General features: G+C 51.9%; 2 protein-coding genes, 1 long non-coding RNA gene, 28 other non-coding genes and 1 pseudogene across 32 annotated transcripts; 12 read left to right on the forward strand and 20 right to left on the reverse strand.

Moving 5' to 3' along the window:
* The first annotated feature begins 1,290 nt into the window (after window positions 1–1,290).
* SDHC (succinate dehydrogenase complex subunit C) lies at window positions 1,291–31,527 on the forward strand. Of its 2 annotated transcripts, XM_008533877.2 has the most exons (7): window positions 1,586–1,748; window positions 6,202–6,258; window positions 8,560–8,661; window positions 11,871–11,936; window positions 16,585–16,646; window positions 27,944–28,107; window positions 30,665–31,527. In XM_008533877.2, the coding sequence occupies exons 1-7, from the start codon at window positions 1,729–1,731 to the stop codon at window positions 30,767–30,769; spliced, it is 576 nt and encodes a 191-aa protein (XP_008532099.1). In that variant the 5' UTR covers window positions 1,586–1,728; the 3' UTR covers window positions 30,770–31,527. The 2 variants fall into 2 exon arrangements, with proteins under 2 accessions (XP_008532101.1, XP_008532099.1); XM_008533879.2 differs by lacking the exon at window positions 11,871–11,936 and having other exon boundaries at window positions 1,291–1,748.
* On the reverse strand, window positions 24,671–25,330 carry LOC103560001 (large ribosomal subunit protein P1 pseudogene; annotated as a pseudogene).
* A 1,819-nt stretch (window positions 31,528–33,346) lies between the features above and the next one.
* On the reverse strand, window positions 33,347–37,536 carry CFAP126 (cilia and flagella associated protein 126). The gene is made up of 5 exons (XM_008533874.2): window positions 36,369–37,536; window positions 35,288–35,350; window positions 35,024–35,104; window positions 34,349–34,525; window positions 33,347–33,751 (listed from the first exon to the last, which is right to left on the reverse strand). The coding sequence occupies exons 1-5, from the start codon at window positions 36,393–36,395 to the stop codon at window positions 33,458–33,460; spliced, it is 642 nt and encodes a 213-aa protein (XP_008532096.1). The 5' UTR covers window positions 36,396–37,536; the 3' UTR covers window positions 33,347–33,457.
* Window positions 37,537–42,210: 4,674 nt separating this feature from the next.
* Window positions 42,211–49,239, forward strand: LOC103559997 (uncharacterized). The gene is made up of 2 exons (XR_011536924.1): window positions 42,211–42,422; window positions 48,526–49,239. It is a non-coding gene; the product is annotated as an uncharacterized lncRNA (long non-coding RNA).
* Window positions 49,240–56,856: 7,617 nt separating this feature from the next.
* TRNAV-CAC (transfer RNA valine (anticodon CAC)) lies at window positions 56,857–56,929 on the reverse strand. The gene has a single exon. It is a non-coding gene; the product is annotated as a tRNA-Val (tRNA).
* A 12,615-nt stretch (window positions 56,930–69,544) lies between these two features.
* Window positions 69,545–69,616, forward strand: TRNAE-UUC (transfer RNA glutamic acid (anticodon UUC)). The gene has a single exon. It is a non-coding gene; the product is annotated as a tRNA-Glu (tRNA).
* Window positions 69,617–70,403: 787 nt separating this feature from the next.
* Window positions 70,404–70,475, reverse strand: TRNAE-UUC (transfer RNA glutamic acid (anticodon UUC)). Its single transcript has one exon. It is a non-coding gene; the product is annotated as a tRNA-Glu (tRNA).
* Window positions 70,476–82,050: 11,575 nt separating this feature from the next.
* On the reverse strand, window positions 82,051–82,122 carry TRNAE-CUC (transfer RNA glutamic acid (anticodon CUC)). The gene has a single exon. It is a non-coding gene; the product is annotated as a tRNA-Glu (tRNA).
* A 296-nt stretch (window positions 82,123–82,418) lies between these two features.
* Window positions 82,419–82,491, reverse strand: TRNAG-UCC (transfer RNA glycine (anticodon UCC)). The gene has a single exon. It is a non-coding gene; the product is annotated as a tRNA-Gly (tRNA).
* Window positions 82,492–83,839: 1,348 nt separating this feature from the next.
* On the forward strand, window positions 83,840–83,922 carry TRNAL-CAG (transfer RNA leucine (anticodon CAG)). Its single transcript has one exon. It is a non-coding gene; the product is annotated as a tRNA-Leu (tRNA).
* Window positions 83,923–88,718: 4,796 nt separating this feature from the next.
* On the reverse strand, window positions 88,719–88,790 carry TRNAE-CUC (transfer RNA glutamic acid (anticodon CUC)). Its single transcript has one exon. It is a non-coding gene; the product is annotated as a tRNA-Glu (tRNA).
* A 299-nt stretch (window positions 88,791–89,089) lies between these two features.
* Window positions 89,090–89,161, reverse strand: TRNAG-UCC (transfer RNA glycine (anticodon UCC)). Its single transcript has one exon. It is a non-coding gene; the product is annotated as a tRNA-Gly (tRNA).
* Window positions 89,162–89,870: 709 nt separating this feature from the next.
* TRNAD-GUC (transfer RNA aspartic acid (anticodon GUC)) lies at window positions 89,871–89,942 on the reverse strand. The gene has a single exon. It is a non-coding gene; the product is annotated as a tRNA-Asp (tRNA).
* A 559-nt stretch (window positions 89,943–90,501) lies between these two features.
* Window positions 90,502–90,584, forward strand: TRNAL-CAG (transfer RNA leucine (anticodon CAG)). The gene has a single exon. It is a non-coding gene; the product is annotated as a tRNA-Leu (tRNA).
* Window positions 90,585–92,312: 1,728 nt separating this feature from the next.
* Window positions 92,313–92,383, forward strand: TRNAG-GCC (transfer RNA glycine (anticodon GCC)). Its single transcript has one exon. It is a non-coding gene; the product is annotated as a tRNA-Gly (tRNA).
* A 2,995-nt stretch (window positions 92,384–95,378) lies between these two features.
* TRNAE-CUC (transfer RNA glutamic acid (anticodon CUC)) lies at window positions 95,379–95,450 on the reverse strand. The gene has a single exon. It is a non-coding gene; the product is annotated as a tRNA-Glu (tRNA).
* A 299-nt stretch (window positions 95,451–95,749) lies between these two features.
* On the reverse strand, window positions 95,750–95,821 carry TRNAG-UCC (transfer RNA glycine (anticodon UCC)). Its single transcript has one exon. It is a non-coding gene; the product is annotated as a tRNA-Gly (tRNA).
* A 707-nt stretch (window positions 95,822–96,528) lies between these two features.
* Window positions 96,529–96,600, reverse strand: TRNAD-GUC (transfer RNA aspartic acid (anticodon GUC)). Its single transcript has one exon. It is a non-coding gene; the product is annotated as a tRNA-Asp (tRNA).
* Window positions 96,601–97,159: 559 nt separating this feature from the next.
* On the forward strand, window positions 97,160–97,242 carry TRNAL-CAG (transfer RNA leucine (anticodon CAG)). The gene has a single exon. It is a non-coding gene; the product is annotated as a tRNA-Leu (tRNA).
* Window positions 97,243–98,972: 1,730 nt separating this feature from the next.
* TRNAG-GCC (transfer RNA glycine (anticodon GCC)) lies at window positions 98,973–99,043 on the forward strand. The gene has a single exon. It is a non-coding gene; the product is annotated as a tRNA-Gly (tRNA).
* A 2,999-nt stretch (window positions 99,044–102,042) lies between these two features.
* Window positions 102,043–102,114, reverse strand: TRNAE-CUC (transfer RNA glutamic acid (anticodon CUC)). The gene has a single exon. It is a non-coding gene; the product is annotated as a tRNA-Glu (tRNA).
* Window positions 102,115–102,410: 296 nt separating this feature from the next.
* Window positions 102,411–102,482, reverse strand: TRNAG-UCC (transfer RNA glycine (anticodon UCC)). Its single transcript has one exon. It is a non-coding gene; the product is annotated as a tRNA-Gly (tRNA).
* Window positions 102,483–103,194: 712 nt separating this feature from the next.
* On the reverse strand, window positions 103,195–103,266 carry TRNAD-GUC (transfer RNA aspartic acid (anticodon GUC)). Its single transcript has one exon. It is a non-coding gene; the product is annotated as a tRNA-Asp (tRNA).
* A 565-nt stretch (window positions 103,267–103,831) lies between these two features.
* On the forward strand, window positions 103,832–103,914 carry TRNAL-CAG (transfer RNA leucine (anticodon CAG)). Its single transcript has one exon. It is a non-coding gene; the product is annotated as a tRNA-Leu (tRNA).
* A 1,728-nt stretch (window positions 103,915–105,642) lies between these two features.
* TRNAG-GCC (transfer RNA glycine (anticodon GCC)) lies at window positions 105,643–105,713 on the forward strand. The gene has a single exon. It is a non-coding gene; the product is annotated as a tRNA-Gly (tRNA).
* Window positions 105,714–108,718: 3,005 nt separating this feature from the next.
* On the reverse strand, window positions 108,719–108,790 carry TRNAE-CUC (transfer RNA glutamic acid (anticodon CUC)). Its single transcript has one exon. It is a non-coding gene; the product is annotated as a tRNA-Glu (tRNA).
* A 296-nt stretch (window positions 108,791–109,086) lies between these two features.
* Window positions 109,087–109,158, reverse strand: TRNAG-UCC (transfer RNA glycine (anticodon UCC)). Its single transcript has one exon. It is a non-coding gene; the product is annotated as a tRNA-Gly (tRNA).
* Window positions 109,159–109,873: 715 nt separating this feature from the next.
* TRNAD-GUC (transfer RNA aspartic acid (anticodon GUC)) lies at window positions 109,874–109,945 on the reverse strand. The gene has a single exon. It is a non-coding gene; the product is annotated as a tRNA-Asp (tRNA).
* Window positions 109,946–110,513: 568 nt separating this feature from the next.
* Window positions 110,514–110,596, forward strand: TRNAL-CAG (transfer RNA leucine (anticodon CAG)). Its single transcript has one exon. It is a non-coding gene; the product is annotated as a tRNA-Leu (tRNA).
* Window positions 110,597–112,324: 1,728 nt separating this feature from the next.
* Window positions 112,325–112,395, forward strand: TRNAG-GCC (transfer RNA glycine (anticodon GCC)). Its single transcript has one exon. It is a non-coding gene; the product is annotated as a tRNA-Gly (tRNA).
* A 3,004-nt stretch (window positions 112,396–115,399) lies between these two features.
* Window positions 115,400–115,471, reverse strand: TRNAE-CUC (transfer RNA glutamic acid (anticodon CUC)). Its single transcript has one exon. It is a non-coding gene; the product is annotated as a tRNA-Glu (tRNA).
* Window positions 115,472–115,770: 299 nt separating this feature from the next.
* Window positions 115,771–115,842, reverse strand: TRNAG-UCC (transfer RNA glycine (anticodon UCC)). The gene has a single exon. It is a non-coding gene; the product is annotated as a tRNA-Gly (tRNA).
* Between the last annotated feature and the right edge of the window lie 3,745 nt (window positions 115,843–119,587).

Below are 119,587 nucleotides of genomic sequence, written 5' to 3' on the forward strand. Positions count from 1 at the left end.
GTATCTTCCTGACTATAGTCTTAGTTTGGTGATTAGTATTGGATTTGGGTTGTGCAGCTCTAAATATGGGGCTTGATCATAAACTTCACAGGAAAAATCATCATCATCAATAAATGTTTATGGGATATTGTAGTCACATTGCTCTCTAACCCCACTTCCCTAACTCTAAGCAGTCACTTTCTCCTTCTGTCCACTCACACCTTTTACCTATACCTCTTTCAGGGGGTTGCTAATTTCTTTATTGATTTTTTTATTTACTGATTCTGCTAAAGCTATAAGCTTCTTGAGGACAGTATACATGTTTGTATCTTTGAATTCCCTAAAGCACTTTCACAGACTCTGGCAAAAAGTCAATACATATATGTTAAATGAAATTATTTAAAGAGCTAAGTGAAAGAGGCATTTATTGGATTTGTTAATCTGAAGATCCAGAGGATCAAAGTAGGATCAATGACTAGTTCAATAGCAGAAAACTGCATTTTAATGTAACAACTTTCTAAGGATTAAGCTGTTCACTAAATGAAACTTGATTTTTGAGGTACCCATTACAGCAGAGTCTTGAAGGTCAGCTGTCAGCGATGTTGCAGAGGAGATCCTTGCAGTGGGTAGAAAACTAGGTTGGAGAGCCTCTAACGTCCCTTCCAATCCTAAGTCCATGAAAGTGGCTTTCTTTGTCAAGCATTATACAAACGTAAAACAGTAGTTTCATTTGATACAGAAATAAGTGAATTTGTGTTATTTAAATCCTGAAGGGAAAAGTGCAGGAGTGCTAAATATAAAATAAGATCTGAATATTAATGTAATGAACATGTCTCATTGTAGAACAGGAGTTGCTCTGGGCTGCCTCCTTCACTCCTCCCCACCCTACCTGCCCAAAAGATACTCAAGAACGTTTGTACTCTTCTGTTCCTTTCTCGCTCGTTTTTTACCTTAAGTCTTAAGTGCTCTGGAAGTGATTGCTGTGCTTGGGTTCCTCAAAACTGTTTCTATATATCTATATATAAATCAAAGCGAGTTCTCTCCCACTCCCACCCCAGGTTCTTTTGGCCGTGGGTGTCACCCACATAGCCCTGAAAGAAGGGACAAGGGAGCGTTGTCTTTGGTTAGTGGGCGTCTAGCTCATGCGGCAGTTCAAGCTCAGGAATTGTGGGGCATGAAGCAAATCGAGGCGGTTAGAAGAGGCTCCCTGTTCTTGGCAATGGTGCTCTGCGACGTTCTCCCCCCCACGGCCCAGTCTCACACTCCCCAACTTCGCTCTCAATTTGTGCATGTTTGTTATGATGAAGCTTCACAATAGAATGAGAGGGAGCCTACAGTATCTTTATCCCTGGGTGTCTCAGCCGGCCTACCAAGACGTTTTTAGTTCCACCAGAGAGGGAGAGGGAGTGAAATGAGACTGACAGGTGCTCAGGGAAGAATCTGAGCAAGCCCTCTGTTGAGTGGTGCAAAACATAATGAATATTTACGCAGGTGACTGCGGAGTTGGACCCAGCGGCATTTCTGCCGAAACCCTGGCAAATTCTAGTAGAAGTCAGCTGAGGAGAGGCGGGGGCGGAGACCAAAGGACAAAAGAAAGTCAGCAAACAGTCTGAACAGGGCTGAGCCAGAGAGGCTGCTGATCTTTTTAGGAGCCCCGTGTTGTCACGTAACAGAGGCCGCGCGCCCGCCGCCACCGCCCAGAGGAGGCGGGGCCGTTTGGCGTCATTTCCGTCCAGGCCGGAACCCAAGATGGCTGCGCTGTTGTTGAGGTGACTTTAGTGTCGGGCTGGGAGTCGGTGCCCGCGGCCCTCGGGAGACCTGCGCTGGCCCCTCACCTCTTGCTGACAGCTGTTTACCCTGCGTCTGGGCAGGGAAAGGGCTCCTGGGTGTGGGGGCCTCGCGTCCCGGAATCCTAACGACCCCTCCCCTCCCCCAGCCGCTCCGCTTTCTCCGTGGGGCCTCGGCGTCACCGGCCCGTTATCTTTTCCTTCCTCCCTGCGAAGGGGTCGCGCGGCTCTCGCCCCTTCTGCTTCCCCACCTCTCGTAATTCTGCCCCAGGGTGCTGTCGAGGCGGCACTCGGAGCCAAGCTCCGAGGAAATAAGTAGCTCTTAACTCGGAGGTCCACGGGTCATAGGTCCTACAATTTCGAAATCTTATTTAGGGATCGGGCCTCGGGAAGAGAGATTTTGGTGAACTTTGCCTTTGTCTCTAACTCCTGCAAACACTAGCTGCTGGCAATGAATGGGCATTGTCCGAGTTCCTGTCGGGCCTCTGGCCCCTACCGGGATACCTGCGGGGCTGGCGATTAGCAATAGCGCCCATAGTGGTCGCTGTGCTGCCCCAAAGCAGCCCAGGATACTCACTTTTAGTTTATCCGTTTAGCTGGGGGGAGTGGATGTCCCAGTTTTCCTCTACAATGTCAGTTCACTATCCGGAGAAATACCCTAGGTTTTCTAAGATTCTCAGCTCTCTACTGTCTAGGCCTCAATCTCCACTCAGAGCCTTTCTAGCCATAGCGACTTTCGTGACTTTAGACACTCCTGGTACGAATCCCAGCAAAGTTTCGTGCCAGCGCTATTTTTGGAAACTGTTTGTTTTGGAAAGTTAGCTTTAATGCTGTTGAGATTTAATTCCTGATTTCCCCAAATGTCTTCTCATTTCCCTTTCCACTTCAGTCACCCAGTATAAAAATAGAGGGACTTTTAGTTTTTTTCGGTGACGAAATGTTTTCTCTTGGGGTTGACATCAGGAATGGGTTATCTTAATCCTTCATTTTTCTCCCTGCCTCTCCTTTCCAAATGTATCTTTTTTTTCGAAGGTGTGCCAGGGCTAGTCTTGCCAGAACTGCCTCCTTTATTCCAGGTAGTTTGACCATATTGAATGATTTGAATTCTTTGGTATAGCGTATTTTGTTAGATGTCAGGGGCTTTTGTTGTAATTAACATTTAGCGTGAAATGATCATATTGGTTCTAAAAGGTTCGTTTTAGGAGTTTAAGGGTTAGTGTTTAGAAGCTGAGGATCATTATACTTGTTTAGTATGTCCAGACAGTATCATGTTGAGTGTGTAGGACTGTCACCACTAGGATTCAATGCCAAGAAATAGACTTCTTTTTCATTAGTGGCAATCTGAGGCTCTTATGGGAAGGGCACCTCTCTCTTCATGTCTCACAAGGGGTTTTTTTTAGGAGAAACAGAAAATTAAAAACATTTTTTTCCTGGTTGAAATTCTGGATCTAATTCCATTTCACTAGGGGGATTTGGGACTGTTTATAATGTGCTGATTTAACCTCAAGGGAAAATACCTTCTAAGAAGTTCTAGGAGCTGGTTTCTAGTTCTACTAGTGTCACTAATTCCATTTATTTTGGGCAAGGTCATTTATTATGACCTATTATACATCTATTTTAGTGTTGCTGTTACCCCAGGCGTTTATGAAACTTTTTGGCATACCATTAGATCAAGTTTAGAGGTCTTGTAAGAGAAACTCATTATGTTATAGTCACATCTTGTTTTGGACCAAAAATAGTTTTATTCAATTTGATGAATATTTTTATCACCACTGAGGGTTTTGAAAAGAAGAATATCATGTGAATTCTAAAGACCTTGAGGAGACCAATGAAATATTAATAGTATCCTAGGTACATGTAGTATACTGGAGTTTGGGGAATGCTGTCCTGTACATTTTCTCATGTAATCCTCCCCACAACAATAAGGTAGGTATGATCAATCCTATTTTATAAAAGCTGAAGTTTGAGCCAGCCCTGATAGTCTTGTGGTTAAAGTTTGGTGCTCTCACCACTTTGGCAGCCTGGGTTGGGTTCCGGTTACGGAACCACACCACTTGTCTGTTAGTAGCCGTGCTGTGGCAGTGGCTCACATAGAAGGACTAGAAGGACTTAGATCTAGAATGTACAACTATGTACTGGGGCTTTGGGGAGGAAAAAAAAACAAGCTGAAGTTCAGTGCCTCACTAAAGTTGTACCAACTTATGCAGATCTACAACCCTGTTTTGGGTTTTTTTACTTTGTCCAGTGTTCTTTTTACATTACTCTTGTCCCAATCCAGAGAAGAATTTCAAAAGTGATCTGAGCAATGGTGACATTTTTGGGAACACATAATACATCAGAAGGGAAAACCAACTAGAAATTAGAAGTTCTGACTTGTTAACTAAAAAAACCAAAGTATTATTACTTTTTAGCTATAGCATATAAAGTGCTATTCCTGGGTAGAAAAAGAAAAATCTCCTCAGAGTTCCTGGTTTCACATGAAAGACAAGGATAGTTATCTACTTTTGTCATATTTCACATAAGGTTATGGACTTTGTGTGGCTAGTTTCTGTTAGGGCCTTGTGCAGAGTTTACTTTGGTATTTGTCTGGGGAACAATGGCACTAGACAGAGAGAGCGCTGTAGATTCCAACCCACATCTGCAAACTCTTGCTGGGCAGCTGAGTGACTGGACCTAGCCTAGTGTGAGGAATGCATGCCCTGCAACTTGAGAGTCACAATTACTTCAATTGATTTAAAGAGATTTGTTCCCACTTCTTTCTTTCTGGGAGCTTTGGGTACACAATGTCTGTATTCACCTCCTGCGTCTGAAACTGGAAAGAGGGAAGAGCTGAAGGAAGTGTTGGTTGGATTATTTTTCCTACAAATAGTGGGTCCTTCTGGAGTCCTAGTGGAAAGCATAAGGTTCTTGAAGTGTTTATGCATCTAATATCAATGGTGTGAGGGACATTATGAGCTTTTTTAGAAGATCGTTGGATCTTAATCAGATCTTATATCACCACAGTGCCTTCACATAGTGGATACACAATAAACTTTTGTAGAGTCAATATATTTCTAATTTTAGTCCCAGAGCTTCCCTCTAATAACTTTGTTAAATACTTTTGGAAAGATTTGATATAATAATGTGAGTAAAGGGGTGTAGTAGTCGTGTGTTTTTCATAATGCCGGGTAAACTCTGCATCAGTTAAATTCTCTTTAGATAGGATGTCTGGGCATGTCAGTTTTAGACTTGAGAAGCAGTTCTGGAACTGATATATACATGTGAAAAATAGTAACTTTTTAGGAGAAAACTTGCGTATCTTCTTCAAGTAACTTTTCATATGGGTGGTAAAGAAATCTTTGCATTCCCATATTTTTTGCACTATTATATGAGAGACTTTTTGACCTGAAATTCATCCATGTTGTCTGGAACTTAGGTCCTAAAATGATAGCTTAATATTTAGTACCCTCCTTCCTCAAATTCCTTGTTCTTCAACCTTTTTAATTCATCCATTTGCAGTAGGTGTCTGCTATAGCTAAGCTGTATACTTGGTGTTGTCAGTAGCTTATTCTGATGGCTTTTTTTTTTTTCTAACCCTTGTCTTAACCATCATCTCCTTTAAGAGCTAGCTTAAAAAAATCACTTTCTGGGGGCCAGCCCAGTGGCTTCGTGGTTAAGTTCACATGCTCTGCTTCAGTGGCCCAGGGTTCACAGGCTTGGATCTCTGGCATGGACCTAGCTCTGCTCATCAAGCCATGCTGTGGCAGCATCCCACGTAAAATGGAGGAAGATTGGCAACATCCCACATAAAATAGAGGAAGATTGGTGCAGATGTTAGCGCAGTGACAATCTTCCTTAAGTAAAAAAAAGAGGAAGATTGGCAACAGATGTTAGCTCAGTGACAATCTTCCTCACCAAAAAATAAATGAAAAAAAAAATCACTTTTATATTTCTTTGTTGAACATTACCAACTCTGATTATTCTTAAAGATTTTATTTTTCCTTTTTTTCCCCAAAGCCCCCCGGTACATAGTTGTATATTCTTCGTTGTGGGTCCTTCCAGTTGTGGCATGTGGGATGCCGCCTCAGCGTGGCCTGATGAGCAATGCCATGTCCGCGCCCAGGACTCGAACCAACGAAACACTGGGCCGCCTGCAGCGGAGGGAGCAAACTTAACCACTCGGCCACGGGGCCAGCCCCTGATTATTCTTTTACCTTGTGTTATTTGTGCTCAGTTAAATCTTTATTTTGCATTTGTAAGTAGTAGTTCTGATTATTCTCAAGTTATTTAAAGTTGTAGCTTTCCAACTAGAAAATAATCTCAAGGACACTGATACTGTCATTGTTTTCATCTTATTCTTAATTTATCCCTCTACCCCTAAGTATAAAAATAGAGAAGCTGATAGACTGAAGTTGGTCTCTAAATGTCTATTGACCCTGATTCTCTTATTTTGCAGACATGTTGGCCGTCATTGCCTCCGTGCCCACCTTAGTCCTCAGCTCTGTATCAGAAAGTAAGTTTCTAAATCTGTGATTATTATTACTTAGCTTTTTTTTTCCTCAGGGAAAGGCAATAGGTTGTTGACAGATTTTGGGGATATGTATGAAAGCAGGTAGTTGTAGATGGTTGGCTGAAAACTTAGTGACTGTGGTCACTGTTTTTCTCGTCTGGGAGTAGTAAGAAGGAAGGATAGAATATTTCTTTGGTTTCTTCGTAATTTTCCTCGCATTCAGCTTTTCTGCTATGTTTGATTTCATTGATTTTCTCCAATTCTTGATATCTAATTCTTTTTCCTTTCTGTTTAGTCTTTCTTTTAATGCTTTTTTTTTTCTTTTAACCTTTAATTTGGGGCAGCTCCCAGGACTTAGTCTTTAAATATATTTCTTCGTGCTATATTCATTCCTAGTCTGTTGACTTCAACAATTGCCTCTGTGTTGTTTTTTTTAACTTTTATTTTTGGTGAGGAAGATCGGCCCTGAGCTAAAGTCTGTGCCTGTCTTTCTCTGTTTTGTATGGGTCACTGCCACAGCGTGGCTTTGATAAGTGGTGTAGGTCCATGCCTGGGATCCAAACCTGCAAACGTCGGACTGCCAAAGTGGGGTGTGCAAACCCAACCACCATGCCACCGAGCCAGCCCTTAACTTTTAATTTTGGAAATATTTTATGCTTTCGGGAAAGTTGGAAGAGTAGTATAATGAAGTAACTTCTGTATGCCTTTCACTTAGGTATATCAGTTGTTAACATTTTGCTATTATTCGCTACTTATCACTATATATTTTAGGTTTTACAATATGAAATTGTTATTTTTGTAGTCAAAACTGGTCTAATATTGACAATTTAGTGTGGTTCAGCCTGCTATATATTTAATTATTCTTATTATTTTCTCTGAATTCTTTGAGATTAAGTTGCAGACATTATGACACTTTACTTGTAAATACTTCTAAGAACAAGAGCATTATTTTATATAACCCACTATAATTATACAAAAACAATTATCGAATTCAAGAAATTTAACAGTAATGTACTCTTATTGGATATGCAGTTGCTTTTCAGATTTTCTGTTCGTCCCAAATAATGTACTTTTTAGAAGTACTACCACCCACCTTGCCCCTATCCAGTGTCTAATTAGGCTCACATACTGTATTTAGTTTTCATATTTCTTTAGTATCTGTTAATCTAGAGCTATTTTTTAGTTTTCCTTTGTCTTTTATGACATTAACATTTTCGAAAAATATAAGCCAGTTGTTTTGTAGAGTCTCTCTCAAGTTGGGTTTGTTTGCTTACTTCCTAAGTAGATTCAGGTTTATGCGTTTTTGGCAAGAGTAATGCATAAGTGATGTTATAGCCTCAATAAATCATATCAGGGGCATATGATATCATTGTCCCATTATCAGTGATTTTAACTTTGATCATTTGAATCAGGAAATGTCTGCTAGTTTTTTTCCCCACTGTGAAGTTACTGTTTTTTCCTTTTGTAATTAATAAGTAATCTATGGGGAGATTTTTTTTTTTTTTGAGGAAGATTAGCCCTGAGCTAACTACTGCCAATCCTCCTCTTTTTGCTGAGGGAGACTGGCCCTGAGCGAACATCCATGCCCATCTTCCTCTATGTTATACGTGGGAGGGCTACCACAGCATGGCTTTTGCCAAGCAGTGCCATGTCTACACCTGGGATCTGAACCAGTGAACCCCAGGCCGCTGAGAAGCGGAACGTGCGAACTTAACCGCTGCGCCACCAGGCTGGCCCCTGGGGAGATAGTTTTTTGAAGGAGATGGAATCGTGTTTAATAGAGGCGCATAAAAAATTGTTGAGCCTAGCTGTTTAACAGTTGGCTTCAACCTAGCCCAGTAACAAGGGAAATCAAGAAACTATTCAGAACTACTGAGCTGAATCCAGTTCTTGATTTTTGAGAACCTGAAAGAGAGCCTCTTCAAGGATCAGATGAGGGCAGGTGGTAATGTATGAGAAAGCATCAGTGGCCTGTGAAAAGGGTAATCTGTTTATGTGAATGGTTTTAAAATATTGTACTTGCCCTGCTGCCCAACAAGAATGAAGTTGAACTTCCGTTGCTGGATCTGAGTGTTGGGTGGATTGGAAAGAAGAGTTATCCTCTGATATGACCTCATTGGGTAATTGAGGTTATTAATAACTGAATCAAACTTGGCATAAAATAAGATGAGTGGATGAACATGTTTTCCTAATACAGTGAGTTCATCCTGCCCAGCTTACATTTTTTATTTTAACTTTCTATTGTGTAAAAATTTAAACTAAGCTTACTTTTAATCATTGTAAAACCTTCTGGTTTTATTTTAGTGCTGTTCCTTTGGGAACCACAGCCAAAGAAGAGATGGAAAGATTCTGGAATAAGAACATTGGTTCAAACCGTCCTATGTCTCCCCATATCACTATCTACAGGTAAGGTCTCTGGAGCCAGGGAATCTAGAAATAGTGGGTGGATGTTCTGGAGGTTGGCCCGTAGCCTCCCTGATTATTTCCCTCAGGGCTTTTTTTATAAGAAGATGATTAAATTCTATCTTCTGGCCTTAGAAGGTTAATCTGTCCTGTAAACTACCATTCAGAAAGTTCTGGTAGGTCAAAATGTAATTCCTATTAATTAAAAAAAATTATTTTGAAACAATTTCAAATTTATATAAATATTGCAGAAATAGTGCACAGAGTTCCTATGTACCTTTATGTAGACTCCCAGCTTGTTAACATGTCTGAATGATTTGAGAACAAGTTGCAGAGAAGATGATGCCCCATTACTCCTGTATTAGTTTTCTATTGCTGCTATAACAAGTTATCACAAATGTTGTGGCTTAATACATTTATTATCTTAGAACTCTGAGGTAAGAAGTCTGACGAAGGTCTCACTGGGCTATAATTAAGCTGTTGGCAGGGCTGTATTCCCTCCTGGAGGCTCCAGGGGAGAATCTGTTCCTTTGCCTTTTCTAGCTTCCAGAGGCTGCTCTGAATTCCTTGGCTTGTGGTCTCCTTCCTCCATCTTCAAAACCATCAAGGATGGGTCAAGTTCTTCTCCTATCCCATAACTTTGACCCTGCTTCCATTGTCACATTTCTTCTCTCACTCCCTTCTTCTGCCAGCCTCTTAGACTTTTAAGGACCCTCGTGATTACATTCGGCCCATCCGGATAATCCAAGATAGTCTTTTTATCTTACGGTGAGTTTATTAGCAGCCTTAATTTCATCAGCCACCTTATTTCCCTTTGTCATATAAGGTGAAATAGTCACAGGTGCTAGGGATTATAATGTGGACATCTTTAGGGAGGTCATTATTCTGCCTACCACAATTCCTTAATACTTGAGTGTGTTCCCTAAATGCAAGGGCACTCTCCATAGTATAATCGTCATAATCAGAAAGTTAGCATTGACCCAATGTTACCATCTAATCCTCAAATCCCATTCAGATTTTGCCAGTTGTCCCAATAATGTGCTTATAGGCCCAAGATCCAACCCAGGAATATGTATTGCATTTAGTTGTCTCTTTAATCTTCAGTATGGAATAGTTTTTTAGTCTTTCCTTTCTTTTATGACCTTGGCATTTTGAGAATGTTCCTCAGTTTGGATTTTTCTTTTGTTTTCTTGTGATTTTTGCGTTTTTGGCAGGAATACGTCTGAAGTGATGCTGTGTTCTTCTCAGTGCATTGTTTCAGGGGACAGCACATGATAGTGATTTATATCTCATTACTATAAACTTTTATCACTGATTAAAATGTGTCCGCTGGGTTTCTCCACTATAAAGTTAATGGATAAAGATGTTGGGTTTATTAATTAATACGTATTTTGTGGAGAGATACTCTGAGACTGTAAACATTCTGTTTCTCATCAGACTTTTACTTACGAAGTATCTGTTGATGGTATTTGCCTGAATTAGTTATTACTATGGTGGTTGCCAAATTGTGATTTTTCTAATTCCATCATAACTTCTAGATTTATTTATTATTCTAGGGTAAAGCTTGCTTTCTTTATCAGTACAGACTCAAGGATTCCTAAAAGGAAACTCATTTCTCCTCTACTTTTATGACACCAATTAAAGGAAAAACACCACTGTTTCCTCTCTACTTCCAGTACTTCTGATACCAAATGTCTGGGGGTTTTTCCCACACCAACCACTTTTCCAACTCTCTGGACACCGCTGAGTGTCCTGCAGTTCAGTTATGATGCTAACTACCTAGAGGTAGCACAGACACCGCAGTTTAGGGGCTCAGTCCCATAAGACTGCCCGCCTCTTCAGATGCCAGTTGCAAGTCCCAGGTTGTCTCTTGTACTTCTTACTGACCAGCTATCAATCAAGGGTTCCCACGACTCCCTCCTCGGGTTCAATAATTTTCTAGAGTGGGTCACAGAACTTGGAAACGTTTACTTACATTTACTAGTTTATTATAAAGGCTATTACAAATGACACAGATGAACAGCCAGCTGCCCTTTTAGGTACCTCTGTGTCTGGAAGAGTCCTGAGCACAGGAGCTTCTGTCCTCATGGAGTTGGGGTATGCCTCTCTCCTGACATACGGATTTATTTACCAACCTGGAAACTTTCTGAACCCTGTACTTTTGGGATTTTTATGGAGGCTTCATCACATAGGCATGATTAATTATTAACTCAGTCTCTAGCCTCTCTCCCCTCCCAGGAAAAAGGCAGGGGCTGAAAGTTCAAGCTTCTAATCATGTCTTGGTCTTTCTAGTGACCGGCCCTCATCCAGAGGCACTTCTTTAGAACAAAGGACGCTTACCTCCCAGGAAACTTCAGGGGATTTAGGAACTGTGTTATCAGGAACCAGAGTAGAAGACCAAGTATTAGAACAAAAGATACTCTTGGCATCCTTATCACTCAGGAGATTATAAGGGTTTTAGGAGCTCTGTATCAGGAACCGGGAACAGAGACCAATAGATGTCCGTATATTTCTGATTATTTGCCCAAAGGGTTACACTGTTACTCATTTGTTTTGATGTTCAAATTGTCCCAGACTTGGCCAGTAGGAGTTTTTCAAGATAGCTCTTGTGAAGTCAACATCTGGGTGCTAGATGTGCTCATTGCTACCAGAGTGTCATTGCATCTAGGCCCTTTCAGTAGATAGAGCTAGGATATATGTGTATGCAAACACACACATACATGCATGTATGTGAGTATATACATATGCATACATACATCTATATGTTTCTCTGTTGTCCTCAGAAGTAGCACTGATAGCTGTTATGCTAGTGTCTTCTAAGAAAAACCCCTGCAGATCTACTCCTTTCTAGCTAACCCAGCAAAGCATCTTGAGCTCTGCTGCCAGGAAGGCTGGCCATTTTTTAACCACCTCCACAAATACCATAACCCTTCAGATTTTTTTCCAAGCCAGATTCCAGAAATAATTCTGATTGCAGAAATTGGGCATTCTGCTAAAACAGAAGGAGGCTAATAAGTGATCCTCAATCCCAACTACTTTGTGGTGAAACTTAAACTTTTAAGAGATAAAAGATTTGAGGGAGGATTATAATGATGAAGAACTCAAATTATTCTGAATCTGTATTTAAAGCCTTGGCCCTTTTCATGGGTCATATAACAAATGGTTGTAAGCTGGTGAGGGGAGTCTTTCACTACCTTTGTTTGCTCTTCCAGTTATGAAACTCTAGGTGTACTTGTGGGAAAAAAAGAAACAGCAGGGAACATGGAGCTGTTTCCAAGGTAACATATCCAGGAAAGATGTCTGAGATATCTGGAATCATATTTTCTATTACTACTAACTTTTAGAATTTTTGGGAGGAGGCATGGAAGTAAATGGTGAAGTTACCACTTTATGAAGTACTCTTTATTGCAATAAATTGAGTCAGTTTATTAAAGCAAAAGTGTGTACAGGGGTTAAGTTACCAGGAGAACAAGAGTCATTCGAAAGGATGTTAGAAAACGTTTTTAAAAACTTAGTCGGAAGGGTTCTTTAAATTTAATGAAATCACCACCTTCATTGGTTTGAAGAGTACTCCTTGGGGCTTTGGATATTCTGCCGAGCTTCTGTGGATAGTTGTGTGGGGCTGGCCAATATGCAGACTGCACTGTAGGCCCGCAGCCCTGGGTAAGCAAAGCAACTTTACTTTGATCTGTTTTATTTATTGATTTTTGCATTCGAAGAAAAGGTGCCGCTCAAAAGAAACATATTTAAAAGCCACCGTTGTACCTAATGAGTGAATTTCCTCTGCAGTATTTTCATAATGGTTGTTTGCCCATGCTTGTGCACCTCTAGTGACAAGGAAGTCACTACTGCCCTCTTCTAATTTGGGAATTTCTCTTATCGTCAGAAAGACCCTTTCTACAACTTCTGTCTTCTCTCCAGTGGCTCTAGTTCTACCTCAAACTATATAAAATAGATCTAAAATAGATCTAAGCCCCCCCCCCCTTTCTGGCAACCTTTATTGATTTTGAATATTTTTTCATGTGCTTATTGGCCATTTGTATATCTTCTTTGGAGAAATGTATATTCAAGTCCTATGCTCATTTTTTAATTGGGTTGTCGTTTTACTTTTTTTTTTAACTTTTTTTTATTGTGGTGAAATATGCATAATGTAAAAGTTGCCATTTTAACCATTTTTAAGTGTACAGTTCAGTGGCATTAAGTACATACATGTTGTTGTGCAACCATCACGACTGTCCATCTTAAGAATCCTTTCATATTCTCAAACTGAAACTGTACTCATTAAGGGATAGTTCCCGTTCCCTTCTTCCCCCAGCCCCTGGCAATCACCAGTCAATTTTCTGTCTCTATAAATTTGTCTGCTCTAGGTACCTCATAAAGTAGAATCATACAGTGTTTGTCCTTTTGCATGTGGCGTATTTCATTTGGCGTATATCTTCCAGGTTCATCCATGTTGTTGCATGTGTCAGAATTCTGTTGCTTTTTTTTTTTTGAGGAAGATTAGCCCTGAGCTAACATCTGCTGCCAATCCTCCTCTTTTTGCTGAGGAAGACATCCATGCCCATCTTACTCTACTGCATATGTGGGACGCCTACCACAGCATGGCTTGCCAAGTGGTGCCATGTCCACACCTGGGATCCGAACCGGAGGCCACCAAAGCGGAATGTGTACACTTAACCCCTGTGCCACCAGGCTCGGCCCCTCTATTGCTTTTTAAGGCTGAATAATACTACATTGTATGCATATATTACATTTTGCTTATCTGTCCCTCCATCCATGAGCATTTGGGTTGTTTCTACCTTTTGGCTATTGTGAATAATGCTGCTATGAACTTTGGTGTACAAATATCTTTTTGAGTTCCTGCTTTCACTTCCTTTGGGTGTATACCCAGAAGTGGAACTGATGGATCATATGATAGTTCTATATTTATTTTTTTTGAGGAACTGGCATACTGTTTTTAATAGTGACTACATTGTTTTATGTTCCCCCCAGCAGTGCACTCCATATTCTTGCCAATACTTATTTGGTTTTTAAAAAATTTTTTTGCAATAGACATCTTAATGAGTGCACAGAACTATCTCATTGTGGTTTTGATTTGCATTTCCCTAATGATTTGTGATGTTGATCCTCTTTTCACATACTTATTGGTCATTTGTATATCTTCTTTGGAGAAGTGTGTGCTACTTTCTTGATGGTATTGTTTACAGCATAATTACTAGATCGCTTGCTGAAATTCTTATAGCCTATGTCTCTAGCCTTTCCTTGATTACCATCCTGCTAACAGTCAGAAAAGCAAATAAAATTAATACATTTCAAATCAGTAGATATTTGGTGATTGCTCAATGTGCTTGGTACTCCTTTAGGAGTTGGAAATGCAAAGATAAATAAGATATAATCTGTGTTCCAAAGGATCTTAGTATTTCCTGAAAAAAATTTTTCCTAAAGGAAAGCATACTGGCTCATAGTTTTCATCTTTGCTATGAGTGAATTAAAACAGTCTTGATTTTCTCTACTAATGTTTGAATGGGAAATAGTAGGGATGATTTGTCTCTGCTCCCTGATGTCTGAGGCCTCAGCTAGAAGACACAAAGGCTAGGCCTGAATTAATCTGAAGATCATTTACTCACTTGTCTTGGGTTGATCCTGGCCATTAGAGAGGCCCTCATTTTCTCTCCATGTGGGCCTTTGTACGTGATCTCTTTGCATAGGCTACTTTGGCCTTCCTCATAGCAGGAGAGAGGGAGGGACGTAGGGAGGGAAAGTGATTTGGAGGTCATGCAATGTCAGCGCAGCTGCATTCTCCTTCTTGAGGCAGTTGATCATGAAGTTGTGCCCGGATTCAAGGGGCTAAATACTTGCCTGATGAGGAGTGACAAGATTCTGGAAGATCGCGTGGGACTGGAAATAATATCCTGGTTATTATTTTGAAAATAAAATCTCCCTTACCTTCTCACTACTAGACTAACCAGGCTATGGTTTTAACCATTTTTGAAAATTAGGGTAACATTTGGCTTCAGTGGTTTCTCACATTACTCCCATTTTCTATTTCAGTATTTCTGAAAGACTACCAGTACAGTACCTATGTTTCATCTCTTGGCTCTTTTAGTCATGGGATTTAATTCATCTGGCCAGGAGCCCTAAGTGCATTTGGAATGCTAAGCAATGTCTTATAATTTCCCCACCTCTTTTTTTTTTCAGTTCTCTCAAATCAATATTTGTGCTATCTTTTTCAGTCTGATAATCATTCTCTTTGACAAATAAAATAGTTGAGCAATTTGCTTTGCACTCCGTCATCCATTAACATAAAATTGTCCATCCCAGTTAGGAGCCTTTCTTTCCCTGACTACAATTTTAAAAGCCCCTTTTTGTTGTCCTTGACGTTTTTGCAAGCCTCAGCTCATTCTGGGTTTTAGTTTCCTGATTCATCTAACCAAATTATGCCATTGTTCTCTGCTTGTCCTTTGTTATGTGGTTCTTCTTCCGCCTTTTATATTTATCCTGTTAAGTCTGAGTTAATCAGAGTGGTGTCTAGCCAGTTTTTTTGGTTTCTTTGGATGTTATTCCTTTTTTACTGTGAGCATTTTCATTATATGTTAGCATTTCTTTTTGATATCTTTTCAACCTACTTGAGATGCTTTAGAGTGGTGAATTTGTGGTCTGATTATGCTCAGCATTCCCTATCTAAGCTGACTTTCCAGGATGAATATTAACTTTATCCAAAGACTCCTGTTCTTTCCATTTCACTAACCGATTCCCTCTTGACCATGAGAACTAGGTCTAGAATATGGCAGTGCTCATTGTCCTTCTGTGAAATGCTTTGGCAAAATTACAGTTAAGAACATGATTTAAAAAGGTGTTTGATGACAAAGTACTTCAACCTACTGTGGATTAAGAAACATATATTAAATCCAGCAAAACTGGATTTAAAAATTTGGGACAAGTAATTTATTAGAGAATAAATGCTATGGTCAATTTGGATATTTTGGCGTATATACTAAGACAGAATTCAAGGATGATCATATAGTCTATGAAACAGTGCATAAATACAACTTGCTTAAGTTTCCTTCTACTTGAGTCTTATGACTGGAGAAACAGAACAACCCAAGTGGTTGTATTCTTTTCTTTTCTTTTTTTTTTTTTTTTGCTGAGAAGATTAACCTTCAGCTAGCATCTGCTGCCAATCTTCCTCTTTTTGTTTAGATTTTTTTTTTTTTAAATTGGCACCTGAGCTAATATCTATTGCCAGTCTTCTTTTTTTCCTTCTTCTCCTCCCCAAAGTCCCCCAGTACATAGTTCTATATTCTAGTTGTGAGTGCCTCTGGTTGTACTGTGTGGGACACCACCTCAGCATGGCCCGATGAGCTGTGTCATGTTTGTGCCCAGGATCGGAACTGGCAAAACCCTGCACTGCCGAAGTGGAGTGCATGACCTTAACAACTTGGCCAGGGGGCCGGGCCCCTCTTTTTGCCCTTTTTGTATGTGAGCCACAGCCACAGCATGGCCACTGACAGACGAGTGGTGTAGTCCACACCTGGGAATCAAATCCAGGCCACCAAAAGTGGAACGTGCGGAACTTAATCATTAGGCTACCGGGACTGGCCTCTAGTGATTATTTTCTAACTGTATGCAACTTTAATTGGTGTGTGACCCACGTTGTTCCTTATGAATGGAGGAATTTGGGTTATAATTGATTCTCCTCTTAGCTCTGTCGGTAATGCAATCTGGTAAAAGAGGGATGCTTCTCCTTCAATATATGTTTTCTTATTTTCAAACCAGAAAGTGGAAACATAGGAATGTGAAATCTATTTGTGTTTGTGTTTAAATAGTGCCTGTTTCCAAAGTAGTTTGTGTTCTCTTTGCCAAGATGGACTCTACTATAGTGTCTACTTTTCCTTTTTTTAATTGCCTTTGTGTATTTCTTTGCAGTTGGTCTCTTCCTATGGTGATGTCCATTTGCCACCGTGGAACTGGTATTGCCTTGAGTGCAGGTATGTCTGTGTGTTTTATGCGCATGTGCATACACACACTTCTATGAAGAACTTTCCTCTTTCTCTGGCTCTAGGCGCTGCCTCCTTTGCAATTCAGCAGCCTGATTTAGAGAAAATGATGAGTTCACTTAAGCTTATTGTTCTTTCAGTCCTTAAACAATTAATGCTGAATTCCTGCTATGCTCAGGTTCTTAGCCAATTTTTAAATCATCCCTAGCACGTCCTGATACTATATTTATTGAAATTATAGAGAGCAGAGAGAGAAATATAATAGAGATGGACTGGCAGACTTAACATTGACAAAACACAGTCTAAGACTAGTCATCAGCCTTATTCTTCCAGAAACTCAGTTTTAGCATCTATTCTTTGTCACGTAGAATTGATCAGGCTCAAAAGGACTAACTCACACTCTAATCTCACAGAATCTTGGTTTACAGACCAGAATGTCTGTTTATTTAATTATTTAATATGAAATACAACTGCAGAGTGAATTGTCTGCTGATCTTAGTGTATCCTTTTCAAATAGTAAGGTTTGTTACAGATAGGAAGTGCAGATTATAATCAGGTTTCTGAGATGTGATGCGTCTTTCCCCGGTAGGGATACTTTGTGAGAAGATCAGCTATATTTTAAATTTTTCTATGGCTGGTGCTGGAGACATGGACATATTTTTGTTTTTTGTAATATCCTTCAGGGCCATCCTAGGCTTCTGTAGACTACATTTTTACTGAAGTGGTCATCAGCAGGAGCAGGACTGGTGGCTTAAGTGTAGGGATCCTGTATTTAGGGAGCTACTGCTGAGACATTGGCAGAAATTATCTAAAGTTGTGTCTCTGATATTTGCAATCAGATTAGTTTTGTTGATAATCAAGTAAGGAGGAACTCCTACCTAAGATCTGATGGTATCGTTCCTATGTTATCTTTCCTTTGGTTGGTAAAGGAATGATGAAATCCAGGTATCAAGATATTTGGTGTTGGGGCCGGCCCCGTGGCTGAGTGGTTAAGTTCACACGCTCCACTTTGGTGGCCCCGGGTTTTGCCGCTTTGGCTTCTGGGCGCTGACATGGCACTGCTCATCAGGCTGTGCTGAGCCGGCATTCCACATGCCACAACTAGAAGGACCCACAGCTAAAATATACAATTATGTACTGGGGGGATTTGGGGGGAAAAAGCAATTTAAAAAAAAGAAAAAATTAAAAAAAAAAAAGATGTTTGGTGTTGCCTGAGAATTCATGTATATTTCTGGTCTTTAACCTACTTGCACTGAAATTAACATAATAAATTTCAATATTAGACTAGTCTAACTGTAAATTCATAGTTACTTTCTTTCTGCTTATTTACAATCTCATAATCTTTAGATTGACACTTTCTGCTTAGTTTGGTGGTATCAATGAGCAGATTTAATCCTAAAAATCATTGGAAGAACGAGAGCAGTTTATTTATCAGGCTATAGTTTCCCTTATTATCTCAGTGTATTTATCACCACTGAATGAAAAAAAGAATGTTGACTCCTTCATAGAGGTCCTTCTTTCAAAACTGAAAGGGAATAGATTTTTGCTAGGTGGACTTAGGAACTTAGCTCTCTAAACCTCAGTTTATTCCTTGCAAAACGGGCATTTAATAATGCCTGTCCGAGTGTTGATGGGATTTCAAGAAACTATACTCTGGATGTTAACTATGGAAATAGGAATGAGAAGCATGATAAACTTAATAACAACAGTCTTTTAGAAGATGATGTCCATTGAACCAAATGGTGAGAAGACCTGGATCATTTGGCCTGAAATGAAGTCAGTCTCAGCAACTGTGATCTTTGCATTCTTCTGAGTCTTCTCTAATCTATTTTTCACACAACAGCAAGAAAAATAAAACTCTTTTGAAAGTAAATTGAATCATGTCACACTTAGAATCTTCCTATTACGTTATTTTCCTTTGCACATAGACTAAAATTGAAATCTCCACCATGGCCTAAAAATGCCCTGTCTGATCTGGCCCTTGCCTAACTCATCTCTGCCATTCCTCCCCTGGCTTGCTCTGCTTGAGCCACATTGGTCTTTGAACTCCTCAGAACAGGCAAAAATCTCCCTCACCATAGAGCCATTGCATGTTTTATTCCCTTGATCTGAAATGTCCACTTGTACCCCTTCCTCCACTGTGCATGGTTAGTTCCTTCTTAGCCTAGATCTCAACAAAATTGTCACTCAAAGAGTACTTTGCTTACCACCATATGTAAAGTTGTAGCTTCTATTTCTAGTTCTATTGTTAATTTTCTATTTCACAGCACTAGTCCTTCATTGTTCTTAGTACACTCACTTGTTTCTTTCCTAGCTTATATTATGTAATTTGTAATTATTTTGATTGCTTTTTATAAATCTCTCTCTTCTGTTAGACTGTAGACTCTTCAGAGAGTCGGGATGACATCCATTTTATTTACCGTTCATACCCTCTAGCACTCAGTAGGTGCTTAGAAAATCTTCATTTGCTAAGTGAATACACCCATAAATCACTTTGCTCATAGTGGTCATTTCAGAAATGTTCATTCCTCCTACCTTCTAGTTAATCTCCTGTTATGCATTTGAAATTGGAAAATGATAATAATAGCCTCTATCTTTAAGGGTAGAAGAGTCTAAGGAGTAAGACAAATATTTATAATGCACCGTGATTACTTTTTAATAGAGATATGAGATTCCAGAGGAGAGACCAACTCTGAAGGAGTTGAAGAGCTTGAAAGAAATCTGAGTAGGAGAGTTCATGAAGAGGAGATAGAGGAGGGCATTCCAACAGAGAAACTGCCTTATGCAAAGACATAGGGATTGGCAAGTGTCCAGAGTCATCGGATAATGATGACTAGGTCTGGTGGTTTGAGAGTAGTGTTTATGGGAGAGGTGGTGAAAGATAAGGCTGGAAAGCGTGCCAGACAGTGAAGGACTTTGACTGCCACACTGAGAAGTTGGAACTTGACCGTCGGAAGGCTTAAAAGGTTCATGTTCTGGTTTGTTCTAGTAAAAGGACAAACTGGCCTAGACAAATCCATGATAAAGTATTTATTCAGTCTGTAGAGATTTGTGGCCAATATATAAATCCTAAAAAGCATGTTGAACTAAAAAGCACGATGACACTAGTTTGACTTGAAAATAGAATTTATTGAAATTCTATTTTACAAATAATCCTTTAAAAGACGGAAAGAGATGGCTAGTAACACTCTTCCATTATTTTGGTTCTATAGGGATTAAAATTCTCATGGTTTTTCACAGTGACAGATGCTCTAAAAATCTACATGAAATCAGGTAAATTCCTTGAGAACAGCGTGTAGCTGAAGCTGCAGTATGAATGAGACTGCAAAGGGTAATCAACAAGATGCAGTATACAACAATAAAAAGAATGAGATTAGAACAAGAAAATATGGATGCTGAACCATGGATATTTTAGAGGAATGCAACTATAAATGAATTATATAGTTATCTTGAGTGGGTATAAGAATGGTACTGAATGTTTTGGGTAGTCTTTAAAAACAGGTAGGTTGAAGAATCAGAACTTCTTGAGAGATGAGTGATGCGTGAATGCATAGGCAAACCTACTGCTCAGGCAGTCAGCTTCTTTTCTAGAAAAGCCAAGGAACTTACAGATTTCTAAAATAACTAATGGAACTCTGAAATGGCTGGTTTTTTACTTCTGGGCTTTTGATGAGGTGAGACATTAGTTATTGATTCTCAAATGTGATGTGTTATACATACAGTAGGAATCCTGGTCATTCCAGACTGAGGCACAAACTCTGGAGTAAGATAGATCTGAATTCACTTCCAATGCTGTCACTAGCTACTATATCATCACTTCCTTTTCTGCTTATAATAATGCCTAGTTAGGACTGTGAGAAGTAAATTAAATACTATATATAAAATTCTGGCTATAAATCAGTGTTCCCATGACCCCTTCCTCAGGTTCAATAATTTGCCAGAACAGCTTACCAAAACTCAGGAAAACACTTTACTTACATTTACTGGCTTTTTAAATAAAGGATGCAACTCAGAACAGCCAAATGGAAGAGCTATGTAGTGTAGAGCAAGGTATGGGGGAGAGGAGAGGTGAGTGTACGTGGAGCTTCTGTGCCCTCTCTGGTCATACCACCCTCCCAGCGCATGGATGTGTTCAACAACATGGAAGCTGTCTGGACCTTGTAGTTTAGGGATTTTTATGGGGATTTCATTGCCTAGGCAGGATTGATTAGATCACTGGCCATTGGTAATTAACTCAATTACCAGCCATTATCCTATCCAGAGGTGTGGGGGGCTGGGAAGAGGAGGGGAGTATGGTGCTGAAGGTTCCGACCCTCAGATCATGCCTTGGTCTTTCTGGCAACTAGCCCCCATCCTGAAGCTATTGAGGAGCCCCCAGCCACCAGTCGTCTCATTAGCATACAAAAGACACTCATCACTCCAGAGATTCCAAGGGTTTAGGAGCTGTGTGCCAGAAACTGGGCAAAAAGGCCAAATATGTATTTCTTCTTATAGCACATCTTCAAGCACAACATCAGTCAGTTAATTCAGTCAAAAGTGACTTTGGCCAAGACTTTCCTCGTTACAAGTGAAAAATATATGAGAAGAAAATAAATAAGAGATTTCCTAAATCCCCCTCTCATGTCTAGTGTACTGGGAAGCAGGAAATAGCTTCTGCTCCTGGAACCTGTGTGCTTGAGGAGGCCTCTTCTAAGAGCTAAACAATTTAAATTGGGAAAACAAAGTCACCGAAGCTGTCCTATCTAATCACTAAGAAAAATTAAATGCCACTTTCACTTGGCTGCCAAGACCAGCTCCAGGCTGCTCCACCACAGTTAAGTGCTATTTACAGAACTGTGCAGATTGTCAGTAAGTCCTATTGCCACTTCCAGAAGCCATCATAGACTCTTTCAGATACTTCTTCCCAGCAAACCCCTGCAGATGTCACTGCAAATGAAAATGAAAACATCTAAAAGAGCCTTGGTGGAGCTGTCCAAGTGATTAAAACTGAGCTTGACAGCGCCTGATTGCTCTTTAGTCTGAAGTGTTGTCACACTATTCTCATCATGATGTATTCTGCCTGTCTGTTTTCCTGCAGCCTTGGTGGGGGCGGGGGAGGTGTCAGGAGTTTTCATGCACTGAGGAAGAATGAAGCATTTTCCCTTCTGTAACAACCAATTTTTCCAGGTCATCCCATCTTGGTAATGCGAGGATTAAGATATAGCAGTCATGAAGTAAGAAGGGCCGAGAACAAGATTTTTTGCTACTAATGATCAGCCATGTTCTGAGGTGTAGGATGAAATATTCCCATTATTAATGTAAATAATAATCACTACCAGACCTCTGTTAGAAACTTTATGTAAAGTATTTAATTTAATTCTCACAGTCCTAACTAGGCATTATTATAAGCAGAAAAGGAAGTGATGTAATAGCTATTGACAGCGTTGGAACTGAATTCAGATCTATCTTACTCCAGAGTTTGTGCCTCAGTCTTGAATGACCAGGATTCCTACTGTATGTATAACACATCACATTTGAGAATCAGTAACTAAGGTCCCATCTCATGAAAAGCCCAGAAGGAAAAAACAGCCATTTCAGAGTTCCATTAGTTACTTTATAAATCTGTAAGTTCTTTGGCTTTTCTAGAAAAGAAGCCGACTGCCTGAGCAGTAGGTTTGCTTATGGATTCAGGTGATCTTTCAGTGAAGGTCTCATTCTCCAGTCTGACCTGTGTGAAAATCAGTATGGAGCAGGAAATGAGAATGGTAATGTCCACTCTGGTTTCCAAGGTTTGAGGAATTGTACAGTATCTAACAATGTATACATCCCATTAGTAAGTACTTGTGGTTATTTAAGAATGAAATAAAAAAAAATTTATTTCCATTTATGTGGATAATTTTTTTCAAAAGGCTGCTAAATTGTTAGAACATAAATACTTAAGTTGTTTGGATCTAACTACTTAATAAACAAAACTGTTAGGTGTTTCTTTTGGCTTAGGGGCATGAAAACCATGAAAAAAACTACTGAAAACACTGAGGTACATGAACTGAGAGTTTGAGAAGGTGTGGGAGGAAGATATGGACCCAGGAGTGTTCAAGGATCTTCCACAGTCTAGATAGATAGGAAGTTAAAAGACCACAGGAGCCCCTCCACTATCCCTTTGAATTTCAGTGCAAGCCCAAAGCTCGGAAACTTCAACAGCCACGCGTATGCTTTTAGCTATCAGGGCAGGCTCAGCCCTCATCTGTGCACCAGATGTGACAGCAGTCTAACAGCTGAGTCCTGGGAATGGCCACTTGTAACAACACTAACCCATACAAGAAAAGACTGATAGGTCTGCCACATCCTAGGATAACACTGTCTACTCTCATATTACCTACCGCTGAGTCAAAACTGATGGAAGTCAAAACTTCAGCCTTTGCTTCTCCTATGGATGTCATAGAATTCTGTCAGTTAGTTTAATCAATTCAAAAGGAAAAGACTGTTTCTAAAATCAGATGTTCTCAAAAACCATTCTACTACATAACTACAAGCCAATTTTCTCAAGATCAGTATTTTTTTTTATTATTTTATTTTTCCTTTCTCTCCCTAAAGCCCCCGGTACATAATTGTGTACTTTTAGTTGTGAGTCCTTTTAGTTGTGGCATGTGGGACGCCGCCTCAGCATGGCTCAATGAGCGGTGCTATGTCTGCGCCCAGGATTCGAACCAGCGAAACCCTGGGCTGCCACAGTAGAGTGCGCGAACTTAACCACTCAGCCACGGGGCCGGCCCTCAAGATCAGTATTTTTAAAGGATGAAAATACCAACAAATCTAAAACCAGTTAAGAATCAGGAGTTTAGGGGCCGGCCCCGTGGCCGAGTGGTTAAGTTCGCGTGCTCCGCTGCAGGCGGCCCAGTGTTTTGTCAGTTTAACTCCTGGGCGCGGACGTGGCACTGCTCATCAAACCATGCTGAGGCAGCGTCCCACATGCCATAACTAAGAATATACAACTATGTACCGGGGGGCTTTGGGAAAAAAAAGGAAAAAATAAAATCTTAAAAAAAAAAAAGAATCAGGAGTTTATAAGTGGTTAAGAAAAAAGTGTGGTATTAGTGGAGAGAATCTGAATTTAGTGTTCAATTCTCAGCCCAGTCACTTCATGCTGAGTAAACTCCGATATGCTTCTTAATGTTTCTGAGCTTCAGTTTCTTCATCTGCTAAATGAGGGTAGTACTGTTTTTCAGATTGTTATGACGGTTAAATAATTATGTAAATTTTCAGTAAAAGATGGCTGTCGCAGTAATTGTATTTGAAATAGGTGTTATTTTTCTGATGGGTTGGGTACTTCAAAAAAAAACATGAAATGAAACATGGTCTCTTAGGTATACAGAAAATAGTGGTTATCTCTGAGTGGTGGGATTATGGGGAACTTTTTGTTTTTGTTTTTGTTTTTGAGGAAGATTAGCCCTGAGCTAACATTTGCTGCTGATCCTCCTTTTTTTTTTTTTCCCCCTGAGGAAGACTGGCCCTGAGCTAACATCTGTGCCCATCTTCCTCTACTTTATACGCGGGATGCCTGCCACAGCATGGCTTGCCCAGTGGTGCCATGTCTGCACCTGGGATCCAAACAGGCAAACGCCAGGCTGCTGAAGTGGAACCAGCACACTTAACCCCTGTGCCACCAGGCCACCCCTGACAAAAAGCTTTTCAGGATACTCTCCCCCTTCTACCAGGTGGATTTTGGTTCTTCTAGTTCTTCTGTGCACAAATATACCTTTGTTATAGTGCTTAGTTGTGGTGCTAGTTCACTCTAGCATCATACCCTGTACTGTAGATTGATTTACTTAAATGTCTCTACTAGACTGTAAGCTTCTTTGTGTTTATTGTTTTTTGATAAGAGTTCAGCTTTTTGTGTGTGTGTGTGAAGATTGGCCCTGAGCTAACATCTGTTGCCAGTCTTCCTCTTTTTGCTTGAGGAGGATTGTCACTGTGCTAACATCTGTGCCAGTCTTCCTTTATTTAGTGTGGGATGCCACCACAGTGTGGCTTGATGAGCGGTGCTAGCTCCACCTCCCAGATCTAAACCTGCGAACCCCAGACTGCTGAAGTGGAGTGTGTGAACTTAACCCCTACGCCACTGGGCCAGCCCCAAGAGTTCAGCTTTTTATTGAATGTGTTACAAGAGGTTTAGTCAAAAAGCCCAAAGCCCATGTCATCATCAGACTCCTCAGTTCTTTCTTTGCTTCCATGTTCTTCTCCTCAGCTGAGGCAGCAATGGTGGAGGGCGCAGGACCTCCTGCTGGTGCAGCGCCAGCTGCTGGGGCAGGTCCACCAGCTCCTACACTGCGGGAGGCTCCCAGTGTTGACACTGGCCAGGGCCTTTGCAAACAAGCCTGGCCAGAGAGTTTCAACATCTACGCCGGCTGCTTTGATGAGAGCCACTTTGATGAGAACATTGATCTTATTCTCAGTGACTGTCACCTCATCTTCATGCAGGATGAGGCCCAGGTAGATGCAGGCAAACTCCAAGTCGGAGGCCATGGTGCGGGCGAGTGCTGGGCAGGCTCTGCCGGGCATGGTGCTAGTTGCTGGATGAAGTGAGGGCCTCAACCCAACGCGGCCTTAGCTTCCTCGGAAGGACCAAGCACCTTAGCAGCAGCTTAACATTGCCCTCAGCTGTGAAGCGCCGTGGCTAAAATATGGCTTTTTCCTCTCAAGAAAGGAATTTCCGTCTCTTCCACCTCAGTCAGCACTGTCCCTTGTTGTGGGGATTCTTTTTATCCAGTTTTCAGTTCTCTCTCAAGGGTACTTGTTCAAGGACTAGTTGTAAATTTGTTGTGTCCGTGGAAGGAGGTGAGTTCAGGGTCCTCCTGTGCGGCCATCTTGACACCAGATCCCCTAGTTCTTAAGGGCAGAGACCATGTCGTAGTTTTTCTCGCCAGAAGTTTAGCACAGGTTTAGTACATAGGATGCTTTCAGTAAATGTCTGTGAAAGAAAGGAGTGCATGTTTGCTACATTTGATGGCAGTAGAACACAATCTTACACTCTCTGCATGCTGTTTTCCATCCCCTACTGCTATAAATGTTTCATGTTCTTTAAGGTCTTGGAAAGAGTTTGCATGTTCATCTCAATAACCTTACTATTAGAAGATTCCTTCTAGTGATGAATTGTCATGATTCTAACCACTCTTCTGTCTTGAGTGGAAATGGATAATTAAATGCGTGTTAAAATAATCCTGTGCATTTTCAACAGATGTATCTTTTCACCCTATTGTTGAGAATCACTATAACGAGCCACAGTTACTGATGGAAATGTGTAGGAGTAGAAACTAGGTAGCAACTGTTGTGGTAGAGATGGTTTCATAGCAGCTTTATTGAGATATAACTCACATACCATGCAGTTCACTTATTTAAAGTTTATAATTCAGTGGGTTTTAGTGTGTTCATAGAGTTGTGCTACAATCACCACAGTCAGTTTTAGAACATTTTAATCACCCCAAAACAAAACCCTATATCCATGAGCAGTCACTCCCTGTTTCCTCCCAATCCTCCAGCCCAAGGCAACCACTTACCTACTTTGTTTCTATAGACTTGCCCATATTGAACATTTCATATAAATAAAATTGTACAATATATGGTCCTTTGTGACTGGCATCTTTTGCTTAGCGTAATGTTTTCAAAGTTCATCCATGTTGTAGCATGTATCAGTACTTCATTTTTTTGTTGCTGAATAATATTCCATTCTATAGATACAACATGTTTAATCTACCCGTTCATCAGTTGATGGATATTTGGATTGTTCCCATTTTTTGACTGTTGTGAATAATGCTACTGTTACTATGTACAAGTTTTTGTGTGGACTTATGTTTCATTTCTTTTGGGTATATACATAGGAGTGGAATTGCTGGGTCATACATTAACATTAACATTATTAATAAACATCTGTTAACATTTTGAGGAACTGCCAGACTGTTTTCCAAAATGGCTACATCATTTCACACGCCCACCAGCAATGCATGGGGGTTCCAGTTTTTCTACATCCTTGCCAATACTTGCTGTTACTTGTCTCTTTATCTTTATATATATATAACCTAGTTTATTTATATTCATTATTAAATATAAATTAAATACATTAGACATTTATAAAGTTGTATATATTTTATATAAATGTACATATAATTTTATGTTTAGATATAGCATCCTAGTGGGTGTGAAGTGGCTTCTCATTATGGTTTTGATTTGCATTTCCCTAATGGGTAATGGTTTTGAGCATCTTTTCATATACTTACTGGACATTCGTTTACCTTCTTTGGAGAGAGAGCTATTCAGATCCTTTGCCCATTTTTAAATTGGGTTATCTTTTTATTATTGAGTTGTAAGAGTCTTTAATATATTCTGGATACAAGTCCCTTATCACACGTATGATTTACAAATATTTTCTCTCATTGTGTGTGTTGTCTTTTGACTTTCTTGATGGCATTGTTTGCAGCACAAAACTTTAATTTTGATGAAGTTCATTTTATCTGTTCTTTTGTTGATTATGATTTTGCTGTCATATCTAAGAAACTACTGCCTAATCCAAGGTCATAAAGATTTGTTCCTGTTTTTTTCTCAGAGTTTTATAGTTTTAGCCCTTACATTTAGGTCTCTGACCCATTTTGAGTTAAATTTTTGTGTGGTAGAGATTTGAATGTTTTAAATTTTTTTCTCAGTCTTTCCCTTTGTCTGCATATACTGCTTTTACTTTTTCTTACTGAGATGATGATACAGCTGCAGCCAGAGGTGACTTCTTAAGTGAGAGGTGAAATTTTTATCAAGAGGGATGTTGAAAGGAGGAATAATATTCTATTTTTTTGTTTGTTTGTTTGTTTTGAGGAAGATTAGCCCTGAGCTAACTACTGCCAGTCCTCCTCTTTTTGCTGAGGAAGACTGGCCCTGAGCTAACATCTGTGCCCATCTTCCTCTACTTTATATGTGGGATGCCTACCACAGCATGGCTTGCCAAGCGGTGCCATGTCTGCACCGGGGATCAGAACTGGCAAGCCCTGGGCGGCCGAGAAGTGGAACGTGCGCACTTAACCGCTGCACCACCAGGCCCGCCCCAAGGAATAATATTCTAAAATGTATGGCTAATTTTAAGAGATTAGGGTCAGATCGTAAGTAGCCTATCTCCCACTACAAACATGAACATTAGTTTAAATCTTCCCCATTTTGAAATGGTTTAGAATTGTAAGAGTTGCCAGGGGCTGTCATAGAACTCAGTTTTATGTGTTACGTTGCTTGTAGCTGGTGGGCAGCTGTGATGGCTTACTTGCTTTTCTCCTCAGGGGTCTCTCTTTTTGGCTTGTCCGCCCTACTGGTCCCTGGGAACTTTGAGTCTCATTTGGAACTTGTAAAGTCCCTGTGTCTGGGGCCAGCACTGATCCACACAGCCAAGTTTGCACTTGTCTTCCCTCTCATGTATCACACCTGGAATGGGATCCGACACTTGGTAAGTTAATTGTAGATTTGTACATTTTCTGGGTGAAGGGAATGGAGAGGCTGGGAGGATTTTCTCCTTCATTGTCTGGGTTTAATGCTGTTCTTCTTTTTTTTTTTCTTTGAGGAAGATTAGCCCTGAGCTAACGTCTACTGCCAATCCTCCTCTTTTTGCTGAGGAAGGCTGGCCCTGAGCTAACATCTGTGCCCTTCTTCCTCTACTTTATATGTGGGACGCCTGCCACAGCATGGCTTGATGAGCAGTGCGTAGGTCCGCACCTGGGATCTGAACTGGCGAACCCTGGCCGCTGAAGCAAAATGTGCGAACTTACGCGCTGTGCCACTGCAGCCCCTAGGGCCAGCCCCTAGTGCTGTTCTTAAAGTTAATTGTACTGGACCTTTGCTCAGGGACCTCTCAGGGGAAGCTAAACTAGACCCCCAGTGCAATTCTTGGCAGCCCTGCTAGTGATGTAGCTGAGCACTGGATGTAGGCCTGGCAGATACTTGCAAGGTCTCAGAGCGAACTCTTCCAGTTTTAGAGATGTTACTGGGGCCGGCCCTGTGGCTGAGTGGTTAAGTTTACACACTCCACTTGTGACCCAGGGTCTCACCGGTTGGGATCCTGGGCACCGACGTGGCACCACTTATCAAGCCAGGCTGAGGCAGTGTTCCACATAGCACAACCAGAAGGACCTACAGCTAAGTACTGGGGGACTTTGGGGAGAAGAAGGAAAAAAAAAAAAGATTGGCAACAGATGTTAGCTCAGGTGCCAAGTTTAAAAAAAAAAGAGGGATGTTAGTAAAAGAAACCCCTGAAGCCAGGTCATACTTCTGGCATAGAAGACGTATTTATTAGACAAATAATTAATTGGTACCTGTTGTGTCAGGCACTATTCTAGACACTGGGGATTCAGTCAGGGGCTAGATAAACATGGTTGCTGCTTTCAGTCTAACATTCCTGTCAACTCAGAATAAGTCTGGCTGGAGTCAAATATACTAACTTTTGTTATCTTGACATTGGATTGCATTAACTGTTTTGGTTTTTTATTTATTTTGAGTTATTGGAGAGAATAGGGCCAACTTTAACAGAAACTGGGTGCCTAGGATCCCAGATTTTAATTGGGTTTAGGAATCTTTTGATGGTCTGAAAACTGTCCATGTTGCCTCCTATATGACCTTGGGGTCAGTTCAAACTGGTGTCTCTTTCTCTTTATAAAGGAATTAAAGTTTAATCAAACCTGCCCCTGGTCAGAGATCAGTCCCTCCTCCAGTATTTGAGATTTCACATTCTGTGGTCTGCCTACCCCTAGTCTTGCTTCCTTTCCCAGGAAAACAATTACAATTCCATTCTTCTTGTTTCCATTCTTACTTCTCTCCTGAGCCATCTGTCAGATGGAGGCTTTTGCCTTAATTTGACCTTTATAACTTCCACATGAGAGCCTAGAGACAAGTACTTTCTGAATTTCAATCTGGTCCAACAGAGAGTTTAATGGAATCAGAAAAGGTGAGAAACTAAGTGCATCTGTCACCTATTCCCTGTGGTAGTGTTCAGTTTGATTCAAAGTAACCTCACTTCTCTCAGGGGGAAGGGATGGAGAGGGGGAGGGCGTTTCTGTTAATGACGACTTCTTCTACAGAACAAAGCTCTAATGAGAATCAGCTGATCAGCGTTTCTGTTCGCATCTTGGCTCAAGTGGGACTTGCAGTATATTTGCTTTTGTCTCAATATGGGGAGAAGGCTGGGGAAGCAGTTTACAAAATCTCAGGACTCAGTCAAGGCTTTTCTTAAGCCCTTAAATGTGCTTTTATTTTTCCTCCTAGCAAGTATTGGCTCTGAGTGTGGGACAGGATTTTATCTGTTCTCTGTGACAGTCCGTAGTTCTTGCCCTCTAAGCTTCAGAGCTGCCTTGCCAGAAGATCTAATGGCGGGGTGGAGAGTGGGGTTGATCTAAGAGAGTAGGAAGTAATAACTATCTTGAGAAGCTATTTCTTAGTGGGGGTCACAGTCAAAACAGACTTGAGAAATAATGTTCTAAATCCCAAAGAGGGTTTTTTTGGAGCATTAGTCCCCTGATGGACGGATGTTCCTTCTCAAAAGGGATTCTGTGATTGACTATCTGTAGGAAATCATGTATATTCTATCCTCATTTTGGAGATTCACAATGTGTATTAATAAATTGTTTGAGAAGTCTTGCAGTTAAATGTTTACCAAATTCATTTGACCACAGAACTTTTTTCCCTCAACATTCTGAGGAACTAGTTTTTGGAGGAACATACTTCAGGAAACATTGATGCGGCTTTGTTGTCATGAGAGAAAGTTTAATCTATTTAGTCTGGAAGCTTTAGCATATAGGGGCTGAGAATGCCTCTCCTGTCATTGAAAAAGTGGGTGGTAGATATTATATTGTGGATTTTGAGAAAGGTGACGGGGCATGAGGAAAGAAGTGCTTTTCTCTAGAATTATGCTGCGATGAATTGTCTGTTCCGTTAGATGGAGTTCCTTTCTGAGAAAAGACCTATGAGAGTGACCAAGGACCTGATTGCTGAAATTCTTCTTTTTTCCCCTACAGATATGGGACCTAGGAAAAGGTCTGAAGATTCCCCAGCTATACCAGTCTGGAGTGGTTGTCTTGGTTCTTACTGTGTTGTCCTCTGTAGGGCTGGCAGCCATGTGAAGAGCTAAAGTTTCCAACATCATCTTCCTACAAATGATTATATTGACCTGTCTTCCTGTTTGTCACTCTTATCTCCAGCCAGGACAAAGTTCTCCTGATTTGTTTAGTCCCTTTTGTGCTTGCACATCCCCTTGGAGCTCAGCAATAGTGTACCATATAGAAACATAGTAGTGGAAAAGGGTCCACTTTTCCCCTTGTTTCTAAAGATGGAATGACTGCAAAACTCCCTTTTCCTGTCCCCAGCTTGCAGCCTACTCTGGGCCTAGGACCCTTATTCTGTCTCCATATTGGGCCTTGATTTGTGCTGAGGGTCAGCTTTTGGCTCCTTCTTCCTGAGACAGTGGAAACAATGCCAGCTCTGTGGCCTCTGCCATGGGGACTGGGAGTGGGGCTTCGGGTGCCACTGCCTGTGGGTTGCCGGTTTAAAGGACAGTTCTGTTCATTGGTCAGAGCCCAGGGTCTTTAGCACCCACGCAGTATGACTGAAAGAAGAGGGGTGGGGGTGGAGGGGAATTACCCTGTCCCAGCTAGAGGGAGATAAAGAGAGTGAGTTGGCTCTTGGAGCAGGTGCTTTGGGGAGAAGATACATAGCTTACGATGCAAGAGGAAGATCCAGAAAATTATCATTGAACCTATTAAGGGTTATTTCTTTTCCTTGCCTTTCTGGAAAAACAAGCCTCTTATTGTCATGTTCTCTAATCCAAATTCATGTGACGTCTTTTTCTGAAACTGAATTAAAATACTCATTTTGTCTTTGACTCTCCTTGAAATCTAGAGAAACCAAGAGAATGGCGGTTGGGGAGGAGCCAATTTCCTCCTCCTCCCTCTGGTCTCAGGCATTTACGTCCCCCAGTCTGACCTTTCTTAGGAGGGAAACAGTTTTTCTGACAACTGACCACTGAAAAAATTTTCAGAGAATCAAATACAAGTAGCCAAAGATTTAACAGCATGCAGAAGCCTCAGAGAAGGAAGGAGTAAGAGAAAGGAAGTTAAGCATGTGGAGAGAGTTTGAGTTATTACCGTCTCCAAAATCTCACTGAGAACTAATTATAAGCCTCATGGTACAGTTCAGCAAATTATTATCTAGTCAAGGGAGCTAGGAACCAGTGAAGGTGACAGCTAAGGGATGATGCACTAAGCATGTAGATTTGGAGAGAGAAGAGAGTAGAGATAAGAAAGGAGGGATGGGGCTGGCCTGGTAGTGTAGTGGTTAAGTTCACGCACTCCCCTGTGGCAGCCTGGGGTTCGGCGATTCAGATCCTGGGTGCGGACCTAGCACTGCTCGTGAAGCCATGCTGAGGTGGCATCCCACATAGAATAACTAGAAGGACCCACAAGTAGGATATAAAACTATGTACTGGGGCTTTGGGGAGGAAAAAGAAAGAAAAGGAAAAGAGGAAGATTGTCAACAGATGTTAGCTCAGAGCCGATCTTAAAAAAAAAGATTGTTGAAAGCCTGGCAAACATTATAATTTAATGAGAAAACTTGCTGCTTTTATAATCCATATAAGCCAGACTTTGGGGTCCCTAACTCCTTTGGTAGGAATGCTGTTTTGATATTCTTGGAAAGTCTGGGGTGATAGATCTGTCTTGTCCGTGGCTGAGTTGTTGGCCAACCAGTTAAAGCTGTGGGTTGGAGAGAAGTTGCACTGACTGTAATTGGTGTCAGAGAGGAAGACCTTACTTAGGCTAAGACAGTGGAGCCCTGCTGCCTCAGTAGTGTTCATCCCAGCTCCCAAGTAGTCTTTCGCTTTAAGTAATGCTCACTTCTCCCTTTTTGCTAGACTGGTCCTAGGAAGTCTTTGTAGCATTCCTCCAGCTTAACCCATATGTCCTCTGTCGTTGTCCTTGGAGTGAGGGACAAGTGTGTTCATGAAGGAACACTTTGGCATTGAGACTGGGAAAGGTTTGGCAAGGGCATTAAATATAACAGCCAGTACCAGGAAGATGCAGAATGGGGACAGAGATGAGCAGAAGTTGAAGGCTGTGAAATGGATGGGGAGTTCCTGACTTGTGGAGTTGGAGTTTCAGAGTGGTCATCGTGTTTGTTATTCTGCCCTGAATTTCTGCTTACCATCTCTCTTTGTCTCTCTTCTCTGTCTTCTAATGACTTCTGTATCTTCAGTTTTCAAACTATATTTGTACTTTTGCTTGAGTTTTGCTCTTGTAACTTTCTGATTTGTTTTCCCTGTGTGTTCTGTCATGAGATACAAAGTCTTAGACAAGGAGAGTGTCTTCTACTTTGGCTCCCCATACCTTTTCTTCCCCACCTCCTCCAAACTCACATACACTTACTCTACTAAACAATTGTACTTATGACTTTAAAGTTGTAGTTGGGCGTGCTCAGGATGAAAAACAAGGGAGTGAGCGTGAGGGACTGATTCTTTGAGTTTTCTTTTGCTATGATTCACACCAACTTCTTGGTCATTTTTGGAGTAGAACTAACTCAGTCCTTGTAAAAATGCCTTCCACTCCAAGCCACTATCATCTTTTCCCTATTCTATTTCCCCCCAACCTTCCTTTTCCCGGTTACAGGTTACAAGAAGCAGCATAGCAGGAGGAAAAAATCCAAATCAGTGAAAGTTTCAAAAAACGATGTTTATTTTCCAAATTCGCCTTTATCCCCACCCCATAATTTCCCTGACTGGGGAGTGTTGCTTATTTCCTTTGATCTCTAGACAGGTTTTCTCACTGTGGTCCCTTGGTCCTTTCTGGAGTTCCAGGTTTGCATTTCTGGACTTCGGCTAGATTAGGACCTGCCCAGTGTTCTAGCACACGTGGGCTTCCAGGTGGGCTGTTAAAAGAGTTGACTGGGGTCGCGTGACCTGGAGTGTGACCTGCAGAGGGGTGTGAGCTTTGGAGTTGATCTGGGGAACTGAGATTTGAGGCTGGGGAGCTTGGAATTATGGTTGGACTTGGTGCTTGTTGTACAGTCTTTGTGATAGACTTCCAGAGTTTCTTCTGACTGACTGGATCATGGGGCTGTCGGGGGGCAAATAGAAGAAACAATCATGTTTCTAGTCAGACGTGGATCATTCCCAATCCATCTCAGAATTCTAAGTCCCATTCTCCCCATACCGTGGACAAAAGGTCAGGTCTCCAGTAAGAAGAGTTAAATTTGATTCTGCTAACTTCTTCCTTGAGATCAAATCATTTTGTACTGGGGCGGGGGGGGGGGCGACAGTAAGATTTCCTTAGCTCATCCCTTCAGGCCTCAGAAGGTGATTAGGGACTAGATAGGATAAGACACAATTGGTTAGAGGGTCCCCCTGCTGGGATAATTGTGGTATAACAGTATGGTGTTTTGGGGGGGGTTTTTTTGTTTTGCTGAGGAAGATTCACCCTGAGTTAACATCTGCTGCCAGTCTTCCTCTTTTTGTATGTGAGCCGGCCACCACAGCGTGGTCACTGACAGACAAGTGGTGTAGGTCCATGCCTGGGAACTGAACCTGGGCCACTGAAGTGGAGCACGCTGAACTTAATCACTAGGCCACCAGGGCTGTCCCAACAATATACCTTTTTGAAGTTGAAAAGAAATGAAGACAATAGGATTTGAGGTTAGGTGGGAGGAACAGATACCTTGCCAAAGATTTCAGGACGCAGCCCATTGGAGGCCTTGAGTAAATCAGGATTTTTCTGTATCCATTTGGTGAGGGAGGCAGCACCAGCCGCTGTACGGGAGGTCAGGGTCACCCGAGCAGGGGGTACCTTCAGAGGCATTTGCCAGGTGCCCATGAAGGAACCCCAAGGATTTGCCTAAAAGGAAAAAGACAGGGTTCCTCAACAGGGCTTCTCACTCCCAGTAACTGACCTGTTGGCAGGACCTCTATTCATCTTATTTCCATCCTTTACCTTTGGGAATGAAGGTAATGAAATAAGACACAGCATAATCTCCCCACTCCTCTTTTTCCCCCCTCTCATGTAGGTTACCCTAATTTTTTCATCCCCTTACCTCTGCCAGCTTAAATTCTGCATCCTTAGGCTAAGTTTGGCAGAGTACTCACTGTATAAGTATCATCACCTGAAGGCGTTCATTTTATACAAATCATTCATCAATTTAAGGAATTCTGGGTGCTAAACTCTATCTTGTTGGATAAACGGCTAAAAGTTTGGGGGTGCTTGTGTTACGAGGTGAGCTAGATTGAACTTTAATTTTCCGGATTGTGATTGCAGGAGATTGCAAGTGTCCCCTCTGTTACTCCAGCTCTATGCCTGTTCTCTACCTGTTTTGATAGGAATGAGATGAGTTCTCACCTTGGAACGGGGCACTGAAGGCAATAGATGACCACGATCATTGGCGATAATCTGAGTGTAGCCTTCATGAGAAGAAATGCTCTGGGGTAGAGATGGAGAGAGAAGTACTTATGAAAATGGGGTGGAAAAGAGGGAGAAAGTCTCTGAAGAGCTTGAATTAAGGGCTGAGGGAGAGGAGGATATGGGAATTTAAATGCTGAAAGAAGTTAGGTGCAGTGTAAAGAACCACAGACTGGCCCTGTGGGTGTCCTGAGCGTGGAATACCTGTTTTGTTGGCTTGGCGGGAGACCAGTTCTGCAGATACTTGGGTGAGAACGCTTTTTCATACTGTGGAGAGAAAGATGAGAACCCCTGTGAGGCTTAAAGGCCCCAAGCGCGGGAAATGATAACTAGGCACGGTTCTTTCGCTTTGAAGACCAAAGGCCTGAACAGCCATGCTAGGCTTTAACTCACTATAAAGAGTATGTAGTTTGTTTAGTCTATGTGTTTGCTGTCCTACCTACATGGAGCCACTAGCCATATGTGGCTATTGAGCACTTGAAATGTGACTAGTCTAAATTGAGGTGCTTTATAAGTATAACATACACGAAATTTTGAAGACTTAGTAAAAAAAAAGAAAGTAAAACATCTGACTCCAACTTTTAAAATATTGATTACATGTTGAAATAATATTTTGGATGTATTTGGCTAAATTAAATATTTATTTTTGTTCATTTAACTACTAGAAAATTTAAAATTACATTTGTGACTTGTGTTGTCTTTTTATTGGGCAACTCTGGTCTAGACCAAGGGTCAGCAAACTATGGCCCATGGGCCAAATTCATCCTCTTGTTTTGGGATGGCCTGAGAAAGCTAAGAATGGTTTTTATAGGTGAACATTTGTAATTGATTTGATAAAAGGGAGCACTAACTTTGTATCCCAATTAAGTGAAATGTTTTCTCATCCCAAAAGAATTCTATTCTTTTCATTAGTATTACAAAAAAATGCACTGTTATTATATTTGAGTTTTGTCAAAAATTTTATGGAAAAATGTTTTCTCTCGTTATGTAAATACCTATATAATATTTCTGATTTTGTCACTTGGCGCACAAAGCCTAAAATATTTACTCTCTGGCCTTTTACAGAAAAAACTTGATGACCTCTGGTTTAGACCCTACAAACTTAACCCAGAGATACCTTTTGCTTGTCCCTGGGCCCCCTCCTGAGGAACTGAGGAGGGGAATAATACCGTCTCACCCCGCTCTCAGCTGTCTCTTCACTAGTCAGAATCTATGGGAGGGAACAGTCCAAAGGGAGAATCTGGAAGGCAAAGTTAAAGGTTAAAGAGATGGAAAAAGAACTTACCTGGTTGGCGCTGTAGTTAGTGGCCATGATGCTGCCACTTCCTGCTGTTTACCTTTGTTGCCTGGCAACCGCAGAAGGCAGAGCTTCCACGGCTACCTCCCAATGAGCAGGGGCTACCTTTCCCTTCTACTTGTTATTCAGTTTCTTGGCTAACTCTGTTCCCAACCTTTTTCCCTGAAACTTAGTTTCATTTTCATTTTAGAGATGTGAGAGACAGAGTAAATAAACCTAAGAAAATTAGCTGAATAGCAGCCCCGTCTTTTTTTCTACCATTACTCGTTAGGAACTTCCAAGTTGCCTTTGACTGGGGTCTTTAACCACTTAACACACCCCATGAGCTGTGTTCTTTTGGCAGTGTGGTGGAACGTACCATGGACTTTAGAGCCAAACACTGGGATTTGAGTCCTTACTCAACAGAGGAACATAGGAGTTGTATAACATTAAGTAGTTGGCTTCTCTTGGCTATATTTCTGTAGACTCATTTGTATTGTGGAGATAATAGAGCCTGCCTTTACAGTGTAAGTAACATAAAGTGAATAAAGTGTCTAGGTAATGTAGCATGGCAGGTACTCAGTACTGCTGAGAATCCTGTTTATAGGGTTCGCTACTTCATTTTCTCAGGCAGAATAACAAAGGAATAAATGTTTTAAAAAGTGACTGACTCAAATTTGTCCCCAGAAAGAAAAACGTACCTTGTCCTTGGTCCTTGAATGACTCCTGTCTCCTCCATTACTCTCTAGAATCACAAGGCCTGAGAACACAGGTGCTTGGTGTTGACTGAGATGAGGTAGAGTCAGGAGCTGGTACCAGGAAATTGAGCAGGGTGATGAGAGGAAGTCATAGTGGGGAAAGCACCAGGTTTGGGGAGTTAGGTGGCGGTGGCAGGTGCCAGGACACAAACCTAGTATTTGTGGGACTGGACAACATCTCTGGGATTCATCTATAATGGTATTATCATCCCCATCTACTGGGCTGTTAGAATTAAGGAGAAAGTGGAACTGCTTTATGAATTGTAAAGTCTATTAATGTATAAGATGAAAGGAAAAAGTAAGATACGAGTTGTCCAAAGAAATAGATCATGGAGAACCAGGAGAGCATTATAAGGGATAATTGCCAGTCCCTTCTCCCTTCCTTTTCCCCTCACGGTCCTCATCCCAACCAACACACCAAGTATAAGAACACTCCTACACTTCTAGAGTTGGAGGCAAAAACAGCTCTTGTTTTGTTTTTTTTTTCCCCTCCCCAAAGCCCCAGTGCATAGTTCTAAATTCTAGTTGTAGGTCCTTCAAGTTCTATGTGAGCTGTCACCACAGCATGGCAACTGACAGGCCAGTGGTGTGGTTCCACAACCGGGAACTGAACCCGGGCCGCCGAACTTTAACCACTAGGCCATCAGGGCTGGCTCAAACAACTCTTGTTTTGTAGGCTCTGGCAGTTAACAGCTGGATAATATGAGGTCTGGAAAGGAGACTCCTGTGTTTAGTCCCTGTGGTTTTCATCACTCTCTAGAGTGATGGCTTTAAGGACCAAGGACTTTGCTCTGGGATATCCATCTTGGTCTTTAAAGCCGCAGTGATAGTTAAGCAAGCATCATTTCTCTTGGAACCTTCTGTCTTCAGCTGGTATGCTTTTCTGATGGAGATGTGATGTTCTATGATGACTGAGATCCTATTTTTAAAAAATAACTAGTTTTTGTTTAATTGAAAAAGTAATGTACAGGGGAAAAAAATTCCATTTTTTCCGAAGGGTGTTTAATCAAAAGTAAATGTCCATCTGACTCCAGCTTCCAGTCTTGCTCCTCAGAGGAAACTACTGTTACTATTTTCTTGTGTCTCCTTCCAGAAATATTCTATGCATTCTAACAATAATGGGAGCAAGCTGTCCACATTGTTTTGTGATTTCCTTTTTTGAAAATCTTAGGGATTGTTTTCTTGTGACAGTGTCTTCTTTTAGGATGCACCATCACATACTTATTCAGTCCCATTTGGATGACCATTTAGGTTACAGACATTGCTGTAATAAAATCTATATCTATAGATATATTCGTAAAAATTCATATCATAAAGATATGAATAAAGATATATATCTTTATGAATATATCTATAGATATATGTAATTAGTAGGATAAATTTATAAAAGTGAATTTCAAATCAAAGGGTTTGTGCATTTAGAAAGTTAATAATGTCAAATTGCCAGACCTTGCACCAGTTTATACATCCACCAACAGTGTGTTAAAGTACCTAGTTGTCCACTCTCTTTTCAACAGTATTAACAATGTTTTTCCTGTTTTTGTCAATCTGATAATAAGAACTAATGTAGTTACTGTGTGTCTGGCACAGTTCTAATTGCTTTTTATTACATTTTGCCATTTGGTTCTCACAAAAACCTCAGCAAAGGAAACTGGAGCATACACAGTGAGGAGTAGAGCCAGGATTTAATCTCAAGTATTCTGACTCTAGAGCCATCAATTTTAACCATTACACTATATTGCCTCTTAAGCAGCGGGTGAAATATAGTGTATCATTGTTTTTAATTTTCATTTCTTTAATTATGAGGGTTTTTTCCCCATATATTTATAAGCCTCTTTTATTTCTTTCCTGAAAATAGCCTTTAATGTCTTTTGCCGTTTGCTCTTGGGCTGTTCATCATTTTTATTAATCTCTTTGAACTCTTTATATATTAAGGAAATTAGCCTTCTGTCATATATGTTGCAAACATCCCCCCTCCGTTTATCTGTCATTTAATTTTGTTTGTTTTGGGGGTGTTTTTGGCCATGGACATGTTTTTAATGTTTATGTAGTCAAATTTATTACTCTTCTGTGCTTCTGGATCTTATCCTTTGAATGGCTGTTTGTAAATTCCAATATTTAAAAAATAATTCACATGGTTTCAGCTTTTATATTTAAATTTTTGTTCCTGCTGGAATTTATTTGGCGAGTAAACTGAGGTCAGGCTCCAGATGCCTAACTAGTTGTCTTGGCATCGCTTATTGAACAAGCCATCTTTTCTCCAGTGACTTGAAATGCCACTTTTATTGTATTCTTTAATGTATATGGGTTGTTTCTGGATCCGCTAACCCCTTCTAGGGGAGAGGTGACCATTTTAGGTTATTTGTTTCTCTTTAAAATCTAAAGTACAATCCTGGCTTGGTCCTGTGTGAATTCTCCAGTTAGAAGTTCACAGACACTAGGAAATTGTACGAGTAATAACAGGCAATTTGTTTTTTAAGATTTTATTTTTTTCCGGGGCTGGTCCCGTGGCTGAGTGGTTAAGTTCGCGCACTCCACTGCAGGCGGCCCAGTGTTTCATTGGTTCGAATCCTGGGCGCGGACATGGCACTGCTCATCAAGCCACACTTTTTTTTTTTAAAAGATTTTATTTTTTCCTTTTTCTCACCAAAGCCCCCCGGTACATAGTTGTATATTCTTCGTTGTGGGTCCTTCTAGTTGTGGCATATGGGACATCGCCTCAGTGTGGCCTACTGAGCAGTGCCATGTCCGCCCCCAGGATCCGAACCCTGGGCCGCTGAAGTGGAGCATGAGAACTCAACCACTGGGCCACCGGGCCAGCCCCAAATTGGTACTTCTTACTGGGTAGTCTTGAGCCAATAATAATGCTAAAATTTTTGAGCACTCACTATGCATCAGGCACCCTACTAGGTATTTACATATGTTTAATGCTCAAAACTAAGATTATCCTCATTTTACACTATAAGGTCACTGAGACCCAGAAAAACTAAGTAACTTGTCCAAGGTCACACATTTAGGCATAGCTAGACTTTAACCCATGTAATCTGACTCCAGCACTCATGCTGGTGGTTGCCCTCAATTAGGTACAGTTTATACATTACCTATTGATACAAAGTAAACTCGTGGTTCAATGGCAGATAACTCAATCCAAAGAAAAGATTTCCTAATTTCAGTCATCAGAGAACTGAAGCAAATGATGAAAATACCCTGAGGCATATTTTGTGAGTGGGGCCTCGATGAGCCCTTCCAACTTTGAAAGAGTTAAATCTGGCCCCATGAAAGACCATTAACTGTGCCTGAAGCTAACCAGCCAATATGAAAAAAGGTCAAAATTCCATCAGGTGCCAATCTTTAAAAAATAAAAAATAAAAATAAAAAGAAGTACCAATTCAGTTTACCTTAAACAGAAAAGGTAAATTATAAAGTTACAGGAGAACTATAGCAGATTTCAAAATTACAAAGTGTAGTTTGAGGCTCAAAGGATAAGAGAATCTGGAAGGTAGAACGCGATCAGGGAGAGAGATTGTTTTCCCTCTCTCTCTGTTTCTCACTGCAGTGCTTTATTCTTATTTCTCTGCAAGGCGGCACACACGATTTGCTCCCTAGTTGAGAATAACTCTGCAGAGACAACTTGGGCTTGTACCTTTCTTGCAAGCTCGTAAGAGTCTTACTAATATAATAGGAGAGAATGGAAAGATCAGAAAGAATGCTGGTCAGCTGAAGTGGAGAGAGACCGCAAAGGATAACGATTTCCTGCTTTTGCTTTGAACCAGTGGATCTTTTTTTTTAAAAAATAGAAATTAATTTTCCCACAACCAATTGGCAGTTTTTGTGTAGTTTTCCAAAGGTTTTGTGCATATACAAGAAATAGAAATATATATTTTATTCATCACAATTACCTTTTACACAAATTATAACATACATACTACTTACTTTTTTAAGATTAAAAAAATGTACTTTTGGAGATCATTACATATGAGGGCTAAAGAGCTCCCTTACTTTTTCTTGAAGCTTTATAGCCTTAAGAAATCAACACACACACACAAAAGAAATCAATACATTGATGATGTATTATAATTTATCTAATTAGTTTTCTATTGTTGAACATTTAGTTTGCTTCCAAACTTTTACTATTACAACAGCGCAGCAATGAGTAACTTTGTACCTGTGTTATTTTGCATGTGTGAGAGTGTAGTTGTGAAATAAGTTTATAGAAATGAAATAGTGAAGTCAAAGGGCGTGTGCATCTTGACAGATATTGCCAATTGCCTTCCGAAGAGTTTACGTCTCTCCAGCTGTGTATCAGAGTTCTCTGGCAGATCTTGAAGACTTGCTAGATTGATTATATCTCTAACTTGTTTATTTTCATCCCATACCCCTTCCCAGATATTAGGGATTCACAGTAACTTCTCTCTCAAAAATTTGCATTGTTAGATAAACTACCTTATTTAGTGCTTTCTTTCTTTTTCTTTTTTTTAATTTTCTTTTTTAATTTTTCCTTCTTCTCCAGAAAGCCCCCAGTATATAGTTTTATATTTAAGTTGTGGGTCTTCTAGTTGTGGCATGTGGGACACTGCCTCAGCATAGCTTGATGAGCGGTGCTGGGTCCATGTGCCCAGGATCCAAACGAGCAAAACCCTAGGCCACCAAGGCGGAGCACGCGAACTTACCCATGGGGCCATGGGGCGGTCCCCGTAGTGCTTTCTAATCTATAATAGCCAAAAATGAGCAACTTGGACTTTCAATGTACTTTTCTTCCCATGGCATTTTTAAAGCCAGAAAAAATCATTAGTAACTCCTTACTAGTAAAAACGTGGGCATCTCATCTATTACACAGTTTGACCTCCTGAATCACTGTCTCCAGTCCTACCATCAGCAATCCAAGGTTTCTTCCAGATAGCTCCAAGCTGCCCTGTTTGCTGCTTCGCTGGGTCAGGTGGAGGTGGGTCTTGGATTGGAGACCTGGCCTTTGCCTGTTTTCCTGCATCTTATCTAACCAAGCTACTGGCCCAACTTTGAACTATTCATACCCCCTAGCTTCTGTATATTCCCTAATAGGAACTGAATACACCGTTCTGTGCACAGTAAGCACTGAAGGATGGATAGCTGAGAATATAAAAGCTGTTTCAAAACTTCTCTATAGATTATACATTTCGGATCCGATTTTCTTTCTTAGGAAGCATCTAAGGCTCCCTGTATTGGAGACTGTATTACATCTCCTCCCGTACACCACAAAAGAAGAATGTTCTTGATAAGAACCCTTCCTGAGAACCAGCTGTAGAGACATCAATATCTCTCACTAGTGGTGAGAATTCAATTTATGTTTACTTGCATAACTAAGAATAATCGATGGTTATAATGGAAACGGGGGGGGGGGGCAGCCGGTGGCGTAGCATTAAGTTCGTGCGCCCCACTAAGCGCTTAAGTTCGCCGGCTCCACTTTGGCGGCGGCCCGGGGTTCACCAGTTGGGATCTCCGGCGCTGCCCTAGCGGCCCGTCAAGCCATGCTGTGGCAGGTGTTCCACTTATAAAGTAGAGGAAGATGGGCACAGATGTTAGCTCAGGGCTAATGTTCCTCAAAATACTACTACTAATAATAGTAATAATAATAAAACAATGGAAACGGGGCAGTATGTGATGGCTATGTGCTTTGACAATATACGGGGTGGCCATAAAGTCTGGAAATAGACATTATTTTATCATGTGTTGAAATATAATATCAATAGACCCTTAATATGTATTCATTTATGTTTCCAGATCTTTTGCAACCCTGTAAATATAGTACAACTATCACTGAGGTGAGTTTAGGGAGAGTGTGAGAAGTGGGATGAGCTCTGATCGTCATACGCAGACAGCAACTGCGAGTAAATGCATTTTGCCTCGTTAGGTGCTAGGGGAGAGCAACGGGAGGGGGATTAACAGATTACTAGATAATTTCAGTATTACTCTATATTAGGAAAAACTCCAGTCCTCCCCCTGTTTCTCCTTTCCTCTCATACTACTATCTCATTCCCAACACTTCTGACACCAGATGTATGGGGGTTTTCCCCACACCAAGCAATTCCGTGATACTAGCTGGGTATCCCACTTCAGCTCAATTCTGACACTATCTACCTTGAGATAGCATCAGGTCTCACCTCACCGGATAAGGGTTCAGTCCTACAAGACTGCCCCCCCGCCCCCATCTATTTCAGGTGCCAATTGAAAGTTTAGGTTGTTACCTATACTTCTGACCAATCAGCTATAAATCAGAGGTTTCCATGACCCTTTCCTCAGGTTCAATGAATGTGCTAGAGCGGCTCACAAAACTCAGAAAAACAGTTTACTTACTGTTTACCAGTTTATTATAAGTACCTCATGCTACCCGATTGCACCACTGGAACTCCTATCAATTTATACTAAAAGAAGAGATAAAGGCTACAGATTGACATCCAGATGAAAGAGATGCCTGGGGCAAGGTACGTGGGAAGGAGCACGGAGCTTCCCTGTCCTCTCCAGGCGCCCACTCTCCCAGCTCTTCCATATGTTCACCAACCCAGAAGCTCTCCAAACCTCATACTTGTGGGATTTTTATGGAGGCTTCATCACTTAAGCCTGATCGATCATTATCCATTTCCAGCTCCTCTCCCCTCTGGAGAATGGGGGCGGGGCCAAAAATTCCAAAGCTGCTAATCATGGCTTGGTTTTTCTGGTGACGAGCTCCCATTCAGGAGCCCACCAAGAGTCACCTCATTAGAACAAAAGACACTGCTATCACCAAGAAAATTGCAAGGGATTTAAGAGCAGAAACTGTGTCAGGAACTGGGGTCAAAGACCAAATATTAGAGCAAAAGATGCTGCTAGTGCTCCTACCACTTAGGAAATCACAGAGTTTTAGGAGCTCTGTGCTGGGAACCGGGGGCAGAGACCAATATATATACTTTCTATTATCTCACATGCTCACATAGACAATAGCCAAAAAGAGAGTGAACTTAGGTATTGTATGAAAGTATTAGGATAAAGACAACCATTAGAACAAAAATACAAACTCTTCCTAACCAGAAGGTATGTTAAAAAAAAGAGGAGGGGGAGGAAGCAAATGAAATACGTCACATGGTGAAAGACCTAAATATATAAAACTATAAACTAGTAAGGCAGATCTGAGGCCAAATATATTGATTACATCAATAAATATATGTATACAGTCATGCATCACATAATGATGTTTCAGTCAACAACAAACCGCATATACCATGGTGTCCCATAAGATTAGTACCATATAGCCTAGGTGTGTAATAGGCTGTACCATCCAGGTTTTTGTAAGTACACTCTTTGGTGTTCTCACAACAGTGAAATCGCCTAACCATGTATTTCTCAGAACTTATAGCTGTCATTAAGAGATGCATGACTGTAAATGGGCTTACCACACCTGTTAAAAGAAAATGATTTTCACATTGATTAACAAAGCAAAACCCAACACTATGCTGTATAAAAGAAACATCTAAAATGAAGAGATTCAAGAAGACTAAAAGTAGATGCGAAAACAAAAATGTACCAGAATTTTTAAAAATTTAAGCAGGGGTTGCAATTGTAATTATCCAAGAAAGCAGAATTCTGACAAAAAAGTTTTAAAAGAGATAAAGAAATTTTTACCACAATTAAAAAAAGAGATAAAGAACTACATTTAACATGGGGAGAAATAGAAGCACACCAATAATAGGAGACTTTAACAAATCTCTCAACTCTAGAAAGAGGGAGTGAACAAGAAATAAGTAAGGATATAGGAGACCTAAACAACATAATAAATGAGATAAGTTTAATATATATTAAACACTGAACCTTGATAATAGACGATACACTTTTTTTTCAAATGCATATAAAGCATTCACAAAAATCACAAAAATGTGGCATGTTCACATCTTAGGCCACAAAGAAAATCTCAGTAAATTCCAAAGGGAAGAAATAATGATACAAATAGTATTCTCTGGCCCACAACGTAATATAACTAAAACCCAAAATTTCTTCCAACAGGAAATTTTAAAACATACTGTTAAACTGCTCCTGGGTCAAAGAGGAAATGCAAAGTAGAATTTTTTTGAAAATAGTAATAATGAAAATCAGAATCTATGGGAAATAGTTAAAATAGCTATCAGAGAAAGATTTATAATATTAAATACCCATATGAAAAAAAGTAAAAATATATGAATAAACATTACAACTCAAAAAACTAGAAAAAAGCCCAAGGTAAACAAATGTTAGGAGAAGGAAGAAATTAGTAAAAAGAAAGGCAGAGATTACTGGGTTTGAAAACCACCACAACAAAAATAGCACTATTAAATCCAAAACTATTCTTTTTGAAAAAATAAAAGTGGTAACTTATTAACTAAACTACTCCAGAGAAGGGGAGACAGCACAATACGTGAAATTAGAAATGAAGAGACACAGAAGAGAAAATTTAAAAAATATTCTATATATTTGAAAAGTTACATTAAATGGATAATTTTGTAGAAAAACACAATTTAACAAAATTGACCCCTGTAGAGACAGAAGGTCTAAACAGATCATTTCACACAAAAGAATTAGAGAAACTAGAGTTCCCCTACAGAACAAAACAGCCCAAATAGTTTCACTAGATGAGTCTATCAAACTTTAAAAAAGTAAATCCAGGGCTGGCCTGGTGGTGTAGTGGTCAGGTTCAGAGCTCCACTTCAGCACCCTGGGGTTCGCGGGTTTGCATCCTGGGCACAGACCTACGCACCACTCATCAAGCAATGCTGTAGTGTCGTCCCACATAGAAAAAATAGAGGAAGATTGCTACAGATGTTAGCTCAGCGACAATCTTCCTCAAACAAAAAAAGAGGAAGATTGGCAACAGAGGTTAGCTCAGAGCCAGTCTTCCTCACCAAGAGATAAATAAATCCTTAACTTCTTAAACTATTCTAGAGTACAGCAAAAGAAAGAAAACTCCCAAACTCACATTAGGAAGTGAGTGTAAGATTGATTCTTAAACCTGAATTTTATAACCATGACAAAGACCATAACAAAAAAACCCACTATAGATCAATTTCACTTATTAATATTGACCCAACAGCAGGTTAAGAAAATATTTATCATAACCAAGTGGATGATACTCCATGACTGCAAAGATGGAAACTCAAATTAGGAAATCCATTAATATAATCTATTATATTAATTGATCCAGGGTGGAAAAAATGTATGATTATCTCCATAGATGCAGATTGACAAGTTTTAATACATAACAAAATGAAAAGCAAAGTAAAAAGACAACTGGAAAAAACAAGTTATAAATTATATTACAGACAAAGGGTTAATATCTCTGATAAGAAACAAACTTCTAAAAATACCAAAGAAAAAGACTAACAACCCTATAGGAAACTTGGCTAGAGACACAAACATATCACAGAGAAAGAAATACGAATTGCTGTTAATCATATGAAAAGATGCTCAACATTGCTCATAATTTTTAAAAAATGCAAATTAAAACTACGTAGAGATACCATATCTCACCCATGAGAGTGGCATACATCCAAAACTTTGATGACATGCTCTGTTGGCTGGGCTGTGAGCAAACAGGCACTCTAATATGTTGAGCGTGGAAATGCAAAATGGTATGACCTCTACGATGGGGAATTTGCAAAATCCAGCTAGCACAATTCGTGATGCCTCTTGATTAAGCGGTCCCACTTCTAGAAATCTATCCCAAAGATACTCTGGCAAAAATATGAAAAGAAGTGTGCACTATTAAATGCGGCATTATTTGTAACAGCTACAGCTTGGGAACAACCTAGATGGCCATCAATAAAGGGTATCACGCAACTATAAAATGAGTCTCGTGCACAATGAGTATTATGGAACAGTAAAAAGCAACGAGGAATACGCTATTATGGAGTGATCATCAAGAAATACTTCTAAATGAATACAGCAAGGTGTAGGACATGTGAATAGCATGCTATTGTTTATCTTAAAAAGGAGATATAAATATATATATTTCTAATATAAAAATGCTGGAAAAATAAATGGTATAATTAGAGAGAGAGAGAAGAAATAAGGTGGAAAGGACAAGGGTAGAAGACAACCTTGTCTGAATACACCTTGCTTTGCAGAGTTGATTTTGGAACCATGTAAATATTTTCTATAAATTATAAATTAGCATTAAATTAAAAGCAAAAGCAATTCCCAAATACAAAACAAGTGAATTTTCATTATTTTCACAACAAAAAGTTTTTTTAAAAAAGAAGAGAGATTTGGCTACAATACAAAAGCTACATAAACGAGTTAACACCTCTACTTCCTCTTATCACAAATTTCATATCCAGTTTTCTTTCTTGAGACTAAGTCTCCCTCTAGCGGAGACTACTTTTACAACTAGTCCCCCAAAACGAAGAAATCCTTTACCCGCTGTCTCCTGCCCCATGTCCTTAAATTACATAGGTATTTGAGTCACGAGTAAGAGGATGTGGTGGAAGATACTGAGCATGGATAGCAAACGATCAGGGACAGAGTCAAATTGTGGAAGGAAGTGGGGGGATGAGAGACATGAGAGGCTCTAAGAGCCAAGAAGATTAAGGCTATTCAACTCAAAATGGGGAAGGATCTGCAGCTTCCTGTTGTTGGAGGATTCCCACCACCTCTGGCCAGAAAGAGGTGATTAACATGCTGATGTCACTGTGTACTCAGGGGAATAGCTCCCCATCAGGCATTGCCAAAGGGAGAAACCCTGGTCAGAAATAGCCATGAGTAGGGAAGGAAGAGTGATTCTCCTGAGCCGCAGAAGGTGTGATGGGGCTGGACTCCAGGCATCCCTCCCATGCCAGAGTTTCACTGACCATTGAGCTCAGATGCTTTCATGAAAGCTTGGCTTCTCAGAGACTGATGAGGGGAAAGGTACTGGCACAGCCTCTTCAGTTCCTGGTAGGGTGGACCGGAGACTGGCCCACATGGGAAGTGCCCTCTGTAGGGAATGATGGGAGGGTCCTTTTGTCCTGGGCTGAGCTACCCTAGGTCTCATCTGACCTCACATAGTGGAAACTACTCAGTGGAGAACTCCCTTAGCAGGGAAACCTTTAAGAGCGGAAGCTTTTGGCACCTGAGCTAACAACTATTGCCAATCTTCTTTTTATTTTTCTGCTTTTTCTCCCCAAATCCCCCCCCCCCCCCCGTGTATAGTTGTATGTTTTTTAGTTGTGGATCCTTCTAGTTGTGGCATGTGGGATGCCGCTTCAACACGGCATGACGTGCGGTGCCATGTCCGCGCCCAGGATCTGAACCAGTGAAACCCCGGGGCGCCAAAGCAGAGCACACGAATTTAACCACTCGGCCACGGGCCAGCCCCTGTGCGTCTGTTTCTAAAAGTATGCAACTTCCGGCTGTCCAGGACCAGTTCAACTAACCCCATCTCTTATCAACAGAGTGATGAAGAATTGTCTTTCAGAAAATCTGCAAAGTCACGTAGCCAGAGCATGCGCAAAAGAAGAAATCTTGACCTGAAATGACCGGGGAACCAAAGATCCTCCTCCGCACAGAACCCAAGGACTGGGACGTGACTGGAACTTGAAAGTTGGACTCTTACCAGAAGTGAGGGGTCCCTCAGTCAGGAAGATCTGGTGTTACAATTCCTTCCCCACCTCATCAAAAATGTTTAGAACTCCATCCTAAATGTTTAGAACCCTGTCTTAAATGTTTGAAACCTTACCACAAACGTTTGAAGCCCTCCAGTCAGAACCTGTCCCACTAGCATTTCTTTCTTTCTTTTTTTTTTAAAGATTTTATTTTTTCCTTTTTCTCCCCAAAGCCCCCCAGTACATAGTTGTGTATTCTTCGTTGTGGGTCCTTCTAGTTGTGGCATGTGGGACGCTGCCTCAGCGTGGTCTGATGAGCAGTGCCATGTCCGCGCCCAGGATTCGAACTGACGAAACACTGGGCCGCCTGCAGCGGAGCGCACGAACTTAACCACTCGGCCACGGGGCCAGCCCCCCACTAGCATTTCTGCATGCCAGCCTGTTCTCCCTAACCTCTTAAGCCTTGCCCCAAATCCTGAACTGGGGAGACAGATCTGAGGGCACACCCGCCCTGTTCTCCCTGCAGATCCATCCTGCAGAATAAAGCTGATCTCTTTTCTCAAAGATTGATGCCATAATTAATCAGCTCTTTATGGTCATCAGGCAAGTGAACCCCCATTTTGTGTGGTAACAATGATATGCCATTCTTCCCCATCTATCACACTATGGTCTTATGCTCTGTAGAGAACGTTTGAGTGCTGCTGATGAAGATCAAGGCTGCCCCTGCCCCAGGGAGAGAAGTCCAAGGCGTCCTGCCGTACATACTGATCTGTATCACCTTCCAGGAAGCACAGGATGTCCTGACTTAATCCGATCTGATTTCTTATCTAAAGTTACAAGATCACCCAGTAACCAGACCCCACCTACACTGCTACCATTTTAATAATTTTTTTCATGATCTTTCCTTTGTCTTGTAAAGAAATAACTCACATACCTATGCCTTATAAATTTAGCTCTAACCCTCAACACATTGCAGCCCTTCACTGCCCATGGGTCCGGTCCCCATGCCTGCAGCTCTTACTGCCCATGGGTCCTGTCCCCATGCCTGCAGCTCTTACTGCCCATGGGTCCTGTCCCCATGCCTGCAGCTCTTACTGCCCATGAGTCCTGTCCCCATGCTACTCCATGCTATTCTCTGAATAACAGAGCACTACTGCCAGACCTTGAGAGTCCAAGAAATCTTTCTTTTGACTCCTCGACTCACCGAGCCTGCATCACTGCCACTTCAACATGTATTTCCAATCTCCTTTACAGTTTTCAATAAGAATACAAAAAGAAATGAACCCTAAAAACAGTCTAGTTTCCTAAGTTCATTTTCTAGTCCTATAAAATCTAACCCCTTAATTAGCTCGGTAGTCCTGCTTTTTTACATATCTAGCTTGAGATTGCTGTCCAGGAAATTACTCATTTGAATAATTATTTCTGCCAAGTTCCACACCTTTCTTTGTCCTGCCTTACTTCCTCTCTTTAAAATGTGCCTATGTCCTCCCATGCACATTGCAATTCTGAAGGGAAAAAATTGGGGTAACTAGGTGTGGTGAGCCTTCCTAAAATGTAAATGGATGTAAAATGTAGCATATTTCTCTAGGAGTCTGTTAACAAAGAAGATATGTAAGGAAGAAAGAATATCTTTTTCCCCAAACGTGTTGATAAAGGCCAGCTCCCAGACCACAATTCTTTTTTTTCAAGACCATAATTCTTTTTTTTAAGACCATATTTTTAATATAACAAAAAGTAATATGAGCCTTATACAATGGAATTATTCAGTCTTAAAAAGACAGGAAATTCTGACATATACTACAACATGGATCAATCTTGAGGACATTATGCTAAGTGAAGTAAGCCAAACACAGAAAGAAAATACTGAAGGATTCCATTTATCTGAGGTACTTAGAGCAGCCAAAGTCATAGAGGCAGAAAGGGGAATAGTGGCTGCCATTCTACCGGGAGGAGGGCGAATGGAGAGTTATTGTTTAATAGGTACAGAGTTTCAGTTTTGCAAGATGAGAAGAATTTTGGAAATGGATAATGGCAATGGTTGCCCAACAATATGAATGTACTTGATACCACTGAACTGTACACTTAAAAAAGCGGTTAAGTTCGCGCACCCCACTTCAGCAGCCCAGGGTTTGCCGGTTTGGATCCCGGGTGTGGATCTAGGCACCACTCATCAAGCTATGCTGTGGAGGTGTCCCAGATATAAAATAGAGGAAGATGGGCACAGATGTTAGCTCAGGGCCAATCTTCCTCAAAAATAAAATAAAATAAAATAAATAAAATATATAGACGTTTATTTTGCTCCCATGTAAAAGTCTGGAGGTATGCCGTCCAGGGTTGTCAGGACAGTTCTGCTGGGTGAAGGCCTCAGGGTCTAGGCTCCTTCCCGCTCACTCTTCCTCCATCCTGAGAGTGGGACCCTGATCCTCACCATCCAAGGTGGCAGTAGTTTCAAAGAGCACACAGTGGCTGTCTTTTAAGGAACGATCCTTGAAGCCGTCATACAAAGATATTTCCCCTTACATCTCACTGGCCTGAATTTAGTCACACGGCCATACCTACCTGCAAATACAGCAGGTAGGAAATATAATTTTTATTCTGAGAGGCTATGTGTCTAACTAAAAATTACATTATTGTAGAAGTGTGGGGGAAATTATGTCCAGAACTGTTTCTGGCACTACATAATCTTTTTCCTTGGCTTATAGCATTATAGAAACTTCAGGTTTACGTTATTATATTTCATTATATTTCAACTTCTATATAGACTGCATCGTGTTCACCACCAACAGTCTAGTTGCCATCCATCCGTCACCATACACATGCGCCCCTTTTGCCCTCCCGCACCCCCCTTTCCCTCTGGTAACCACCAATCTGTTCTCCATCTCTATGTGCTTGTTTATTTATCTTCCACATATGAGTGAAGTCGTATAGTAATTGTCTTTCTCGGTCTGACTTTATTTCTCTTAGCATAATACCCTCGGGGCCCACCCATGTTGTCTCAAATGGCACGATTTTTGTCTTTTTTTTATGGTGGTACTAAGTAATCTTAAGCTCTTCTTATATATTCTTCCAGATTGTTTTCTCTTCTTGTACTATACACATTACCCTGCAACTTGCCTTTTCTTTGAATATACCACGGAGGCATCAGAGTCCTTAGTTGAAAGAAACACAAACCAACTCTGGCTAATTCAGCAGAAAAGTAACTTATTAAAGTAATTCATACAGTTTCTGGGAAGGCTGGAGAGTTAGACTTGGATTTTAAGTTATTCCTGACAGTTCTGCAGCATTGGTGTCCTGAACCACCACTGCCACTGGGCACAACCAGTGCAGCTTGCACACCTGACTCACTGGGAGTCACCTGGCTGGCTCCTTGGGCACATGATCTACTCAGTTGCATGGTTCTCTTTACATGCTTTCTCTTGGAATCCAGCCACCCCAATGTGAGGAAGCAGAGAGACCTCACGGGGAGGCCACAGCAGCTGCCCCCTCCTGGGACTCCAAGACAAAGTGCCTTCTCTATGGGACTAGTGTCCAGTGATGCTCCAATTTAAAAAGGGATTTGTGGACAATCCGTGGAAATGACCTGGGTTTGGACCTAGCTCCATCACTAGGATGGGACCTCGGGCATGTCTGTTTACAACTTTATTTCTTCATCTGTAACATTTTGATGATGACTATCCCCTAAGATTGTTAAAATGATTAAATGACGTAAATTAGTCTGACACAAAGTAAGCGTAAAACAAATGTCAGTCATTAGATTATGAAGCATATATTAGCAAATTAAAGATTCTCAAAGCTATCTGACCAGAAAACTGCTGAATTTTCCAGGTTGATCCGTCCACAGAACCCTTTTAAATAGCACATCTATAATTGGAATAAGAAAAGGATTAGGGTGGAGCCGGGGGAGCCGGAGTGAAGGGGAGCCGGTGGGACAGGCCCACACACGAGGACGAGGTGTTGAGGTCTATGGGCCCTCCCCCCCGCCTGGAGGACAAGGACAAGGCCTGGTCTTTTCCAGCTCCTGGGGCCAAGCCGGGGACGCCTACGGGAGGCTGCCCTTCTCCCCACCCCACGCGCCACCCCGCGCTCTGCTGCTCTTCCCTCCCACCGGCGAGTGGCTGTTACGGTGTCATCCTGCCCGCACTGTCGGGAACCGAGGTCACCCTTCCGGTCCTGACTCAGGCCTGACTTACAGGAAGGCTCCAGACCGCTGCGAGCGGGCGCACGAGGGCGCGGTCTGGGGCGGCGGTGGGGGTGGGGACGTCCGCGGCCCGGCTCTCGGCTCTTCGAGCCCGGAGCCCGGGAGAAGGGGAGAGGGATGGGGGAAGCCTGGACGCCCTCGCGAGGAGGAAGGCGAAATCACCATGTGACGAATTAATTTTGGGAAAATGCGCATTAACGTGTCCATATTTTGTCTTTGTAATGAAAATTTACTCATAATCTCGTCTTTACCTAACTGGACTGCTCCTTTCCCACGAGACCGCATGTCTTTTTCTCATGCTTGAGGTTTGTGTTGCACTGACAGTCTCACTTAGGTCACACACACTTCCCGTTTCTGTTTAGTCTTAATGGTTTTTTGGTTTGGTTTTGTTTCTTCATTTTAAAAACAGTTGACATTTTTTGGCTAGCTAATATATGAACGTAATAAAAATAAATTCAGACGTTAAGAAAGTATATGCAAGGACGTCTCCTTTCCAGCCCTACCCTCAGTTCCCCATTCTCTTTCCCAGAAGCAACCATGGTTACCAGTTTCTTGTGTGCCCTTCATAGGTAATCTATACATGTATATATTTATAAGTGCTTAAAGATAGTTCCTCCATTTTCCTTACCCAAATGCCACATATACACACTGATCAGCACCAGAGTCTTTTTCAAATAGTGTGTCTTGGAGACTCTGAACAAGTGCAAAAGTGAGACGGTATGCAAGATGAAGAGTGATTAAAAACTGTGTTCTATGGTGGGCTTTAAAGTACTTCCAGCTTTTTGCCAATAAAGGCAGAGAGCCCAACTGTGGGAATTATAAGTGCATTTCTGGCTCTTGCCATGCATTGGCTGTTTCTAAACAAAGGGAAACGTTTGTCCAGTATTCTTACTGAAGTTCCGCAGGACGGTGATGCCTGAGACTCCTGACTCAGCCAGATGGGGCCCATTTCCCCAGCGGTGTGTATAGCTCTTGCCTGAAGTCCCTAAGCCTGAGAACGATGACTGGCCTGCGCAGCACCCTCTTTGAAAGCCAAGGCTGTTTTGTATCAGCGGGAGATCCCAGAGCCTCCCCAAATAGGAAGCAGTTGTGCAGACCACTCCTTTCAGACCCAAAGTGCATGTGACCCAGCTGTTTTCTTATTTCTTAGGCAAGCCTCACTGATTCTAACCTCAAATTCATCAGAAGGCTTATCATACTGTCCTAGGACCCGGAGTGACAGCAGCCTGGGCTCTGCCTGACAGCAGAGAAGGGAGCAGGGTTAAGAAGACCACCTATGCCCTTAGGGAAATGCTGACTAAGCTCAGGGCCAGCGCTTACTGAAATTTACCTTATAACCTCCATGGGAAGCCTTGGTCCCGTTTGCTTGCATAAACAAGGCCTGTCTCCCTGCCCCTGGATTTCCCTTTTGTGTCCCACCAAGGATCAGACTTTGGAAGACCCTGGCCAGTCTGGGTGGTGCAGGCCTATCACCCTACTATTTCTTTGTACTCTGCGTATAGTCCTGAAATAGTCTGACCAACAGGGATGGTCTCCTTCGAAGGTCCACACAGCTCTGAGGAATTTGCCCATCCTCTTCCTCCCCAGCTAGCCCAGGTTACTGGCATCTGCTCAGAAAGGAGCTAGTAGAGAGGTAACCTAGGAGGGCTAGAGTAGTTGGTCTGGGACAAGGATGAGGGAGAATAATCAACCACATTAGGCTCAGGATAGAGAAGAAAGCAGGACCCCAAGGGAGCTGTAGTTAATCCTTTCCTGCTGCTATTTGGCTGTAGTTTCTCTCTCCCATGCCATCAACAAGCCCCAGTGAAACCACATGTTGGGCTGATTATTTGCATTTCTTCTCAGATCCATTCTCTGCTCTCCTCTGCCGTGTTCTGCGTGTTCTGCGTTGCAGGGAAATGCATTTACCAGGTTCCCATCTCATGCAGAGTGAAAGCCAAATTCCTTACTGCATCCTACAAGGCACTCTACCTCCCTCTAGCTCACTCTGATCCAACTACACTGTCTTTTTGCTATTTCTGGATATAATACCTAGCTCCTGCCATAGGACCTTTGCACTTGCTGCCCCTCAGTCTGGAAGCTTGTCCCCCAGATATCTTCATGGCTAGTTTCCTCACTTCTTGCAAATTTTCACTCAAAAGTCACTTTCTCTGGGGCCCCTCCTTGGCCGCACTACCTAAAATTGTACCTTGATCCCCCAGACATTTCATATCCCACTGCCCTCTTTATTTCTCCTTAGTACTTATCATCATCGAACATGCTATATATTTTATCTTGCTACTGTCTGCCTCACCCACTAGAATGTAAAGTCCATGCAGGCAGGGATTTGTTTTCGTCTCTTTGTCATTACAGTAGTCCCCCCTTATCCATGTTCTCTTTCTGTGCTTTCAGTTACCTCCAGTCAACTGAAGTCTGAAAATATTAAATGGAAAATTCCAGAAATAAACAATTCATAAGTTTAAAATTTTGCTGTTTTGAAGAGTGTGATGAAATCTCACTCCATCTCGCCTGGGAGGTAAATTATCCCTTTGTCTGGAGCATCCACACTGTATACATCACCTGCCTGCGAGTCACTTAATAGCTATCTCGGTTATCAGATTGACAGTTGTGTATCTCAGTGCTTGTGTTCAAATAACCTTTGTTTTACTTAATAATGGCTCCAAATCGCGAGAGTAGTGATGCTGGCAATTTGGATATGCCAAAGAGAAGTTGTTGTTGTTAATCTCTTACTGTGCCTAATTTATAAATTAAACTTTATCATGGGTATGTATGTATAGGAAAAACATAGTATATATAGGGTTCGGTACCATCTGAAGTTCCAAGCATCCACTGGGGGTTTTGAAATGTATCCCTCAAGGGTAACGGGGTCTACTGTACTGAATCCCCAGAGGTTAGAACCATACCTGGCACATAGTAGGTGCTCTATAAACATTTGTTTAGTAAAGAATGTATGATGTCATTGTTTGTCACAGCAGGGAGGTGACAATCTGATATTCCTTATGGGGGAAAGAAAAGTAAAATGGCTGGGTGCCTACAGTGAGATTATTTACAGCAGTTAGAAACAAATGACTAAATGTGCACACAGCAACTTGAGTGGACCATAAAGTCACAGTGCTGAGTGAAAAAATTACAAGCAAAATCAAGAAACAACTACCCATTTTACAAGGATAGATACAAATTCAAGATATATATATCAAACACATTAGAGAGGGGGTGGAAGTAGGGAACAGGCATAAAAAATAATTAAGACAAAAATAAATAAAGCAAGGGAAGACCCTTGTACCCATCCATGTGGATAGAAGGCGATGAATTGAGATTAGCACTGTGCCTAAGGTCAACCCAAAAATTACTTAGTGTTGTGAAATGTATTTTGTTTCATACAAACTTTTTCATTAGAAACTTAAAAATATGTATTTATATGAGTATCCAGAACAGGCTTCAAATATTTGTTTACTTTTTCCTGAGGGATACTAAAAACAATTTTTAACAGCTACATTAAGGAATAATTGACATACAATAAATTGGACATATTTAAAATGTACAAGTTGTTAAGTTTTGACGCATGTATAGACCTGAGAAATCATCCTCACAATCTAGAGCCAATTTACCCATTAGGCACAGTAGGCATATACCCACAAAAATGTTTTATTTTAAATTCAAAATGCTTTAATTCTTAAAAAATTGTTTTAAATTCAAAGGTAATAAACTTTTATATCAAAGAAAAATTTTTATATGATATTAATACACTTATCTTTATACCAATGCAGCTGTATTTTCGTATTAATATATTTTTAAAGATTTTTAATATTCAGAAAATATATTTTATGAAGGAGGGGCCCACGAAGGGGAAAGCACCAAGGACCGATGAAAATCATAATGCAACTCTACCACAATTAAGATAACATGTCTATCCCCTTCCCAACTTCTATAGGATTCGAAGAAACCTGGGGGTGGGGGAAGAAAAGCGAAACGCCGAAGCACGATGTTTCCGCCCGGTTTCGAACCGGGGACCTTTCGCGTGTGAGGCGAACGTGATAACCACTACACTACGGAAACCAGCTGCTGGAAAGATCCTTGAAAGCCGGTCTTGAAGCATAGCAGCTCCCGGAAGAGGACTCGGGCGGCCAGCCGCAGCACCGCCTCACCCTCGCGCCTGGAGGTAGCCCTCAGGGCCCGGGCTGCTCGCCCGGCACCTCGGCCATCAGCACGCGGCGATCTCAGTGGTGCCTGCTCAGGAAACTCCTGGCACTAGCGGGGCTCCAGGCAGTGTCGTTGCTATTGAAAGCCCGAGTCTGAGGGCCAGCGCTCCAGGCTTCCGCAACGCTCGGCGTGCAGTTTTCCCCATCTTCCAGGGCCCGCAGGAACGCCTGGCTGGGGTCAGGCCAGCCGCTGGCAGTTAGCGCGCGCCCCCTGTCCCGGGACTGGAGAAAAATGGTGCAGTAACTACAGGTAGGAACAGACCTCGGTGACCGACTTGGTCAAGATAAAGGAAACCGGCTCATATTTGAAACAATAAAAATACACCTTCCGTTTGCCCAGCACTTGATTTAGAAGGCACTTGTAAAAGGAAAAACTCACTTTTTCCCTTCCTGTGTCTTTCTTTCCTGTGAGTCTGCTTTATTAGTCACACACAAACACTTCACTTCTGGTCACCAAATGTGTGGAGGATTTTCCCCACGCCAAGCAATTCTCTGTCTGTGACACCAGGCGGGTGTCCTACAATTTAACTCAATTCTGGCACTATGTACTCAGAGACAGCGTCAGATCCCACAGGTTAAGGGCTCAGTCCTACAAGACTGCCCTCCCGTCTGTGTCACGTCCTGTCCCGTCTGGTGCCACATGCCCCACACCCCCCTTTCTGACCCACCAGGGCTACAGATTGAGGGGACCAACCATCCTCTTCTCAGGTTCCCTTAAGTTGCTAGAGCAGCTCACAGAACTCAGGGAAACACTGACGTTTATTAGTTTCTTAAAGGATAAAGGATACAGTTGAACAGTCAGATGAAGACGTACACAGATTAAGGTCTGGGAGGGTCTCAAGCACAGAAGCTTCTGTCCTTGTGGAGTTGGGGTGTGTCACTCTCCCAGCGTGGATATTGTCTCCAACCTGGAAGCTCTCTGAACCTCATACTTTTGGGCTTCTATGGAGGCTTCATCGTGTAGGCTTGATTGATCATTAAGTCCATTTCCAGCCCCTCTCCCCTCTCTGGAGGATGAGGGAGTAGGGCGGAACATTTGAAGCTTGTAATCTTAGCTTAGTCTTTCTGGTGACCAGCCCCGTCCAGGAGCCAGCCAGGAGCCCATCCAGAGTCACCTCAATAGAAAAAGGACGCTCTTGGTGCTCTCAACACTTAGGAATTTACAAGGATTTTAGGAGCCTGTGTCAGGGACGGGGTCAAAGACAAGTATTAGAACAAGAGATGCTTCTAGGGTTCTTATCACTCAGGAAATTACAAGGGTTTCAGGAGCTCTGTGCCAGGAACTGGGGTGGAGGTGGAGGGTGCAGGTAGAGACCAATATATACATTTTATATTTTCTCTCTCTCACAGCCCTCTCCCTGGTCTCTGGTCATGGACTCCTTACAGCAAAATGACAAACAAGTCAAAAGATACTGGCACATTACTAAAACCCCAGCAGCTGTTAATAATCATTCCACTCTATCACCTGGCCCCGGCCCTTTGATCAGTCTTTAAGACACATTTGGTGACCAGAAGTGCTGTGTGAGAAGTGAAGGAGACTCACGGGGAAGGAAGCACACAGTGGGGAAGAACTGGGGTTTTCCCTACACAGAAGAACTGAGATTTTCTTTTTAGTGCTTTCACACTCTCGCGCATTCAATTTGTTTTTATAATACTGCTAAGAGGGAAGATTTTTTTTTTTTAAAGATTGGTATCTGAGCTACCAACTGTTGCCAATCTTTTTTTTTTTTTCTGCTTTATCTCCCCCAAATCCCCCCAGTACATAGTTGTATATCTTAGTTGCAGGTCCTTCCAGTTGTGGCATGTGGGATGCCTCCTCAACGTGGCCTGAGGAGCGGTACCATGTCCACGCCCAGGATCCGAACTGGTGAAACCCTGGGCTGCGGCAGCGGAGTGCTGGAACTTAACCACCCCACCATGGGGCTGGCTCCTAAGAGAGAAGTATTAAAGATGTTTTAAAATGTGTAAAGATTTGCTAAGAAAATTTGACTTGCTTAAGATGGAACAAAGTTAACAGTAACATACAACATCTAAATACAACATCTAAAATGTAAGTAAGATACAACATCTAAAATGATCAAGGGATTAATATCTAGATTCTAGAATGTAGAAGAAACTTCTTTTTCTTTTTACTGAAATATAACTGACATGTGAAGAGCTTCTGAAACTAGAAACACTAATAACAAAAAGCCAACAGGAAACCCAATAGAAAAAATGAGCAAAGAATGTGATTAGTCAATTCACAGAAAGGGAAAGCTAGGTGGCTAAAAATATGCAGAGATGGTGAACCTTATTAGTAATCAGAGAAATGCAAATAAAACATTTGTGAGTGAACATTTGTAAAGTGAGATACCACTTTACATCTTTGGGAAACATTAGGAAGTTAGTTAATAAGTCTTGGGTAAAATACAGAGAAATGAGAATACTCATGTCCTGCTGGTAGAGTTCAAACAGGTACAGCATACTGGAAAGCATCCTGGAAGTCACCCTATGACTCAGCAATCCTTCTAGCTACAGACCACAGAGCACTTAGGTCTAGGTCGATAAAGAGACATGTATCAGGATGTTCATGACAGGACTGTGAGTGATAGTGAGAACTGAAGGCAATCCAGATGTCCATCACTAATGCCTAGATGTACTTATGCTTGGTTTACTTATGCAACATGGATAGAATACAAAATATACTGTATTCACAAAAACACAGTGAAAAAGGAGTAAGAAACAGCACAAAATTTATAGCACAAACCCATTTTTGTAAATACATAATATTGCATTTTGTAAAATAAACGCAAGCTCTCACATACACAAACAGTAATACTATATATATTTCCAGAATTCAAATGTATTTAAATAGACATAATAAATACACCACACTGGTGCATTTTGAGGGAATGGAATGGTTGTGTGTGGATGAGAAATGAAGAGAAAAAATGAAAAAATTATAATAGAAGAGGAATCTTACCCGATCGGTGACTATAGTGTGCAATAAAGTGAGGGAGATGATTAACTCGATTTTGTGCAGCTGAGGGTGACAAGAGAAGAAAAAGTGAAAGTATCCAATGCACTTTAAGGCAAAAGGCAGAGGACTGACTCAGATGAAAAGATTCACAACATACTATCAAAAGTGCTCCCACAAATCTGTAAGACAAAGACAACTCAAGAAAAATAAGTATTTTTTGGAAGAGAATAGGTGACCAATAAGCATATGAAGTAATGTTCAAACTCACTAGCTTCTATAGAGAAAAAATTGGTTACATACAAAGAAATGGAAATCAGAGCTGCGGTGCGATTCTCAGCAGCGACACTAACCTCCTGTCTTAGTCCGCTGGGGCTGCTGTAACGTAATACCACAGACTGGGGAACTTGTAAACAACCATCTTTGTGGTTGACGTGTTTTAAAAATCTCCTACTGTTGTTTTATTAAGGTTTGAAGAGGGAGTGAAGTTAGATACATGTATCCAATCTACTGTCTTCATGTGAAACTTCCTTGCTGCTTGTCTTAGTCCACTGAGGCTGCTGTGACAAAATGCCAGAGGGTGGGGGGCTTAGAAACAGGAAAAATTTATTGCTCACAGTTCTAGAAGATGGGAAGTCCAAGATCAAGGTGCCAGCATGGTCGAATTCTGGTGAAGGCGCTCTTCATGGCTCACAGCCAGTGCCTTCTCGCTGCATCCTCACCTGGTGGAAGGGACTAGGGATCTCTCTGGAGCCTCTTTTATAAGGCACTCATCCCATTCATGAGGGCACCACCTCCATGATCAAAGCACTTCCCAAGTCCCCACCTCCTAATACCATCATCTTTGGGGGTTGAGATTTCAACATATGAATTTTGGGTGGGGACATAAACATTCAAACTATAGTAATGCCACTGTATTTACATACTCAATCTGTGACATTTGTTTTTTCATTTAACCACTCACACAACTAATATTTATGGAGCACTTATGTGCCCAGTGCAGGGTGATGCTATGGACTGGACCAAAGAGTGGGTAACTATAACAAAGTTCAGCGAGGGGCCGGCCTGGTGGTGCAGCAGTTAAGTTCACATGTTCAGCTTCGGTGGCCCAGGGTTTCGCTGGTTCACATCCTGGGCACAGACATGGCACCGCTCATCAAGCCATGGTGAGGCGGTGTCCCACATGCCACAACTAGAAGGACCCACAACTAAAAATACACAGCTATGTACTGGGGTGCTTTGGGAAGAAAAAGGAAAAATAAAATCTTAAAAAAAAAAGTAGATAGAGAAAAAACGATATCACTTTCAAAAGGGCAACATAAAAATGATGTCTGATTTTCCAACAGAAACCAGAAGACATGTAATGGTATGTCTAAAATGCTGAAAAATAGAAGAAACACCTGTCATCCTAGAATTATATAATCAGCAAAAATATCCTTAATATGAAAACAAAATAAAGACATTTTTCAGACAAACAAAAGCTGCACAATATGTTTCCAGCAGACAGAAGGGAGTTTTTCAGGCTGAACGAAAATGACTCCACAGAGAAACATGTATGCATAAGACAAAATGAAGAGCACTGGCAAGGGTAAATACCTGAGTGAATATGAAGAATATTGCCAGTTTTAAGTGACAATGATAACCATGTCTTGTGGGGTTTATAACCTAAAATGAAGTAAAATATATGACAACGACAGCATACATGGCAGGAGAGGTAAATAGAATTGAGCAGTTGAAAGACTCTTGCATTGTTTATGAAGTGGTAAATATACTAATTAAATTAGAGTAAGAAGTCAACGATGCCTATTGTAATCTCTAGGGTAACTACTAAGAGAATAATACAAAAAAAGATATAACTAGCAAGCTAATAAAGGAGATAAAATTGAATAACAAAACATATAATTAACACAAAACTGGAAAGTAGTAATAGAGAAATAAAGAACATATGGAGTAAATAGGAAACAAATAGCAAGATATAAGATTTAAACTTAACTATATGAGTAATCACATTAACTGTAAATAGACTATATCCTCCAATTTAAAAACGAAAATTGTCAGACTGAATCAAAAATAAAACCAAACCCAAGACCCAACTATGTGTTGTTTACAATACATACAGTACACCTTAAGTATTGTTAATAGACACAAATTGGTTGAAAGTAAAATGATGGAAAGTAATGTACTATGCAACTACTAATCAAAAGAAAACTGGTGTGACAATATTAAAAACGGGGAAAAACATCCAAATGTTCATTACCAAGAGAGTGAATAAATAAATTGTGATGCATTTATATAATGGAATACTCACAGCAATAAAAGTAACTATCTACTTATATTTGCAATAATATGGATGTATTAATAAGCATTATGTGAGTGAAAGAAGCTAGACACAAAAGAGAACTTACTGTGTGCTTTCATTTATATGAAGTTTAAGAACTAACTGATTGTGATAAAAGTCAGAATAGTGGCTCCCTCTGGTGGGGATATAGTTCGAGAAGGAGAAGGAGAGAACCATCTAGGATGCTGGAAATGTTCTATATCTTGATTTGAGTGGTGATTACAAAGGTGTATGCATATGTAAAAACTCGTCAAGCTGTAAGTTTAATATTAGTGCACTTTAAATCTCAATAAAAAGAAAAAGTAATAAAATAAAAGGCAATTTCCTAAAAATAAATAAATTGAATAAAATAAGATTTCTTTAAAATTACAAATGCACATATCTTTTGACTCAGCAAATCCTCTTCTATGAATTTTTTCTCCAGGCATGTGTGCACATTTTCAAAATGATACACGTACAAGATTATCCATAGCAGCATCATTCGTAAGAGCAAAAGATTGGAAACAACCTGAATGTCTATTAATAAAGGATTGGTGAAATAAATTATGAATACCTATGCAGTGGAATATTATACAGCCACAAAAAGAAATAAAAAAGATCATTTAAATGAAAAACACAAAGTGTAGAGCCAGCCCTAATGGTCTAGTGGTTAACTTTGGCACTCACATCGCTTCAGTGGCCCAGGTTCATTTCTCCATCTCAGAGCCACACCAGTCATCTGTCAGTTGCCAGCGACTCACACAGAAGAACTAGAAGGACTTACAACTAGGATATACAACCATGCACTGGGGCTTTGGGGAGAAAAAAAAAAGAGGAAGATTGGCAAGAGATGTTAGCTCAGGACGAATCTTTCCCTGCAAATAAAAAAAAGGCAAAGTATAGAAAAATATATGTAGTATGGCACTATTTGTGTAAATGGGGAGTACAATTACAGACACTAGGTGTAAAACCATGAAACATTTCTGGAAGGATACACAAGAAATTGATAAGTTCACTGCCCCTGGACAGAACTGGGTGGCAGAAGATAGGAATGTGAAGAATGTTCACAGTACCTTTTGAAGTATGCAAATTTATCATCCATTTAAAAAAAAAAAGGTAAAAACAAACACCAGGTGAAGAGTTAAAAGTGGCCCAGCCTACGTTGCCAAACCGGGAGAAAGAGTCTATGGCTCATAGGGAAAAGGAACCTGAAGTAGGAGAAAAAACAACCAAGTGTAGGTTTCAAAACAAATTTCCCGACATGTTTGCTTACAATCAGGGTTACAATTTGATGGCTTACAATTTGATGAGAATATACCAATTACAAGAAGACAGGAAGTGACCAAAGGATTAAATAAATATTATTACTCCTTATCTACAAATGGCAAGATATGGGTTAAGTCATCAGAAGCCAAGCTGCTAAAGACAGAGGTAGGGTCTGTGGGCCATGGTACTGTATACATTGCTGAACAAGGAGTAGGAAGATGTAACTGAAAACTCCAAATTAAATTGAAATGAAGGGGCCTTTAGGCTTTTCCTACTCTTGGTTGGCTCTCATCATCCCTTACTTCTTATCGTGGCCTCTGACTCCACTTGTGTGAAGCCACAGAATCTTCCGTGTGCCCATGACCCTTCAAGCCACTGTCTGCTACATGTCAGAACATGTAGCACCCCCTGCAAGACGGAGATGTTTGAAACAATTGTATCAGATGATGTTAAAGGCTTTACTGTAAGCTTTTCTTAACAGGGAAATTTTATTCAAGCCATTTAAAAGGTTGATTAACTTTAGTATTGCTATATGAATGATTTAAGATTTTCTTTCAACTACAACAGAAATAAAATTGATGATGGTTTATTTTCTCAAAAACCCAAATACATGCAACCTTTGTGTTTTTTTTTTTAAAGATTTTTTTATTTTTTCCTTTTTCTCCCCAAAGCCCCCCGGTACATAGTTGTGTATCCTTCTAGTTGTGGCATGTGGGACGCTGCCTCAGCGTGGTCTGACGAGCAGTGCCATGTCCGCACCCAGGATTCGAACTAAAGAAACACTGGGCCGCCTGCAGCGGAGCGCGCGAACTTAACCACTCGACCATGGGGCCAGCCCTCAACATTTGTGTTTTTTATTTGTTTGTTTTGATAACTTAATCTTTCACAGACACGAAGGGCTGAAACGAGTTGGAAATGATATCTGTTTGTAGATTATTTTCGTTTGACTCTAACTGAAGTGAAACATCTTTTCTGTAACCATTTAATCAGTTAATCCAGGATGGCAAGTGCACAGAATGGGAAATTGAAATAACCCAGAAAATAAGGCAATATGTTATGCAAGTTGGTAACCAATTTCTAAAATATGCAAGGATGGTTTCTGAGCTGCCGGGATAAGAGTATCTTATCTGGAAAGCTCTATTCCTGTACACACTGAACACTTCAGACAGAGATGTGTGGGTTTTTTTCCACACACAGACCAGTTCTCTGACACCAGCTGGGTGTCCTACAATTCAATTCAATTCTGACACTATCTACTTGGGGTTAGTGCAGACCCCACAGGTTAAGGGCTCAGTCCCACAAGATTGCTCCCACCCCTACTTCAGATACCTTTGGCAAGTCCAGGTTGTCACCTGTGCTTCTAATCAAATGGCTGTGAATCTGAGGTTCCCATGACCCCTTCTCTGGTTTGATAACTTGCTAGAATGACTCACTCAGGAAAACAGTTTGCTTACTGGATTATCAGTTTATTATAAAAGAATACAGTTCCAGAAGAGCGAGATGGAAGAAGCGCATAGGGCAAGGTATGTGGGAAGAGGTTCCATGCCCTCTCCATGCATACCACCCTCCCAGCACCTCCGTGTGTTCACCAACCCAAAAGCTCTCTGAACCACCTAGTTCAGGGATTTTCAGGAGGTTTCATCCAATAGGCTTCATCCACGATCGATTATTAACTCAGTCTCCAGTCCCTATCCAGAGGATGGGCGGTGGGGCTGAAAGTTCCAAGCTTCTAATCATAGCTTGGGGTTTCTCAGGACCAGCCTCCATCCTGAAGCTATCCCAGAGCCCACCAAGACTTGCTTCGTTAGAACATAAGACAGTCCTATCATCCAGGAAGTTCCAAGGGATTTCTGTGACAAGAACTGGGCCAAAGACCAATTATTAGAACAAAAGATGCTCCTAGCACATTTATCCCTTAGGAAATTACAAGATTTTAAGAGCTGTGGTCAGGAGCCTGGGATGACTCACCGAAATATCTATTTCTTATCACAGTACCTATACAGGGTCTTTCAGACACTTGGCACAATGGGACTGGCCATGATGATTTTACAAGTCTCAGCATTCACATTAAGCCAGGCAGACGCCAGCCCTGACTGTCACTTTTCATTGAGGGAGGGGAGGAGAAGGGGCCTGCAGGGGAGAGTAGGAAGCATCCTGATATTTACACACTTGACCAAAACAAAGACTCAGAAAGTTAGAGAACCAGTGAAGGCAAACCGAAACGTAGAGGGTAGCAGGATAGTCGCCTCAAAAAAAGGTTGTCCAGGGACAGGATCTGCATCACCGCACATTGCATTAAAAGCTGACCGTGCAACCCCTGTGCCACGTGTCCTCAGCAGCACAGCTTCGAGGGTAAGTCTTGTCGAGGCCGTCACTTCTGAGAGGTAGAGCTTTACTTCGTCCTCAGTCCTGCCAGGCCCTAGCTCCAGCACTGGAACTCACCACGGCCAAGGACCCAGCACTGTGATCCACAGCCTGGAAGCACCACAGATGTGGGTGATTCCAAAAGCCTGAACCTGAAATCATCGCCACCACCTCCCTGTACCCTGGGCTTCTCTCCCAGATCCCTGCTCCAGCCAAGGTGATGGCCTTTACCCCCGGAGATGAGACCCGAGTCAAGAACTAAGCTGAACTCTGAGCTGGTTGAAGGGGAGACCCTTCCCTTGGACTGAGGAAGGGGACGGCCAGGGGTTGGGGTGGGGGAATGCCCATCCCAGAGCCCCTTAGCCTGATGACCACACATCTCAGCAACCTCTTCTGTGGGCCAGTTTCATCACTTCTTTCTGAAACACATTTTAAAAATAAAAATGCTGATTGTTTACCAAAAGGTGTAAATTAAGAATGGCAGTGAGCTCCTGATCTCTCTAGCCGTAATTCTCAAGGGAAACTAAGGGCGGGGCCAGACACCCAGCTGCTAGGTTGACAGCACCTGAGAAGTAGGGAGCTTGTGAAGGTTGAAAATATCTTTCAAGTAATTCCAAAAGACCCCCACCCTCTGTTGATAATCATTGATTTATACTTTTTAAAATTAATTTTCATGCTGAAGCACGCACAATAGTATTTCAGAAATCTTCTAAATCTGGAATAGTTGTGTTATCATATAGGTACAGTATCAGTAATTATGAAACTTCCTCCCATTTTGAAATCCTAAAAGTAGTTAAAATTAGAGTTCTAGGCAGCCCAGTAATTTTACTTTTTTGGTCTTTCCACTGGTGGCTGTCGCCAGGTGTTTAAGGTGTCTCAAAAGGAAGTCTAGAGCCACTCGATACATTTACTGGGCTTGCAAAAATCAGAGATGTCAAACTTCATCCATTTGGATTTCTTGTAAAATAGGAACGTATTTCTATATGGTAACTAACTGGTTAATTTTACTTGTAAACTAGGAAATAAAACAAATAAACAAAAGTGATGTTAAATGGCTGGAGAATCAAACCCTAATCTCCCATGACAGACAGGAACAGTCACCACAATACTAATGAGGAAGGAGAGGGGCTCTCATCAAGGGCGTTTATCTTCTTCAACTGTGTGGTTCTACCTTGGGTCCAACTAGCTACAAGGCATTGATTGCTCTTGTCTCGTTCGCTCCCTGGCAACCACCCAGTGTCCAATCCCTTTCCAGCGGGAGAGAGTGAGACCAGCACAACAGTGTCACATGGTGGAAATGCCAGAAATATTGTCGACTCTCCACACCCACCCCAACCCACCGGCATCCTTCCATGCCGTGGTAGGTGGTCACAGACAGCCCCTTCTTCCCCCCAGGGATGAAGATGGTGCTGCAGTGGCCTGGGAGGTGTGAGGCTGCCTCACAGGGTAGCAGTGGGAGCAGGCGGAGTAGAGGCGAGGTTTGGCGTTGCAGAAGCAGTGGCTCAGGACAATCCAACCACTTGGGCTGGCGAGATGCCTGCCCTGCTGAGCTGAGGTCTGAAGGAGGGGGAGTGAGGCCACCAAAAAGAACGGTCTGGGAAGAAGCTGTCTACCTCTATCTGATAGGCAAAGCAGAAAAGCAATCAGGTGGGCATAGGGCCCAGCTGAATGCCTGGATGGGCGGTGCAGCCTGGGTTTTCTCAGGTCCTTTGGCTGCTTGAGCCCTAGAACAATGGGAAATGGTGGCACAGCATTGGGAGCTCAGTAGTGGGAAGAAAAATGGATAACAAAACCAAGACTCAAACTCCAGCCGGGAAGTTTGAGAAAGAAGCCTTAACTACTAAAATGTAAATGTATACCAGGAAACTAATCCTACCTTCCGGTACCAGGATCAGGTACATCGCTTGTGGGGCTCAGCGCAAAATGAAAATGGGAGCCCCTTGTTCAGAAAGCAGCAAGAAAAAAGTGCTGTTAAAGGTAGTGAAATGTAAAGCTTTTTCCTTTCTTCCATGGTCGCTCTCTCGACTTGTCATGGTGTTTTTTTATTTGCTATTTAAAGTCATGAAAAATTAAGAATTTAAATAATTACCATGGATTTTATCCGTTATCTTTTTTTTTTTAAAGACTTTACTTTTCTTTTTTCTCCCCCCAACCCCCCGATACATAGTTGTGTATTTTCAGTTGTGGGTCCTTCTAGTTGTGGCATGTGGGACACCGCCTCACCATGGCCTGATGAGTAGTGCCTTGTGCGCGCCCAGGATTCCAACCAGCGAAACCCTGGGCCGACAAAGCAGAGCATGCAAACTTAACCACTTGGCCACGGGGCAGCCCCTACCCGTTATCTTTATATTGTGCGATGCCAGTTTTAAATGTTGACCAAGTGCTCACTATAGCCCGTTTCTTATCCTCTGCTTTGTTCTGACCTAACTTTAGTCTGGCTTCTCTCCTCCCCACAGGCTGTTGAATTTTGGCTTGCCCAGGAGAATTAAGCAAGCGCTAAAATGCAGAACATGTCCCTTTTACCAGCTCATCCTGGGAATCAGTTGACCAAAGGGAGACACATTTCCTGGGAAACTGCCCTGAACCTCTATGCTGTCTGTTCACTCTCTCTTCCTTCCTCAGCTTCCCCTTAAAAGTTTCTGCTAAGCTCTGCTTACCTGTCCCTATGAAAGAAACACTTTTTTTCTGTGTGATTTCGAGAGATTTGTAGGCTTCTGAGATTGGAGCATTCTTCCTATTGCAACAGTCTTTTCGAAAAGTCCCTCCTTATCTAAGTCTAGATGTGTTTTTGTTTGACAATGCAAATATAAAAGCGTTTAACTCACATGCAGAATCACTGAAATCGCAGAATCCATATTTCGTGGCATCTACACGCACATGAATTTTTGTCCTTATCAGAACAGTGGAAATGATGCACAGAAGTAGCTCAACTGTGTTCATTTTACTTCTTGATACACACATTCTATCAACATTCTCTACCTTCAGCTTGTCGACAAGGAAGGAAGGACAGGAAGGAAAAGGAACTATGGGTTGTCCAGTCTTTCTCTTTCCTTTCATGTCATCGTTTTCAGCATAAGTGGTTGGCAAATACAGGGAAGTAACATAAGAAAGGACATGACAGGATTCCTTGGTCGTTCATTTTTCTTAGAATGCCATTGCCTCCTTTTTGCATTTGAACCAAGTTCTTCTGTGAATGGAGAGTGTGGCCTTTGGCGCTGTCAGGTCAACTTATTCAGTCATAGAGGCAACGTGCTTATCTTATACTTGCTTTGAGCCTCTGAACTCCCACTGCATAGTGGGTCCACCTGGAATTCTGTGTTCATCAAGCATAGCGAATGCTATACACAAATGGGCAACAAGAAAGGCAGACAAGAATATTGCTGCTATCTTCTCTGCTCATGCGTAGGCGCCATTCTATCGGATTTCAGTTACAAAACTCATGTTCAAAGAACAAATTATTTAAAATTTCAAGGACACTTTTCAGACCTCCCTAAAAGTTTCTAATATGTGCGTGAATCATTCTCAGGATCTTTTTCTAGAAGATGCTGCGGCACGTACCTATGCATCTTTCCCTGGTGGTCTAGTGGCTAGGATTCGGCGCTTTCACCGCCGCGGCCCGGGTTCGATTCCCGGTCAGGGAAGTTAGCTTTGTTTTTTTGCATACCGACATTCTGTTGTTGCTGCGGCTCCAAATGCCTCCATGCTAACCGAGGCTCCCTTGCGCGCACCCCGCATGTCATCCCATCTTGGGGTATATCTGTACCGAGGAAACAAGGTGCCTGTGAAGAATGAAAAATTCCTGTATGCAGATTCAAACTCACTTGCCTCTGCCTCATTGTATTAGAAATTACTGATTTATGTGGGGTTTTAAAAAATAATAAAGGTAATTTCTACATGAAACGAGTTATATAAAATGACTTCTAAATCCATTAAGGTTTGATTGGCATAGGCACAGTTTTAGTAATGGGTGTAATTTTTCCCCGAGTTCATTGAAACCCTTTGAGCAGTTACATTCCAGAGACGTAGACAGCCGAGGTAATTTTACCACTGCCATTTGGTCTTTTGTGAAAATGAGAACACGTTTCTATATGGTAATTAGGTAACTTTCCGTGTAAGACCGGAACTACGAAAATAGATCAAGAATGATCTTATTAAAATAGCAAGTTATATGACAACAGACCTTCAGCGACCTGGTCCCGTGGTTCTCAAAACTGACTTCAGGTCACCTGGGAGAAGTTTGAGAGGCATGCGGAATTCCCGTGCCATCGTCTTAACCTGAGGATGCCGTAGGATGGCCCTGGGGACAAGAGGAGCCATACGATCACTTGCTGGTCTTGAAGATTGTGCGCAAGCAAGTCTTGGTTAAAATCGAGGCGTTCCGAGCCGCAACAATAATAGAATGTCGGTATGCAGAAAAGAAAGATTAAATTCCCTGACCGGGAATCGAACCCGGGCCGCGGCGGTGAAAGCGCCGAATCCTAACCACTAGACCACCAGGGAGAAACGCCTGTAGAGGTTTGCAGCATCTTCTAGAAAAAGACCTTAGGAATGATTCAGACACCTGTTACAGACATTTAGGGACGTCTGAAGAATGTTTTGAAGTGGTATATGTGGTGCTGGGTGCGGTGACTGCCACCTGGGTCAGAGGGTGAAAGGAGACTTTAGTGGCAGAAAAATTGGAAGAAAGATTGTCACAAGTCAAACCGGGGAAGAGAACAATTTTTCCTACGACATGTTTGTCACTCACCACAAGGATTTCTCACATTTCTTTCTTTTTTCCCTTCTTCATTGCTAAAATCTCTGTGCCTCTCTCACGTCTATGGTTTCCCCATGGTTGACTGAGGAAAACACGTCCCTCTTTTGCTCTCCCACCCCCCAAAAGGGATCCTATTCCTGATCTCCTCTGAATACGCCCCTCCCTAGTACAGAGGGAGGAACATTCAGGACCAAGGGGACATGCTCACCTGGAGCTGCACCCCTCTCCTGGGCCATGCTCTGTTATTTGAGACCTGGGAATGGCCTTCACAAATGCCTGAAGTCTGATTAGGCCTCTTCCCCATCAGTACTGCTGAGGTGGATTACGTCTCCAGATTGTGCAGGCAAGGATCAGCAAGTGGCCAAAAGAAGGACGTTTGCAGGGGTTTGGACAGAGCTTGCTGGTGGGGGGTGAGGTGTCCATACACCTGCACAAGACCCCTCTCAGTGCAGGAAGGAGCTGGGGCTAAAGGACAGGATTCTGCCTGCACCACCATGCTCAGGCACAGAACGGTGATGCGTCTGTTCGAAGGGCAAATCTGGCCCCATGGGTCCTTAAGGAAGTATTTTTACGAAGGTAGGAGGAAAGATGTCACCTTATTTTACTGTTTATTAGCTTAACTTATAAGTTTAAAATATTTAGACATATAGTATGTGGGCCTCTATTTGTACTCTTCCCTACTTCTCTGACCTTCCAGGCCTGTCCATGTATCCAGCCGTCACCCCCTCACCTCAACCACTTGGATCCAAGGTCACCCTCTCTCAAACTGAGTCATTTCTTCACTCCTCCAACCAGGAAACCCTCCCCAGGCCCCACCCCCAGTGAATCACAGCACCCTTGGAAAGAAGCCTTTCCTACCCACCATGTCTATGAAGCACTGAGTCCTTTCTGCTTTAACCTCTGAGGCTCCCCGTCTAGTGAGGACACTGCCAAGTTCGTGGAGTAGTGCTATCACCTCCGCAGCGCAAGCAGCCCCCATATGGTTTAAAGGTAGTGGACTAACAGGGATGCATTTTCTCCTTAAAATTGTACTCAGTAGCATGTTTCCAATTAAAAAAAAATTGAGGGGGCCAGCCCCGTGGCCGAGTGGTTAAGTTCGCGTGCTCTGCTTCAGCGGCCCAGGGTTTCACCGGTTCAGATCCTGGGCGCGGACATGGCACCAGTCATCAGGCCATGGTGAGGCGGTGTCCCACATGCCACAACTAGAAGGACCCACAACTAAAATATACAACTATATACCGGGGGGATTTGGGGAGAAAAAAGCAGGAAAAAAAAAAAAAAAGATCAGCAACAGTTGTTAGCTCAGGTGCCAATCTTTAAAAAAAAATTGGTAAAACTGTTTCTGCTTCCTTTAACTTGAGGAATCTTCAGATTTCCTGCTAGGAGTTAATGAGAAGAGGGAGGAGAAGGGGACTATAAAGTTTCTTGGATGTTGGACTGGATGAATGGTGTAGTAGGCAGGGTTCGCCAGAGAAACAGAATCAATAGGAGATCTATACCTGTATCTGTACCTATATCTATATCTATGTCCACATCTATAGCTATATAGAGAAAGAAAAGAGAGAGAGATTTACTATAAAGAATTGGCTCATGTGATTACGGCATCTCAAGATCTGCAGGATGAGTTGGCAAGCTGGAGACCCAGGAGGGCTGATGATTTAGTTCCATTGGAGTCTGAAGACCTGAGAACCAGGAGAGCTGCTAGTGTAGTTCAAGGGCGAAGGCCAAGGCCGGCAGACTCAAGACCCAGGAAGAGCTGGTGTTGCAGTCCAAGTCTGAAGGAGGGAAAAACCCAATGTCCCAGGTCAATGGCAGTTGGGCAGGAGGAGTTCCCCTCTTCCTAGGGGGAGGGCAGGATTTTTGTTCTACTCAGGCCTCCAACTGATTGGATGAGGTCCACCCACACTAGGGAGGGCTATCTGCTTTACTCAGACTGCTGATTTAAATGCTAATCTCATTCAAAAACATCCTCACAGAAACACTCAGAAGAAGGTCTGAGCAAACATCTGGGCACCCCACGGCCCTGTCAAGTTGACACATAACATTAACCATCACAGATGGTGACACCTTATACTAAGCACACAGAAGAGAAAACTGCCTTGGCCGGCCTTTAGTTTGGGACAGCTCTTTTTTCAGAGCACTTATGCTTCTGCCCTATCTGGATATAGTGCAAAGACGTTTTCATCTGTTATATAAGATGAATTAAGAGAGAAAAAGCCCCTTCTGGCAGAGAAATGGCAGGTCTGGGGAAGAGTAGGCTAAAAACCCACCTCGCCTGTGCTTGAACCACCAATATGTTGATTCACAGTCAAACCTGCCGACCACTGGACTTCAGGGATCATGCTGAGTTGTTGTTTTTTTAAGTGAAATTCATATAACATAAAATTAACCATTTTAAAGTGAACAATTCAGTGGTGTTTCATACATTCACAAGGTAGTGCAACCACCATCCCTTCTAGCTCTGAAACATCCCCCAATAAAACCGTATATCCGTCAAGCAATTACTCCTCAATTGGCCCTCTTCCCAGCCCTTGAAGCTGCGAGTCTGCTGTTTCTAGGGACTTACCTACTCTAGATATTTCAAATAAATGGAATCACACAATATGTGACATTTTGTGTCTGGCTTGTTTCACTTAGCATATTTTTGGAGTTCATTCATGTTGTAGCATGTACCAGTACTTCATTCCTCTCTATGGCTGAATAATATTCCATTGTATGGATACACTACATTTCGTTTCTCTGTTCGTCTGTTGATGGACATTTGGGTTGTCTCCACCTTTTGGCTGTTATGCATAGTGCTGCTATGGACATTCATGTACAAGTATTTGTTTGAGTACCTGCTTTTAATTCTTTTGGGTATACCTAGTAGTGGAATTGCTGGATCACTTACCTTCCCACCAGCAATGCACGCTGACTCCAATTGCTCCACATCCCTGCCAACACTTTTCATTTTCTGGTTGTTTTTTTTAAAGATTGGCACCTGAGCTAACAACTGTTGCCAATCTTCTTTTTTTCTTTTTTTCTCTTTCTGCTTTTTTCTCCCCAAATCCCCCCAGTATATAGTTGTATATTTTAGTTGTGGGTCCTTCTAGTTGTAGTACGTGGGAGGCCACCTCAATGTGGCCTGATGAGCAGTGCCATGTCCGCGCCCAGGATCCGAACCAGCGAAACCCTGGGCCGCCATAATGGAGAGCACGAACTTAACCACTCGGCCACAGGGCCAGGCCCCACTTTTCATTTTCAATTGTTGTTTTTTAAATCTTTCCTTGCCTCTTCCTGACTTCCCTGCAACCCCTGGCATCCTTGGCTAATAGCTGGAACATGCCAAGCTCTGTCTTTGTCTTCACAAGGTCTTCTTCCCTGTGTCTCTGTATGCTCTCTCCTCTTCTTATAAGGACAGTAGTCATTGGGTTGAGGGTTCACTCTAACCCAGTATGATCTCACCTTAACCTGGATATATCTGTAAAGACGCTATTTCCAAATAAGGTCACATTTGCAGGTACTGCCAGTTAACACTTGAATATAAATCGTTTTGGGGGACACAATTTGATTCACTATAGTAATGATGGTAAATTTTAATTTCATTCAGTTTTTGTTTTGTTTTGTTTTCTTTTGGTGAGGAAGATTGGCCCTGAACCATCTGTTGCCAATCTTCCACTTTTTGCTTGAGGAAGATTGTTGCCGAGCTAACCTCTATGCCAATCTTCCTCTACTTTATGTGGGATTCTGCCACAGTGTGGCTTGATGAGTGGTGCTAAATTTGTGCCTGGGATGCAAACCTGCATACCCGGGCCACCAAAGCGGAGTGCATGAACTTAACCACTATGCCACCTGGGCAGGCCCTTTCTTTTTTTATTGTATTTAAAATACACATATTGACAGTTGGCAATGAAAAGTGAGGAAATCACTGTACTCATCCCCATCAACTCTCCTGATTCACTAAACTTAAACGAAATGAAATCTATTATAAACGTAAATCTATAAGTAACATAAATACACAGTATAAAGAATAATTAAAAAAAAAACACAAATGTTTCCTGGATGCTAATATAGAATATAAGATTACCAGTGCCTTTGAAACCCTCTCTATTATTCTCACCAAATCCTTCCCCTCATTTCCCCCAGAGGCAACTACTATGCCTGTATTTTTTCTCCTTCTTCCGGGGCTTGAGTGGCTTTCAGCCAGGTTATCTTCACTGCCTACAGTGGGGTGGGAAGTACTGCCTTTTTTCTAGTCTCCCAGAGATTTTGTGTAAAATAGAAGCTCTGTTTCTTGAATGGTTGGTAGAAATTATATTTGAATCCTGACTCACAGAGTCCATGAGCATAATACAATTAACATTGTTTTTATGCTACTACATTCGGGTGGTTTTTATATGCAGCAATAGATAATCAAAACCGAATTTGGTGCCTGGAAGTGGGATGTTACCATAACAATACCTAAAACATGTGGTGCTGTTTTGGGGACTGGCTGGCATCCGAAGCCTGATGGCTGATAGCAATGGCTTAAAGCAAAGTCAAGAATATATTATTGAATCCAGATGAAGAAGGACCTTTGTTTTGTAGTGTTAGAAAGCACATCAGCATTGTTGTGTGTAGCGCTGTGAAAATAGGAACTGTACCTAACGAATTCAGTGATCTAGCCAAGTAATTTTCCATGCAGAGTACCAAAGGAACTGCTTGTATTCTTCGAGTTGCTGTAGGGGACCAGAATATGCCACCCCAAAATATGCCACTTGGGCATAAGGATGATTTTGAGCTGGAGGCAAGTGAGAATCACCAGATGCAGAAAGAAGCCTTCCCAGAGCTTCTTTATCTGACTAAAAGCAGAAACTGCTGGAAAGTGAGGACTACGATCCATCTGCTCTGCCAGGGAAGATTTATAGCCACGAAGAAGACAGAAAGTCAGCGTCGAGATGGACCTGCACAAGCCTTACTCCATTACTTCTCCCATATATTTACCTTCCTACAGTTTGCTGCCCTTGAAAGTCTAAAACTCTTTTCCTTTGTCTTGTGACTAAATGAAGCAATTTATTTCTCTTTACTTAAGATGCTGTGGGGGATCAGAATTGGCCACCCCAAAATGTGTCTCTTTGGAATGAGGATTATTTTGGGCTGGTTACTTTTAAAAACTGCAGACTTGAGAGAAGCTCTAGAAAGCAGAATTTACCCTTTGTAAGAGATATTTACATTTGTAAAGGAAATCTCCATCTGGAAAGGTGTCTCCCTCTCTGTACCAGGAAGAAGAGGGGAAGACCTTCTCTCTAGAAACTCTTATCAATGCGGAAGGCAAGGACTTAAATCTGTATAATAACCTTACTCTAGTTTACTGTGCTTTTCTGGTAATCTCCCATAACTGACTCTTCCCATCCTCAACATCCTCCTATGTCTTTAGCTGAAGATGGTATTTAAGAGGAGAGCCTCTGCCATTTTGGCGAGTTGCTCAGTTTTCCTGAGTGTCTTCCCTGTATACATGTTATAAAGCTTTGTTTGATTTTCTCCTGTTACTCTGTCTCATGTCAATTTAATTCATTAGCCCAGCCAGAAGAACCCAGAGGGTAGATCTATCTTCCTCCCCTACAATGCTATATAAACCCAAGTTCTAACTACCCCTTTGAGTTTCTCATCATGCGTTTTCCCCTGCGTGATGTGTCCTGCATGTGTTAATAAACTGTTTTCTCTTGTTAATATATCTTTTGTCAGTCTAATTTTACAGGGCCGCAGCTGGAGAACCCAAGAGGGTATAAGGAATAAGAATTTTTTCTTCCCCTACACTGCCTATGACAAAACACTAGAAAAGAGAGATGAACAAAAGAACTAACAGCTCAGTTATCAATTGGAATTTGGAGGAAATGTAAAGGCTTGGGGCAGTTTCCATCTAGTAAGTGCTTCTCAAAGAAAGAGAAGGCTTCCACACAAAAGTCAAATCCGGGCAGTGTCAGCAAAACACGGTCACAGGGGAAAGATGAAGCTAAGGCTATACCTTTGGAAATGTTTATTAAGACCTCTGGTGGGTTGAAGTCATGCATCATAGACTCTTTCAGATAGAAAGAAGGCATTCTATCAGTCTTAAGGGCATACCTTAAAGATCTTTCCTGTTAATGAGGCTCTTAAGAATCTTAAGGTCATTGACCCCCCCCAGCAACCTCACTAGGAGCCCAAAGTAGAAACGGGCTTATCTCAAAGAGATTTGTGAATGTGACTTTTGTCTAATAAGGGGAATATATATTGATATGTAAGAAACTGTCCAAGCTTTCAAAGGAAGTGTATCAGCTTGAACTGAAAGGGACAGAGACAGTACAAAATTCAAAGAAGCCTTTGGCCCTCCAAACTTCTACGGACAGGAAGCAGGCTAAGAAAATGCTCAGCTGCAAACACTGGCTATTCTTATGGAAAAGATAGAATGACTCAGGAGATGGAAGGGAGGGACACAGAGAATCATTCCCAGTGAGTAGTACTGGCCTTAAGGACCTGGCAATAGGTACCTGACTGGATGTCAGAATTGCTATGGACCAGTGATTGCTGTCTGTCTCCAATTTCCCCCTTTTGAACAGGAATGTTGATAGCAGTTAACCCATGCCTGTCTCGATACTGTATGTTGGATATATGGGGGCCAGATAACTCATCCTTTTACTCAAGACTTTTGACCAAGAAGAAACTACCCAAGGAGCCTCATCTATGCCAGTAACAACTCAGAAATGAGACGAGTAGCTTATGAAGAGGTGGAGAACGTGAAGTTCTGGGGCAAAGGAAGGATATTTTGTGAACCAAAGGACAGCAGTCTCTGAGTGGGCTGTGACCCATCAAGCTTTAACCTAACAGCAGAAAGCCTAACCCCCTACACTGTGAAGATCAGGTAGAGGCCAGGGGCTGACAGCTCCTCTTGAATTATTTGCAGCCAAACCCTAGAGTGCACCCTGCGTTAACCTCCAGGTCCCAGCTCCAGCACTTGGGGCAGATCTCGATCCTCTGCAGCCAAGGTCTCTGCCTCGCCATCCTGGGCCTGAGAACCTGGAAGCACAACAGATGTGGCTGATTCCAAAAGCCAGTTTCCTTCAGCCAGTATGGGTGATTGCATAGCACAGCCTTGTAGCCTCCATAGCTTTGTAAATGGAAGAACAGGAGGAAGAATTAGGGACCATGGTACCCTGTTTGTCCTGGAAGTTCCCCAAGGATCAGACTCAGTTCACACTATTCTTGTTGTCAGGAATTCCAGGAAGGAGGTTATGAGCTGAATAACCACGGTAACTGTATCTGTTGTCTTGCTCATCATTTTATTTGCAGCTCCTTGCAGAGTACCTGGCACATAACAGTTGTCAACATAATGTTTGATGAATGAATGAATGCATGCGTGCATGAACAAATAGATGAATAATAGGTACATATTCAGAGACTAGGGACAAGCCAGGATTTTGTGTTTTTCTAAAAGCCTTCAGGAAGACCAGCCAATTATAAGAAAGTTTGCTTTAGTCAAAAGAGAATTTCCTCTCCATGGTCTTCCTGTCCTGACTTCTGAGCTACGAAGGACACCTGAGAGGATGAAAAGTCGGCTTTGGCTGAGGGGAAAGGCCAGCTCACTGGAGTTCCTGGTGTGAGGACAAACACAGACTGGAGTCCTGGCAACACATTTCTTATACTACATCAGAACTTCTCAAGGTGACATGGGTCCACTCCCCAGGGAGTTGACAGTGGGCTAACAGGAAGGGAAGCCAGAGAAGTTAAAATGGGAAGGGCTTGATGACTAATGGATTTGCTGGCTAAGGGGACTTCAAGGAAGTCCCCTTCCTGTCTGTCTTGTTTCCCTAAAGGGATGTTACCACCATTTATTGAGAGAGGGGACATTGGAAAAGACTGCTGCTTAGGGCGTGGGGAGAAGATGGACTCAGTTTGGGAGATGATGACCCCGAGAGCCAAGGGGTCGTGTGGAGCAAGTAAGTGGATGCCTGGATGGATTTAGAACTCAGAGAAGTACTGGAGACACAAATTTGACAGTTGTCTGTATAACTGCAGACACAAGAGTGGTGAAATCACCCAAATAGAGTGTAATATGAAATGAGAAGAGTTAGGGCCAATGGGAAAGCACATAAAGGGTTATTTCTTTAGGACCTTCACTGCAGCCGTATGTATAAGAGGCGTGTCCAGCTATAGGAGAATAGCTGGATAAATTAGAGCACATTAATGCGTGAAATACTGGGCTGCCCTTTAAAATTGGCCAGAGGTCATTGGGTTTCTCCAGCTGTTTGGCATCTGCTGCAAGAATTAACTGAGTGGGAAAGAGCCTTAGCTGTTTTCTGTAGTAGCAGCGCCCACTTGCAAAGAACTTCTGGCTGTGAGATTCTGTAGCAAAACAGCACTCAAAGGATTCTCTTCTGGAGGGAAAAGAAGTACAGGAACCTCTAGTTTGGCCATAGATGACTCCTGAGCATGTAGGATAAGAGAAGCTTGGAAGCATCTCCTCCTGGACAAGTAATTCATAGACCTTTGGATTAGAATTAGAACTTCGATATCTAAGAGGAAGGAAGGATCAGGAAAAAGGCAGGCTATGGTCAAGAGAAGGCTCTTTGGTGATGGTGACTCAAGATTTCAAGTGCCCCTGAGTGGGACTGAACCACCAACCTTTCAGTTAACAGCCAAATGCGCTAACTGATTGCACCACAGAGACCACATCAGTACTTAGCTTCTTGCAGATCATATTTGTAGATCTTTAATGAAACACTGTTATTCCCCTGCCTGGATTCCAGCCTCTTCACCCTGAGACTGCAAGTAGGTCTGAGTTGTGTGATTCTAAAAGCCACGACAGGAAACCATTCCCACAAACTGACACTAAGGTCCTGGCTTCCTTTCTTCCCAATTCCTTAGCGACAGCAGGAAACAAATGCCTTTTTCTCCCAAAGTTGAGACCTAGACGCGAGTAAAACCAAATTCACAAGCTGAGAGAAATGAGAGTAGCTTGAGCGAATGGAGCAGGGGCCGGTGAGTAGTGGGGAAATAGCTCAACACTGATTTAAAATAACACCCCTGCTTGGGAAGTCAGGCTGGTGTCCTTACTTCAGTGAATTCCTTTGAAGCCCAGTTTCATCATCTCTCTATGAATTTTAAACCCATATGCTGAGCATTTATTCAAAGACTAACTTCGATATGGAAGTGAGCTCTGAAGCTCTACCTGAATATGATTCTCAAGAAGCACTAAATATCCCATGGAGAGGCAAAACATCATCTGGGCACCTGAGAGAAGGAGTAGGTGGAACGCTCCCCCACCAGCTCCCCATCCCACCACACAAGGAGTAATTCAAAAATATCACTAATGAGCCATGGCTCTTCATAGAGAATCACTAATTTATGAGTACAACTAGAATTTTTTACATGAAACCCTGAAACTGACCTGCAAGTTACTTCGAAACAAGAAAATTAGTTTTAGTAATAAATGTAATCTCCCCAGAATCTTTGGAATTTTAAAAGCAGTTAACTTTTCAAAGTTCTGTAGAGCCTGGGCCATTTTACCTAACCTTCTGACATTTCCATTGGTAGATCTCGCATTCAGAAGGACATAACTAGAGAAATTCAGACCATATGTTACACTTACTTAAGCTCAGAAAAACAACCTACACTGTTCCATAGTCGAGGTTTGCTAAAGGTACAGGAGCCACCGCAGAAAGTCTGACTCCACAGAGCCGAGATGCATCTTTTTTTCCGTAAATTTTCTTACAAGATCTGATGATCAACTCCTATAAGAAAGGGGAAGGCCAGGTAGCTACAGAACCTAAAAGGGGTATTGACTTGAACACCAACATTCTCACATAAATAGAGGGGTAATAGCCCAGGAAAATATTAAGAGAGCTGACAGGAGCTGGGAGCTGAACTTAAAGGAACTCCGCAACAATGGAAGAGGGCATTTCCTGGAATGTGAGGATGGCGTTAGAGAAAAGATATCAACTAGAGTGAAAAGAGTGAAAAAGGGGAACACATGTTCGGGAAAGAGGTCTACAAAGGATAGGCATCGATGAGAAAGGCAAACAAAGGTTAAGGCAAGACAAGAAGGTGGAGCATTTATTCAAGGACCTTAAATATAATGCAGATACCACGGGGGTGCAGAGATTTGGGAAGAAGAGAACTGAGATCTGCTATGTACTTTGGGGAACCAATTCGTGAACAGATACTAAACTCAACTGGCTGACAGCGGCCCGGCCGTCTTGGCGTCAAGCAGCAGGAGAGCTGCCATCTCCTTTGGGGAGCACCCGCAGGAGAAGATGGATGCGGGGCTGGAGAGAGGGATGGCGTGGGTGGACGCCGAGGCGGGAAGGGGAACGCCGTCCAAAGTCCCATCTCGGTGTGGGGAGGGGCGCAGGGGGAGGCAAGAGTTCCGGGGAACGCCCTGGCCACTTGGCCATAGGACGCGGAGCGTCGCTGAGGCCACTGGAAGAAAACGCTGGCCAAGCGTCGCCCCACCCCACCCCCGCCACCCCTCCGCCCCCAGCCCCTCCCCACCTGCTTGCCCGTGGCGTTTTCCGGAACGGCCTCCTGTAGCTCCCTGCTCTGTGTCCTCCGCGGCGGGCTGGTCTCGCTAACCCGACGGACGGACGGCTCGAGGGTCACTGGCCCATCTCCGCCTCTCGGGCGCCGCGGCCGGGCCCTCGGCTCCCGCGCCCGCGCGAGACCCAGACGCCCCTGGCGCCCAATCGCCGGGCCCCCGGGACACGCAGCGGGGCCAGGACCCGGCAGGCGGCAGCGGGAAAGCTGCCGGCGCCTTGGCTGGCGCGAGGGGCGAAGCCAGGGACCACAGGTCTCGGCAGGTGGCCCGACCGGTCCAGGGAGACCCCTGCCCCCTCCCGCCCGCACCCCCAGCCCCGGCCCCAGCCCCAGCCCCCACCGGCGGCCCCAGCTCGGGAGGGACCAAGGGGCGGCTTGGGGGCCGCGACACTGTCGCGGCCGAAGCCAGGCTGCGGGAGAGTCGAAGCGCGTGCGGGGGCCGGCGGCGGGGCTGTGCGCCCGCGGCCACGGCGGGAGGGAGGCGGCCCCAGCCACCGAGGAAGAGGGGAAGCGAGGCGAGCGTCCGAGGAGGAGGGGAGACGCCAGGGGGCGAGCGGGGGCCGAAAGGTCTGCATTGGCAGGGGTGGAGGGAGCGTGGCAGGGTCAGGGCTGGACGTGGCGGGTGGCCTTGTCGGGAGGCCGAGGCCAGGGGGCGAGGGGCAAAGCGAGCGAGCTCCGGCGCGGGCTAAAAGTGTGCGTGGTGGGGGGAGGAGTCACGGCCGCCCGCGCCGCGCCGGGGAGGCGGAGGTCGGGCGGTCGGCAGGCGGGCAGGCGGAGAGGAAGAAGAAAGGCTTCCCTGACCGGGAATCGAACCCGGGCCGCGGCGGTGAGAGCGCCGAATCCTAACCACTAGACCACCAGGGAGCGTCGGGCTTCGCGCCTCGCCTGCGCCTCCTGGACCCGGGGCCCGCAGCCCGCCCGCTCGCCGCTCCCTCGCCGCCGGGGCCCCCTGCCTTGCGCAGGCCGGCCGCCCGCCGCCCCGGCCCAGGCACGCGCCCTCGCCGGCTTCCTGCTCGCCGCGCCCTCAAAACGCTGCGCGCGCCTCCTGCCCGCACGCACGCGCGCGCACACACACACACGCACAGCCGCACGCCCGCCGCCCGCCGCCCGCCGCCCGCCTGCGGGGCGGGAGACCGCAGCTCGGCAAAAGGTCGGTCCGCTGCGTTGGCCGGGAATCGAACCCCGGGTCAACTGCTTGGAAGGCAGCTATGCTCACCACTATACCACCAACGCCGCACAGCCCGGCCTGCCCCGAGACGCCGGCCCGGGGCTCGCGCCACAGCCGTCCCGCCGCCGCCGCCGCCGCCGCCTGGCGCAGCCCTGCTCCGACGCCCCGCCCGCCCGCAGCGCGGCGCTGCCACCGGCGCCACCAACCGCCGCCCCGCGCCAGCGCCAGCGCCGCGCCCGACGCGGCAGCCCTCGTCCGCCGGGACGGACCGCCTCTGGGGGGCGCCCTCGCTGCCACTCCACCAAGCGACCGCCATTCCGACGCCGACCGCCCCGCCAAAGCCCCGGCCGGGCGCCCGCCCTCCACCGGCCGGCTCGCCCCAGCCCTTCTCCACCGGCTGCTCGGCGAGGCAGCTGCGCGCACCGAGAGGGGACCCACCCGCCGCCCGTCCCGGCAGCTGTGCAGCTGTGCAGCTGTGCAGCTGTGCAGCTGTGCAGCGCGCGTCGCGCGTCGCGTCGCAGGGAGCCCCCGTGCGCCAGCCGCTGGGGGCGGGCCGCTCGTCGGGCGCTGCGGGGAGCAGAGGAAGCCTTGGCTCGGCCGTGCCGAACGACCGCCGCCCGACGGCGAGGGGGCCTCGGGGAGGGGTCCCCGTGGGCAGGCCGGGCACGGGTTGGCGGCCTGCGCCTGGCTGCAGGGCGGGGCAGGGCGAAGAAGCGCCCTCGGGGGCAAGCGGCAGGACGCAGAGCGGCGCCAGCCACCAAAAAGGGACGTCTTGCCTCCCCGTCGGGGAATCGAACCCCGGTCTCCCGCCCGTGACAGGCGGGGATACTCACCACTATACTAGACGAGGACGGCGGCGGCCGCCCTGGCGCACGACCGCTCTCCGGCTGCCTGCCGACGCCGACCCCCGCCCTCGAGGCCCTGCCCGCCACCGGTGCCCGGCACGTGTGCCCCATCCGACCCGACAGCCAAACGACCGCGTCATCCAGCAAAGCGGACCGCGACCCGCACCCGGACCCGCACACGACCCGACCCCGGCCGCGCGCCCGGCCCTGGCGGCGGCGGCGGCGGCGGCGGCTGGAAATGCCGAGTCTGCGCCGCCTCTTGCCTCCCGTGCGGAGATCGCGCCGCGAGGAAGAGGCCCTTGTCGAGAGGGCCAGCGAGGCGGCGAGGAGAAGGGGGGCGCGCGCCGGGCCGCGTCCTCTGCCCGGCCGGCGCCCGGGGTGGGCGACGGGGCGGCGGCGGCGGTGGAGCCGGGCGAGTCCGCTGGCCTTGCTCCCCGTCGGCCGGCGCACGCGTCCCGTCCGTGGCGCGCCCGCGGACGCGCCCGCCAGGCGCCGCGGGCGGCCAGAAAGGGCCCCGCCGGCCGCGTCGGCTCCCAGCCAGGCGAGCGGCCACGCGCCCAGGCCCGCCGTCAGGATGGCCGAGCGGTCTAAGGCGCTGCGTTCAGGTCGCAGTCTCCCCTGGAGGCGTGGGTTCGAATCCCACTCCTGACACGCCGACCTTTTGGCCCGCCCAACCAACGCCCGCCTCCCGGGCCTCCCGCACACCCGAGCGCCGCCCTTGGCCGCCTTCCTGGCCGGCCCGGGCTGGCGCTCCGGCCTGTGGCCGCCGCGCCAAACTCCAGGCCCCTACACGCACGCCTCTCGACCCCACCAGCTTCTCACGCCCGCCGCTGCGCGGGCCTGCGCACTCAGCCCAGGAGGCTGCCCCAGCGCCTCGAACCCACTGGCAACCGGCCTTCCCGACACAGCGCGCGCGCCCCCACCCACTCACTCACACACCCTTCGCACCGGACCCCACACGCGGGGGCTTCAGGACTTCGCGCCACATCGTTCCTCGCCTGCTCTCCCCTTCCCCTCGCACACGAGCCCCCCCATTAGGGGGTTGTGTCCTCCTCCCCTCCCCCCCACTCGCGCTCCCACTCCCACTCCCCCTCCCCCACCCCACCCCACCCCACCCCACCCCACCCCACCCGACCCTGCGTGTGCAAAACCCTCCAAGGGTCACCCTCCGACTCCTGCCTGGCGCACAGCGCCTCGCTCTTGGAGCGCCACGCCTGCGCAACGGGCGGCACACCGTCCAACACGCTGGCCTTTCCCACAGCCCCCCGCCGCCCGGCCCGTCCATCCTCTCCACACCCTGCTCAGGTCGCCGTCCCCCATCTCGCTGGCCTGTGGTGCCCACCACGACTTTTCACCTCGGGGCCTCGCCCGGGCCACACATGCCTGCCTCCCGGGCCCCACGCAGCCCGGCCTTCTGCTCGCCAGCCCAGCACAGCGCCCTCCCTGCACGGGGCCTGCCTGGCACGCGGGCCCAACCCGGCAAGCTGGCTCCGGGGAGCAGCGAGCCGAAGCCCTGGATCCCCGTCGCCCACACGCAACGTCGGGCCCACGGCCGGGGCCAAGCCCCGTCTGCACGCGCCAAGGCGCTCGGGGACCCAAACCCACGACCACACGACGGCGCGCCTCCTCCGCGGGCGGCCCGCCAGCCGGCAGCCACTCTGCCAAAGCGCGCCCGCCATCCAAGAACGCGCTCCTGCCTCGCCACCAAGGCACCCCGGAGCCGGACCCTTGCGGGCGAGCCGTCGGCCAGAGCGCAGGCGCCAGGCTCAGGCCCCTCGGGTCTCTTGGCATGAGCGCCGCTGAGCGGCGGGCGGCCGAGGCGGCGCTCCCCAGCCTGCGGCTCCCACGGCCGCCCCCACGCACGGCCCTCCCACCCCAGCCCTGCCCTGCACGGCCCTGCCCTGCCCTGCCCTGCCCCTCGCCCGGCAGGCCGCGCCGTTGGCGCCCGCGCACGGCCACGCGCCCAGCGCACCCGAGGGGAAGCCCGCCGCCCAGGGGACTTGGGCACGGGCCCGTGGGTCGTCGAAGGGAACGTCGCCCGCCACACATCGCCGCCCCTCGTTGTCATCCGAGCGCGGGCCAGGCTGGGCGCGGCTCCTGGCTTCCTCTGGCGACGCCGGCAGGGTCGCGGCGGCCCTGGGCCGGACACAAGGCGCGGCATGGGCCGAGGCCGCCCCGCTCTGTCGCGGCTCCTCCCGCGCCTCGGCGCACAGGTGCCACCGCGCTCCCCGTGTCTCCCTGCACCGCACCCCCTCCGACCGCGCCTGCCCCCCCCGCCCGCCCCCGAGCGCCCTCCAGGGCCCCGCAGGGCCGTGACCAGTGTCGGGCGGCTGGTGGCGAGCGCCGCTGGGGCGGCGCCTGGTGGCGCCGGCCACCGGTGCATGGGTGGTTCGTGGTGAGATTTCTCGCCTGCCACGCGGGAGGCCCGGGTTCGATTCCCGGCCCATGCAGCGCCCCGTCCCCTTTTGGTCCCGCGGCCCCGACGTCCAGCTTAGGCTGCCTCTCTCCTGCGCTCGAGGCCGCCGCCACACACCAACACCTTCCGCCCGCCCCGGGCCCTCGCTCTCGCCCTGGAGACAAAAGTCCCCCCCCACCCCCGCCAAACACGCACCCCGGGAACCAAACGCCCGGCCCCCAACCCCCCGTGCCCTGACACATTCACGGCCCAGCCACTCTCGTGCCCGCGCACCTTCCTCCTTGTCCCTCTTCTCTTCCTTCCCGTGACCCCGCTCGAGTCACGCGTTTCCCTTCGAGGGACACTCTCCCGCAGCACACGCGGGCCCATGCACGCCCCACCTCCTCACGCTCCGCCACCTTTCCCCGCTCTCCGGCTCGCCCTGACCCCGGCCGGCAAGTTACGCGGCGTTGGCACTGCCGGCAGGAAGGAACGTGCCGCTCCTACGGGTGACCCACCGCCTTCTCCCGGAGGGTCCCAGTGTCCTGGTGGCGCGCCCTCGAGTCTTTCCAAAGAGTTCCGCGAGATCGTCACCATGCACGCCCGCCGTGTGTTCACCTGATCCCGCTCGGCCGCCATCGGTTGCCAACGCTCGCCGGCCCCTCCACCACCGAAACCACCTGCGCCGCCACCGCCACCCAGTCCACCCACCCCGCCCCTCCCCCCCCCCACCCCGGCGCCAGCACCAAGTCCACCACGGGTCAGCACCGGCACCACGACGAATCCTCGCCGCCACCCCCGCCCCCAGGACGCCCCGAGGACACTGCCAAGTCCGCCGCCACCCCAGCCTGCAAGCCCCAAGCCGCACCCCCAGCCCCAGCCCCTCCACCTCCACCCTCACCACCCCCCTACTGCCCCAACACCCCGACGCCTGTCAGGCCCCTCCTCCCCGCGCCCCCACTTTCCAAATCCTTCCCGGCCGGGGATCCTCCGTTCCGTTGGTCCCTTTGGCCTCTTCTCAACTCAACCCCCAACGCACACCCGAGACGCGACTCTCCGTCCCCAGGACAGGTCGTTTCTGTCTCTGGGGCAGTGGCATTCCCCGCCCTTGCCCGCTCCCCACCCCTCCTCTCACCCTACTCCTTAGCCTCACCACCTCGCAGCGCAGCACAGCACAGCCAGTCTCGCCCGCCGGCGTCCTCTCCCACCGCAGGGGCTTCCGTCTTCCTCGCACCGGAGCCCACTGCCCCTGCTTGCCACCCGCCGCTCCTTACCGCCTCCAGGCACCCCCGCCCCACCATCCGCCAACAACCCCGCGGACCCTATGGTCCTCTCTCGCACGACCCGCCCCGAGGACTCGCTTCCCCCGGCCCTGTCCCCCCCCGCCCCCCCGCCTCAGGCCCCTCGTCCCCACCCCAACCCTAGATCTCACCCGCCGCCACCCGTGCCGGCCAAGGGGCCTGGCCGCCCGGAGCCCCTGCCTGAGCGGCCCGTTCCCGCAAGCCCCGCACCTCCTCCGGGCCCGCGGCGCTCCGCTCGCACACCCGGGACTCCTCCTCACGCCACCCACCGCGCGGCTCACCGCCGTGCCCTCTTCCTGGGGTCACTTGGCCCTGTGCCCTGACCCGCGTGGGGGGCCACCCACCGGGACCGACGCCTCCATCCCGCACCGTCTCCCGCCCCCGCACGCGCACGCCCAGCACCCCGGCCGGGCCCGTGGGGGAACTTCCCGCGCTCACGGGGCGCACCCCTATGCCCACGGGGGCGCCTTGGCACAGGGGAGAACGGCTCCGTCAAAGTCCAGCGTGGGGCCCGCGGCAGCTTCCTGCCGCTCATCGGCTCGGCCCTCCCCTCTGCCTCGGCCGGAACCGGTCCCTGGACAGATACTCAGCTCCGCTGGCTGACGGCGGCGCGCCCGTCGTGGCGGCAAGGGGCCGGAGAGCTGCCATCTCCTTTGGGGAGCACCCGCAGGAGAAGATGGATGCGGGGCTGGAGAGAGGGATGGCGTGGGTGGACGCCGAGGCGGGAAGGGGAACGCCGTCCAAAGTCCCATCTCGGTGTGGGGAGGGGCGCGGGGGAGGCAAGAGTTCCGGGGAACGCCCTGGCCACTTGGCCATAGGACGCGGAGCGTCGCTGAGGCCACTGGAAGAAAACGCTGGCCAAGCGTCGCCCCACCCCACCCCCGCCATCCCTCCGCCCCCAGCCCCTCCCCACCTGCTTGCCCGTGGCGTTTTCCGGAACGGCCTCCTGTAGCTCCCTGCTCTGTGTCCTCCGCGGCGGGCTGGTCTCGCTAGCCCGACGGACGGACGGCTCGAGGGTCACTGGCCCATCTCCGCCTCTCGGGCGCCGCGGCCGGGCCCTCGGCTCCCGCGCCCGCGCGAGACCCAGACGCCCCTGCGCCCAATCGCCGGGCCCCCGGGACACGCAGCGGGGCCAGGACCCGGCAGGCGGCGGCGGGAAAGCTGCCGGCGCCTTGGCTGGCGCGAGGGGCGAAGCCAGGGACCACAGGTCTCGGCAGGTGGCCCGACCGGTCCAGGGAGACCCCTGCCCCCTCCCGCCCGCACCCCCAGCCCCGGCCCCAGCCCCAGCCCCCACCGGCGGCCCCAGCTCGGGAGGGACCAAGGGGCGGCTTGGGGGCCGCGACACTGTCGCGGCCGAAGCCAGGCTGCGGGAGAGTCGAAGCGCGTGCGGGGGCCGGCGGCGGGGCTGTGCGCCCGCGGCCACGGCGGGAGGGAGGCGGCCCCAGCCACCGAGGAAGAGGGGAAGCGAGGCGAGCGTCCGAGGAGGAGGAGGGGAGACGCCCAGGGGGCGAGCGGGGGCCGAAAGGTCTGCCGTTGGCAGGGGTGGAGGGAGCGTGGCAGGGTCAGGGCTGGACGTGGCGGGTGGCCTTGTCGGGAGGCCGAGGCCAGGGGGCGAGGGGCGAAGCGAGCGAGCTCCGGCGCGGGCTAAAAGTGTGCGTGGTGGGGGGAGGGGTCGCGGCCGCCCGCGCCGCGCCGGGGAGGCGGAGGTCGGGCGGTCGGCAGGCGGGCAGGCGGAGAGGAAGAAGAAAGGCTTCCCTGACCGGGAATCGAACCCGGGCCGCGGCGGTGAGAGCGCCGAATCCTAACCACTAGACCACCAGGGAGCGTCGGGCTTCGCGCCTCGCCTGCGCCTCCTGGACCCGGGGCCCGCAGCCCGCCCGCTCGCCGCTCCCTCGCCGCCGGGGCCCCCTGCCTTGCGCAGGCCAGCCGCCCGCCGCCCCGGCCCAGGCACGCGCCCTCGCCGGCTTCCTGCTCGCCGCGCCCTCAAAACGCTGCGCGCGCCTCCTGCCCGCACGCACGCGCGCGCGCACACACACACGCACAGCCGCACGCCCGCCGCCCGCCGCCCGCCGCCCGCCTGCGGGGCGGGAGGGCCCCGCAGCTCGGCAAAAGGTCGGTCCGCTGCGTTGGCCGGGAATCGAACCCGGGTCAACTGCTTGGAAGGCAGCTATGCTCACCACTATACCACCAACGCCGCACAGCCCGGCCTGCCCCGAGACGCCGGCCCGGGGCTCGCGCCACAGCCGTCCCGCCGCCGCCGCCGCCGCCTGGCGCAGCCCTGCTCCGACGCCCCGCCCGCCCGCAGCGCGGCGCTGCCACCGGCGCCACCAACCGCCGCCCCGCGCCAGCGCCAGCGCCGCGCCCGACGCGGCAGCCCTCGTCCGCCGGGACGGACCGCCTCTGGGGGGCGCCCTCGCTGCCACTCCACCAAGCGACCGCCATTCCGACGCCGACCGCCCCGCCAAAGCCCCGGCCGGGCGCCCGCCCTCCACCGGCCGGCTCGCCCCAGCCCTTCTCCACCGGCTGCTCGGCGAGGCAGCTGCGCGCACCGAGAGGGGACCCACCCGCCGCCCGTCCCGGCAGCTGTGCAGCTGTGCAGCTGTGCAGCTGTGCAGCTGTGCGCAGCGCGCGTCGCGCGTCGCGTCGCAGGGAGCCCCGTGCGCCAGCCGCTGGGGGCGGGCCGCTCGTCGGGCGCTGCGGGGAGCAGAGGAAGCCTTGGCTCGGCCGTGCCGAACGACCGCCGCCCGACGGCGAGGGGGCCTCGGGGAGGGGTCCCCGTGGGCAGGCCGGGCACGGGTTGGCGGCCTGCGCCTGGCTGCAGGGCGGGGCAGGGCGAAGAAGCGCCCTCGGGGGCAAGCGGCAGGACGCAGAGCGGCGCCAGCCACCAAAAAGGGACGTCTTGCCTCCCCGTCGGGGAATCGAACCCCGGTCTCCCGCGTGACAGGCGGGGATACTCACCACTATACTAACGAGGACGGCGGCGGCCGCCCTGGCGCACGACCGCTCTCCGGCTGCCTGCCGACGCCGACCCCCGCCCTCGAGGCCCTGCCCGCCACCGGTGCCCGGCACGTGTGCCCCATCCGACCCGACAGCCAAACGACCGCGTCATCCAGCAAAGCGGACCGCGACCCGCACCCGGACCCGCACACGACCCCGACCCCGGCCGCGCGCCCGGCCCTGGCGGCGGCGGCGGCGGCGGCGGCTGGAAATGCCGAGTCTGCGCCGCCTCTTGCCTCCCGTGCGGAGATCGCGCCGCGAGGAAGAGGCCCTCTCGAGAGGGCCAGCGAGGCGGCGAGGAGAAGCGGGGCGCGCGCCGGGCCGCGTCCTTGTCCCGGCCGGCGCCCGGGGTGGGCGACGGGGCGGCGGCGGCGGTGGAGCCGGGCGAGTCCGCTGGCCTTGCTCCCCGTCGGCCGGCGCGCGCGTCCCGTCCGTGGCGCGCCCACAAAGACGCCCGCCAGGCGCCGCGGGCGGCCAAGGGCCCCGCCGGCCGCGTCGGCTCCCAGCCAGGCGAGCGGCCACGCGCCCAGGCCCGCCGTCAGGATGGCCGAGCGGTCTAAGGCGCTGCGTTCAGGTCGCAGTCTCCCCTGGAGGCGTGGGTTCGAATCCCACTCCTGACACGCCGACCTTTTGGCCCGCCCAACCAACGCCCGCCTCCCGGGCCTCCCGCACACCCGAGCGCCGCCCTTGGCCGCCTTCCTGGCCGGCCCGGGCTGGCGCTCCGGCCTGTGGCCGCCGCGCCAAACTCCAGGCCCCTACACGCACGCCTCTCGACCCCATCAGCTTCTCACGCCCGCCGCTGCGCGGGCCTGGCGCACTCAGCCCAGGAGGCTGCCCCAGCGCCTCGAACCCACTGGCAACCGGCCTTCCCGACACAGCGCGCGCGCCCCCGCCCACTCACTCACACACCCTTCGCACCGGACCCCACACGCGGGGGCTTCAGGACTTCGCGCCACATCGTTCCTCGCCTGCTCTCCCCTTCCCCCTCCGCACACGAGCCCCCCCCCCCATTAGGGGGTTGTGTAGCCCTCCCTCCCACTCGCGCTCCCACTCCCACTCCCCCTCCCCCACCCCACCCCACCCCACCCCACCCCACCCCCGACCCTGCGTGTGCAAAACCCTCCAAGGGTCACCCTCCGACTTCTGCCTGGCGCACAGCGCCTCGCTCTTGGAGCGCCACGCCTGCGCAACGGGCGGCACACCGTCCAACACGCTGGCCTTTCCCACAGCCCCCGGCCGCCCGGCCCGTCCATCCTCTCCACACCCTGCTCAGGTCGCCGTCCCCATCTCGCTGGCCTGTGGTGCCCACCACGACTTTTCACCTCGGGGCCTCGCCCGGGCCACACATGCCTGCCTCCCGGGCCCCACGCAGCCCGGCCTTCTGCTCGCCAGCCCACCACAGCGCCCTCCCTGCACGGGGCCTGCCTGGCACGCGGGCCCAACCCGGCAAGCTGGCTCCGGGGAGCAGCGAGCCGAAGCCCTGGATCCCCGTCGCCCACACGCAACGTCGGGCCCACGGCCGGGGCCAAGCCCCGTCTGCACGCGCCAAGGCGCCTCGGGGACCCAAACCCACGACCACACGACGGCGCGCCTCCTCCGCGGGCGGCCCGCCAGCCGGCAGCCACTCTGCCAAAGCGCGCCCGCCATCCAAGAACGCGCTCCTGCCTCGCCACCAAGGCACCCCGGAGCCGGACCCTTGCGGGCGAGCCGTCGGCCAGAGCGCAGGCGCCAGGCTCAGGCCCCTCGGGTCTCTTGGCATGAGCGCCGCTCAGCGGCGGGCGGCCGAGGCGGCGCTCCCCAGCCTGCGGCTCCCACGGCCGCCCCCACGCCACGGCCCTCCCACCCAGCCCTGCCCTGCACGGCCCTGCCCTGCCCTGCCCTGCCCTCGCCCGGCAGGCCGCGCCGTTGGCGCCCGCGCACGGCCACGCGCCCAGCGCACCCGAGGGGAAGCCCGCCGCCCAGGGGACTTGGGCACGGGCCCGTGGGTCGTCGAAGGGAACGTCGCCCGCCACACATCGCCGCCCCTCGTTGTCATCCGAGCGCGGGCCAGGCTGGGCGCGGCTCCTGGCTTCCTCTGGCGACGCCGGCAGGGTCGCGGCGGCCCTGGGCCGGACACAAGGCGCGGCATGGGCCGAGGCCGCCCCGCTCGGTCGCGGCTCCTCCGCGCCTCGGCGCACAGGTGCCACCGCGCCTCCGTGTCTCCCTGCACCGCACCCCCTCCGACCGCGCCTGCCCCCCCCCCCCGCCCGCCCCCGAGCGCCCTCCAGGGCCCCGCAGGGCCGTGACCAGTGTCGGGCGGCTGGTGGCGAGCGCCGCTGGGGCGGCGCCTGGTGGCGCCGGCCACCGGTGCATGGGTGGTTCAGTGGTAGAATTCTCGCCTGCCACGCGGGAGGCCCGGGTTCGATTCCCGGCCCATGCAGCACCCCGTCCCCTTTTGGTCCCGCGGCCCCGACGTCCAGCTTAGGCTGCCTCTCTCCTGCGCTCGAGGCCGCCGCCACACACCAACACCTTCCGCCCGCCCCGGGCCCTCGCTCTCGCCCTGGAGACAAAAGTCCCCCCCCACCCCCGCCAAACACGCACCCCGGGAACCAAACGCCCGCCCCCCAACCCCCCGTGCCCTGACACATTCACGGCCCAGCCACTCTCGTGCCCGCGCACCTTCCTTCCTTGTCCCTCTTCTCTTCCTTCCCGTGACCCCGCTCGAGTCACGCGTTTCCCTTCGAGGGACACTCTCCCGCAGCACACGCGGGCCCATGCACGCCCCACCTCCTCACGCTCCGCCACCTTTCCCCGCTCTCCGGCTCGCCCTGACCCCGGCCGGCAAGTTACGCGGCGTTGGCACTGCCGGCAGGAAGGAACGTGCCGCTCCTACGGGTGACCCACCGCCTTCTCCCGGAGGGTCCCAGTGTCCTGGTGGCGCGCCCTCGAGTCTTTCCAAAGAGTTCCGCGAGATCGTCACCATGCACGCCCGCCGTGTGTTCACCTGATCCCGCTCGGCCGCCATCGGTTGCCAACGCTCGCCGGCCCCTCCACCACCGAAACCACCTGCGCCGCCACTGCCACCCAGTCCACCCACCCCGCCCCTCCCCCCCCCACCCCGGCGCCAGCACCAAGTCCACCACGGGTCAGCACCGGCACCACGACGAATCCTCGCCGCCACCCCCGCCCCCAGGACGCCCCGAGGACACTGCCAAGTCCGCCGCCACCCCAGCCTGCAAGCCCCAAGCCGCACCCCCAGCCCCAGCCCCTCCACCTCCACCCTCACCACCCCCCTACTGCCCCAACACCCCGACGCCTGTCAGGCCCCTCCTCCCCGCGCCCCCACTTTCCAAATCCTTCCCGGCCGGGGATCCTCCGTTCCGTTGGTCCCTTTGGCCTCTTCTCAACTCAACCCCCAACGCACACCCGAGACGCGACTCTCCGTCCCCAGGACAGGTCGTTTCTGTCTCTGGGGCAGTGGCATTCCCCGCCCTTGCCCGCTCCCCACCCCTCCTCTCACCCTACTCCTTAGCCTCACCACCTCGCAGCGCAGCACAGCACAGCCAGTCTCGCCCGCCGGCGTCCTCTCCCACCGCAGGGGCTTCCGTCTTCCTCGCACCGGAGCCCACTGCCCCTGCTTGCCACCCGCCGCTCCTTACCGCCTCCAGGCACCCCCGCCCCACCATCCGCCAACAACCCCGCGGACCCTATGGTCCTCTCTCGCACGACCCGCCCCGAGGACTCGCTTCCCCCGGCCCTGTCCCCCCCCGCCCCCCCGCCTCAGGCCCCTCGTCCCCACCCCAACCCTAGATCTCACCCGCCGCCACCCGTGCCGGCCAAGGGGCCTGGCCGCCCGGAGCCCCTGCCTGAGCGGCCCGTTCCCGCAAGCCCCGCACCTCCTCCGGGCCCGCGGCGCTCCGCTCGCACACCCGGGACTCCTCCTCACGCCACCCACCGCGCGGCTCACCGCCGTGCCCTCTTCCTGGGGTCACTTGGCCCTGTGCCCTGACCCGCGTGGGGGGCCACCCACCGGGACCGACGCCTCCATCCCGCACCGTCTCCCGCCCCCGCACGCGCACGCCCAGCACCCCGGCCGGGCCCGTGGGGGAACTTCCCGCGCTCACGGGGCGCACCCCTATGCCCACGGGGGCGCCTTGGCACAGGGGAGAACGGCTCCGTCAAAGTCCAGCGTGGGGCCCGCGGCAGCTTCCTGCCGCTCATCGGCTCGGCCCTCCCCTCTGCCTCGGCCGGAACCGGTCCCTGGACAGATACTCAGCTCCGCTGGCTGACGGCGGCGCGCCCGTCGTGGCGGCAAGGGGCCGGAGAGCTGCCATCTCCTTTGGGGAGCACCCGCAGGAGAAGATGGATGCGGGGCTGGAGAGAGGGATGGCGTGGGTGGACGCCGAGGCGGGAAGGGGAACGCCGTCCAAAGTCCCATCTCGGTGTGGGGAGGGGCGCGGGGGAGGCAAGAGTTCCGGGGAACGCCCTGGCCACTTGGCCATAGGACGCGGAGCGTCGCTGAGGCCACTGGAAGAAAACGCTGGCCAAGCGTCGCCCCACCCCACCCCCGCCATCCCTCCGCCCCCAGCCCCTCCCCACCTGCTTGCCCGTGGCGTTTTCCGGAACGGCCTCCTGTAGCTCCCTGCTCTGTGTCCTCCGCGGCGGGCTGGTCTCGCTAGCCCGACGGACGGACGGCTCGAGGGTCACTGGCCCATCTCCGCCTCTCGGGCGCCGCGGCCGGGCCCTCGGCTCCCGCGCCCGCGCGCCCAGACGCCCCTGGCGCCCAATCGCCGGGCCCCCGGGACACGCAGCGGGGCCAGGACCCGGCAGGCGGCGGCGGGAAAGCTGCCGGCGCCTTGGCTGGCGCGAGGGGCGAAGCCAGGGACCACAGGTCTCGGCAGGTGGCCCGACCGGTCCAGGGAGACCCCTGCCCCCTCCCGCCCGCACCCCCAGCCCCGGCCCCAGCCCCAGCCCCCACCGGCGGCCCCAGCTCGGGAGGGACCAAGGGGCGGCTTGGGGGCCGCGACACTGTCGCGGCCGAAGCCAGGCTGCGGGAGAGTCGAAGCGCGTGCGGGGGCCGGCGGCGGGGCTGTGCGCCCGCGGCCACGGCGGGAGGGAGGCGGCCCCAGCCACCGAGGAAGAGGGGAAGCGAGGCGAGCGTCCGAGGAGGAGGAGGGGAGACGCCCAGGGGGCGAGCGGGGGCCGAAAGGTCTGCCGTTGGCAGGGGTGGAGGGAGCGTGGCAGGGTCAGGGCTGGACGTGGCGGGTGGCCTTGTCGGGAGGCCGAGGCCAGGGGGCGAGGGGCGAAGCGAGCGAGCTCCGGCGCGGGCTAAAAGTGTGCGTGGTGGGGGGAGGGGTCGCGGCCGCCCGCGCCGCGCCGGGGAGGCGGAGGTCGGGCGGTCGGCAGGCGGGCAGGCGGAGAGGAAGAAGAAAGGCTTCCCTGACCGGGAATCGAACCCGGGCCGCGGCGGTGAGAGCGCCGAATCCTAACCACTAGACCACCAGGGAGCGTCGGGCTTCGCGCCTCGCCTGCGCCTCCTGGACCCGGGGCCCGCAGCCCGCCCGCTCGCCGCTCCCTCGCCGCCGGGGCCCCCTGCCTTGCGCAGGCCAGCCGCCCGCCGCCCCGGCCCAGGCACGCGCCCTCGCCGGCTTCCTGCTCGCCGCGCCCTCAAAACGCTGCGCGCGCCTCCTGCCCGCACGCACGCGCGCGCGCACACACACACGCACAGCCGCACGCCCGCCGCCCGCCGCCCGCCGCCCGCCTGCGGGGCGGGAGGGCCCCGCAGCTCGGCAAAAGGTCGGTCCGCTGCGTTGGCCGGGAATCGAACCCGGGTCAACTGCTTGGAAGGCAGCTATGCTCACCACTATACCACCAACGCCGCACAGCCCGGCCTGCCCCGAGACGCCGGCCCGGGGCTCGCGCCACAGCCGTCCCGCCGCCGCCGCCGCCGCCTGGCGCAGCCCTGCTCCGACGCCCCGCCCGCCCGCAGCGCGGCGCTGCCACCGGCGCCACCAACCGCCGCCCCGCGCCAGCGCCAGCGCCGCGCCCGACGCGGCAGCCCTCGTCCGCCGGGACGGACCGCCTCTGGGGGGCGCCCTCGCTGCCACTCCACCAAGCGACCGCCATTCCGACGCCGACCGCCCCGCCAAAGCCCCGGCCGGGCGCCCGCCCTCCACCGGCCGGCTCGCCCCAGCCCTTCTCCACCGGCTGCTCGGCGAGGCAGCTGCGCGCACCGAGAGGGGACCCACCCGCCGCCCGTCCCGGCAGCTGTGCAGCTGTGCAGCTGTGCAGCTGTGCAGCTGTGCAGCGCGCGTCGCGCGTCGCGTCGCAGGGAGCCCCGTGCGCCAGCCGCTGGGGGCGGGCCGCTCGTCGGGCGCTGCGGGGAGCAGAGGAAGCCTTGGCTCGGCCGTGCCGAACGACCGCCGCCCGACGGCGAGGGGGCCTCGGGGAGGGGTCCCCGTGGGCAGGCCGGGCACGGGTTGGCGGCCTGCGCCTGGCTGCAGGGCGGGGCAGGGCGAAGAAGCGCCCTCGGGGGCAAGCGGCAGGACGCAGAGCGGCGCCAGCCACCAAAAAGGGACGTCTTGCCTCCCCGTCGGGGAATCGAACCCCGGTCTCCCGCGTGACAGGCGGGGATACTCACCACTATACTAACGAGGACGGCGGCGGCCGCCCTGGCGCACGACCGCTCTCCGGCTGCCTGCCGACGCCGACCCCCGCCCTCGAGGCCCTGCCCGCCACCGGTGCCCGGCACGTGTGCCCCATCCGACCCGACAGCCAAACGACCGCGTCATCCAGCAAAGCGGACCGCGACCCGCACCCGGACCCGCACACGACCCCGACCCCGGCCGCGCGCCCGGCCCTGGCGGCGGCGGCGGCGGCGGCGGCTGGAAATGCCGAGTCTGCGCCGCCTCTTGCCTCCCGTGCGGAGATCGCGCCGCGAGGAAGAGGCCCTCTCGAGAGGGCCAGCGAGGCGGCGAGGAGAAGCGGGGCGCGCGCCGGGCCGCGTCCTTGTCCCGGCCGGCGCCCGGGGTGGGCGACGGGGCGGCGGCGGCGGTGGAGCCGGGCGAGTCCGCTGGCCTTGCTCCCCGTCGGCCGGCGCGCGCGTCCCGTCCGTGGCGCGCCCACAAAGACGCCCGCCAGGCGCCGCGGGCGGCCAAGGGCCCCGCCGGCCGCGTCGGCTCCCAGCCAGGCGAGCGGCCACGCGCCCAGGCCCGCCGTCAGGATGGCCGAGCGGTCTAAGGCGCTGCGTTCAGGTCGCAGTCTCCCCTGGAGGCGTGGGTTCGAATCCCACTCCTGACACGCCGACCTTTTGGCCCGCCCAACCAACGCCCGCCTCCCGGGCCTCCCGCACACCCGAGCGCCGCCCTTGGCCGCCTTCCTGGCCGGCCCGGGCTGGCGCTCCGGCCTGTGGCCGCCGCGCCAAACTCCAGGCCCCTACACGCACGCCTCTCGACCCCATCAGCTTCTCACGCCCGCCGCTGCGCGGGCCTGGCGCACTCAGCCCAGGAGGCTGCCCCAGCGCCTCGAACCCACTGGCAACCGGCCTTCCCGACACAGCGCGCGCGCCCCCGCCCACTCACTCACACACCCTTCGCACCGGACCCCACACGCGGGGGCTTCAGGACTTCGCGCCACATCGTTCCTCGCCTGCTCTCCCCTTCCCCCTCCGCACACGAGCCCCCCCCCCCATTAGGGGGTTGTGTAGCCCTCCCTCCCACTCGCGCTCCCACTCCCACTCCCCCTCCCCCACCCCACCCCACCCCACCCCACCCCACCCCACCCGACCCTGCGTGTGCAAAACCCTCCAAGGGTCACCCTCCGACTTCTGCCTGGCGCACAGCGCCTCGCTCTTGGAGCGCCACGCCTGCGCAACGGGCGGCACACCGTCCAACACGCTGGCCTTTCCCACAGCCCCCGGCCGCCCGGCCCGTCCATCCTCTCCACACCCTGCTCAGGTCGCCGTCCCCATCTCGCTGGCCTGTGGTGCCCACCACGACTTTTCACCTCGGGGCCTCGCCCGGGCCACACATGCCTGCCTCCCGGGCCCCACGCAGCCCGGCCTTCTGCTCGCCAGCCCACCACAGCGCCCTCCCTGCACGGGGCCTGCCTGGCACGCGGGCCCAACCCGGCAAGCTGGCTCCGGGGAGCAGCGAGCCGAAGCCCTGGATCCCCGTCGCCCACACGCAACGTCGGGCCCACGGCCGGGGCCAAGCCCCGTCTGCACGCGCCAAGGCGCCTCGGGGACCCAAACCCACGACCACACGACGGCGCGCCTCCTCCGCGGGCGGCCCGCCAGCCGGCAGCCACTCTGCCAAAGCGCGCCCGCCATCCAAGAACGCGCTCCTGCCTCGCCACCAAGGCACCCCGGAGCCGGACCCTTGCGGGCGAGCCGTCGGCCAGAGCGCAGGCGCCAGGCTCAGGCCCCTCGGGTCTCTTGGCATGAGCGCCGCTCAGCGGCGGGCGGCCGAGGCGGCGCTCCCCAGCCTGCGGCTCCCACGGCCGCCCCCACGCCACGGCCCTCCCACCCAGCCCTGCCCTGCACGGCCCTGCCCTGCCCTGCCCTGCCCTCGCCCGGCAGGCCGCGCCGTTGGCGCCCGCGCACGGCCACGCGCCCAGCGCACCCGAGGGGAAGCCCGCCGCCCAGGGGACTTGGGCACGGGCCCGTGGGTCGTCGAAGGGAACGTCGCCCGCCACACATCGCCGCCCCTCGTTGTCATCCGAGCGCGGGCCAGGCTGGGCGCGGCTCCTGGCTTCCTCTGGCGACGCCGGCAGGGTCGCGGCGGCCCTGGGCCGGACACAAGGCGCGGCATGGGCCGAGGCCGCCCCGCTCGGTCGCGGCTCCTCCGCGCCTCGGCGCACAGGTGCCACCGCGCCTCCGTGTCTCCCTGCACCGCACCCCCTCCGACCGCGCCTGCCCCCCCCCCCGCCCGCCCCCGAGCGCCCTCCAGGGCCCCGCAGGGCCGTGACCAGTGTCGGGCGGCTGGTGGCGAGCGCCGCTGGGGCGGCGCCTGGTGGCGCCGGCCACCGGTGCATGGGTGGTTCAGTGGTAGAATTCTCGCCTGCCACGCGGGAGGCCCGGGTTCGATTCCCGGCCCATGCAGCACCCCGTCCCCTTTTGGTCCCGCGGCCCCGACGTCCAGCTTAGGCTGCCTCTCTCCTGCGCTCGAGGCCGCCGCCACACACCAACACCTTCCGCCCGCCCCGGGCCCTCGCTCTCGCCCTGGAGACAAAAGTCCCCCCCCACCCCCGCCAAACACGCACCCCGGGAACCAAACGCCCGCCCCCCAACCCCCCGTGCCCTGACACATTCACGGCCCAGCCACTCTCGTGCCCGCGCACCTTCCTTCCTTGTCCCTCTTCTCTTCCTTCCCGTGACCCCGCTCGAGTCACGCGTTTCCCTTCGAGGGACACTCTCCCGCAGCACACGCGGGCCCATGCACGCCCCACCTCCTCACGCTCCGCCACCTTTCCCCGCTCTCCGGCTCGCCCTGACCCCGGCCGGCAAGTTACGCGGCGTTGGCACTGCCGGCAGGAAGGAACGTGCCGCTCCTACGGGTGACCCACCGCCTTCTCCCGGAGGGTCCCAGTGTCCTGGTGGCGCGCCCTCGAGTCTTTCCAAAGAGTTCCGCGAGATCGTCACCATGCACGCCCGCCGTGTGTTCACCTGATCCCGCTCGGCCGCCATCGGTTGCCAACGCTCGCCGGCCCCTCCACCACCGAAACCACCTGCGCCGCCACTGCCACCCAGTCCACCCACCCCGCCCCTCCCCCCCCCCACCCCGGCGCCAGCACCAAGTCCACCACGGGTCAGCACCGGCACCACGACGAATCCTCGCCGCCACCCCCGCCCCCAGGACGCCCCGAGGACACTGCCAAGTCCGCCGCCACCCCAGCCTGCAAGCCCCAAGCCGCACCCCCAGCCCCAGCCCCTCCACCTCCACCCTCACCACCCCCCTACTGCCCCAACACCCCGACGCCTGTCAGGCCCCTCCTCCCCGCGCCCCCACTTTCCAAATCCTTCCCGGCCGGGGATCCTCCGTTCCGTTGGTCCCTTTGGCCTCTTCTCAACTCAACCCCCAACGCACACCCGAGACGCGACTCTCCGTCCCCAGGACAGGTCGTTTCTGTCTCTGGGGCAGTGGCATTCCCCGCCCTTGCCCGCTCCCCACCCCTCCTCTCACCCTACTCCTTAGCCTCACCACCTCGCAGCGCAGCACAGCACAGCCAGTCTCGCCCGCCGGCGTCCTCTCCCACCGCAGGGGCTTCCGTCTTCCTCGCACCGGAGCCCACTGCCCCTGCTTGCCACCCGCCGCTCCTTACCGCCTCCAGGCACCCCCGCCCCACCATCCGCCAACAACCCCGCGGACCCTATGGTCCTCTCTCGCACGACCCGCCCCGAGGACTCGCTTCCCCCGGCCCTGTCCCCCCCCGCCCCCCCGCCTCAGGCCCCTCGTCCCCACCCCAACCCTAGATCTCACCCGCCGCCACCCGTGCCGGCCAAGGGGCCTGGCCGCCCGGAGCCCCTGCCTGAGCGGCCCGTTCCCGCAAGCCCCGCACCTCCTCCGGGCCCGCGGCGCTCCGCTCGCACACCCGGGACTCCTCCTCACGCCACCCACCGCGCGGCTCACCGCCGTGCCCTCTTCCTGGGGTCACTTGGCCCTGTGCCCTGACCCGCGTGGGGGGCCACCCACCGGGACCGACGCCTCCATCCCGCACCGTCTCCCGCCCCCGCACGCGCACGCCCAGCACCCCGGCCGGGCCCGTGGGGGAACTTCCCGCGCTCACGGGGCGCACCCCTATGCCCACGGGGGCGCCTTGGCACAGGGGAGAACGGCTCCGTCAAAGTCCAGCGTGGGGCCCGCGGCAGCTTCCTGCCGCTCATCGGCTCGGCCCTCCCCTCTGCCTCGGCCGGAACCGGTCCCTGGACAGATACTCAGCTCCGCTGGCTGACGGCGGCGCGCCCGTCGTGGCGGCAAGGGGCCGGAGAGCTGCCATCTCCTTTGGGGAGCACCCGCAGGAGAAGATGGATGCGGGGCTGGAGAGAGGGATGGCGTGGGTGGACGCCGAGGCGGGAAGGGGAACGCCGTCCAAAGTCCCATCTCGGTGTGGGGAGGGGCGCGGGGGAGGCAAGAGTTCCGGGGAACGCCCTGGCCACTTGGCCATAGGACGCGGAGCGTCGCTGAGGCCACTGGAAGAAAACGCTGGCCAAGCGTCGCCCCACCCCACCCCCGCCACCCCTCCGCCCCCAGCCCCTCCCCACCTGCTTGCCCGTGGCGTTTTCCGGAACGGCCTCCTGTAGCTCCCTGCTCTGTGTCCTCCGCGGCGGGCTGGTCTCGCTAGCCCGACGGACGGACGGCTCGAGGGTCACTGGCCCATCTCCGCCTCTCGGGCGCCGCGGCCGGGCCCTCGGCTCCCGCGCCCGCGCGAGACCCAGACGCCCCTGGCGCCCAATCGCCGGGCCCCCGGGACACGCAGCGGGGCCAGGACCCGGCAGGCGGCGGCGGGAAAGCTGCCGGCGCCTTGGCTGGCGCGAGGGGCGAAGCCAGGGACCACAGGTCTCGGCAGGTGGCCCGACCGGTCCAGGGAGACCCCTGCCCCCTCCCGCCCGCACCCCCAGCCCCGGCCCCAGCCCCAGCCCCCACCGGCGGCCCCAGCTCGGGAGGGACCAAGGGGCGGCTTGGGGGCCGCGACACTGTCGCGGCCGAAGCCAGGCTGCGGGAGAGTCGAAGCGCGTGCGGGGGCCGGCGGCGGGGCTGTGCGCCCGCGGCCACGGCGGGAGGGAGGCGGCCCCAGCCACCGAGGAAGAGGGGAAGCGAGGCGAGCGTCCGAGGAGGAGGAGGGGAGACGCCCAGGGGGCGAGCGGGGGCCGAAAGGTCTGCCGTTGGCAGGGGTGGAGGGAGCGTGGCAGGGTCAGGGCTGGACGTGGCGGGTGGCCTTGTCGGGAGGCCGAGGCCAGGGGGCGAGGGGCGAAGCGAGCGAGCTCCGGCGCGGGCTAAAAGTGTGCGTGGTGGGGGGAGGGGTCGCGGCCGCCCGCGCCGCGCCGGGGAGGCGGAGGTCGGGCGGTCGGCAGGCGGGCAGGCGGAGAGGAAGAAGAAAGGCTTCCCTGACCGGGAATCGAACCCGGGCCGCGGCGGTGAGAGCGCCGAATCCTAACCACTAGACCACCAGGGAGCGTCGGGCTTCGCGCCTCGCCTGCGCCTCCTGGACCCGGGGCCCGCAGCCCGCCCGCTCGCCGCTCCCTCGCCGCCGGGGCCCCCTGCCTTGCGCAGGCCGGCCGCCCGCCGCCCCGGCCCAGGCACGCGCCCTCGCCGGCTTCCTGCTCGCCGCGCCCTCAAAACGCTGCGCGCGCCTCCTGCCCGCACGCACGCGCGCGCACACACACACACACACGCACAGCCGCACGCCCGCCGCCCGCCGCCCGCCTGCGGGGCGGGAGGGCCCCGCAGCTCGGCAAAAGGTCGGTCCGCTGCGTTGGCCGGGAATCGAACCCGGGTCAACTGCTTGGAAGGCAGCTATGCTCACCACTATACCACCAACGCCGCACAGCCCGGCCTGCCCCGAGACGCCGGCCCGGGGCTCGCGCCACAGCCGTCCCGCCGCCGCCGCCGCCGCCGCCGCCGCCGCCGCCGCCGCCTGGCGCAGCCCTGCTCCGACGCCCCGCCCGCCCGCAGCGCGGCGCTGCCACCGTCGCCACCAACCGCCGCCCCGCGCCAGCGCCAGCGCCGCGCCCGACGCGGCAGCCCTCGTCCGCCGGGACGGACCGCCTCTGGGGGGCGCCCTCGCTGCCACTCCACCAAGCGACCGCCATTCCGACGCCGACCGCCCCGCCAAAGCCCCGGCCGGGCGCCCGCCCTCCACCGGCCGGCTCGCCCCAGCCCTTCTCCACCGGCTGCTCGGCGAGGCAGCTGCGCGCACCGAGAGGGGACCCACCCGCCGCCCGTCCCGGCAGCTGTGCAGCTGTGCAGCTGTGCAGCGCGCGTCGCGCGTCGCGTCGCAGGGAGCCCCGTGCGCCAGCCGCTGGGGGCGGGCCGCTCGTCGGGCGCTGCGGGGAGCAGAGGAAGCCTTGGCTCGGCCGTGCCGAACGACCGCCGCCCGACGGCGAGGGGGCCTCGGGGAGGGGTCCCCGTGGGCAGGCCGGGCACGGGTTGGCGGCCTGCGCCTGGCTGCAGGGCGGGGCAGGGCGAAGAAGCGCCCTCGGGGGCAAGCGGCAGGACGCAGAGCGGCGCCAGCCACCAAAAAGGGACGTCTTGCCTCCCCGTCGGGGAATCGAACCCCGGTCTCCCGCGTGACAGGCGGGGATACTCACCACTATACTAACGAGGACGGCGGCGGCCGCCCTGGCGCACGACCGCTCTCCGGCTGCCTGCCGACGCCGACCCCCGCCCTCGAGGCCCTGCCCGCCACCGGTGCCCGGCACGTGTGCCCCATCCGACCCGACAGCCAAACGACCGCGTCATCCAGCAAAGCGGACCGCGACCCGCACCCGGACCCGCACACGACCCCGACCCCGGCCGCGCGCCCGGCCCTGGCGGCGGCGGCGGCGGCGGCGGCGGCGGCTGGAAATGCCGAGTCTGCGACGCCTCTTGCCTCCCGTGCGGAGATCGCGCCGCGAGGAAGAGGCCCTCTCGAGAGGGCCAGCGAGGCGGCGAGGAGAAGGGGGGCGCGCGCCGGGCCGCGTCCTTGTCCCGGCCGGCGCCCGGGGTGGGCGACGGGGCGGCGGCGGCGGTGGAGCCGGGCGAGTCCGCTGGCCTTGCTCCACGTCGGCCGGCGCGCGCGTCCCGTCCGTGGCGCGCCCACAAAGACGCCCGCCAGGCGCCGCGGGCGGCCAAGGGCCCCGCCGGCCGCGTCGGCTCCCAGCCAGGCGAGCGGCCACGCGCCCAGGCCCGCCGTCAGGATGGCCGAGCGGTCTAAGGCGCTGCGTTCAGGTCGCAGTCTCCCCTGGAGGCGTGGGTTCGAATCCCACTCCTGACACGCCGACCTTTTGGCCCGCCCAACCAACGCCCGCCTCCCGGGCCTCCCGCACACCCGAGCGCCGCCCTTGGCCGCCTTCCTGGCCGGCCCGGGCTGGCGCTCCGGCCTGTGGCCGCCGCGCCAAACTCCAGGCCCCTACACGCACGCCTCTCGACCCCACCAGCTTCTCACGCCCGCCGCTGCGCGGGCCTGGCGCACTCAGCCCAGGAGGCTGCCCCAGCGCCTCGAACCCACTGGCAACCGGCCTTCCCGACACAGCGCGCGCGCCCCCACCCACTCACTCACACACCCTTCGCACCGGACCCCACACGCGGGGGCTTCAGGACTTCGCGCCACATCGTTCCTCGCCTGCTCTCCCCTTCCCCCTCCGCACACGAGCCCCCCCCCCATTAGGGGGTTGTGTAGCCCTCCCTCCCACTCGCGCTCCCACTCCCACTCCCCCTCCCCCACCCCACCCCACCCCACCCCACCCCACCCCACCCGACCCTGCGTGTGCAAAACCCTCCAAGGGTCACCCTCCGACTTCTGCCTGGCGCACAGCGCCTCGCTCTTGGAGCGCCACGCCTGCGCAACGGGCGGCACACCGTCCAACACGCTGGCCTTTCCCACAGCCCCCGGCCGCCCGGCCCGTCCATCCTCTCCACACCCTGCTCAGGTCGCCGTCCCCATCTCGCTGGCCTGTGGTGCCCACCACGACTTTTCACCTCGGGGCCTCGCCCGGGCCACACATGCCTGCCTCCCGGGCCCCACGCAGCCCGGCCTTCTGCTCGCCAGCCCAGCACAGCGCCCTCCCTGCACGGGGCCTGCCTGGCACGCGGGCCCAACCCGGCAAGCTGGCTCCGGGGAGCAGCGAGCCGAAGCCCTGGATCCCCGTCGCCCACACGCAACGTCGGGCCCACGGCCGGGGCCAAGCCCCGTCTGCACGCGCCAAGGCGCCTCGGGGACCCAAACCCACGACCACACGACGGCGCGCCTCCTCCGCGGGCGGCCCGCCAGCCGGCAGCCACTCTGCCAAAGCGCGCCCGCCATCCAAGAACGCGCTCCTGCCTCGCCACCAAGGCACCCCGGAGCCGGACCCTTGCGGGCGAGCCGTCGGCCAGAGCGCAGGCGCCAGGCTCAGGCCCCTCGGGTCTCTTGGCATGAGCGCCGCTCAGCGGCGGGCGGCCGAGGCGGCGCTCCCCAGCCTGCGGCTCCCACGGCCGCCCCCACGCCACGGCCCTCCCACCCAGCCCTGCCCTGCACGGCCCTGCCCTGCCCTGCCCTGCCCTCGCCCGGCAGGCCGCGCCGTTGGCGCCCGCGCACGGCCACGCGCCCAGCGCACCCGAGGGGAAGCCCGCCGCCCAGGGGACTTGGGCACGGGCCCGTGGGTCGTCGAAGGGAACGTCGCCCGCCACACATCGCCGCCCCTCGTTGTCATCCGAGCGCGGGCCAGGCTGGGCGCGGCTCCTGGCTTCCTCTGGCGACGCCGGCAGGGTCGCGGCGGCCCTGGGCCGGACACAAGGCGCGGCATGGGCCGAGGCCGCCCCGCTCTGTCGCGGCTCCTCCGCGCCTCGGCGCACAGGTGCCACCGCGCCTCCGTGTCTCCCTGCACCGCACCCCCTCCGACCGCGCCTGCCCCCCCCCCGCCCGCCCCCGAGCGCCCTCCAGGGCCCCGCAGGGCCGTGACCAGTGTCGGGCGGCTGGTGGCGAGCGCCGCTGGGGCGGCGCCTGGTGGCGCCGGCCACCGGTGCATGGGTGGTTCAGTGGTAGAATTCTCGCCTGCCACGCGGGAGGCCCGGGTTCGATTCCCGGCCCATGCAGCACCCCGTCCCCTTTTGGTCCCGCGGCCCCGACGTCCAGCTTAGGCTGCCTCTCTCCTGCGCTCGAGGCCGCCGCCACACACCAACACCTTCCGCCCGCCCCGGGCCCTCGCTCTCGCCCTGGAGACAAAAGTCCCCCCCCACCCCCGCCAAACACGCACCCCGGGAACCAAACGCCCGCCCCCCAACCCCCCGTGCCCTGACACATTCACGGCCCAGCCACTCTCGTGCCCGCGCACCTTCCTTCCTTGTCCCTCTTCTCTTCCTTCCCGTGACCCCGCTCGAGTCACGCGTTTCCCTTCGAGGGACACTCTCCCGCAGCACACGCGGGCCCATGCACGCCCCACCTCCTCACGCTCCGCCACCTTTCCCCGCTCTCCGGCTCGCCCTGACCCCGGCCGGCAAGTTACGCGGCGTTGGCACTGCCGGCAGGAAGGAACGTGCCGCTCCTACGGGTGACCCACCGCCTTCTCCCGGAGGGTCCCAGTGTCCTGGTGGCGCGCCCTCGAGTCTTTCCAAAGAGTTCCGCGAGATCGTCACCATGCACGCCCGCCGTGTGTTCACCTGATCCCGCTCGGCCGCCATCGGTAGCCAACGCTCGCCGGCCCCTCCACCACCGAAACCACCTGCGCCGCCACCGCGACCCAGTCCACCCACCCCGCCCCTCCCCCCCCACACCCCGGCGCCAGCACCAAGTCCACCACGGGTCAGCACCGGCACCACGACGAATCCTCGCCGCCACCCCCGCCCCCAGGACGCCCCGAGGACACTGCCAAGTCCGCCGCCACCCCAGCCTGCAAGCCCCAAGCCGCACCCCCAGCCCCAGCCCCTCCACCTCCACCCTCACCACCCCCCTACTGCCCCAACACCCCGACGCCTGTCAGGCCCCTCCTCCCCGCGCCCCCACTTTCCAAATCCTTCCCGGCCGGGGATCCTCCGTTCCGTTGGTCCCTTTGGCCTCTTCTCAACTCAACCCCCAACGCACACCCGAGACGCGACTCTCCGTCCCCAGGACAGGTCGTTTCTGTCTCTGGGGCAGTGGCATTCCCCGCCCTTGCCCGCTCCCCACCCCTCCTCTCACCCTACTCCTTAGCCTCACCACCTCGCAGCGCAGCACAGCACAGCCAGTCTCGCCCGCCGGCGTCCTCTCCCACCGCAGGGGCTTCCGTCTTCCTCGCACCGGAGCCCACTGCCCCTGCTTGCCACCCGCCGCTCCTTACCGCCTCCAGGCACCCCCGCCCCACCATCCGCCAACAACCCCGCGGACCCTATGGTCCTCTCTCGCACGACCCGCCCCGAGGACTCGCTTCCCCCGGCCCTGTCCCCCCCCGCCCCCCCGCCTCAGGCCCCTCGTCCCCACCCCAACCCTAGATCTCACCCGCCGCCACCCGTGCCGGCCAAGGGGCCTGGCCGCCCGGAGCCCCTGCCTGAGCGGCCCGTTCCCGCAAGCCCCGCACCTCCTCCGGGCCCGCGGCGCTCCGCTCGCACACCCGGGACTCCTCCTCACGCCACCCACCGCGCGGCTCACCGCCGTGCCCTCTTCCTGGGGTCACTTGGCCCTGTGCCCTGACCCGCGTGGGGGGCCACCCACCGGGACCGACGCCTCCATCCCGCACCGTCTCCCGCCCCCGCACGCGCACGCCCAGCACCCCGGCCGGGCCCGTGGGGGAACTTCCCGCGCTCACGGGGCGCACCCCTATGCCCACGGGGGCGCCTTGGCGCAGGGGAGAACGGCTCCGTCAAAGTCCAGCGTGGGGCCCGCGGCAGCTTCCTGCCGCTCATCGGCTCGGCCCTCCCCTCTGCCTCGGCCGGAACCGGTCCCTGGACAGATACTCAGCTCCGCTGGCTGACGGCGGCGCGCCCGTCGTGGCGGCAAGGGGCCGGAGAGCTGCCATCTCCTTTGGGGAGCACCCGCAGGAGAAGATGGATGCGGGGCTGGAGAGAGGGATGGCGTGGGTGGACGCCGAGGCGGGAAGGGGAACGCCGTCCAAAGTCCCATCTCGGTGTGGGGAGGGGCGCGGGGGAGGCAAGAGTTCCGGGGAACGCCCTGGCCACTTGGCCATAGGACGCGGAGCGTCGCTGAGGCCACTGGAAGAAAACGCTGGCCAAGCGTCGCCCCACCCCACCCCCGCCACCCCTCCGCCCCCAGCCCCTCCCCACCTGCTTGCCCGTGGCGTTTTCCGGAACGGCCTCCTGTAGCTCCCTGCTCTGTGTCCTCCGCGGCGGGCTGGTCTCGCTAGCCCGACGGACGGACGGCTCGAGGGTCACTGGCCCATCTCCGCCTCTCGGGCGCCGCGGCCGGGCCCTCGGCTCCCGCGCCCGCGCGAGACCCAGACGCCCCTGGCGCCCAATCGCCGGGCCCCCGGGACACGCAGCGGGGCCAGGACCCGGCAGGCGGCGGCGGGAAAGCTGCCGGCGCCTTGGCTGGCGCGAGGGGCGAAGCCAGGGACCACAGGTCTCGGCAGGTGGCCCGACCGGTCCAGGGAGACCCCTGCCCCATCCCGCCCGCACCCCCAGCCCCGGCCCCAGCCCCAGCCCCCGCCCCCACCGGCGGCCCCAGCTCGGGAGGGACCAAGGGGCGGCTTGGGGGCCGCGACACTGTCGCGGCCGAAGCCAGGCTGCGGGAGAGTCGAAGCGCGTGCGGGGGCCGGCGGCGGGGCTGTGCGCCCGCGGCCACGGCGGGAGGGAGGCGGCCCCAGCCACCGAGGAAGAGGGGAAGCGAGGCGAGCGTCCGAGGAGGAGGAGGGGAGACGCCCAGGGGGCGAGCGGGGGCCGAAAGGTCTGCCGTTGGCAGGGGTGGAGGGAGCGTGGCAGGGTCAGGGCTGGACGTGGCGGGTGGCCTTGTCGGGAGGCCGAGGCCAGGGGGCGAGGGGCGAAGCGAGCGAGCTCCGGCGCGGGCTAAAAGTGTGCGTGGTGGGGGGAGGGGTCGCGGCCGCCCGCGCCGCGCCGGGGAGGCGGAGGTCGGGCGGTCGGCAGGCGGGCAGGCGGAGAGGAAGAAGAAAGGCTTCCCTGACCGGGAATCGAACCCGGGCCGCGGCGGTGAGAGCGCCGAATCCTAACCACTAGACCACCAGGGAGCGTCGGGCTTCGCGCCTCGCCTGCGCCTCCTGGACCCGGGGCCCGCAGCCCGCCCGCTCGCCGCTCCCTCGCCGCCGGGGCCCCCTGCCTTGCGCAGGCCGGCCGCCCGCCGCCCCGGCCCAGGCACGCGCCCTCGCCGGCTTCCTGCTCGCCGCGCCCTCAAAACGCTGCGCGCGCCTCCTGCCCGCACGCACGCGCGCGCACACACACACACACACGCACAGCCGCACGCCCGCCGCCCGCCGCCCGCCTGCGGGGCGGGAGGGCCCCGCAGCTCGGCAAAAGGTCGGTCCGCTGCGTTGGCCGGGAATCGAACCCGGGTCAACTGCTTGGAAGGCAGCTATGCTCACCACTATACCACCAACGCCGCACAGCCCGGCCTGCCCCGAGACGCCGGCCCGGGGCTCGCGCCACAGCCGTCCCGCCGCCGCCGCCGCCGCCGCCGCCGCCGCCGCCGCCGCCGCCTGGCGCAGCCCTGCTCCGACGCCCCGCCCGCCCGCAGCGCGGCGCTGCCACCGTCGCCACCAACCGCCGCCCCGCGCCAGCGCCAGCGCCGCGCCCGACGCGGCAGCCCTCGTCCGCCGGGACGGACCGCCTCTGGGGGGCGCCCTCGCTGCCACTCCACCAAGCGACCGCCATTCCGACGCCGACCGCCCCGCCAAAGCCCCGGCCGGGCGCCCGCCCTCCACCGGCCGGCTCGCCCCAGCCCTTCTCCACCGGCTGCTCGGCGAGGCAGCTGCGCGCACCGAGAGGGGACCCACCCGCCGCCCGTCCCGGCAGCTGTGCAGCTGTGCAGCTGTGCAGCGCGCGTCGCGCGTCGCGTCGCAGGGAGCCCCGTGCGCCAGCCGCTGGGGGCGGGCCGCTCGTCGGGCGCTGCGGGGAGCAGAGGAAGCCTTGGCTCGGCCGTGCCGAACGACCGCCGCCCGACGGCGAGGGGGCCTCGGGGAGGGGTCCCCGTGGGCAGGCCGGGCACGGGTTGGCGGCCTGCGCCTGGCTGCAGGGCGGGGCAGGGCGAAGAAGCGCCCTCGGGGGCAAGCGGCAGGACGCAGAGCGGCGCCAGCCACCAAAAAGGGACGTCTTGCCTCCCCGTCGGGGAATCGAACCCCGGTCTCCCGCGTGACAGGCGGGGATACTCACCACTATACTAACGAGGACGGCGGCGGCCGCCCTGGCGCACGACCGCTCTCCGGCTGCCTGCCGACGCCGACCCCCGCCCTCGAGGCCCTGCCCGCCACCGGTGCCCGGCACGTGTGCCCCATCCGACCCGACAGCCAAACGACCGCGTCATCCAGCAAAGCGGACCGCGACCCGCACCCGGACCCGCACACGACCCCGACCCCGGCCGCGCGCCCGGCCCTGGCGGCGCCGGCGGCGGCGGCGGCGGCGGCGGCTGGAAATGCCGAGTCTGCGACGCCTCTTGCCTCCCGTGCGGAGATCGCGCCGCGAGGAAGAGGCCCTCTCGAGAGGGCCAGCGAGGCGGCGAGGAGAAGGGGGGCGCGCGCCGGGCCGCGTCCTTGTCCCGGCCGGCGCCCGGGGTGGGCGACGGGGCGGCGGCGGCGGTGGAGCCGGGCGAGTCCGCTGGCCTTGCTCCACGTCGGCCGGCGCGCGCGTCCCGTCCGTGGCGCGCCCACAAAGACGCCCGCCAGGCGCCGCGGGCGGCCAAGGGCCCCGCCGGCCGCGTCGGCTCCCAGCCAGGCGAGCGGCCACGCGCCCAGGCCCGCCGTCAGGATGGCCGAGCGGTCTAAGGCGCTGCGTTCAGGTCGCAGTCTCCCCTGGAGGCGTGGGTTCGAATCCCACTCCTGACACGCCGACCTTTTGGCCCGCCCAACCAACGCCCGCCTCCCGGGCCTCCCGCACACCCGAGCGCCGCCCTTGGCCGCCTTCCTGGCCGGCCCGGGCTGGCGCTCCGGCCTGTGGCCGCCGCGCCAAACTCCAGGCCCCTACACGCACGCCTCTCGACCCCACCAGCTTCTCACGCCCGCCGCTGCGCGGGCCTGGCGCACTCAGCCCAGGAGGCTGCCCCAGCGCCTCGAACCCACTGGCAACCGGCCTTCCCGACACAGCGCGCGCGCCCCCACCCACTCACTCACACACCCTTCGCACCGGACCCCACACGCGGGGGCTTCAGGACTTCGCGCCACATCGTTCCTCGCCTGCTCTCCCCTTCCCCCTCCGCACACGAGCCCCCCCCCCATTAGGGGGTTGTGTAGCCCTCCCTCCCACTCGCGCTCCCACTCCCACTCCCCCTCCCCCACCCCACCCCACCCCACCCCACCCCACCCCACCCGACCCTGCGTGTGCAAAACCCTCCAAGGGTCACCCTCCGACTTCTGCCTGGCGCACAGCGCCTCGCTCTTGGAGCGCCACGCCTGCGCAACGGGCGGCACACCGTCCAACACGCTGGCCTTTCCCACAGCCCCCGGCCGCCCGGCCCGTCCATCCTCTCCACACCCTGCTCAGGTCGCCGTCCCCATCTCGCTGGCCTGTGGTGCCCACCACGACTTTTCACCTCGGGGCCTCGCCCGGGCCACACATGCCTGCCTCCCGGGCCCCACGCAGCCCGGCCTTCTGCTCGCCAGCCCAGCACAGCGCCCTCCCTGCACGGGGCCTGCCTGGCACGCGGGCCCAACCCGGCAAGCTGGCTCCGGGGAGCAGCGAGCCGAAGCCCTGGATCCCCGTCGCCCACACGCAACGTCGGGCCCACGGCCGGGGCCAAGCCCCGTCTGCACGCGCCAAGGCGCCTCGGGGACCCAAACCCACGACCACACGACGGCGCGCCTCCTCCGCGGGCGGCCCGCCAGCCGGCAGCCACTCTGCCAAAGCGCGCCCGCCATCCAAGAACGCGCTCCTGCCTCGCCACCAAGGCACCCCGGAGCCGGACCCTTGCGGGCGAGCCGTCGGCCAGAGCGCAGGCGCCAGGCTCAGGCCCCTCGGGTCTCTTGGCATGAGCGCCGCTCAGCGGCGGGCGGCCGAGGCGGCGCTCCCCAGCCTGCGGCTCCCACGGCCGCCCCCACGCCACGGCCCTCCCACCCAGCCCTGCCCTGCACGGCCCTGCCCTGCCCTGCCCTGCCCTCGCCCGGCAGGCCGCGCCGTTGGCGCCCGCGCACGGCCACGCGCCCAGCGCACCCGAGGGGAAGCCCGCCGCCCAGGGGACTTGGGCACGGGCCCGTGGGTCGTCGAAGGGAACGTCGCCCGCCACACATCGCCGCCCCTCGTTGTCATCCGAGCGCGGGCCAGGCTGGGCGCGGCTCCTGGCTTCCTCTGGCGACGCCGGCAGGGTCGCGGCGGCCCTGGGCCGGACACAAGGCGCGGCATGGGCCGAGGCCGCCCCGCTCTGTCGCGGCTCCTCCGCGCCTCGGCGCACAGGTGCCACCGCGCCTCCGTGTCTCCCTGCACCGCACCCCCTCCGACCGCGCCTGCCCCCCCCCCGCCCGCCCCCGAGCGCCCTCCAGGGCCCCGCAGGGCCGTGACCAGTGTCGGGCGGCTGGTGGCGAGCGCCGCTGGGGCGGCGCCTGGTGGCGCCGGCCACCGGTGCATGGGTGGTTCAGTGGTAGAATTCTCGCCTGCCACGCGGGAGGCCCGGGTTCGATTCCCGGCCCATGCAGCACCCCGTCCCCTTTTGGTCCCGCGGCCCCGACGTCCAGCTTAGGCTGCCTCTCTCCTGCGCTCGAGGCCGCCGCCACACACCAACACCTTCCGCCCGCCCCGGGCCCTCGCTCTCGCCCTGGAGACAAAAGTCCCCCCCCACCCCCGCCAAACACGCACCCCGGGAACCAAACGCCCGCCCCCCAACCCCCCGTGCCCTGACACATTCACGGCCCAGCCACTCTCGTGCCCGCGCACCTTCCTTCCTTGTCCCTCTTCTCTTCCTTCCCGTGACCCCGCTCGAGTCACGCGTTTCCCTTCGAGGGACACTCTCCCGCAGCACACGCGGGCCCATGCACGCCCCACCTCCTCACGCTCCGCCACCTTTCCCCGCTCTCCGGCTCGCCCTGACCCCGGCCGGCAAGTTACGCGGCGTTGGCACTGCCGGCAGGAAGGAACGTGCCGCTCCTACGGGTGACCCACCGCCTTCTCCCGGAGGGTCCCAGTGTCCTGGTGGCGCGCCCTCGAGTCTTTCCAAAGAGTTCCGCGAGATCGTCACCATGCACGCCCGCCGTGTGTTCACCTGATCCCGCTCGGCCGCCATCGGTAGCCAACGCTCGCCGGCCCCTCCACCACCGAAACCACCTGCGCCGCCACCGCGACCCAGTCCACCCACCCCGCCCCTCCCCCCCACACCCCGGCGCCAGCACCAAGTCCACCACGGGTCAGCACCGGCACCACGACGAATCCTCGCCGCCACCCCCGCCCCCAGGACGCCCCGAGGACACTGCCAAGTCCGCCGCCACCCCAGCCTGCAAGCCCCAAGCCGCACCCCCAGCCCCAGCCCCTCCACCTCCACCCTCACCACCCCCCTACTGCCCCAACACCCCGACGCCTGTCAGGCCCCTCCTCCCCGCGCCCCCACTTTCCAAATCCTTCCCGGCCGGGGATCCTCCGTTCCGTTGGTCCCTTTGGCCTCTTCTCAACTCAACCCCCAACGCACACCCGAGACGCGACTCTCCGTCCCCAGGACAGGTCGTTTCTGTCTCTGGGGCAGTGGCATTCCCCGCCCTTGCCCGCTCCCCACCCCTCCTCTCACCCTACTCCTTAGCCTCACCACCTCGCAGCGCAGCACAGCACAGCCAGTCTCGCCCGCCGGCGTCCTCTCCCACCGCAGGGGCTTCCGTCTTCCTCGCACCGGAGCCCACTGCCCCTGCTTGCCACCCGCCGCTCCTTACCGCCTCCAGGCACCCCCGCCCCACCATCCGCCAACAACCCCGCGGACCCTATGGTCCTCTCTCGCACGACCCGCCCCGAGGACTCGCTTCCCCCGGCCCTGTCCCCCCCCGCCCCCCCGCCTCAGGCCCCTCGTCCCCACCCCAACCCTAGATCTCACCCGCCGCCACCCGTGCCGGCCAAGGGGCCTGGCCGCCCGGAGCCCCTGCCTGAGCGGCCCGTTCCCGCAAGCCCCGCACCTCCTCCGGGCCCGCGGCGCTCCGCTCGCACACCCGGGACTCCTCCTCACGCCACCCACCGCGCGGCTCACCGCCGTGCCCTCTTCCTGGGGTCACTTGGCCCTGTGCCCTGACCCGCGTGGGGGGCCACCCACCGGGACCGACGCCTCCATCCCGCACCGTCTCCCGCCCCCGCACGCGCACGCCCAGCACCCCGGCCGGGCCCGTGGGGGAACTTCCCGCGCTCACGGGGCGCACCCCTATGCCCACGGGGGCGCCTTGGCGCAGGGGAGAACGGCTCCGTCAAAGTCCAGCGTGGGGCCCGCGGCAGCTTCCTGCCGCTCATCGGCTCGGCCCTCCCCTCTGCCTCGGCCGGAACCGGTCCCTGGACAGATACTCAGCTCCGCTGGCTGACGGCGGCGCGCCCGTCGTGGCGGCAAGGGGCCGGAGAGCTGCCATCTCCTTTGGGGAGCACCCGCAGGAGAAGATGGATGCGGGGCTGGAGAGAGGGATGGCGTGGGTGGACGCCGAGGCGGGAAGGGGAACGCCGTCCAAAGTCCCATCTCGGTGTGGGGAGGGGCGCGGGGGAGGCAAGAGTTCCGGGGAACGCCCTGGCCACTTGGCCATAGGACGCGGAGCGTCGCTGAGGCCACTGGAAGAAAACGCTGGCCAAGCGTCGCCCCACCCCACCCCCGCCACCCCTCCGCCCCCAGCCCCTCCCCACCTGCTTGCCCGTGGCGTTTTCCGGAACGGCCTCCTGTAGCTCCCTGCTCTGTGTCCTCCGCGGCGGGCTGGTCTCGCTAGCCCGACGGACGGACGGCTCGAGGGTCACTGGCCCATCTCCGCCTCTCGGGCGCCGCGGCCGGGCCCTCGGCTCCCGCGCCCGCGCGAGACCCAGACGCCCCTGGCGCCCAATCGCCGGGCCCCCGGGACACGCAGCGGGGCCAGGACCCGGCAGGCGGCGGCGGGAAAGCTGCCGGCGCCTTGGCTGGCGCGAGGGGCGAAGCCAGGGACCACAGGTCTCGGCAGGTGGCCCGACCGGTCCAGGGAGACCCCTGCCCCATCCCGCCCGCACCCCCAGCCCCGGCCCCAGCCCCAGCCCCCGCCCCCACCGGCGGCCCCAGCTCGGGAGGGACCAAGGGGCGGCTTGGGGGCCGCGACACTGTCGCGGCCGAAGCCAGGCTGCGGGAGAGTCGAAGCGCGTGCGGGGGCCGGCGGCGGGGCTGTGCGCCCGCGGCCACGGCGGGAGGGAGGCGGCCCCAGCCACCGAGGAAGAGGGGAAGCGAGGCGAGCGTCCGAGGAGGAGGAGGGGAGACGCCCAGGGGGCGAGCGGGGGCCGAAAGGTCTGCCGTTGGCAGGGGTGGAGGGAGCGTGGCAGGGTCAGGGCTGGACGTGGCGGGTGGCCTTGTCGGGAGGCCGAGGCCAGGGGGCGAGGGGCGAAGCGAGCGAGCTCCGGCGCGGGCTAAAAGTGTGCGTGGTGGGGGGAGGGGTCGCGGCCGCCCGCGCCGCGCCGGGGAGGCGGAGGTCGGGCGGTCGGCAGGCGGGCAGGCGGAGAGGAAGAAGAAAGGCTTCCCTGACCGGGAATCGAACCCGGGCCGCGGCGGTGAGAGCGCCGAATCCTAACCACTAGACCACCAGGGAGCGTCGGGCTTCGCGCCTCGCCTGCGCCTCCTGGACCCGGGGCCCGCAGCCCGCCCGCTCGCCGCTCCCTCGCCGCCGGGGCCCCCTGCCTTGCGCAGGCCAGCCGCCCGCCGCCCCGGCCCAGGCACGCGCCCTCGCCGGCTTCCTGCTCGCCGCGCCCTCAAAACGCTGCGCGCGCCTCCTGCCCGCACGCACGCGCGCGCACACACACACACTCACAGCCGCACGCCCGCCGCCCGCCGCCCGCCGCCCGCCTGCGGGGCGGGAGGGCCCTGCAGCTCGGCAAAAGGTCGGTCCGCTGCGTTGGCCGGGAATCGAACCCGGGTCAACTGCTTGGAAGGCAGCTATGCTCACCACTATACCACCAACGCCGCACAGCCCGGCCTGCCCCGAGACGCCGGCCCGGGGCTCGCGCCACAGCCGTCCCGCCGCCGCCGCCGCCGCCTGGCGCAGCCCTGCTCCGACGCCCCGCCCGCCCGCAGCGCGGCGCTGCCACCGGGGCCACCAACCGCCGCCCCGCGCCAGCGCCAGCGCCGCGCCCGACGCGGCAGCCCTCGTCCGCCGGAACGGACCGCCTCTGGGGGGCGCCCTCGCTGCCACTCCACCAAGCGACCGCCATTCCGACGCCGACCGCCCCGCCAAAGCCCCGGCCGGGCGCCCGCCCTCCACCGGCCGGCTCGCCCCAGCCCTTCTCCACCGGCTGCTCGGCGAGGCAGCTGCGCGCACCGAGAGGGGACCCACCCGCCGCCCGTCCCGGCAGCTGTGCAGCTGTGCAGCTGTGCAGCGCGCGTCGCGCGTCGCGTCGCAGGGAGCCCCGTGCGCCAGCCGCTGGGGGCGGGCCGCTCGTCGGGCGCTGCGGGGAGCAGAGGAAGCCTTGGCTCGGCCGTGCCGAACGACCGCCGCCCGACGGCGAGGGGGCCTCGGGGAGGGGTCCCCGTGGGCAGGCCGGGCACGGGTTGGCGGCCTGCGCCTGGCTGCAGGGCGAAGAAGCGCCCTCGTGGGCTGGAGGGCGAGGCGCGGCATGGCGAAGAAGGGCCCTCGGGGGCAAGCGGCCGGACGCAGAGCGGCGCCAGCCCCCAAAAAGGGACGTCTTGCCTCCCCGTCGGGGTATCGAACCCCGGTCTGCCGCGTGAAAGGCGGTGATACTCACCACTATAGTAACGAGGACGGCGGCGGTCTCCCCGGCGCCCGTCCGCTCTCCGGCTGCCTGCCGACACCCCCCCCCCCCCGCACCCCGGAGCGCCTGCCCACCCTCGGTGCCCCGCAGGTGTGCGCGATCCGATCTGACCTGACAACCAAACGACCGGTTCACCAGACAAAGCGGACCCCTACCCGCAGCCTGCTCGGGCGCTGCTGTTAACTCCGATAGAGCGGTGCCTGTTGCCTCCAATGTGGGATCGTGTTGTGAGGCAGAGTTCGATTATGGCTGTGTCCTCAGGGCCCTTGTCGGGCTTCGATTCTCTCTTTCTGTTTTCCTAGAGACTCCAGCAGGTGATGTTAAGGATGCGTGTTTTGCTCCGATGTATGTGAGATATCTTGTTTTTGTATTAGAGAGAAAAGGATGTTCTGGTACTGCCTTGCTCAACCTTTTTAAGTACAAGACTTTCTACATACCTCATAACATTTCATCTGGGACAATAATTTATTTTATTTAAGTTTGAAATTATCAACACAAAATTTGCATTCTGCATGTCAAATGGAATCGCAGGAGTTTGCCCCGTGTTTTTTTTATTGTTAATATGTCTTTCCTATGATGTTTTTTAAATTACAGTTTACTGGGAGTGTTATAAGTACAGTTAGTATGTAAAATAATATGAAATAACTTCACCAGAAGTTGATTACATGTATGATTATAATAAAATATACTTAGTGGTTTTAATTCACTTAAGATAATTATTTTCAAATAAAACAGAATATATTACCCTTGGTGTATACAACTGACACACCCCTAAAATGATACACAATGTTAAAAACGGACAGGTATACTTATAGTAAGTATTTAACCTTGGCCAAGGAGAGGTGTTGTCTTTGCTCTTGTCCCTGGGAGGCAGTATTTAAGCCTTTGGAATGTCCAGCCTGATAAGATTGTCTTTATTTTGGGGTGATGACAGTCCATAGTTGAATGTTTAACAACATAATTTATGCTTAGTTGTTGGGTTTCCTAGTATCCTCTCGTACCACTTGACCTCCACAGGTCTGGCACTGAGAGCAGCTGCTTAGGGAGTCAATCCTGCCTTGGTGATGAAGCCCCAATATGAAATCTGGACACAAAGCTCAGTTGAACTTCTCTGTTTGAGCATAATCCATGGGTGTTGTCACACATCGGTGCTCGGAAAGTAATTTTGTCCATTACTTCAAGGTGAGAGGACAATTGGAATCTCTAAGTCTCATTCTTTCCAGGATTCTGCCCTATCTGCTTCTTTCCTTAAGTGATTTTAATTTGTATCTTTTCTCTGTATTAAACCATAATTGTGAGTATAACAACTTTCAGTGAGTTCTGTGAGTTCCTCTAACAGGTGTTTGAACCTAAGTGTGGTCTTGAAGAGCCCTGATTTTGCAATTAGTGTCAGAGGTGTGGTCTCACAGAAGGGAAATGGTAAACCCAGAAAATACAAACATGAAAAAAATCTGGGTTCATGGTCATATCAGATATCCAAGCCAAAAAGCACCAAAGGAGGAGAGAATAGTACTTTGTAATGCTAAAGACTACAATTAACGTTGAAGATATTTAATAAGTATTTATGTTCCAGATAACACCATACAGATTTTTAAGAATCTTCATTATGTGTAAGGAGAAATAATAGAAACACCTTAATGTTGGTAGACTTGAATACACCTCTCTCTGTCCAATACAGGTCAAGTGGAAAAAATAAGTGAGAATATTGTATGTTAAGGTAGGTAATATGGATATATAATCTCTCTACCACAATAACAGAAATACATCTCCAGCATGCACGGCAGCATGCTGACTTCTGTGGAAAGGTCAGGAAGATATGAAGGGAATATGTAGGGGGGGCTTTATGCATGAGTTGAAATGAGGAGCACTGAGTTTTGAGGATCTTGAAACAAGCAGGAAAGCCAGGAAATGGTGGGTTTGTAGAGGCAGCCCGTAACTGCAGCGAGATAGTAATCTGGGGCCGAGTCTTGAGGATTCCGATTCTCAGACTGGTGGTGCTCAGGAAACGCAGACTGGAAGCTCTCTTGCTGCTAGGGATCAACTATTTAGACTGGGTTAAAGTATTTTTTTAGCCAAGGTTCCTTCCTGTGCTTCCTGCACAGTCCAGTGACTGGCTCTTTGTGCTTCATGGATCACCTCCCAAGGCAATGACTCTGGCTAGCTGTTTGTAGGACAAAATGAAGGTGCCATATCTCACCTATCTTTTCTGATCTCCTTTGTTAGTCACTCTGTAGAGCTGAGCAGAGCAGGTAGACAGGAGACGGGTAAGTTTTGGCTTCCGAGACTGGACCCACATTGCATGTTATCCACTCTGCCCTGGCACACAGCAGGAGCCTTCTGCCACCCTTTTCTCCATGACCAAAACTGGCCTCTGCTCCTGTGTTGTGTGTGCATCCAGGATGCTCAGCTGCACATTCTGCTGCCACCGGACCACCCTGGTATGCATGCAGCAAGGTGGAGAGTGCAGCTAGAATTCTGGCCACCTGCTAGAGTCCAGCATTGGGCACAGAGGTGGACAAGGGTCAGCCAAACCACACAGGGCACTTGTCCTTGAGAATCTCACCACTCATTCCAGCAATGTTCCTGGCTCTTCCACCATGTGCCCGTGCTTGGCACTCACTGTCCAGGACCCAAATTGAATATGTTTATGTACTTGTGGATGGATGGGTGAGGGACTCAGATGTGAAAAAGAAAAGAGGTGGCTAGCAGGAGGGGTTTGGGATGCCAGTGAAGTTGATTGATGGTGTGTTGCAGGGCTCCAGCTTGGGGTAGGGGGAATGTTGGACTGCAAACCCTAGTGGCTCTTTGCCAGGCTGAGGTTGAGGATAGGCTGGGATGGCATTCCACACAAGACAAAGGACATAAAACCAAGAACAAAAAAAGAGGAGGGACGTTTGCTGAGTGCTTGGAGGTGGGGAGAAGGAGTCCAGTGTGTCCAA

The sequence above is a fragment of the Equus przewalskii genome, unplaced genomic scaffold, assembly GCF_037783145.1.
Source record: "Equus przewalskii isolate Varuska unplaced genomic scaffold, EquPr2 ChrUn-6, whole genome shotgun sequence".
NCBI classification, from domain to species: domain Eukaryota; kingdom Metazoa; phylum Chordata; class Mammalia; order Perissodactyla; family Equidae; genus Equus; species Equus przewalskii.

Bases quoted from the DNA above. Each gene is read 5' to 3' on its own strand.
- SDHC (XM_008533877.2), top strand. From the start codon at position 1,729: ATGGCTGCGCTGTTGTTGAG. The intron at 16,647-27,943 runs GTATGTCTGTGT...TTTTCTCCTCAG, and splicing joins TGGTATTGCCTTGAGTGCAG to GGGTCTCTCTTTTTGGCTTG. The intron at 28,108-30,664 runs GTAAGTTAATTG...TTTCCCCTACAG, and splicing joins GGAATGGGATCCGACACTTG to ATATGGGACCTAGGAAAAGG.
- CFAP126 (XM_008533874.2), bottom strand. From the start codon at position 36,395: ATGGCCACTAACTACAGCGCCAACCAG. The intron at 35,351-36,368 runs GTAAGTTCTTTT...TTCTCTCCACAG, and splicing joins CTAACTACAGCGCCAACCAG to TATGAAAAAGCGTTCTCACC. The intron at 34,526-35,023 runs GTGAGAACTCAT...TTTTCCTTTTAG, and splicing joins CTTCAGTGCCCCGTTCCAAG to GCAAATCCTTGGGGTTCCTT.